Below are 120,903 nucleotides of genomic sequence, written 5' to 3' on the forward strand. Positions count from 1 at the left end.
TATGTTTTATAGTCGGAGTTCAACTTGGTTTATAAAGAATTTACATTTCTATCTAAATTCTAGAATTCTGGACATTGATTTTTACTTTTTCTTTCATTTTTTTTTTTTACTTTTTGTGACATTCTAAATCAATAAACCATCTCTTTAAGGGACATTGATCATACCCTTTTCCCAATCATTGAAAATGTATGATACTGAGTTCATGAACTCTTACTTAATCGGTTCTATGTGATAAAACTACAAAACATGTATTCAAAAAGTTAAAATTACTGTAAATCTACAAAGTATTGTTTTAATTTTGTTGGTATACTAATTTACTGAAATATTACAAAGATTGATATTGTTGTCATATTTGCTGACAAATAACAACATCATGAATATATTCTCGAAACTATCTCTTGAACAGCACGAGAAGAGTGATATTTTCTTTCATGCGGACTGTGAGATAAAATCAAATGTTAATGCACATCAAACGAATGGACAGCAACTATCATATTCCTGACTTGGTACAGGCATTTTCAAATGTATAAAATGTAGGATTGAGCCTGGTTTTATAACGCTAAACCTGTTTCTAGTATGACAGTCGCATCACATTCCATTATATTGTAAAATTGTCAAAATAGGGGTACAGCAGTCATCACCGTTTCACAATCTCAATCAGAACAAAAACAAACAAATATTTAACAAAGAAGCACAAAAAGGCATGTATCAAATTTAACAACCAAGTTCATTGCTTACATATATTTGTACTTTAAATCAACCCATAAAGGATTGAAACATTTGAAGTCCTATGACCGAATGGCTAGGTTCACATCAACTCTTGTGGAGAATCGATATCGCGTGTTTGGCATCAGAATGTAAATGTCGCATAGGCAGAGATATAAAATAATTTTGTCGTTCAAAATCTTTCAAATTATTATAGAACAATAAGAAAACATGGTACATTCCTGTATTGATTTACAATTCCTTAACATATGATCGTCCTGAATATGCTTGAAATATTTGTTTCTCGACCTTTTTGGTACAGGAATTACTGTTTGATGTTTGATAATTGCTTTTCTGACATTTTTGTTTCTGTTGACAAATATTTGATAAGAGCATATTTACATATTTAAATTTAGCATAGTCATATTGTTAGATGTTATGTACACAAAAATAGAAACTGTGGTTACAAGAGAGTCGGTGTTATGTCACATTGTTTACAAGAGTGAAAATGATATTGCCGCCCTAACAATTTGAATAATACAAAGTTATAGAATGATCTTTATTTTTCATCCCTTCTTGGCTTTTAACCAATCACATTTACATCTGCATCCCTGAAATAATTAAAAAACGATATGATATATTGTTAAGCTCCTCATATCCGTCAAGTATTTTACATCTTAGTGAAATCTATACTACATATAGGTACAAAACAATCAGATTTTTTTAAGATGTTAAATCATATATATTGAATATAAAAAAGAAGATGTGGTATGATTGACAATGAGACAACTCTTTACAAGAAACAAAATAACACAGAAATTAACAATTGTAGGTCATTGTACGTGCATCAACAATGCTTTAATTTCTGTAACTTTCGAAAATCGTTATTTACATAAGAGAGCCGGAAAACATAAAAGTAATATGCAAAATTCAGAGTCAAATACAAACTGGCAATGTCATAGCAAAAAAACGTAAAACGACGAAAAGATAAACAGTTTAAAACACAATGTAGAATAATAAAGACCACATATGAAATAAAGCGAACCGACCAACCACCGATGTGATATTATATAGATATAGGAAGATGTGTTATGAGTGCCAATGAGACAACTCTCCATTCAAGTCACAATTTATAAAAGTAAACCATTATAGTTCAAGGTACGATCTTCAACACGGAGCCTGGGTTCACAGCGAAAAAAAAAGCTATAAAGGACACCAAACAATTACTAGTGTAAAACCATTAAAACGTGAAAACCAACGGTCTTATCTATATAAAAATGTTTGTCGACTTCTAAAGGAAGAGGAAATATCACAACTTACTCTTTCTGACAGGTAAACAAGTAACGTGATGTACAAGATAAGTCGTTCCATGAACCTTTGCCATCCAAGTTGAACAGAACACAATCTTCGTCTGTGTTATCTAAACCGGTTCCGATATTGTTGGTTCTCCGGGGTACCAGAATGTTTTGGAAACCATTCGTTGAGTTGAAATGAACATTCAATGTGTTTCCTTGAAAACATCCGATATTCCAATCCAATATTTGAAGTGTTGATGTGGAACTAAAATAAAATTTCGGGGAATAAAAATCAAGACAATTAATTAGTCGGTACAAAATGTAACTATTGTATATTGATAAATTGAATGTATCTCTTATTATTTTTTCATATATACAGCCTCATATAATTGAATGATATATCTATATAAAAAGTAAAATCACAAAAATATTGAATTCAGAAGAAAATTAAAAACAGAAAGTCTCTTATGAAATGGCAAAAAGCTCAAACACATAACAAAAAAATGAATAACAACTATTGGAAACCACCTGCCCTATACTACAGACATGATAAGAATTAAAATAAACATCGGTACTTACATGATGAGTTCTTTGGGAATTGACTCACTAAGAAATTTTGTAAGTCCGTCGAGGATGGTTCTGCCAATGTCTCAAATACAGACGAGCACACAGCCTTCAATGTGATTAACAAAGAATCTTTCTAATTGATTAAATGTTTTTTGTTTTCTTTCTGAACAAAACGTATATCGTATAGGTCGGATTTACACATAACACAATATTTCAATAAATGCTATGTAATATAACGAAAATATAAAATATAAGGTGTTTTTTTATACCTTTGCCGTTTGGCTGTTGTCTCATTATTTTGTAATCGTATATAATAGAAAGTTTGTTGACTGTTATAGTTTATAGACAATTACATATCACTGTGACACATAAAATTATTGTTTCTTTTTTAAATATACATGCCTGTTTTCTTTTAATTATAAAAAAAAATGGACAAGACACAAAAATACTTATTTTATTTTGCAATCATACGGTGCATGTAATTTAACAAGTAATGCACAAATCGTGATAACAAACATATCAAGTCCGAAACAGTCCAGACAAAAACATGTAAATATAAATCATTGTTTTGACAGATTTTTTGGAAACAGAGTCTGTCCGTAAACGTGTATGCAAAATTTTGGTGTTTCGATTAATATCTCACCAATGCCTCATACCATGTCGCCTTGTCGTGACTCAAAAAAAAGTAACACATGTCATTATGTTGAACCCAGTCATCAATGCATCCTTCTTATACTGTGTAAATATATAACAAATGTATATAAACATTAACTTGCAAATGCTCGAGATGAAAATGGAGTAAAAGCTATTTTAACAGAGAATCATGTGAGCGCTAAATATGCTGGACCTATCATTCAGTTTTTGACAGTACCAGAGGAGTAAACAATACTATGTATATGTTATACCTTGTTATTTTGCTACAAATTAGAGTTTTGATGATATAGAGGTTTTTTTCCCTATCATTTAATATTACTCTATTTGAAAACTATATGTTGGAATATCTTTGATAATTATCAGTGAGGTGTGAAAATTTACATTATTATTCACATTTAAGGTGTAACACCACTAATTCAGGCCCGGCCAGAAAGCACATACCTGAAAGTAGTACATATTTAACACAAAATAGTTCCTACGCATGAGTGTTACTTTCAAAATATGTAGAATATTTAGGTATTTTTGGTATCAAATGAAAGCTGAAGGACATGTGATCATTGTAGAACACTTTTTGACTTTTAATTTTTAATATTAAAAAAACGGCATAAAATTTTAAAAAGAGGGTACATTTTGTCTGTTTGTCAGATCTGAAGTACCTGTTTTGGTACATCCAAAGTTCCGGGAACCAGTTCTTCCTTATTTTCCATTAATGGTATGTTGATTTTTTCAGTACAAGACACCATAAAATGTTGAATTAGTGGTGTACTTCCTTAAGAGGCGGGTGACCCAAAGAAGGAAAACTGAATTCTGTATATAACTTCATGTTGTATCGTCAGATTTTGTATAAATGTTACCATGGCAAGTAATATGTATGCTTCATCAAACAAAAATTGTTAATTTATGACAGGGGGGGGGATCATGATTTTTTTTATCCGTTTACATGCTTGACTTGTACTTATAAATCAATATTTGAATGGAAAAAAAAATTCTGTCTGATCTGAATTTTCCTACGTCTTACCTGGTTGTCATGGTAACTATTGTTCCTAGAAACAAAACAACAGCTTTAATTTGATTCTAGTGTCAAACTATGTTATCGTATTTAGGTTTTACAAAAGATATGACAATATTTGCCACACTTTGTATACATAAAATTAGAATTTTACTTCTTCTTGCCCCGTTGCCATGGTAACCATTATACATAAAAACAAAAGATGTCTTCCTTTTTATTCATATGTGAAACTTTATTGATATGTGTAGGATTAACAAAAGATATTGAAACATGTGCAACACTTTGTTTACACAAATTTTGAAAAAAATACAGAGTTGCTGTTGATTACTGTGTCGGTCATGGGTAACAAAAATGTTTTTCGATGAAAAAATAGTCTGGTGACCTATATTTTTTTTTATTTTTTTTTTCAAAGCTCATTGTTTGGATCATATTATGTCAAATTTTAAAAAAAATTCATTGGACCAATTTTTTGGAAATTTAAGAAAAATTGAAAATTTTAACAAAATCTCTTTTTTTTCATTTGCACTATATGTTGACGAAATGGGGGTGGGATGTAATAAATATGTATATAACTGCTATTATTTGTGTTTTATTTACATTTTCAACATTATTTATGTACTAAATGAAGAACAAACCTTTCAAAAAACTTTAAAAGGCCTGAAAAAAATCCAGGATTTTTACTTCAGGTATGTATTCATTCACATATGTGATGTGCCAACTTTGGTGGCCGTTACCATGGTAACGAGTCTGGTGACATCATATTTTTAACTCAAATTTTGATAGAGGCCATTGCATAATATATGTATGCAAATTTTAATAATAATTCATTGGTGAAAAAAAATTGCTTTATCTGTAGGGATCCACCTTAATGACCAGCACAAAAAAAAAACATTATCTTTACATTTTGAAAAAAGTTGAATCTTAAAATTAAAAAAATGATATTTCTATGTCCGCCATTTTGGATATTACTGAAATTAGGAGTTTTAAGACATATGTCTTATACATTGTATCCATGAGAAGCACAGAAGAAAGGTTCCTGCACAATGTAATGATAGTAGCAATACGTTTGAACACATTTCAATTGCCCTCCCAAAAATAATAAGCTTATTTTAGTACACTGTCCGCCATGTTGGATTTTACCGAAAGTACGGTTTTTGAGACATCTAATCTATACAATATATCCAAAAGTAGTTCATTACAAAGGTTGTCTAAACTCATAAGTCAGAGAAATCACTGGCAACATCATGGAAAAAGCGAATAAGTCCACAAATACTGCATAGAAAAAAAGGTTGAGCAACACAAACCAAACCAAAAACTCGATGAGTAGCTCCTACTCCGCGTTTGGTATATGTCGTGTTGGTAAACAAGTGCAATTCCGGTGTTTATTCTGATGCGGTGATGACACAATCGAGCAAATGACGATCGTGGTAACAACAATAGATCATTTCCGAAGTCATCTGATATTCCATAACGGTAGGTTTACTTTCTATGGGATGACGCCAACGCTTCCTTGTAAGTAGGAATCCTCTTACAAGGGTCACCAAACGTTAGTCTATTTTGCGAGAGGATATTAACATATAGCGGAACATGAAGGTTTATGGAAATGCGAACTTTGCTTCTTTTTAAATACGAAGCTCCTGCAACAATGTGCAAGGAAGTTGAATCATAAATGAAGAAACATTTTGTCAACAAAAGGAGCTCAATGCGTACCAATTTGTTGAACACCACGTCCTCCAAACGTATCAAATATGTTCTTAATCAAAATATGGAATAAGCGTACTTTTAAAATCTTGAAGAGTATTTAAAAACAACAAATCAAAAGAAAAAAAAACATCTTCCAAAGAGAACGAAGATTAGTTGGGAGAAGATATCAATGCATTAATGACAGAAAGTAGTTAAGAAAAGAAGGAACGTCATGACAAAAAAAAAGACGAGCAGTCAACTTACATGAATTGACAGATCACAAATAACTACGAATAAGTTTGAGAAAAACGAATGATAATGCCGAGGAACGTATGTCCTCATTAGGGAAAATCAAATTGTTTTCCTTTAGACACCAGTACGCGTCGTAAGGGTCATGTAATAACACGCATTAAGTCATACTATAAATGCAATAATAGGAGGACGGGCTTTTGGTTTATTCAAGAAGAACATATTTGTAATATTCTTTGCTCATGTCGCTTCGATTGAGAGATACAAATATATAGTTTTCAGCTGTTGCTACATAGAAAGTTCACATCTGGAAAATTATTCACAACTTTTTTTCTCATTTGAAATGTTAAAACAACTAGGAGATTGACAATGAGGCAACTATCAAACCTAATCAAAAGGATGAGGACTTAAACTAGAGTAATGTAAGTAATTCAAAAACGAGCAAAGAAAATACCGTAAAGTGAACTATAAACTTGAAAAAAGAAAACTAGTAGACTGAAACAACAAACCAAAAACTAAAATGGAGGGCAGCAACTACTGAATTTCAAGACTCTCAGACTTTAATTATGATTTCTACTCACAACCGTGAAACATGCTGTAGGTGTAATAATCGTCACAAAATGTGTAAATGAATGTTCAATGCATATAATTTTATTTATTACACTGTATAAATTCCCCACATTAACTCTGTTCGCTGCTTGATCTCTCATTTTCCCTATAATAAAAAGAAATATAATTTGTTAAATTAAACGGGTTGCAACCGAAAGTTACGGTCATGATAGTTAAATACCTTTTGCATTTTAATGTGCAATAAAAATTAGTGAAAAAAGCATAACTTCTTAACAAATTGTAAATACATATAAATAGTTGAAGACGTGATATGCTAATTTAAAAAGATATACTATTGGTCCTGGTAAGAAAAATTGGAAAAATATATCACGTGGCATCTTTCAGTTTTTCAAGTTAATTTTACTTACTGATTTTAAAACATTTATCCTTTCTCTTAATTTGTTTATTTTACTTTTGTCTATATCACAACCTGTAAAAAATAAAATCAGAGTACAATATAAATACCATTTTTCATTACTTTTCATTATTACATTAAAACCAATAGATATTGCGGTCAACAAAGACTATAATTTTGATATTTGGTTTTAAAGGGATCAAACTGGGTGTACAAGGGAAATCGTTTCAACAGCTTTTTGGTAGATATTCTCGAAAAGTATAACGGAAAGATCAAAGAGACAATGTTGATGAACACAGAACCAGAAACAATATGGCTTTTCACCTCAATTAAAATTTACCTTAGTCCGGTAAATATGCTCTAAAAATATAACATAACTTGTGAAAAACCTTCCACAAAATAATCATGACATGACAAAAAAGATGCATGATAACAACAGTTACACATCTTTTAAAATATTAGAGACGTCTTGAGAAGAGACATAAGTCATATTTTAAATGTACTAAAGGTATCGTTTTAACATGAAAAAAAGGCAACGTAATGATAAACGATAACATAATTTGTATTTACTTTCACGTAGATGAAAATAAGTTGTCTTTCTTACTACAAAATAATATATTCTTCAGTACCCTCTTGTTGCATATTTCGAAAATGTCTATAAGAATAGGCTTATGCATTTTCAACGGCGAATGGATAAAGGCAACCGACGTATACCGCTGTTCAAAAGTCACAAATCGATTGAGAGAAAAAATAAATCCGAATAACAAACTAACACCGAGATGTTATTTTAAACTCGTATTTCTCCTCTATAGACAATCAAATTTTGAGATTGAAAATGGAAGGCTTGTATAAAACTAATAATAGTTATTAAATCAAAACAAACTGTAAGAAAAATAATTTGGCTTCGAGTTTGTTATTTGGGCTGTTAACAACAAGATGCATCAATAGTTCAAATATGAAAATAAAATCTGTTTTGTCGTTTTCTCTGCTTATATTTAATGCGTTTCCCTCAGTTTTAGTTTGTAACCCGGATTTGGTTTTTTTTCTATCGATTTATGAGTTTCGAACAGTGGCATACTACTGTTGCCTTTATGAAATATTCATTGAAACCATGCATATATATCAACTTAGATAAAAAAAAAAAAAAAAAAAAAAAAAGAGCTATAATCGCTTAAAGTTCAAAAGTAGCGAGACCGTGTTGATCGACGGAGTAAGCTTCTTTTCATATGCAGGCATAATTCTACATGCAAATCCCCACTCAGTAAAATAATGGCACAAATAGGAATAGTACAAACCCAAAAAAATACAGATCAGAAGCATATTCCCGGATATAGGGATAAAAAATGTGACAACATGTCGCTAGTGATTCATATGGAGACAATTTCAGTTGCGTATGATGTGAACTTGCACAAGCAAAACGTACCAATTGCAATATATAGACCCCTTAAGGCATAGTGCAAGCTACGTCCTGCTGAGACCTGGAAAGTTGACAATGAGGAAAACAGCTGAAATCCCTGATGGTATCACCTGCCCAGTAGTCAGCTCTTCGGTGTTGACATGAATATCAATTATATGGTAATTTTTATAAATTTCCTAATACAAAAGTTTGAATTTTTGGAAAAACTTAAGATTTTCTTATTACAGGAATAAATTACCTTCGCCGTAATTGGCACAACTTTTTGGAATTTTGGTTCCTCAATGCTATTCAACTTTGTACTTGTTTGGCTTTATAACTATTTTGATCTGAGCGTCACTGCTGAGTCTGATGTAGACGAAACGCGCGTCTGACGTATTAAATTATAATCCTGTTACCTTTGATAACTATATAGATGTTTAGTCGAACATATATATATTATATGGTCATTTTTTTTAAATTTATACTTGTTTGGCTTTTAAACTGTATTGAAATGAGCGTCACTGATGAGTCTTATGCAGACGAAACGCGCGTCTGGCGTATAAAATTAAAATCTTGGTACCTTTGATAACTATTATATAGACGTCCCGGCTGTATTTCGTACTTAACCAGTATCATTTGTTTTAAACCGGTCATATTATTTATTTGTTTGCTTGGAAATATTATACATATATAACTTAAAGTCATACGAAACCTCAAATTAAAAAAAAATATGCATATGTTTTTTTTATAACTAAATGGATAGTTTTCATTATACAACTTATGTACATATACTTTTTTTCTGAGGAAAATTCTTTAATTTGTCCACTTTTAGAAAAAGTTTACTTATTTTTAATTGCTTGCTTCCAGGAAGCAATTCAATGACATATTTTCCGTGTGCATAGTGCAAATGCGGTGATCACAATACGCATGGATCTGTCATTAAAATAAACAATTATCTGATTATACATGTTAAAGACGTGCTCAATACCCATGCTTTTTGTTGTTTGTTTACTATAAGGTGACAATCGGTAAACCTCGGCTTCAAAACACGGCATATAATGAGTAGCCATATTTGTTAAATCATAACAGACAGAAATAAAAAAAAAATACGATTAAACGATATATTTGCGTAAAAAATGATAAAATCGAGGACTAAGTTTATGGTATATACATGCATTGGTTCAAGAATTGGGTAAACATTATTTTTCACCACTCACTCGTTTCATATGACTTCCTTTAACAATGAAATTTCGTGCTGTCCAAAAGTAATATTATGAACAAAGTCGGAAGGAATGAAATGCAATTAATTAAATTATGTTTCCTATCAAACCTTTTGAGTTCAATTCGTTCTTATCCTGTAAGCACACCAATCTGCACCTCATACAATGTCTAGGACCTGAAAGTAATAGTGTATTAATTTTATAATATATTTTAACAAAAAGGAAAAGTTCCCATCTAATTTGATCAGTTAGATACAAAAAAATACAAGTATGTAAAATTCTAGGTAACTATTCATCCGTTACAGTTAATAAGTACTGACAATGCAACATTGTGTGTTAAAATCTTTCAAAATGGGTTACGCTACGAATTTCAGGACCTTTATGACATGATTGATGGTCTGAAATGTGTGTTTGTGTGATTGATTATAAAAATGTATGAGTCGGCGGCATTTTTTGTCAGTTGCATTGAAACTCATTTAACAAGTGTAGATAAATCTACACTTGTTAGCTTTATGTTGCCATTGCCACTATGATTAATGGCAAACATTTTTATAAATCTCATTTTATTATAAATTTGTTTCATGCATCTAACAAACATTACTTACAAACTTAAACACCTTTTATTAAACTCATTAGATAACGGGTTTCAAATTTTATATTTGCACCAGACGCGTTTTCTCCTACAATAGACTCTTCAATCACGCTCGAATAAAAAAAAGTTAAAAAGGCCAAATAAAGTACGATGTTGAAGAGTATTGTGAACCAAAAATTCCTAAAGTTTTGCCAAATACAGAGTAGGTAATCTATTCCTGGGGTAAAGAAAAGCGTAAGTATTTTAAAAAACAATCGAAGTTTTGTAAACAGTTAATTTATAATTGATTCGAGCGTCAGTGATGCATCTTTTGTAGACGAAACGCGCGTCTGGCGTATATATATAATTTGAATCCATGTATCTATGATGAGTTTATTATGACCATATTATACTAATGACATTATAGTAAAACATACCTCCACAGTTCTGATAACAATTTTTGCATTGTTCAAACGGCTTGAATTTATGTTCTTCTCCACATGCCTTTATTTGAGCTCTGTTTTCCTTTCGTGCAACATTTAATTGGTGTTCCAATTCTGTTATTGTCGCCCTTTTTACTTGTCTGTCTATCCTTTCTCCGGCTATGCGAGAAAATATATTTATCTGATTTTAATGGTAATGAAATATGGAATACAATTATAAAAAGGATGGAGCAGATACTCAATCACACGCGAAGGAGGAAGCAGTCAGTTACCCTCATTTCCCCGAATACAAAGAAGCCAATAAAAAAGACCCCAAAAATAAAGAACTAGTAGAAAAATTGCTCTCCTTCGCCGAATAAATCAACAAGGATCAATTGTAATCCTTCCTTTCAAAAATATAGAAAGTGATCAAGAGGCATACGTCCCCCCACACACACAAAGAAGCAATAATCACTTGCCCTTCTTCCCTCAAACCAAAACAGAGAAAAGTAGTGAAATGGGCTCCTTCCAGTCACACAAAGTCGTAATTAGTCAATTTCTGTACAAACGGCATTAATGATTTGTATTGTAAAATAGGTTCAAATAATTTCACTAAATAAAAGCCTTGATAAATGTTGAAGAGTGTTAAGTGTCAAGCATCACAGCTACATGTACAATTGTCTCCTTCATTACCATATATTTTGGTAATGTATGAAAAATTATAATGTGTCATTTCACCAATACGATGACTTCTTAAAAATTTTGATTATTTTATCCTAGTCTTTCAAATAAATAAGACATATATTACAAGTATTGTCAATTTTTGGTTCCTGTAAACGTGCAATTTAACATAACTATAACTATACACCAATTGACTGATCTAAAATTATTTTTTTATCATTGCAAAGCTTCTTCACCTTCTCAGCGTTTTCATATGTACCCATATTTTAAGAGACTCTCGGTATCTTATGTAGCAGTCAAATGATCATATCAAAAGCTTAAACACAATATAAACGAATGGATAACAACGGTTATATTTCGGACATGGTACAGGCATTTTCTCAAGCAAAAATGTGAATTTAACCTAGTTTATAGTTAGCTAAACCTCTAACTTGTAGACAACCGCATAAAATTCCATTATATTGACGATTTGTGAACGAAACAAACTGACATACTAGGTAAAAATGTATAATAATAAGTTCACAGTAGTCACCATTATTTTATAGATTCAATAACTATGAAACAAACAATTATGTTAACGAAGAAACACAAAAAACCTGTAGGCAAAGCACATGTATATCAATTTAGCAAAAATGAGTATACTCGCTCACCCTTTTCATTATCTTCAGACCTTTCCTCTATTCGACTTGTAACCTCCGTGCTATACGTGTCCTCTGATATAGATCTCCTTTCTATAGAATCAATTTCTTCTATTTCGTGGTCTTCTGTTTCATTCAGGTCAGACATCTGCCGAATATCTGGAACTTCATTAGTACATACCATCTGACACTCGACGAAAATTATTATAGTCAGTAAAGTAGGGAAAATGTTCATTTTTCTGCTAAAACACAATTCAAATTATTATATATACACATATTAAGTAGATAATTAAGGATTAGTTTAAGATGAGTTGATATACCGTAATTGTGATGTGGGTGAGTGTAACTAACGTCATTAAATAACAAACATAAAACGGATACATAGATTTGTCATGCGGGCTATTTTTTTAAAACGTGCATAGTTGAGGTGATCTATTAAAAAAATAAAGTTTTTTATAATACATTTTACTTCAACATGTCCACTTTTGTGATTAAAAATTAAATGTGTTATAAAAATTGGACCTTAATTTCAGACAGAAGGACCTTTTAAAACAAAACAAAAGTCATGTGTTTAGGGTTTCAACTGTTCAAAGTAGCGAATTATTGTATCATACTCAATACAATGACCGAATCTTTATATTATCTAAAATGTACAAAATATAAAATTGTTGTCCTGTTACTGAAATTAAAATTTAAGCAAACCCATTGTACTTTGCAACTTTTTCATCTCAGTCTACAGTATGAAAAAAGAACTATTTTCATAATAATTATCTTTAAAACGAATGATAAAAAATAAATATTTATGAAATGTAGACTCCGATGAGTGATCATTGACATCCGGAACATTACGAATACATACCTGTAATTATTTGTGAATGTGGGTCATACTGCGATAATTGATAATTATACAATTGAATTGGCTAATGAGCGTGTAATAACTTACTCTCGTTTTAAGCAAATTGATGCAGATAACATTTAGTGTTAAAGTCCCCAGGGTTGGCATAAATCTACGTAAGGTTATGTGTGGAAAACCTCTTCATTTTCACCCAAGTGATATTTATTCAAATATAACTAGGGTACATATTGCGGGACCTTCAGTTAAAACAAATCCGTTGAAAATATGCGTTTCAATCTCAATTATGTTTATTCTAACAAGTGTTAACTTTCTTAAAGGGGCACCAGCTACGAGATACTAGTATATAAAAAAAATGAAAAAGTATTTTTTCCACTCATTAATGAAGGTGAAATAGTGAAATGATAATTCGCTTTTAGCAGCCAGTATGGTTCATTTGTCAAAACGATCTATGAAAAATCGATGATGAATTATTCACCTGCAAGTGAATTATTCGAACGCATGGAATCCGTATTCATGTGTACTTCAATTTAACCCCTTAGCCAGAGATAAATTACGCATGAATTATGCGTATTCAGTTTTTGTAAGGGATGTTGAATAGTCAAATGATATTACAATACAAACTGAATAGTTTTTATGAAAACTTGTGAGATTTCCGCTGCTTTTTTGTTGAATAAATGCAAGTTGAATACTGTGACGTTATATTTTAGCCAAAAGTAGTATGTACATAAAGTTGTAATTTTCTTTGGAAATGAATTAATCACATGTGTATTAAGATGTGACTGTACTTTTAAGCTTTAAATGAACTTTTTTTTTTATTGAAAGTAAAATGAATTGCGCGGCTTGTTTTAAAACTAATAATACATACAATTGTTGATATTTAGACTTGAACTTCAAATTTTGAACTAGCAATTAATTCTGATATAAACATTTTAAAAAAGACAATTCATGTTTATTACAGACTAAGAGTGGGTAGATACTTTGTGATGTTCTTTTATCTCAAATTATCTACCCACTCATACTCTTAAAATGTCTATAATATAATATATGAATAAAGTATATAAATTAGTACATGATAATACGTCCCATAAAGGAATTTACGTGATATACACATATATGTGCGGTATTATATCAGAGGATTTTTCAAAATACATCACAAAATGTACATATGCATAACCATGATTTCTTACATGTTAAAAGTATGAAGTGAACTGCCACGTATGATGAGCATTCGCATATTGATGTTCGGGTGAAATTATCATTTCTTATGCTACTTAAATGAACTTTAAATCATCATGAAAATTATGCATGGTATTCTTCTACTAGTTGCAAATGCATGCTCGAAATAATTTCATGACATGATTCATAACATACTAATCCAAAACTCCTGTTTGATAGACTAATATCTTATATACAAACTAAAAGAGGGACGAAAGATACCAAAGGGACAGTCAAACTCATAAATCTAAAACAAACTGACAACGCCATGGCTAAAAATTAAAAAGACAAACAAACAACAGCACACATAAGGGTCAAACTCTCTCAGGTTTTTTCATTTATTTTAAGATGGATTTTGCTCTTTTTTAAAATCAATTTTGATCATACAGCTCCTAATTTTCTATGTTTTCAAGTTTAGGTTGTTCTCAGATATATTTAGCCGTTTTAAGGTTTATTCTAATTAAACAGCTCTTTATTTACCACGTATTCATACATCCCTGGATTTCAAGGTTAGGTTTGAGCGTCCCTCAAATAAAGTTGTTCTTGGGTGTATTTGGCCGTTTTAAGGTATATTCCAATCACACAGCTCTTTACATTACCACGTATTCATACTTTTATTTGAGCGTCCCACAATCAAAGTTGTTCTTGGATGGATTTAGGAGTGGTAAGGTTTATTATATTCATAAAGCTCCTTACATTTCTATTTATTCACATATCCCTGTATTTCACGTTTAGATTAAAGTGTCATAAAATAACGGATGCACTAAATATTTAAAAGGTTATGTTTATTGAATATGGTTAAAAGTTGATACTTCAAAGTTCAACTGCGGTTTCAGCACGTTCCAATAAACTAAAATGCATTCTAAAATGTAAATGTATTTCAACGACCATGATATTTTACTTCTTTTGAAATAAGATTACACTAATGTTTGAAGACAAAAATTGTTTACTGAATGATGAGTTTTCCTTAAGAAGACGTTTGTATGCCCTTATCTTATATAACAAAAATATAATAATATTTATGATAACATATATTTCTTTTTTATATGTGTACGTATAGTCAAAATGGGATCGTTTAAATATGATGCCTTGTGAAGAGGGTTCAAATTTACAAAAGCAAAACATTGTTTTAATTACTTCCTAATTGTGCGTGAAATGATCTGAAATGTATGCCACCGGACGAAGCATAATAAATAATTAATTTTATTCTTGTAGAAAAACTTACCAACTTTTGACTTGAAACAAACAACAAACTGTTGCTATAAATGGTTCAATATTTTGATTTGCAGATGTTAGGTATCATATTTCTTACTTGGATCAGATTTTATCTAACATGTTTAAAAATCAATGCTATGTTAGAAATTATGTATTGAAAAATATATATATTTATTTTCCATGAAACAGTTTTAGTAAAAACAAATGCTAAATGTGACACATAAAAGGTTAAATATGTAATCATGGTAATGTAAACATTATTGTTTTTTAAACCTAATTGGGTTTTTTTAGTCTTCAATAATATACAGTGCATTTTGCTTACCTTCTCCTACTGATTTAAGAATTTACTTAGGTGAAATTTTAAAAATCAAGAAATTAAAATTGACACTACATTTTGAAAGAGCACCAGTTAAAGAACAAAATAAGCTAAAAATATTGATAGGTCCTTTATGAGATATTTGAGTTTTAAAAAAAGCGGGAAAAGGTTGACTCGGATTTTTACCTTACATTTGCATTGGTATTATTTGAGTCTCAAATTGTAAAAAAATTAAGAAATTTCTTAAAGTTTGGAAAATGGCCTTTTATGAGCTTTTGAAGTTTTTTATACAAAGAAAAGTGGGTGTTATGTGGCAATACCTTTAACCATGTAATGATGGATAAATACCAAGGTGTCCGAACATTTAACACCAATTTCCAAAACCTCACCTTAGTACATCCTTAATCAACACTGTCGACGATCAGTAGATTCTGATTTTAAAGGTAGAGAATTATCGTCCAAATTCTAAAATTCACAAGGAATAAAATTTGATAAGTCATCTGCGAATCTTTTTTTATTGTAAATCTTTCATCACTATATTGACTCAAATCTAAGGCACACATTCTGGTACTTTCCAACTAATTATGTTAATCACTTTACTGATAATACAGGTTTAATAAAATTTTTAATTTCGTATTAATTCTTGAGCCCCTCCTTTTTCCGTATTTTGAAACTTTTCCGTGTCTGTTAGACGTCACGTACAAAATAACAAACGTTCGATAAGGAAGCTTTCTCAAATCTACCTACATACCCTGACATTCAACTTTTATGGATTATTTTTCTGATGTTGTCTTTTGATGTTTTTCAGGTTTATGGCAAGTGGTGATCCAGCAGACGTGGAACACCGATTCAGCGAGACAAATAAATTTGTTCGGAAAAAATATAACCACATCATGAACTTTCAACTTCAAAAAATGGTCTTAACCCTATAATTCTAAGGTAGACATATGCTACAAAATAGTTTTCTGTGGGACAATAGCGAAGTTTGGTTTTTTTATAAATGTTTTTTCTCTTCTTTACCAGAGCGGCCGTTTCATTACTAGTACCAGTTTTGAATAATGTTATTCTCCGTGTACAGGGGAAGCGTTATTCAGGTTATGACCTAACGTCAGTGTTGGTTAGTGCTCTTCGTTAACTCCTTATTCCATTAGAGGAACTTTTGTCACTTCTGTTACCAGAAGAGCATGTACCTACTTGCCAATATTACAAATGTCGGCGGTTTGTATCCTCTTCCCATACCTCGTTTACTGATTTGTTTATGCGGACGATATTATTACACATAGTATTTCTTGAGTTACTAGCTTTTAAATCTTTCATCAGAATATAGATGTGGATTGATTGCCTATGTGGTATGTGATAAATTAAGTATGAGAATTTGGGCAAGTAGGTGAAAGTAACTTGAACGTCAAAGTTAAGACCACTAGTTCACTCATTCTTATTTGAACATATAATATAATGAATCTGGTAACATATCAGCACTAAGTACATGAATATAAGTAAAGACTTAAATTGCCATGGAACATATTTTGTTAGTGTAGTTCAATGGAATATTGTTTTAGTATAATATATTCTTTAACAATTATCAATAACTATCTTTTAATATAAAATCATCGATCTACAACGGTTCTCTATTCATTCAGATCATTTTTATCAAAGTAAAAGTATGCAAAAATATATAATTATCAACGCCTCTTTATAAACAAAACTCATCCTCAATTAAACACTCATCTGGATATATTTAATAGTATGTATATATTAAATTACCAAACGTGACTTATTTCCGATTGTGACTGTTTTGCTGAGTGTGAATTCGCATTACTATAAGACGTGTTACGGTACTTGTCTATCCCAAATTCATGTATTTAGTTTAAATGTTTAATTAAGGTCTTTCCTCTCCACGAGGAAAGACCTTATTGTTTTTCTCCTGTTTTTTTTTGTTTTGATTTTTTTTTTTTTACTTCCAGCATGTTTTTGACATGACCTCCCCCCGTTTCTATTGGAGTTATCAAGACCAAATATGGACCATCGGTAGACCTCATCATGAAGTATTATCAAATGAGGCTGTGTAGGATTTCATCATCCCCTGTAGAAGTAATTTCCCTTTTATTGGGTTTTTTCGACATGCCCCCCCTCCCTAACTGTTTTTTAAAGATATCATGACATTATTTGGACAATATTTAGATCTCATCATGATGTATTACCATATGAGGCTGCTAAGGATTTCATCATTCCCTATGAGAGTTATGTCCCCTTAAAGCAATTTCTTTCTTTTGCATTTTTCTTAAAAATCATTCCAGATAGAATCGATTTGAAAACGGCAACATGTACAAGAACAGATGGCAATGTTTATAAACATAAATAATTTATTTGTTACTAAGCTTTATAAGGAGTTATTTCCCTTTTAAAATTATAAATATTTTTTGAAAAATTCTATTTCGAGAACCAGAAGTCATAGAGACTTGGAACCTTCACCAATAATCTTTAATTCATGTGACCTTTAATATGCACCCAAGGTCAAAGGTCACTGAGTGCAAAAAAAAATTACGCTGAAATTTCAAGCTTACATATTAAACGATAAGACTTTGCTACATACATACAGCGTATAAATTGTTCCTTTCGACGAGCTCTACATTTTATACAATAATCCCGAAAATGTCCGACCGTCTGTTTAAAAGTTACAACGGGATGATTCTTAAAAGTATAGTTTTGTGTGCATATCTTTTAAAAGGTCACAGATATCAATGTACTATTACTGCAAAGATGATCAGTAAGTCAAGACCTTCAATTTGAGATCAAGGAAAGGTCATGATGAAATTTCTCCTTGACCTTTACAGTCTACTATGACCTTGACCTTGTGATATTTGAAAGGGCAAGTGGTCCTGAGTTAAATGATGGTAGTCCCATGTCTCTACGACTTCCGGTTCTCAAGTTTGGTATTGCATCATATATTTGATTATTCATTGTGACCTTGATGAACTTTGAAATTGTCCCATTTTTTCTATAATGGTGTCCTCCATCTGTAGATCATTTATCATTTAACAGATTTGAGATATCTATTGTCGTTATAGACATAATGCAGTTTGAAATTTTGCGAGTGGAGGCATGTATTTCTGAATCAACAACAGCTGGGTCAATATCTTTAATTGTTTTTACATAGGCGGTAATGGTAACGTTTTTTCCTGTAGCTCAGTCCATATCATAAACTTGAATATGTATGATAGCTCGTTTCGAAGCTGTGACATTTTCACATATGTGGTTACATTTTCGGGGTATGAAGTGAGATTACTTTTTCCGTAAATTAGCAAACCCCGAACATCCTTTTGTGATGCGGCTCCTTGTGGTAAAATATCCCCTTTTTAACACAATAAGTTATTTGAAAATTTAATACTTTGAACACATTCAATAGCTTTATAGTTTTAACACATTTATTCTATGTTCCTCTACTTTCCTAATCACCATAAATAATTAAGTTCAGTCATTTGTTAAAAATAGAAACATGTCCAATATCACTACACAGAGATTTTTTCTTTACACATGACTTTTGAGTTCCTCATTTCGAGGCGCATTAGGGATGTTGTCCCAGCTAACCACTTAAAATGTTTAAGAAATTGAAGAAGTTAACATAGGTATATGTTTGACTAAATACCAAATAAAGGCAACAGTAGTATACCGCTGTTCAAAACTCATAAATCCATGGACAAAAAACAAAATCGGGGTAACAAACTAAAACCGAGGGAAACCCATTAAATATAAGAGGAGAACAACGACACAACACTAAAATGTAACACACACAGAAACGGACCAAGCATCAGACAAAATCCCACGAGAATAACAAATATAACATCAAAACCAAATACATGAATTTGGGATAGACAAGTACCGTGACACGTCATATCGCAATGTGAAATTACACTCAAAACTAAGGCCTTTTTTTTTTAATTAGTTGGTTTACGGATCCGCCGACCCGATTTTGTTTAAAAGTGAAATAAAATTAAAATTTTGATTTCGTGTTGTTTTTTATTCCGCCGACCCGATTTTTCGAGTGCTGTGAATAAAAAAATCCGAGGCGTTCCAAAACGTTTTGTCTGTGTCAATAAAGCGTTTGTAGTGAACGGCGTATTTTGAAAAGCTTCGAAATGACGCAGACGAATTCAAAAACCCAACGAGGGAGGACCATGGAGTCTGACGGCTTCATCTACTTTCAGTTGAATATTAACTTTGATGGTCAACGTACTGAGAGCACTTTTATCAAATGCAAACCTAAGCAAACAATCGGCGATGCCATATTCGACAATATGGCCACTTTTCAGCGAACGGGATTCATGCATAATTTAGATGCTAACAAATTTCTTGTCTGTACAAAATATGTGTTTTAGTCAAACTTTGGTACATTGCTATTTCTTCATCAGCATGATAGGATCATGAACACAGTTGATTATCAAACATTTCATAAATCAAAGAAATTTGTTTATGTCAAGTATATTGTCCTCAAAAGATTTTTGGGTCAAACATGCACATATATTCATACGTGAAGACCACGTGCACCTTAAATGTGATGGTATTGTGTTCACCTGGAGAGTGAGAGATCTTGGGTTTGAACCTTGACCCGGTCAAATCAAAGACTTAAAAATTGGTATCTGCTGCTTCTTCGCCAAGCACGCTGCAATTGCAATTATTAAAGGAGTCAGAATAATGTGTTTGGGTAAGGTAACATATCTTTGGGGGAACTGTTACCTTGTGAGCTACCACATTTAAATTCTGGCTCAGTGTGTCAGTTTAGCATTTCATTTCTCATTTATATCATATTCTCATCCTAATTATGCATCTGATTACCCACTAGACATTAAACAACAATTGACCATCCATCCATCAAATGCAAAGCATATCAAGATAAGAGCTAAACTATTTCTCCTCCTCAACCCCTGTAATGTCATGAATGAACAGCATTTTTTTTTTTTTTTTCCTCCAACTCAAATTTTTCAGAACAGTTATACGTGAACAAAAAAAAAATCTAAGATTGCTATTTTATTTTTATTTTTTTTACCTCCTCCGACCCTAACCTTTGACACTAGTTGTCCGTAAACCAACTAATTAAAAAAAAAGGCCTAAGAGAAAACAAACGACGCAACGTTAAAATATAACACACACAGAAACGAACAATAATATAAAAAATGGCCATATTCCTGACTTGGTACAGGACATTTTTAAAGGAAAAAATGGTGGGTTGAACCTGGTTTTGTGGCATGCCAAACCTCGCACTTTAATGGCAATGTTAAATATAACATTGAAATGACAACATAATATTACAGGACTACAATACAAATAAATAGGAGAACGTAGTAGACAAAGAAACACATGATTAATGAATAACAAAAAGCATCAGGTTTAAAATTCAATACGTCAAAAACGTGCCTCGTCCACACAAGACTCACCAGTGACGCCCAGATATAAAAGATTGACAGCGAAAAAAAGTACAAAGTTGTACAGCACTGAAGATCAAAAGTTGAAAAAAGGCTGTGTCAAATACGGCTATGTTTTTATGCTTGGGATAAGAACATCCTTATTATTTAGAACAATTTATGCTATTGCAAACAGTAAATTTTATCAAATGAATATAACAGATATACATAATGAAACTAAAGTATTAACTCATTACAGAAAACAAACATGAATACATAATGCAAAGACCCAACACAGAATAGACACACCCGACTCAGTCCAGGCCTCAACGCAGTAAATTGTGAAAATGACGTCACATACGATGGTGAAAAGGCATTAAAAATTACGTCACATTTGAATTTATGAAATTTCTGAAACAGCAGAAGAATGACGTCACATATGAAAAACTATATCTCAAAAGTAAGATAGAATTAGGATTGATTAAAGATTATAATAGACAAAAACATTCCATGGAAAAAAACACCAAAAAAATCAATTTGAAATTTTCATGTTTTGCATTGACTTTGTAAGTTTCATAACTTCTATTTATATAGTTGATATTGCATCATTTTTGGCACTTTGTCAAATGGGGTCATCTGATATATCAAATTGAAGGTCTTAATAAACTCTACTTAAAAATGAAAATTTTAAACCCCCTTTTCATCCCAGGGGGACGGGTGGGGTCATTTAGTGCAAAAATTCAAATTTCTCAGATGGTAAGGTTGTCGCATATCAAATGAAAGAACATAAAGCATACATTTCAAATTTTAAATTGACATCCTCAAAAATTTGGTTGGGTGGTGTCATTGAGTGATATATTTACTTTCAAGATAAGGTTGTTGTATATCAAATGAAAGGTCTTCATCTTGTACATTTCAAATATCCAATTCCTGTAATCCAAAAATTAGTTGGATGGGGTTATTAAGTGCAAAAATCAAGTTTTATAGAACATGGCGTTGTTGTATATCAAACGAAAGATCACTAAGTCTACATTATATATATCATACTTCCGATCTCGAAAATTTAGGCGGATGGGGTCATTTAGTGTAAAAAGCGAAAAGGTCGCGAAGGTATGCTTGTCGTAAATCAAATGAAAGGTCGTAACAAGTACATTACGAAAACATCACTTTTATAGGAAAAACCTTTCAATTGTTTTACAAACAATTGCGATACTAGTGTTATATTTATAATTCTCATCGGATTTTGTCAAATGTGTTGACGTCTTTTCTATTATATTTATGTGTTATGGTAAAGAAAATTAATCACCGCATTCATTTATTGGATTTGATTTTGTTCAACGTAATCAGTACGATATTTTATGTTTCAAGTTAGATTCAAAACAAACCGGACATAGCTTTATAATATAGTTAATTGCTACCTTAGTTTGCTATTAATAAGTATTAAAATGTGCATTGTTATTAAATGCAATATCAGTATTTGGTTCAAATATAATCTTAAATCAATCCTAATTCTATCTTATTCATTCAAATTTGACGTCATTTTTCATTTTTTAATGATGTTTGACAAATTCAAATGACGTCATTTTTTTGTCATTTTTTACAATTTCAAATATGACGTCACTTGGCGTTAAGGTTTAAACTTATTCGGATGTGTCTACATTTTGTGTTGCAAATGTCTGGTTATGTAATGTATGTCAGTTGTTTCCTGTAATTAGTTAATACTTCAGTTTCATCATGTACATCTTTGGATAGTAATTTTATAAATTTACTGTTTGCAAAAGTATAAATTATTCTAAATAATAGGGATGCTCTGATAACTTAACAGAAAACCCTGGCCGTTTTTGGCACAACTTTTTTTATCTTTTGGTCCTCGATGCTGTTCGAGCTTGTTTCGGCTTTCAAACTTTTGTATCTGGGCGTCACTATTAGATCTTGTGTGGACAAAATGCACTTCTGGCGTATTAAAATTTTGAACTTGTTGCCTTTTGTTGGCTGTTGTTCGTGTGTTTCTTTGTCAATTGTGTTCTCCAATTTATTTATATTGTAGTCCTGTGGTGTTGAGTTGTCATTTTAATGTTATATTTCACATGGCTATAAAAGGGGAGGTTTGGCATGCCACAAAACCAGGTTCAACCCACCATTTTTTCCTTTAAAAATGTCCTGTACCAAGTCAGGAATATGGCCATTGCTATATTATAGTTCGTTTCTGTGTGTGTTACAATTTAACGTTGCGTCGTTTGTTTTCTCTTATTTTTGAGTGTAAATTGACTTTGCGATAAGACGTGTCACGGTACTTGTCTATCCCAAATTCATGTATTTGGTTTTGATGTTATATTTGTTATTCTCGTGGGATTTTGTCTGATGCTTGGTCCGTTTCTGTGTGTGTTACACTGTTGTGTTGTGTCGTTGTTCTCCTCTTATATTTAATGCGTTTCCCTCAGTTTTAGTTTGTTACCCCGATTTTGTTTTTTGTCCATGGATTTATGAGTTTGAACAGCGTTATACTACTGTTGCCTTTATTTATCTTAGATTCTTCTATACCAATAACTCTTTCTTTGATCACAGTGCACAAATATAACAACATGCAATCAATTTTTATTAGAAAAAAAACTTTTGGACTAAACAATGTCAGACAAGTGTAACGTTATAATATAAGCTGCACCAATTTTTGAGCTAATTCAATATATGGTAGACATTATAATTGCATATGGTAAATAAAATATTACATTCACTTAAACTATATTTGTTTATCTTTGTACAATTTGTTATAACATAAAGAGCAGGGTTAAGCCAATCCATTTAAAATTAAAGGCTAATTCATACTTATATGTTGTTACAATTTTATAAATTAGATCAACCTATTTCAAACAGCATTTAATGAAGGCTTAATTATTTTCATGTGCCTTGATATAGTTTTGATTGATATTTTAATATTAATTTATACCAGAACTAGTATATTATCTGCCAATTGAGTCCGGTAGTTGCCATCTGTTAGTTATTTTATTTCAATTTTATTCTATGATATTATTAAGCCATGCGTTTTCTAGTTTGAAATTCATGTTAATTCTACCAAGGAACACTTCTATTTTTTAAGTGCATGACAGTTCTTTGTCTCCTGGCATAGAAAACAAATGTACACCAGCTTAAAAATTAGTGGATGTTCAATTCTTTGTCCACGTTTGGGGTTGGGTTCATAGTAGTTTCGATGTTATCCGCTCCGTTAAGAGGTTAGTGTCCTACTTATGTACAAACCCCTTGCATTTTTTAAGTGCATGACAGTTCTTTGTCTCCTGGCATAGAAAACAAATGTACACCAGCTTAAAAATTAGTAGATGTTCAATTATTTGTACACGTTTGGGGTTGGGTTCATAGTAGTTTCGATGTTATCCGCTCCGTTAAGAAGTTAATGTCCTACATGTATATAAACCCCTTACATTTGACATTGTAGAATATATTGCTTTCTCTTGCCATAGATAAAACGTTCTATGAAGTATAGTATGCGATATATTGAAAATGTGATAATCTGGTAAATACAAGCTACTGGATGTTTCTTTGTTTTAATTCCTTATTTGTAGATTTTTGTTTTGTTACGTTCAGTGGGATTTCTTTTGTACATTATATTCAGAACGAAAATAAATAAACAATTGAAAAAAATTAATAGGGTCTGAAAAGAAGGTCGACAGAGATGAAAAACAGGCACTTTCAACCGGTTTGCGTATAGATTCATACCACACACACAAAAGTACGACCCATTTGGAAATGGTTAAACTGCCGGAGTGGAGATCTGATGATATGAGCTGACCATATTCTGATATTCCAGTCAATAATGAAGGTTTTATTTCTTGACAGCTAATAAAAACTTATTAAGTTTGAATAGTAAATTTTTTTTTATCATTCAATCCCACAAAAAGAACATAATAGGCCGGACAGAGAACTTCGGTAACGTAAATTTTTATGGTAAAACCCGTTTAATCATCCGATCGAAATAAGAATTTAAGTAATGCTTATCATACAATTACTTTTTTTATGTTATCGTTAAAACCAGAGTCCAGAATAAAATTTTTTTTTTCAAAATATGATAACATCTTTTTGAATGAATAACTTTTGTAAACCATTATAAGATTTATACTGCAACTAGTTGTGTTCATTTTCTAAATATATTTACACAGCTATAGTTTGTGCACTGTCAATTTCATCATCGATCACTTTTCCTACATCAGAGGTTCATTAAAGGATGATTATAAGTTTGATATTGAATTAACCATTTGAATAGCTATCAATGTATTAATTTAAGTTGCAGTATAAAAACAATATTAGGTCAATGTCAGAAAAATATAAACTTTTTTATACTCGCTAGAACCTCGCCCTTCCCCAGTTTCTAAGCCTCATAGAAAACAATTTATATTTTTCTGACATTGACCTAATATTGTATATTTATATTTGTACAATCATCTGTTTGTAGTAACGGACATTGAATCTATAACCGTTTGTTTTGAATTTTTTATGATGGCGATATTCTTTTCTTATATTATGTCAATAAGTACCGTGACCCAGTATCTCTTAAAAAGATAATAATGTTTGTTCAAGCTTTCGCAAACAAACGCTTTAATCAATGCATTACCGGTGTACCTCTTCTTTTCAATTCGCTACGTGTTATATCTATTTTATAACAATATAAGAAATTGAAATATGTTACCTTATTTTGTATATGAAAAAAGAGTGAATGATTACTGCTGAAATCCCAACATTACTCTTTTTATCTGATTCAATGTTTGACTAAAAGCTATAGCAAATATATCTCACAACTGCGATTTATGACGTATTTTCCCTCTCACAACATAAACAGTTGGACAATTTGAGTTTGATGCATTTTATCCTCTAAAATAAATTTACACATAAATTAACGATTAGTATATAAAGACATATTTTAAAAGTAAAAGCAAGCAATCGAATTCAATTAAATGAAATGAACACGAATTGACGAAACGATTTTGCTGAAAGATAGAGGTGTCTATTGAAAATATTTCAGAAGAAATAAAAAAAGGGAAACATTTATCAGGAGAAGGGCTTGTAGAAAAAATTAATAAAACTATTTGAAAATAAAGAAAAAAAGTTTTATTTGTTAGATGTGAAATTAATCCGATTTTAAAATATGTAGTCATTGAAATCTTCAGACAAAGTAGCATCTCCTAAAAAAACAGTTTCAATTTTGACATGCTAGTACATATGGTAAAAGCCCGCACACACACATGTCTTCCTTCCTGGAGACAATTCTCTTACACTGAGTCGAAGAGTCTTCGCACGCAGTCTTAGCGAGGAAGCAGAAAATAACATTTTCAAATCTTTGATTGAAACCATCCACAGTTTCAGTCAACAACTTCCCACAATGGAGGTGAGCACGCTATCACTAGATCACAGATGCGGTTTAATAAAGATGGAAAGAGTTCTTCAAAACACAGAATTTTCAGCTCAAACCGTGATATTCAGTTGTTTTAAAACTCTATAATTGTCTAAAGTTACGCTATACAGTTCTTTTTAATTTTGGTATTCATTAATTAATTCACTATTTTCTTATGTATCATGGTACCAAAAGTTGTTTGACTTTTCTTAAAACAAACAAAGTAACAGTACAATACAAATTCTGCAAGTAGCAGTTCTTATGAATTCGCTATGCCTTATTAAATATGTAGATGTTATATGATGTGATTTTAAATATGAAAATTAACCATTAAAAAACTGAGTTTGTAAACCATGATAGGTCACCGTTCGTTCTTAATTGATGGACAATATTAATCAATAAACAAAATTGAAAACAACAACAACACGTTTTATAATTCTATGCGTCCGAAGCGTTTTTTACGATTTACTTTCATCAGGAACGCTCAAAGCCGAACATTTGAAATCCGAAAATATATAAGTACCGTTGAAGAGCTATATGACAAAAATATCTAAACTAAATAGCCAAATTCATGTAAAGTCTACTTTGCCTGAGGGAGTTGTAAACTTAGTTTTTTTAATAATTTCAAAATTTATAAACGGACAAATTTAGTGCAGTACGTACGGTTGGTCCGGTATATAAGGTCCCTGATCAGCAATAAGTGACACATATATGACACGGTTTAGTAACGTTTTGCTTATATAAGTGTCTTGGTTTTTTGTCGAGCCTTCGACTTTAGTCGAAAAAGCGAGATCTAGTGATCCTACGTTTTGCCGGCGTCGTTGTCGTCGTCGTCGGCGTCGATGGCGTCCACAAACATTCACTTTGTGGTTAAAGATTTTGAAATTTTATCAACTTTCTTAAACTAGCCTGGATTTCTACGAAGCTTGGACAAAAGCTTGTTTATATTCATAAGATAGTATCCAGAAGGTTTTTTTTGTAAAAAATAAATTCCATTTTTTTCCGTATTTTCCTTATAAAAGGACTTTTTCTGCCAGAAACATTACATTCACTTTGTGGTTAAAGTTTTTAAAATTTTAATTACTTTCTTAAACTATCCTAAATTTGTACCAAACTTGGACAGAAGCTTGTCTCTGATCATAAGATAGTATCCAGAAGTAAATGTTGTAAAAATAACATTATATTTTTTCCATATTTTACTTATAAATGGACTTAGTTTTTCTTCCAGTTAACATTCTCGGAACCCTTACCAATTTTTTATACTTTGCTTCTGTTTTACCAGTATTTGAGTAAAAACTAGTTTTACTTCGCATGTAAATGTGCTTGAACGTCGTCACTAATGTCTTAGGGGTTAATACCTCATATTCCAAAACCAATAAATAGTTGTGTGAAGGCCGATTTTTCGGAGTGTTTTACAGTTTATTGACAACTTAGCTAAACTTACGATTAAGCATATGCACATATTTATTCCATACTATAATACCGCCTATTTTTTATTTGTATTAAGGTTGGTGTATTATTAGTGTATGACCCACACCCCTTTTATCCATAGATTAATAATGCACAGACACAGTATTGGATACCTTAACTACATAATTGTCCTTATAAATAACGGTATATTGCTGCATCTTCCAAGTGCCCCATAAAACCACTTTCTTAATTATTAACATCAATTTTATATGCAATCAAAACTGGGCTTCAAAGTTATTGCGAAACTCCCTTTTCTAGGGACGGCGTGAATAAGATGTGGATCTTTTAAAGTACATACATTGAAGACCTGTTGGTGACATTCTGCTGTTGTCTGCTCTGTGGTCGGGTTGTTGACACATTCCCAATTTCCATTCTCAATTTTATACAATCAAAGACTTTCATCTTGTAATAGTATTAAACCACAGGCACTCGTCTCAGAAAAATAATAAGTGTTATATAAAGGTTTATAGGGGGGGAATCTGAGACGAGTGCCTGTGATTTAAACACATTTGATTTGTCTACACTTTGTTAATAGTTATCAAAAGTACCAGGATTATAATTTTATACGCCAGACGCGCGTTTCGTCTACATAAGACTCATCAGTGACGCTCAGATGAAAATAGTTAAAAAGCCAAACAAATACAAAGTTGAAGAGCATTGAGGACCCAAAATTCCTAAAAGTTGTGCCAAATACGGCTAAGGTAATCTACTCCTGGGGTAAGAAAATCCTTAGTTTTTCGAAAAATTCAAAGTTTTGTAAACAGCAAATTTATAAAAATGACCACATAATTGATACTCATGTCAACACCGAAGTGCTGACTACTGGGGTTAAAGTATTTCCCATTCCCAACTAAAAGACAAATTGAAAGAGTTGGTATTGCTTTGTTCATAAAAAAGAATGACCACCGTAGATTAAGGTATCTTCTCTTAGGGAGCAATACATCCTTCTTTGTAAAACAACACTCAAACAAAAAATTCTCTGAAACTGACATTAGATGCTTGATTTCTTGATTGACACCATATTTGTTACGTTTGGTGGACTTGTTTTTTAACGAACTATCACCGTTCCCATGGGAACAAATTGTGTCCCTCTTCTTGACGACTGGTTCGTTTATTCTAATGAGGCTGACCTCATACAGGAACTTCCGAGGAAGAATTCTTTCAGCTATAAAGATGATGGTCTCTTGCTACATAACTCAAAACTTGGTGACTATGTTGAACGCATTTATCCCATCGAACTAGGGATAAAGGATTCAGCAAATACAGTTTAGTCTGCCTCGTATCTTAACTTACATCTAGAAATGGACAATGGTGAGAGCGTAATGTAGTGGTTATTGCATCGGATTACTAACACAAAGGTTTCTGGTTCGATTCCTGTTCACGGAATGAAAATATCAGGGACTGAATTTTCGGCTCTACCTTGACACCATTTGAGAGTATGGTCTTTAGGAAACGATGATAGTCCGTCGGAAGGGGACGATAAATGGTGGACCCGTGTTAAGAGAGAGCCAGATCTCTTGCACGTTAAAGACGCCTTGTAGATTTCGAAAAAGAGCAGGCTAATACCGCTACAATGCAGCACTCCCACCCGCAAAGTGAAAAGGGATTAATATAATTTGCAAAACTTTCCCAATCCACAATGAATGATATGTTTAAACTAAATGGACAATGAGGGTCGGTTGAAAACCAAACTTTACGACAAAAGTTATGATTTGAGCTTCCCAATTTTGAACTTTCTATTTCTTTTCAGGAACATTCCAGCAGTGCCTGCATACGGATGATATCTCCCAATTGATACGATATTCATTGGCTTGTATTTCCTATCATGATTTCCTAGATAGAGATTTGCTTGTCTCAAGGAGACTATTTAACCAAGAGTTCCAAATGGTGAAGTTTAATTCATCCCTTCGTTAATTGTACAGACGCCATCACGAGTTGGTTGATCGTTATCGGATAACGTTCCACAGATGATATCAGATATGTTACTTATGTCGTAACTAAATACTGTTTCATTATTTACGAATCTGAACTACCAAATTAGACTATTTACCGGATTTTTATACGCTCGTCAAAATTTTGACGGGACGTATTATGGTATACAAATGTCCGGTGTCTGTCCGTCCGTCTGTCTGTCCGTCTGTCCGTCTGTCCGTCTGTCTGTCCGGCGTAAACATGTCGCACCGTAACTTGAGAACGACTTATCCAAATTTCATGAAACTTAACATAGTTGTTTCTTATGATGGTCAAATGATCTGTATACTATTTTGGTGAAAATAATATTAAAACTTTTTGAGTTACGGCACTTTGTAACTAAAACAGGGGTGTATTTTTTTCACATGTCGCACCGTATCTCAAAAACGATTCTTGATTATGGCTTAAAACTTTAAACACTTCTTAGTTATATTAATCGTAATATCTGTATACTTTTTGGTGATGATTCAAAATTTTATTTTTGAGTTATTGAGTATTTTGTAAAAAAGGGGGAGGTTTTTTTTTACATGTCGCACCATATCTCATAAACGATTTATGATTACTGCTTAAAACTTTACACATGTCTTTGTTGAATTAATCTAAAGATCTGTATACTTTTTGGTGATGATTTAAAATTTCATTTTTGGGTTATTGAGTATTTTGTAAAAAAGGGGGAGGTTTTTTTTTTACATGCTGTGCCGTATCTCAAAAACAATTTATGATTATTGCTTAAAACTTTACACACTTCTTTGTTATATTAATCTAAAGATCTGTATACTTTTTGGTTTTGATTCAAAATTTTATTTTAGTGATATTTAGTTTTTCGAAAAAAAAAAAACAGGGTTAGGGGTTTCACATGTCCCGCCGTGTCTCAAAAACAATATATGGTTATTGCTTAAAACTTTCTCAGAAACTATTTATGATTATTGCATAAAACTTCCACACAAGACGTCCGGCGTATCATGCGCTCATGGCGCAGCTGTTTATTAATAATATCAGCTACACGACTGGTGCCACATATGTAGCAGGATCTGCTTACCCTTCCAGGCATTTGAGATCCCCTCCAGTTTCTTGGTAAGGTTCGTGTTGCTTCGTGTTTAGTTTTCTATGTTGTGTCTTGAGTGCTTTTATTTGTCTATTTGTCTTTTTCATTTAAAGCCTTGTTGTGGTCAGCTTATTTTCAATCTATGAGTTCGAATGTCTCTCTGGTATCTTTCGCCCCTCTTTTGCACACATTCACTTTTACAACTTTTATAAACACAAACGTCATTCTAATTACTTCCAAAAAGGAATAAATTTTCAATTAACCAAGTAAAGTTCTTTATTTTTAAGATCAAACAACTAAATTTAATCATTTACCGGTACCAATTCAGGAATATGACAGTTGTTGTCCATTTGTTTGGTTTGTTTGAGCTTTTGTCTTTCCCATTTGATTAGGAACTTTCCGTTTTTAGTTTTCCTAGGAGTAAAATAGTTTTGTGATTTTCACTTTTTACAGCAATTTCATACTGTTGTGACGAATTCGCCTTCAGCAACAACCTCAGAGTCATCGGAAAAAAGTTGTAGTTATTGGTGCTGGTGTAAGTGAGACTTCTGTCTTGAGAAATTAGACATGGCTAATAGGCAATATAAAACCAGTCGCATTTGAAAGAAGCTCTAAATTTGGTGGTCACTGGTGTTTTACTGTATAGTCAGGTCAAGGTCGTTAAAAACTTCCATTTGTTGTTGTCTGGTGTTTTACTAACGACACAGATTCAGACCAGTTTGGATATCCGTCATCCTCAGCAATATATAATGGTCTTAGGTAATTCAGTTAAAATATAAGCACTAAATTATTCTGATATGGAGTTCTAGATCAAATTGCTTTCTATGTTATATTCTTCAATGTCAAGCATTCATAGCCTTTATTTTAAGTTTAAATGAAGTGACAAACCATTTTTGTCAAAGCTCTTGTGTTGTAAACATAAACATGCCTTCAATTGGATATAAGTGCGTACTGGGAAGAACAAAACAGTAGTAGTTTATTGATGTTCAGGGGTTGAAGTCATAAAACTTTGCTCAGTGCTCGGAGCACAAAAATCATGCTCGAAACATGAAATCCAACATTTTGATTGGTTGATTTTCGAGTACGAGTACAAAAAACTGACTCGAAAGTTTTATGCCTTCAAGGCCAGGTCTCATTAATCAATATAGACGACACAAATCAAGATAACAAACAAAAACTCAAGGAATCACATACACTAAAAAATAAGCAAGTCTGTTTGTGCCGGCATGGTAAGCAACTGCTGTTATGCATACATCACTGACCATGCGAATATACACTGAGTCAAGATGTCACAACCAGTAAAATTATAGATCAGTCAACTATTCAACTTAGCTTACCAAAGTGAAAATTGAAATCTCTATTCTGATCTGAGAAAACACTTTATATAGATCATTTCAAATGCTAACTATTTAAAACTTTACACTTAAAACTTGCATTTATGTGTAGTCATCGATGTTTTCATTGCTTAGTCTTAACATTTGATGAGTGAATGGTTCTATATGATTCAAAGAGGGAAGATATGATTTTAAAAGAACGTCCTTAATTTTACACTTTCGAAAAGTTTATACTTATGATTTAATTTTCCTAGCAAAACAGTTCCTATTAATGATCATCCCATATAATGAAAAAGCGATGGTCATTGACTTTCATTTTAGAAATAATTTACCAAAAGAATTGATGACATTTCCAGGATTCGAACATGACAGTACTCTACCAACATTTCCGACTCAGGATGATATTTTTGAGTACCTCAGAAGATACATAGATCATTGTGACTTTGAAAAGTATATGAAGGTAATATCATAAATGTATTTAAAATCATAAATTTAACAAATGAATCTGTTAGGCAAATAATACTTTATTTGCCAGTACATGTTGGTTGTATTTAGCTGTTTATGAATCTTGTTTGCAATTATATCTCATAATAATAAGCATGTTCAGTTGCATCTGCCAATTGAAAAAATAGTCCATAAAAACTAGCAAAATCAAACGTTTGACTTTGTCAACCAGCGGAACGAATAGAAAACAAATGTCATATTCCTGACTTGGCCTGCATTATGGGAGGAAAAAGAGATATAGAGTTTATAACATCAACACCAATTCTTCAAATAATAATAAAACAAATCAGACATCGTATAATGCCAAAGTACAAATTTTACTGTATGTGTGATATTTTGTACAGCGAAATGATTAAATTAGGAATTTGTGATACTAGACTCAATGTAAAGTAAATGAGGTTCGATCAATATATATATTCAAGCTACCACTTGATTGCGCAACATGAGCCTGGAAAATGTCTCAAATATTAATAAACAAAAACATGAGTTACTTTCATAATAATGATTAGAACAACCTTGCATAAAATTAATTTAACCAATAATATGAGTCGGTGAACATATTCACCCTAGCCCCTTATTGTAAACAATGGATATTTGTAACCGCATCTCTGTTGTATTTCAGTTCAATACAGTCTCACTAATGCTGTGCCGAAGCACCCGGATGACGTTACAACAAAGTGGGAATTAACTTACTGCGATGTTCACGAATCATTGAACACAACAACAGAAGATTTTGAAGCAGTTATAGTTTGCAGCGGGTAAATGTTATGAAGATGACACGTGCGTCTAGCGTATTAAATTATAAGCCTGGTACCTTCATAACCGTTCACACCACTAGGTGAATTCCACTGCTGGTGCAAGTTTCGTCCCCGAGAGTACCACCAGCCCAGTAGTTAGCACTTCGGTGTTGACACGAATATCAAGTATATGGTCATTTTTATGAATTTTGCGATATACTACGCTGTAATGATTTTCCTATCCCAGGCATATATAACTGTGTCGTATTTGGCACAACTTTTTGGAATTTTGGGTCCTCTATAACTATAGCTATAACTTTTTTCATCTGAGCATCACTGATGAGTCTTATCTAGACGAAACGCGCATCTGGCGTATTGGATTATAGGCCTGATACCTTAGATAACTATTTACTGATGATACATTTAAAATGTCCAACAACACATATAAATACCAAGATCGCCAAGATCCATGGAATAACCCCAAATAATATCCCTAATGATAGATACCCAAACGAAGTGACATTCATTTAAATATAATAAGTGGTGACTGCATGAAATATAACTACTTTGAAATCATCTAGTTAAGTTTAGAGAACCGAAGTAGCATATAACTGCACTTTGTATAAATGTTTAATTGAGCCTGAAAATGTAGATTTTAAACTGCATGCTTGAGTATTCTATTTTGAAAAAAGTAACATAAAAAAATACCGAACTCCGAGGAAAATTTAAAATGGTGTCTTTAATTTAATGGCAAAATCAAAAGCTCAAACGAATTTATAACAACTGTCATATTCCTGCCTTTTTACATTCATTTTCTTATGTAGGAGCAGGTGGATTAATCCTAGTTTTATAGCTAGTTAAACCTCTCACTTGTATGACAGACACATAGAATTCCAATATATTAACAACGAAAGGATACGTTGAAAACAAAAGTAGAATATCAATAGCAAAGACAGGCAAAATTACATTTTTTTTTTTAAGAAATGAAGTAACACAAATAATTGCAATAGGTACAAAACTTGTTCATGGATTAGCCCTTATTAGGTACACTACAGACTTTTGGAAAGCAATACATAATACATTTGAGATTTGAGCCGAAATTTTCTGTTTTTACAGCGCCGAGGAGTATGGGTGATGCATTATTATTCGTTGGATACCAATTTTTGTTTGTTTCTTGAATAAACGTGAATCAAGAATTACAATGTTCAACGAAGAACAAATTTTCTATTGAATTTGTATACAAAGATTGCCAAAAGCCACGAAAATGCAGCTTGTCCTCTATCTATGAAAATTAATACCAACGAAATTGTGAATCCAATGTATAAGATCAATTTTGTCATTTTAGTCTTGTCTCATTTGTTAAATACTGTCTACAAAACAATAATTATATATGTTAAACTAGAGGCCCAGTAATTACAGTGGAAAATATTTTCTAAAAATTTACAAAAATTTACAAAAATTGTTAAATAATGACTATAAAGGGCAATAACTCCTTAAGGGATAAACTAAAAAATTTGGTCATGTTCACTTATTAGTAGATCTTACTTTGCTGAACATTATTGCTGTTTACAGTTTATCTCTATCTATTATAATATTCAAGATAACCGAAAACTGCAAAATTTCCTTAAAATTACTAATTCTGGGGCAGCAACCCAACAACAGGTTGTCTGTTTTCTCTGAAAATTTCAGGGCAGATAGATCTTGACCTGATAAACATTTTATTCCCTGTCAGATTTGCTCTAAATGCTTTGGTTTCAGAGATATAAGCCAAAATCTACATTTCGCCCCTATGTACTATTTTTAGCCATGGCGGCCATCTTGGTTGTTGGCAGGGTCACGGCACACATTTTTCAAACTAGATACCCAAATGATGATTGTGGCCAAGTTTGGGTATAGTTGGCCCAGTAGTTTCAGAGGAGAAGATTTTTTATAAGAATACTAAAATTTAAGAAAAATGTTAAAAATTGACTATAAAGAGCAATGACTCCTTAATGGGTCAACTGACAATTTTGGTCATGTTGACTTATTTGTAGATCTTACTTTGCTGAACATTATTGCTGTAACAGTTTATCTCTATCTATAATAATATTCAAGATAATAGGCAAAAACTGCAAAATTTCCTTAAAATTACTAATTCAGGGGCAGCAACTCAACAACGGGTTGTCCGATTTGTCTGAAAATTTCAGGGCAAATAGATCTTGACCTGATAAACACTTTTATCCCTGTCAAATTTGCTCTTAATGCTTTGGTTTTTGAGTTATAAGCCAAAAACTGCATTTTACCCCTATGTTCTATTGTTAGCCATGGCGGCCATCTTGGTTGGTTGGCTAAGTCACGCCACACATTTTTTAAACTAGATACACCAAAGATGATTGTGGCTAAGTTTGGATTAATTTGGCCCAGTAGTTTCAGAGGAGAAGATTTTAATAAAAGATTACTAAGATTTACGAAAAATGGTTAAAAATTGACTATAAAGGTCAATAACTCCTAAAGGGGTCAACTGACCATTTTGGTCATGTTGAGTTATTTGTAAATCTTACTTTGGTGAACATTATTGCTGTTTATAGTTTATCTCTATCTATAATAATATTCAAGATAATAACCAAAAACAGCAAAAATTCCCTAAAATTACCAATTCAGGGACAGCAACCCAACAACGGGTTGTCGGATTTGTCTAAAAATTTGATTTAATTTGGCCCAGTAGTTTCAGAGGAGAAGATTTTTGTAAAAGTTAACGACGACGGACGACGACGGACGACGGACGACGACGACGACGACGACGACGACGGACGACGGACGCCAAGTGATGGGAAAAGCTCACTTGGCCATTTGGGCCAGGTGAGCTAAAAAGAGAAAAATAAAGAAAATTGGAAAATGAATACAAATTCGGAAGGCAAATTGATGTTCCGTAAACACGTGATTTATACCATGGAATTTTATTCTTAATATGTATACACTGTATTTAAAAGAATGTATATGTTATATAATTAACACTTTAATAATTTAGTATACTTTACTGAGTTTTTCCCTGGAAATTCAGTAACTAATAACAGGGATACTCGGGTTAACGCTGTAACCCCAGTAAATTGTTAAAATAGCAGATATGTAATAAAAGATATTTACTTATAAAAAAAAAAGAAAAAAAAAGATGTTCCATGATTGAAAATGAGATAACTCTCCATAAGAGACCAAATGACACAGAAATTAACAACAACAGGTCAACATACGGCCTTCAACGATGAGCAAACTCCATACCGCATAGTCAGCTTTGAAATGACAAATGTAGAACAATTTACACGAGAAAACTAACGGCCTAATTTATGTACAAAAAATGAACGAAAAACAAATATTTATGTACAAAATGAAGTCGTGTTAAATAATTTTTTTTCAAAGTAGTTTAATGATCTTAATCAAATAATGATTTTAGAAATTGTGTATTTCCCAACGTACCCCCTTTCCCTGGATTAAATGATTTCAAAGGAAGACTCCTGCACAGCAGGAACTATAGAAATGCCCAAGAGTTCAGGAGTCAAACGGCAACTGTGATAGGATCATCCTATTCTGGAAAAGATGTTGCCCGACAATTGTCTAATGTCGTAGATAAGGTAATATTTTACATGAAATCATAGAAGAATACATGACATACAACTCAAAATTTACATCTTAAAATGTTACATTCAATTCTATACTAGTTAGAAATGTAAATATTTGTAACACATGTATGACAGGTTTTGGTTCCTCATTTATCGGACATGATTATTATTATTATCAAAAATATGCTCTTCGGTTCTAAGGATACTTTAGTTCACTTTAGTCGTACTTTAACACGTGTCAGTCCGAAAAAGGGAAAGTAAGGAATTGTTTAGCTAAACCTCCCTCTTTTGTCTTCTCATGATAAAATACTAATATATTTTTTATTTTATCTTGTAGGTGTATATTGTACATATAGATCAGCCTCTTAACACTATATACCCAAATGGAAATGTTATCGAGGAGAACTACGGTGTTCTATCAATCAATAATTCGTCGTTAGTTCTTGCAAATGGAGAGGAAATCGAAATAGATTCTTTAATATTATGTACAGGGTATAGATACAAATTTCCATTCCTATCAGATGATATCCTCAATATCGACAATGATCACGTATCACCACTATATAAACACATTCTCCACCTTGATTATTATTCACTTATGATAATTACACTATTAAAAAAACATAGCGACTTACCCACTTTCTTTCAGTATGGGGTAACTCGCTAGAGCAGCTATTGATGGAAAGTCAAATCTTCCACTAAAGATTGATATGAAGAAGGATATTGCAGGTGAATTACAATGGAGGCGTGATAACAAATTGGTAGGGCCACTTTGGCACTACATGGATACTCTACAATGGGAATATGACCGTAGTTTAGCTCGAATAGGAACATTTGATCCATTACCAGAAAGTCTTTAGGTTTATTGGAATTTTGTTGAAAGACATAGGGAAAACGATTTCATAAATTACTGGAAGTACGATTACCATATGAATGGGAACAATGAGATAGTATTGACTAAAAGAGAAGAGAGCACTGATGTTAACCTCTCTCGGAAAGTGTTTGCTTAATTTAATCATTAAACTGATTACAAATAAAAGCTTCGCTCATTCAATTCACTTCAAAAACTGTTATTTTTTATCGTTCAGATTATTGTAATGATCATGTTCCTAATAAATATTTACTTCATAACATAGTTTGTGGTAATCTGTTCTTCTGTCCATCCATAGCTGTTGCCTTTAATGTCTTTTTATGCATAAACTACGACATTCATGAATGACAAGGTTTTGCATCTTTTTGGCCATCTGTTTAAATTCTTTTGTGTTCGTGGGTATTTTTGTTTGTTTGTTTGTGTACCTTTCTCATCGCTTTCTGCTTTTGATTATTTACCCTCAATTTCAACCGCATATTTTGTATCAGCTGCATATCATTTTAACTCTTGTAGAATTTAAAAGGTTTTCTTTAAATTCAGGTAAATATCATAGTGGATCATAGTGAAGTGCATTATGCATATAGTCAATACAAATGAACATCGTCTACAAAATGTATTTGCTATTAGTTGATTTATTTTTTAATTAAACCATTTATTTAATTGCATGCTAAATGCTATGGGTATGCACATTAACTATGTACTGACTTCATGATGATACCAGAACTACAATCCTTCGGTCTGTAAATTAACCAATTGCATCCAATTCCAAAGGAGTGTGTGTATTGCCTTGATTTGTATCTTTATAATCGATTTCTGAGATTTGAACATCGGTTAACTACTGTTGCTTAAATTTGTTATGACAAAGATGTTGAGCTTTAAATCATATGTCCATTCTGTAAGAAACCATATATGCTTCTTGGACTCATAGTTGTGACACTAAAATTAATGCTCTTTGGTATTTTTTAGGACTATACAAAATTGTAATCCAGGTATATTTGATAAATGTTAATATTCAAATCAAGGGGAAAGTTCTGATCGTAAAAGCAGAGCTATTAAATTTTATTATCAACAACCTTAATATAACAATTTTATGAAATTTCAATGCATTTCAGTTATCAAATAGAACCAAAGTCGTAACTCCATTACTAACCGTGTATTGAAATAAGTCCCGCCTCCCTACTAACTTAATATGGAATATGCACCGTCTCTACGCGGACGCTTTTATCCAATCATATTCCTAGAAATTTATAGGAGGTAAGAACATTGTCATTATTTTTAGTAACATAGTGTGCTATTGACCTAATACGATATATATGGTGTCAGTAATATCGTATTAGGCATTTATCTTATCTTACCGATTATTTTAACATGATCTTACATCTGGTATTTAAACTAGTAGCCTATAAAAATGATCATCGTCTGTTAAAACCTTGAAGAGTTACTTACCTTATACGGAACATACACGGTCTCCACGCGGTTGCGTTTAACCAATCATATTCTTACAAATATATAGGAGGTAAGTTAATGATTATTTCATTGATCATTAATCTAAATCAATACAAAGTATGTCATTTTCTGTCCTACAATATATTCACCTTCACGAACACGTACACTAATTCAAAATGTCACAAAATCTTAAAAGGTGTAGGACGCATGAAATTATTTTAGATATTCAGCAGATCTATCAAAGTTATCACGAAATAAAACCGAGCAAATAATTACTGTTTGAGAAAGATGAAAGAAGACTGAGCAAATGCTGCTGATTGAGAAAGATTGTCGAAAATAGAGCGAATACGTCCTTTTTGAAAAAGATCGGAGAAAACAGCAAATACCTACCGTTTGTGAAAGATTTAGGAAAACAGAACAAATAAGTTATGTTTGAAAACAAATAAATAAAACAAAGCAAATAGGTACTACTTGAGAAATATTGAAGCAAAACAAACTGTTATAATGTATAAACAATATTTTTATATTCGCTTTGTTCATAAATGAAACCAAACCAACATTACATTTAAAAATGTCGCTATTGAGTTCAGACACTGTCATATCATATCGGTTGACAAATTCGTGATGGTGACCGTCAAACTTATGAAGAGTCTATTTCAGTCGTTCATTTTTAGAACTCTATTGCAGATTTTTTTTTTGTGTAATGATCACTGTCTTGTAAACGAAGTCCGGATAGAGTGAACATGCACAAGTACGAGCATAAATCATTGACTGAGATAAATAAGCACCATACGACAGTCGAGGAATGGAAAGTTGACAATTGGAATCACGAAACATCACGTTTCTTGTATGTTTGAGTCGCCCACTTTTCAATCCATTCAAACATCCCTGAATATACATTCTCACATTTTTCTTGTTCAACATCCATCATCAGCAGTTTTAATACATCTTTCGTTGTAAAATGTAGGAACATGATTTTCATTTAAAATAACGATTTTATTTTTTTTACACTTATGCTCATATTTTGACTAAACAGTTCATTTCTATTAATCTAACGAATGGTATGTTACCGTAATCTAGATAAGCTCGTTTGAGAAATGTTGTCCCATTGCTAAGAGTTTCTTCAGATTTATTGAACTTTCTTTTCAAATCTGAGGAAAATCGATTGTAATCACTACGGGAAGTACGATTACTCTTTGAATGAGAACACAACGAGCCTAGCGACTAAACGGAAAAAAGACCCAAACTTCAACTGGTCACACAAATTTGGTGAAACTATAGAAAATGATAACTCATTCAGTATCACTATTCACTGAATGACAAAGATGATATGTTTTTCTTTATCAATATTTTAGTTATTATTAATTCATTATCAAAGTTTTGTGAGAATTATTTGTTCAAAATTATACTTACGATCACAACGAAACGTTGTGTAAAATTGCAATCATATGTTCTACTTTTCGTCAAGGATATTGCCACAAAACTGTCTTCTTGATATATAAGTTATGCATTACAGCGGAGAGTATTATTTTTTTAATTCCCCAGTAAAATGATTACCACTGTATCTTAGTCGGAATGTATTACCAACCCGATAACGAGTAATTCGCTACTTACACGAAGATATGGATACTGTTTTATTAAATTTTGCTACAAAAAAAATTGGATTCCATTTAAATTGAGAAATGTTATATCGCCCTCATTCATAATTGAAATTTCTTATCCTGGTATGGTACGGGTATACTTTTGGTCCTATTTGTGGTTTATCAGCTCTTCGACTTCGTTTAAACTGTGGATATTCAAATATTTCGGCATTTAACAGAAAAAACATATGATTTTCCATATGTGCTTCTGGTGCAGAAACGTTGATAGTGTTATATTTTATAGTCGGAAGTCGATTTGGTTTATAAAGAGTGTACATTTTACGGTTAAATTCCTTTATTCTGGACATGGATTTTTACTTTTCATTCAATTTGGTTAAATTCCTTTATTCTGGACATGGATTTTTACTTTTCATTCAATTTGGTTAAATTCCTTTATTCTGGACATGGATTTTTACTTTTCATTCAATTTGGTTAAATTCCTTTATTCTGGACATGAAAAAACATATGATTGTCCATATGTGCTTCTGGTGCAGTAACGTTAATAGTGTTATATTTTATAGTCGGAAGTCGATTTGGTTTATAAAGAGTGTACATTTTACGGTTAAATTCCTTTATTCTGGACATGGATTTTTACTTTTCATTCAATTTGGTTTTTGAAATCCCGCCATTTACAACTTATATTTGGCTTGTTCAATAAGTTTTTTTTTTTTAATTATTTTTGACATCTCAATGTCAGGGATCCGTTAATGGTTCTAATCTCAATATCAGAATTGATTGAGAGCTAGTTCACTGATTCATGAACTCATAAAAATGTAAGACGTCAAGCACATATAGTTTTAGTATCTTAGCATGTGTTTACATAACCAAAGCATCGATTAAAGTGAAAATTAGAACGGGTTCACTGATTAAAGGTATCAAAAATGTAAGGCAATGGCCTACTAAAGGAAACAATTTATTTTCAAAATGAACAAGTAAATATTGGTCAGTGCATGGAGGTGAAAAAGAACAGAGACTGGGGAATCAATATGAAATCAAGCATGCATGCATTTGTTCTGACACTTTTTTTAAAAACAGAATATACATGGAAAAGCTTATTTTGGAATAAAGTGAATATATGATTTTTTTTTAAAGCATGGATAATGATGGATAATGAGCTAAACATGCTACCTGTATATGGAAATCTTAACAGGTTTTTTTTTGGTTTTTTTTTTGTTTGTTTTTTTTGGGGGGGGGGGGTATTAGCGGCTGTATTTGAAAGAAGTGGCTTCCACACGAAAGAGTCATATATAATGCAAGAAGACACGATTTAGTAGAATGCCAAAAGTATGAATTTAAATTTGAATCAACAAATGAAGACAGCCGGAAAAATTAGACTTGATAGACAATTCCAAAATCTGGTCGTCTTTTGGATAATGGTGTTATAAAAGCAAGCTATACAAGATATTCCTTTCTTTTTTATTTTCGTCCTAGTATATTCATACTTCCACGTTGAATTCGAGCTATCGTCATTGGTGGTATTCCCTTGTAGGATACATGTGAGTCACATGTGCTATAGTGTTATATCTTATAAGTCTTATTTTCAATGCCTTCAAATTTTGATGATCAATATTTGTTTTGATGTTTTCTTAAGTAAAATATCTATGTCACAAGAACGTGGTCCATTATATGTGACACACTTCATCGGTGAACCAGTTATAATGTGTTATATCTTTAATCAAATGCTCTCGTCATAGCTTCATTTCTATAGACCCCTAGATGAAAACCTACATTTTTTTACATTCTAAATCAATAAACCATGTCTTTAAGGGAAATTGACCATATTATTTTCCCAACCATTGAAAATGTATGATACTGAGTTCATGAACTCGTACTTCATTGGTTCTACGTGATGAAACTACAAAACATGTATTCAAAAAGTTTAAACTTGTAATAATCTATTACTGTAAATTTACATAATATTGCTTTAATTTTTTTGTTATACTAATTGACTGAAATATTACAATGATTTAAAGTGGTTCCATATTTTAGTATAAATTGAGTGTATTCTCAGGAATTCGAACTGAAAGTAATAAAACAAGTGCAATACTAATCAACTTTCTCCTTTAAAGGGGCACTAGCTACGAGATATATAAAAAATCTAAAGTAAGATTTTTTTGGTTCAATCAATAATGAAAGTGAAATAGTCCAATAATAATTCCCTTTTAACAGCCAAAATGGTTCAATTTTGTCAAATTAAGATAAGAAACATTGACAATAAGTTATTCACTTGCAAGTGAATAAGTCGACCTCATTTAACCCGTATTCATGTGAACTTCAGTTTAACCGCCTAGCTAGAGATTGATAACGCATACTTTGTACGTGCACTGGTTATTTAAAGAAAAAGAATGTCAACAATGAAAGTGAAACTAGGGTAAATCATTTGATAACTGATTCGATCCACATAAAAACAATCAGAAACATATATTTTTAATCTATAAAATAAAATCAAACAGACCTATAAAAATCCAATTGCACGTGTTGACTGAATCTATTCATACCTTTATTTATGTTTACATCGCTTATATGGTCATCTGAGGTCAGATCGATAGTTAATTAGATGGCGTCTGGACTAAAATACACACGAAACGAACCTACATATTACCGACCCCATGCTTTGTAAACTGTTTATTTTAGACTTTTGATGGTTTGGATAAATGTTTTAAATTGTTAAAAATCGAATATGAGAATTTGAGTCAGATCGGTGACCATGAATTTGACAGCTAGTGCCCCTTTCACGTTTATTAGCTGATGTTTTTGTCATATTTGTTTACAACTAACAACATCATAAATGTTAAAGCTATCTCATGAACAGCATTAGATAATATTTTGTTTGTTCTAGTCATAATAATAATGAATTCGACTAGAGTGGTTTTCTTTTTTGCAGACTGTGAGCTTACATGTTAAATTCAGACGTTTGATGTCAGTCTGGTATTAAACAGGGAACAAACATGTATTAATTTACAGTTCATGAACATGTGATCGTCCTGAATATGCTTGTGATACTGTAAATTCAGAAATTATTGTGTGCATTTATTATTGCGATTTTTCATTTCAGACTAAAATGCGCTTTTTATCTTTGCGAAATTGAGAAAAATCCTATTCACTTTAAAATATAATAAAAAGTTCAAACTTAGAGTTTTTATTATTGCGATTATAATCCTGTCGCTATTTCGCAATTATAAAAACATTTCTAATTTCTGAGTTTACAGTTTTTGTTTCTCGACCTTTTTGGTACAGGAATTATTGTTGATCTTTTATAATTGTTTTTCTGACATTTTTTTTCTGTTGACAAATATGTTGTACTGTTATACCACTGTCCCAGGTTAGGGGGAGGGTTGCGATCCCGCTAACATGTTTAACCCCGCCACATTATTTATGTATGTGCCTGTCCCAAGTCAGGAGCCTGTAATTCAGTGGTTGTCGTTTGTTTATGTGATACATATTTGTTTTTCGTTCATTTTTTTTTTACATAAATAAGGCCATTAGTTTTCTCGTTTGAATTATTTTACAGTGTCTTATCGGGGCCTTTTTTTAGCTGACTATGCGGTATGGGCTTTGCTCATTGTTGAAGGCCGTATAGTGACCTTTAGTTGTTAATGTCTGTGTCATTTTGGTTTGTTGTGGATAGTTGTCTCATTGGCAATCATACCACATCTTCTTTTTTATAAGTTCATGTATAAGAGCATATTTAGATATTAAGCATGATCATAATGCTAAATTTAATTGGCATATACAAAAACAGAAACTGTGGTCACAAGAGAGTTGGGGTTATTGTCCAGCGGCTACAAGCATATTTCAGACGAATTGTGCACATCAGTTACAAACATGAAATTTGGCATAGACCTTCCTCAACTATTACTCTTCAAATTCAGATAGGGAGGCATTTGAAAAATTGTCTCACTTCCGGTAAAATCCAAAAATGGCAGACATCATACTTAAATAAAGGCAACAGTAGTATACCGCTGTTCAAAACTCATAAATCCATGGACAAAAAACAAAATCGGGGTAACAAACTAAAACCGAGGGAAACGCATTAAATATAAGAGGAGAACAACGACATAACTCTAAAATGTAACACACATAGATAAAATCCCACGAGAATAACAAATATAACATATATATATATAACATCAAATAATCGGCCCAATATCGAAGGTTAGTATGTGAAAAGGTGTTATAATGATGCTACTGTCGTAATATTTGGTGCCAACCTTTGTTATGTACTACTTTTGGATGAATTATGTAGATAAGATGTTTTCAAAAACTCTACTTCCGGTAAAATTTATTATGGCGGACATTGTACAAAAATAAGCTTATTTTGTAGGGAGGGTAGTTGAAATGTGTTTTAATGTATTGCTGCTATCATTATACTGCGCATGAACCGTTCGTTTCGTTCATGCTTCTCACGGATACAATTTATAGGAACAAGTCTTTAAAACCCCTGCTTCCGGTAATGTCCAATATGGCGGACATAGAAATATCAACTTTTAATTTAGATATTTAAGTTTTTTCAAATTGTAAAAAGAAATAAATTGTGCTGGTCATTAAACTCTTGGCGTTAAGTTTTCCTCAAAATCACTAATTCTCTATTATGTTTTGAATATTTTAATACAAAATTAACACTTCCGGTAAAAACAATATGGCGTAAATTTCAAAGATGAGTCCTCAATCCATCTCTATACCCTCGATGTAGAGTTTTGGATAGATTGATTAAAACAAAATAAAGTCACTAAAGTACTAAAAACTTTTTAAAATTACTACTATTTGGCCACAAACACATGTTTTAGTCACAATCATCACCACAAGCACACACGAGCAGTGCACGGGAGACCCGATTTTCCACATTTATAACGACCGCGGCATTCTTTCTTGCATCCATAATGTACAAGCTCCTCACAAGATGATGATGTCTCAGAAAAAGTTTTTTTAAAAGGATTCCAATAAATCCTCTTTGTCCCTTCGACGTCCATTAGGGCCTGGACTGGGTGGCATAAGAACCAATTCCAAGCTCGTCCCCTTAAACATCCGCCTTAGTATATTGCACGTTGCATCACAAACGAGATGATTTCAGCTTCCCAATTGTGAACTTTCTATTTCTATGTAGCAACATTACCGCAGCACCTGCCTACAGAGTATATTTATCCCAATTGATACGATATTCCCGCGCTTGTATTTCCTATCATGCTATCCTAGGTCATAACTACTATCCCCTTCCCTTTTCATGAATGAGACCTACCGAATTAGACTATTTACCGCGTTTGTAATAACATGAGCAACACGATGGATGCCACTAGTGGAACAGGATCGACTTACCCTTCCGGAGCACATGAGATCCCAGTTTTTTGTGGGGTTCGTGTTGCTTAGTCTTTAGTTTTCTATGTTGTTTCTTAAGTACGTGTAATTGTCTGTTTGTCTTTTTCATTTTTAGCCATTGCGTTGTCAGTTTATTTTCAATTCATTAGTTTGACTGTTCCTCTGGTATCTTTCGTCACTCTTTAACATGCAGACTAGACCAAGTTGAGGGAATAATCTCAATTAGCATTCCCTTTTGTGCAAATAATTATTTTCTTGCTTCATCTGATAAGTTTGTGCGATTTTATAGAAAAACTACGATGATTTAGGCTGATCAATCATAATTTTTAATGTTAAAGTCACATCTTCAAAAGCCACCAATGTCTCCTACTCAGCCTTTTTCCTTTTCAAGCAAACAAAGAACCGTATAACAAGCGGTAAAGACATAGATCACAGGAAGCTTTTTGCCGTCCCTAACACAAGACATAGTTCGTCTACCCCTATGTCACGGAATAGCGAAACAATAATGACAGCATCATCATTAACGACTGTTCGAATCATGACTCGCTTAAGTCCGTGTTTCACTGCATCAGACACATGCAACATGATTCCAGTGTCAGCCTCTTAATGTGAACATGGTGCTAAACTTGAAACATCATCATGTGGTGGATAAGATAGATCATTCTAGGCATTTGTTACTACAACTACCATACGTATCCAAGACTTCATCCATTCTTGTAACAGTTGCAAGGTGTTTCTTAATGTAAGGACATAATACCAAATCAACATACTCGTCAGGAAGCACATTGAAACTGCAACAACAGTGGATGTATTCTCAGATGCGAACAAAGACAATAGTTTGAAGGCTGCTACAAGAAACAAGAGCTAGGGAAAAGGGAATACACAGACGAGTCCAGGTTCAAAACAAATTCCTCAAAAATGACGACAATAAGAAAGAACTTTATAGTTTTCATTCACAGCAGCTTAAAATTTTGAGCAACAAATGCCCAGGATGTTCTGTGTTATCCACCACATGATGATGTTTCAAGGTTAGCACCATGTTTACATGAAGAGGCTGACACTAGAATCATGATGCATGTTTCTGATGCAAAAGAGTCATGATTCGAAAAGTCGAAACTGATGTTGCTGTCATTGATGTTCCGCTATTCCGTGACATAGGGGCAGACAAACTTTGGATTGCGTTTGTGAGTGGGCAAAGCTTTAGATATATATCTATCCATAACCGTTCAAATGCACTAGTCATTGAGCGATAACACGCTTGCTGGAAACGGAAAAAAGACTGCGTTGGTGACATGGATGGCGTTTGAAGATGTGACTTTAGCATTTAGAATGATGATTGATCAGCCAAAATTACCAGATATGGATTTGATAATGTCATTGATAGAACGATAAATGGTTTTACTGTTAAATCGAAGGAACTTATCAGATGGGGTTGACGAAGCAAGAAAACATCTGTTTTTGGAAGAGAAAAGACAAATTGAAGCTATTCCCACGACTTGGTCGAGTCTTTTCAACATAAGCAACACGACGGATGCCACATGTGGAGCAGGATCTCTTTACCCTTCCAGAGCACCCCTAGTTTTTGGTGGGGTTCGTGTTTCTTATTCTTTAGTTTTCTATGTTGTGTCATGTGTACTATTGTTTGTCTGTTTGTCTTTTTTCATTTTTAATTATGGCTTTGTTAGTTTATTTTCGATTTATGAGTTTGACTATCCCTCTGGTATCTTTCGTTCCTCTTTTTTTCCAGCATGTTAAACGTGCAATATACCCTGGCGGGTGTGAATGAGTAACAAGCTTGAAATTGGTCCCTTTGCTAACTATTCCAGACGCTAATGAATGTCAAAGGGACAAATGTGATCCATGGGAACCCGTTTGGACAACTCTTTGTGAGGCCTCTTGTACATTATGGATGTACGAAAGGATGCCACGGGTTTTGTTAATGTTGCAAATCAGGTTCACTGCTTTATGTGCTTGTGGTGGTGATTGTGAATAAACATGTATTTGCGGCCATGAATTAGCAATTCTAAAAATGTTTTAGTACTTTGGTTACCTTATTTTGTTTAATCAATCTATCCATAACTCTACATCTTCGATACAGAAAAAAGTTATCAAAGGTAGCAGAATTATAATTTAATACGCCAGACGCGCGTTTCGTCTACATAAGACTCATCAGTGACGCTCAGATCAAAAAACAAAATGTAGTTATAAAGCCAAACAAGCACAAAGTTGAAGAGCATTGAGGACCCAAAATTCCAAAAAGTTGTTGCCAAATAAGGCTAAGTTAATCTATTCCTGGGATAAGAAGATCCTTATTTTTCGATAAATTCAAAAGTTTTGTTAACAGAAAATTTATAAAAATGACCATACAATTGATATTCATGTCAACACCGAAGTGCTGACTACTGGGCTGGTGATACCCTCGGGGACGAAACGTCCACCAGCAGTGGCATCGACCCAGTGGTGTAAAAAATTATCAAAGGTACCAGGATTATAATTTAATACGCCAGACGCGCGTTTGTCTACATAAGACTCATCAGTGACGCTCAGATCAAAATAGTTATAAAGCCAAACAAGCACAAAGTTGAAGAGCATTGAGGACCTAAAATTCCAAAAAGTTGTTGCCAAGTAAGGATAAGGTCATCTATTCCTGGGATAAGAAAATCCTTTAGTTTTTGAAAAATTCAAAGTTTTGTAAACAGATTGAGGACTCATCTCTGAAATTTACTCCATATTGTTTTTTTACCGGAAGTGTTAACTTTGTATTAAAACATTTAAACATAATAGTGAATAAGAAGTTTGAAGATACCTTTAAGCCAAAAGTTTAGTTACTGGCACAAAGAACATTTTTTTTACATTTTGAAAAAAGTTGAATATTTAAATTAAAAGTTGATATTTCTGTGTCCGCCATATCGGATATAACCGGAAGAAGGGGTTTTGAAGACATATGTCCTACATATTGTATCCATGAGAAGCATCAAAGAAAAGTTCCTGCTCAATATACTGATAGTAGCAATACGTTAAAACACATTTCAATTGCCCTCCTTAAAAATATGCTTGTTTAAGTACAATGTCCGCCATGTTGGATTTGACCGAAAGTCATATGATCTATAAAATATATTCAAAAATAGCACATAACAAAGGTTTTTGCCAAATATAATGATAGTAGCATGATTATAACACCTTTTTCACATATCAGCCTTCGATACTGGGCTGATTTAAGCATCATGGCCGCCATATTGAAATTTACCGGAAGTGGTGCATTTTACAAATGCCTCCCTATCTGAAATCTAAGAGTAATACTAGATGAAGCTTTGTGCCAAGTTTTATGCTTGTAGCAGGATGTGCACAATTTTTCACGAAGCCGCCGTACTATTATGTCATGTTGTTTACAAGAGTGGAAATGATATTACCACCGTAACAATTCAAATAATACAAAGTTGTAGAATGATCTTTATTTTTTATCACTTCTTAGCCTTTAACCAATCACATTTACATCTGCATCCCTGAAATAATTAAAAATCGATTAGAGGGTACGATATATTGTTAAACTTTTACTTCTCATATCCGTCAAGTACTTTACATCTTGTTGAAATCTATGCTGCATATAGGTAATTTTTATTCAGATTTTTTTAAGATGTTAAATCATATATATTGAATATAAAAAAGATGTGACAATCTTCACAAGTAAACAAATGACACAGAAATTAACAACTTTAGGTCACTGTACGTCCTTCAACAATACTTTAATTTCTGGAACTTTGGAAAATAGTTATTTACAAAAGAGAGCCGGAAGATACCAAAGGAATTTGAAAAATTTCAAAATCAAAGACAGATTGATAATGTTATAGCAAATGAAAAACGGAAAACGATAAAAAAAAAACAAAAAAACAACAGTTTAAAAACACAATGTAGAATTATAAAGACCAAGAAATATGAACCGACCAACCACCGATGTGATATTATATAGATATAGGAAGATGTGTTATGGAGCCAATGAGACATCTATCCATCAAAGTCACAATTTATAAACGTAAAGCATTATAGTTTAGGGTACAGTCTTCAACACGGAGCCTTGGCTCACACCGAAAAGCAAGCTATAAAGGGCCCCAAAAAATTACTAGTGTAAAATCATTCAAACGGCCAACCCAACGGTCTTATCTTTATGAAAAAAGTGTGTGTCGACTTCTAAAGGAAGAGAAAATATCACAACTTACTCTTTCTGGCAGATAAACAAGTAACGTGATGTACAAGAGAAGTCGTTCCATGAACCTTTGCCATCCCAGTTGAACAGAACACAATCTTCGTCTGTGTTATCTAAACCGGTTGCGATATTGTTATTTGGTTCTCCGGGGTACCAGAATGTTTTGGAAACAAGTTGCTGAGTTGAAATGAACATCCAATGAGTTTCCTTGAAAACATCCGATATTCCAATCCAATATTTGAAGTGTTGATGTGGAACTAAAATGAAAATTGTAGGGAATACAAAACAAGAAAACTACATTAAAATCAGCCGTTACAAAATGTAACTATTGTATAGTGATAAATTGAATTTTATTTTTATATATACAGCCTAATATAATTTAATGATATTAAATTTATATTAAAAGTAAAATCACAAAAATACTGAATTTCGAGGAAAATTCAAAACCAAAAGTCCCTAATCAAATGACAACATGAAAAGCTCAAACATATCAAACTATTGGAAAACACCTGCCCTAAAATACAGACATTATAAGAACTGAAATAAACATCAATACCTACATGATGAATTCTTTGGGATTTGACTCACTAAGAAATTTTGTAAGTCCGCCGAGGATGGTTCTGCCAATGTCCCAAACACAGACGAGCACACGGCCTTTAATGTAATGAAGAAAGAATATTTCTAAATAATAACTAGTATATGTTTTTTTGTTTTCTTTGTGAACAATTATATGGAATCTAACTAATATATAATATAAGTTTTTTTCATATCTGTGCCGTTTGCCTGTTGTCTCATTGTATTGTAATCGTAAATAATAGAAAGTTTGGTGAGTGTTATAGTTTATAGACAGTTACATGTCACTGTGGCACATAAATAATTGTTGATTATTGAAATATACATGCCTGCTTTCTTTTATATAAAATAAAATGGACAAGACACAAAAATACTTATTTTATTTTACAATCGTACAGTGCTTTAGTTTAACAAGTAATGCACAAATAGTTAGAAATTAAACATATCAAGTCCGAAAAAGTCCAGACAAAAACATGTAAATGTATATTATTGTTTGTGACAGATTCTTGTAAACTTAGTCTTTCCGTAAATGTGTATGCAAAAGTTTGGTGTTTTGATTAATAGCTCACCAATGCCTCATACCATGTCGCTTTGTCGTGACTCAAAAAGTAACACATGTCATTATGTTGAACCCAGCCATCAATGCATCCTTCTGATACTGTGTAAATATATAACAAATGTATATAAACATTAACGAATTCAGGTATCAAATTACAATGAACAGTTGTCAACCCCGCCACATTTAGTGCTGTGACTTCGGTTTCGATAAAATGCATTTAGCACTTAACTCCCTTATATTAAATCATGTTATTTATTCTTGAAAAGACCCTTTAGGTATAAAATGTGTTTGCTCTCAATATACCTTTATTTGTTTTGGGAAAATGACAATAACAATCAAAACCAAGGAGTAAACAAAGACTCACAAAACCAAAGGACATTCACATCAACACTTATGAATAATAAATAAGAAACAACACGAACTCCACTACGAACCGGGAGTGAAATCAAGTGCTCGGGAAGGTAAGCATTTCCTGCACCGTATACACACTCGTCGGTTTATTTCTTTGTTCAGTTCGGTAATGGTGGAAGGTTATTATGACTGAGGAAGAATATCAGATATGATTTAAACGAACTACACTACAAACCGGTTGGGAAATTTTGTATTTGTAGTTAGTGCATTGCAGCATTTCCTGGTCCTTTAATGTTCCAAAATAGATGTCCTACTACGCGAAGGGGAATTTCATAAAGGACATTATTTACATAGTATATAAACTTCGATTCAAAGCGCTTTTACCCAAAAATATGAAAGTCAACGATGTTTAAATACATTGATAACTTAGAGATTTATTAATAAAAGAGCCATAAAATGACCAGCCAATCGAACATTAAGTCTTTGATGTATGATAGAGTTGGAATCTTCGTTTCTGGAGGTATGTGATAAAAGCCATAACATCAACCCTAAAATTATGAAAATACTTATTTTTCCAGTCCTTTTAAAATAAGTTTCTTATGTTCTATTGCTGTTCAAAAATGATGATATAATCTGGACATCAAAGACCATAAATGTTAGTTGTGGTGTCACTATGCCGTCAATAACAGATTGAAATCTACAAAAATATGTGTCGACATCATACATCACTTGGTATACACCATGCATTTATTGTGTCTGTGCTGAAAACGTATACAAGTGATAACTTGCAACAAAATAATAAACAGTTAAGTTTCAGGAGGAACATTGGCACACAAATGAATATAGTTTATCTATCTTTGATTACTTTTGAACACATATCTATTCAAGCAGGTGTCAAGTTTTAATATTTTTATATCAATTTTTAGTCCATGACAACGTGTCTAATGTTTCAAAATAATAATACAAAAACTAACGTAACTGAGGCTATGATTAGGTGCTCCCTACTCGTTACTAAAACCAATTGGGATTCGGGACGATACGAACTCCCTCAGGCTAAGTTGACCTTAAGTGTATTTGGCTACTTCTTTATGTAATTTTTTATCATACAGCTCTTTAACTGCTCAAGTTCTTAAACATCATTGGTTTTTAAATATTTGTCTTTTAGCGTTTCTGGTAAAAATTAATCCATGGAAGCGCTTCAAACGCATACAATTTATAACGTGTTGTTTTCAAATTTTTTTTTTACCAAAAACACTCTTCTTCTGATAATCTTCAGTCGTCATCTTATCATTTACAGAAAAATAAATGGACTTGAATATCATTAATTTAGAGCATGTTTCTCGATATTGCTAATTTTTAGAGGCATTTGTATGTGTTACGGGAGATAACTCTATATCAAGATAAGGATCAGTGGTATAATATTGGTATGATTGACAATAAAACAACTGCACATTGGCTAAAAAACAAATATGTGAACAACTGGTCACTGTTCGGCTTCAACAATGAGCAAATCGATGTTTAATTGATATCAAATATCGTCACCGATTTCATTTTTGTTGTTTAAACCAGTCTGTTACTATCTTGGTAGTCAAAAACGATGCTAGGCTTGTACCTCACAATGCGACGATGTAACGCTTATTTTGAATAGCAACCCAATTTTTAATAAATATCCAGCTAAGCCTAATGAAAAATATTTTAAACTTGATTTTATGTGAGTTCTTCGACTTTTTTTCTTTCATTTAATCATATTTTAACGAGTAACAGGAATAAAACATTTCCAATTTCCACCTGCCAAAGCTGTTCAAACTTTCACCGAAATATGTGACATGACCAAAGTACCGTTCCTTGACCTTAAATCGGTTGTTTTTGTTGATAAATTGGACAGTATGTTAAATTTAACAGATATTTGGACGGAATGATTAACGTTGCACCAATGAAAAACAATTGCTGTTAGATAATGTTGCTTTGAATTTAGATTATGTATCGTATCAATTTTACCTGTAATATACAATCCAGCAAAAAGAACTGCGTAGATCAAGCCCATCTTGTCGTTAGATCACCTATAAGTTATAACAGATAAGCAAGATTTAGCACAGTTAAAGCTAGTTCAAGTTCAAGTTCAAAACATAAGTGTCAATCAGAAAAGCCATCATAGCTTATTTACCATATGTGCAAATTATTACAATGATCTGGTTATATATGAATAAAACGGAGAAAGAAGAAAATCAGAATATTTTATAAGTTGGAGTTCACTTTGAATAAGTTTACGGTATCTGCGAGTACTTTTAATTCGGTTCATTGTGTTTTATCTTTTTATTTTATTTTATGAGGTCAGTGCCGATTTAATTCTTTCCAACTGATTTTTGTAGTGTTTCCTCATTTCGATTCGTTACACCACTTTCCCAGTCCAAGGGGAAGAGTTAAGCCTTAACAAACATGTATAACCCCATCAAACTCTATGTATGTGCATGTCCCAAGCTAAAGCCTATTACTATTTCTTTTTGTTTTGTTTTTTTTTTTCAATTCATAAATCAAACAATAAGTTGGTTTTCTCGTTTGATGTGTTAAATCAAAATTATGCTTTTTTTTGGTCATGGTTTACAAGTTTTACACATTTTTGAAGGTCATACAGTCCCCTCCTGTTAACCTGTCCTATTGTTAATAATACCAAATCTCGTTATCTCTAGTTTAAATTTTACTTCCCGGTCAATCCTATTGCAGCTTAATAGTAAATGATTCTGACACAACCTGAAAATATATTGATGTGTATTTGACTAACCTAGATATAAGAAGATGTGGTCTAAGTGTCAATGATACAACTCTCCATCAAAGTCACAATTTGTAAAAGTAAACCATTATAGGTCAAAGTACGGAGCCTTGGCTCAAACCGAATAATAAGCTATTAAAGGCCCCAAAATTACTAGTATAAAAATCATTTAAACAGGAAAACCAACGGTTTAATCCATATCAAAAAAGAGAAACACTCATGAACCACATATTTACTTACCATGATATCTATTATTATTATTTAATTGTGTTAAAAAGAACCGTGAACATGACATCAACTAAAAGTTTAGCTCTTTCCAAGCATAATATATTCTGTGTATTTGTGTTGTCACATACTACTATTATTAGTACTTAACCATAATTGCTGAAAAACTAAATTAATTTCTATCATGCTCTTAGCCTGTATGACTTCTATGTTATTCTGTCTCTTGTGGAGAGTTGTCCCAATCACATTCATACCACATATTCTTGTGTTTGTACATATAGTCCAGTCAAACTAAGATTTAACCTCAAACTAATTGCAACAGAAAATGTTTTATTTCTAATCTATAGCATAATGTCCTAAATATGCACAGACAAATTTCAAGAAAATCAACCAAAAAACTGACCCAAAAAAGACTCATTTTTGCGGAGTTATCTCCCCTTCCAGTGTTAATTTCCATAGGAAAATAAAAATGCTGATTTTGGGTTTTTCTCAAGTTAGATTTTATGGGACTTTTTTCTGTGTATATTTGGGGTATAATGCTAAAGATTTAAACTTAAAATCTTCTGTTGCAATTACTTTCAGGTTAGAGTCAAATTTATGCTAGCTTGGCTGGATTAATAGATCGTTTAATATCTTGATGCGATCGTTGTTGACATCTTGTAAAATATTCATAAGAGCAGAAGCAATAACATCTTAAACCTGAAACGTGCATAAAGATTTAATCATGAATTCAATGTAAAACATCCTCTTATGTCATACATTTGACACCTGCACTAACCCCTAAACTGGACATAATTATAAAGGGACAGCTATTTGATATTCTGTTGCAATATGTGCATATAAAAATTAAAAAATATGGTATGATTTGCCAATGAGACAAACCTCCACTAGACTAAATGGTAAAGAAATTAACACTGAGCAACCACATACCATTGTATAGTCAGCTATAAAAAGTCTCGAAATAACAAGTGTAAAACAAACTAGAAAACTAACTGCCTGATTTATGTACAAATTAATGAACGAAAAACAAATAAAGTATAATACGATACACGACCACCACCTGCAATGCAAGCTCTTGATTTGGGACAGGGACATAAAGTATATTTTGGGAGAAGGTGGTGAAACATATTCGCAGCAAACTGATAGAATCAATATTAATATAAATAAAAACGAAATTTGCAGATTCAACATTGTTGTGCTGAAATTTAGACCCGTGTATCAACTGGACTGGTGATCCAATGGATTGATTGGTCAAAGAGTTTTCACTTGTGTATATATACGCAGTTGAAGTAAATTGGTACTTAAAAATTGTAGTACAGATCTTGTACAATTGTGGAGCTAAAATAGTGGGTATAACGGGAGACAACTCTATATCAAAATAAGGATTAGTGTTATGATATTCGTATGATTGACAATAAAAGAACTGAACATTGGTTAAAAAAACAAATATGTGAACAAGCGGTCACTGATCGACTTCAGCAATGAGTAAATCGATGTTTGATTGATATCAAATATCGTCACTGAATTCGTTTTTGTTATATAAACTTATCTGTTACCATAGTGGAAGCCAAAGACGATATTAGGCTTATAGCTTCGAAATGCGACGATGTAACCCTTATTTTTACTTTTTTTTTGTTTCTTTTTTTTTCGTTAAAAACAAGATTTTGCATAATTAAAATTGAACTGTATATGGTAATAGCATACCAAATTTTAATAAACATCCAGCTTAGCTTATTGAACTGGATGAAGAGAAATGGGTCGTTGATAATAGTTTTGACAAAAAGTGTTCGTATTTTTATGCGTTTTCTTTTCTACATTTGCTAGAGGTATAGGGGGAGGTTTGAGATCTCATAAACATTTCTAACTTGATTTTATGTATTTTCAACCTGCCAAAGGTATTCAAACTTTCACCGAAATATGTGACATGATCCAAGTACCGTTCCTTGACCTTAAATCAGTTGTTTTTGGTTGATAAAAATTGAACGTTATGTTAAGTTTAACAGACATTTGGACGGAATGGTTAACGTTGCACCAATGAAAAACTATTGCTATAAGACTATGTTGCTTTGTTTTAAAATTATATATCGTATCAAATTTACCTGTAATATACAATCCAGCAAAAAGAACTGCGTAAATCAAGCCAATCCTGTCTATAGATCACTTATAAGTTCTAACAGATAAGCAAGATTTGGCACTGTTAAGACAAGTTCAAGTTCAATATCTTAGTATCATCAGAGACGGTCACCAAAGCTTATTTCCCATATGTGCACATTATTACAATGATCTGGTTATATATGAATAGAACGGAGAAAGAAGGGAATCCGAATATTTTATATCAAGATATACTTATATAAGAAATTTAAACATTAACATAGACAGTCGTAATGAACTAGAAAATTGAATACTGAATAAAATATTATTTTATCAGCATTAATGTTTTCAATGTAATAACGATAGCGCGTCAGTACCTTCAACAATGTGTTCAGTCTCAGATAATCACCTAGTCACCTGCAGTGTCGATGTGAATGACGAAATTTCTTTGGATATTTTCTTCATTGGCGATATCAGCATTCATTTTTTTTTTAATAAATTTAAACATAAATTAGTATGTAAGGCTGTACTGCTATTTCAGTTTGATCCTATATACTTAGTTTTGTATTGAACAAGGTTGTGCATTTCTCATACTGTTATGAAGTCTTCCTACTAAATCATCTATTTGATGTATACCGATTGGTTTTCCTGTATGTGGAACATGGCTTATTTCTGGGTTGGAGTTTACTTTGAAATGGAATTCGGTATCTGCGAGTACTTTATATTCGGTACCTTGTGTTTTGTCTTTTTGATATTGTTTTATTTTTTAGTTTTGTACTTATTTTTTTATATTTTATAAGGTTAGTGCTGATTTGATTCTTTTCAACTGATTTTTGTAGTGTTTCCATATTTCGAGTTGTTGCACCACTTTTCCAGTCTACGGGGAAGAGTTAAGCGCTAACAAACATGTTTAACCCCGTCATACTCTATGTATGTGTCTTTCCCAAGCCAACGCCTTTAATTATTTCTTTTTTGGTTGTTTTTTTCAGTTCATAAATCAGGCAGTTAGTTGGTTTCTCGTTTGATGTGTTAAAATTTTTGTCTTGCTGAAGTAACTTGTCTATATATACGCATCTGTAGTAAAATTGGTACTTCAAAGTTGTAGTAAAATTATGGTGCTAAAATAGTAATAAGGTTGAAAAGTGTGCCTAAATAATGTTACACTAATGCAGAACTTTCATAGACCAGCTGCACTATTTTAGTAAAACAATTTTACTGTGCAAGTTTTGTAATACAAATTTTGAAGTACCAATTTTACTTCAACGTGTCAAAGTAATATTAATATAGAGACGCAATACTTATGTCGCTCTTCTTTAGTACTATGATTTGAAGGGAAATGGAATAGAGTAAATATTGCCTGAATTTGTTCACTCGCTGTGCTCACAGGGTCAGAATGGTTACGCTACAAGAAATTAAAAATATACTCGATTTGATATCAATTTCTTAAGTTACTATTTCGCAAATAACCAAATCCTCAAAATCAAAAATGTAATCAGCGTGTTGCATGCTGTTGAAGGTGTTTTGTTATAAAATTACATATTTCATATGATTTGATAAAATTTAGCATTTACGGACATCGCTTACGAAAGTGAATTAAGTAATCGAATGAAAATACACAGCTCTACCTGCAACATGAAATTTAGTTTGGGAACCGATGTTCAATCAATTCATTTTGAGGGTAAATACTCTTTCTTTTAGAATGAAATTCAAAACAGTGTGGCTGTGGCCATTGATTGACACATTAAACAGGTCGGGACCACTACCTTATATGGAAATGCATAAATTAGCATACTTATGTTCTCGCACATGTGATTGTTTATTTACATGTGACGCAATTTTTTTTTTACCTAGGTTTTTGACCAATCCACTAAATGAGTCACAATGCATGATGGACTACTACGTGTTTACAATCAACCAAGAACACGTGTTATTTACTGAAATACAACACATGTTTTCGTGCAATGCGGGATTCACAATTTCGCTTAGTTTTTCATGTTGTGTATCCTCATTTATAGTTCGTGATATAAAGTATTACTCCCATGCTCAGATTAACGAAGAGTTGTTTCTATGCGAAGAAAAAAGGGTTTGAATTACCCGATATATAGCCATTAACTTGTTTGATGATGGCACAGAAATTTCATGTATTTGTCCACCAGAAGCAACGAAACAACAGCGAAAAAACACAATTACACATGAGACAAACTTACTGGTGTAAAGTAAGCCGTCGATAACAGCCGGTGCTGATATTCAAGAGTACAGCAATGTTCGTATAGATAATTAAAGGCAAATGTGGGATCCTTGAATTTTGTGTTCGTAAAAAAGGCGAAGAAATATTTACATACATGGCAGTGTTAACAAAATCTATAAGTAATTTTGTTGGTCACATTTCAGTATATGTGACTTCAAAACTGTTCCCTTTTTTTGAAAGTAGTGAAATCAGCAACTGTAGTTTCAGTTTGTTCGTTTTTTAACGGGCTCGGACATTTGCCAAACTGAATAAAATCATTACAGCTTATTTCTTTAACCTGCAAAGTAAAACTTTGGTTAGCTTGCTTGCTTTGTTTGTATAGTTGTTTATACAAGCTTTGAAAATAAGATTGACATCTTTAAACAATATATATATATAGGCATAGTTTAACTTGTATATTTTATATTTTGTACAATATACAAACAAAGCAAGCACGCTAACCAAAGTTTTGCTCCACATGCATTAGGAAATAATCTGTAATGATTTTATCCATATGTATGTGCGCCGACAAGGTGGAAAATTTGATATGTTTTGTGAAAATTGCAGCGTTGGATCTATAATAAAAAAAAAAGAAGATGTGGTGTGATTGCCAATGAGACAGCTGTCCACAAGAGACCAAAATGACACAGAAATTATCATTTATAGATCACCGTACGGCCTTCAACAATGAGCAAACCCCATACCGCATAGTCAGCTATAAAGTCCCCGATATGACAATGTAAAACAATTCAAACGAGAAAACTAACGGCCTTAATTATATATAAAAAAAAATGAACGAAAAACAAATATGTAACACATAAACAAACGACAACCACTTAAATACAGGCTCCTATACAATATATATTTTTTTATGGGATAGATTTCTTGTCCTTTTATATATTTAATTGGGCCGGTTTTTTTTTTTTTTTTTTTTTTTTGATCGTTTTACACAATTAATTTTTGGGTCATTAATAGCTTACTTTTCAGCATTGGACCTATGACTGCTTACTTTACTAAATTATGTCTTTGTTGGAAAGATGTCTCATTTGGCATTCATACCTCATCTTCTTATTTCTATATACAAAGCACGTTTTAGAAAAAAAATAATAGGTAATATGGCACCCACTATGATCCAGAGACTTTTAATATTGGAGATATTTTACATATGTCAACAGGACAGCAGCCGAACGATAAACAAACCTCTGAGGTATATTTTGTGATAAAATTAGCAACAAACGGATATTATCGATGGATGAAACTATAAAAAATGTATTGAGCTATATACCGTACCCGCTCAGTGGCGGATCCAGGGGGCGGGGGTTCCGGGGGATGGACTCCCCTTTTTTTGGACGATCAGTGCATTTGGATGGGGACATGTAGTTGGAACCCCCTCCCCTTTTGTCCAGGGTTAGGACCCCCCTTTTTAAAATGGCTGGACCCGCCCCTGCCACTTTCATAACACTTCTTCTTAGCATACTGAATATTATGATGTTTTTACTATTAGTTCAGGTCCTGATAAAAAAAAATACACATTCAGTACAGAAAGAAGTGTTTCAATGAAAGTTTCGTGTTTTTCTAGGCAGAAGTGATTTTGCAATGACATTATACAGGTTTAAAAGAGCTCAAATGATTTTCTTACTGGACAGTGGCCACTTCATTGGATATTCAGTGGCGGATCCAGCCATTTAAAAAAGGGGGGGTCCCAACCCAGAGTAAAAGGGGGGTTCCAACTATATGCTCCCATTCAAATGCATTGATCGGCAAAAAAAGGGGGGGTTCCAACCCCCGGACCCCCGCCCCCTGGATTCGCCACTGATATTTCACTGTGTCATGTCGTGAAATTAATGCAGGTTCAATTCATAACAATGCACACAACCGGTTCAACTACTTTTGCAAGGCGAAAAAGAAAGTCGAATCGTGAAGCCAATGAACAATATTTTTTTAATCTGAGCATGTAAATTGAAGATTACGTTATATATTTTACATTAAATATATTTGCAGAATAAAAACTTTGGTAATGAGAGTCCCAGACAATATATTAATTGACTGTTTTCCCACTAATTCCACGTGTTTTAAGTAGTAATTTACTCGTAGTAGCCCACAATGCATTGTAGTTCATTGAGTCGATTGGTCAGTTTTTCAAGGCCATATTGGCCTTGTGTTTTGGAAATTACTATGCAAATATATTCTGACGTCAGAAAATCTAGAGTTCTCGACCTGTTAAATTCATCCATTGACTGGGACAATTTATGTGAACGTTTGTCTGTAACGACCACTGTTCACGACGTACCTACGATAGACATTTAAACTGTGGGGTCACCAAAGGTTTCTTAACGCCTTTAATTATAAAAAAAATCGAAAAATTAATCAGGAATAACCTTTATGTTTTGATTTATATAATTGATATAAATCAAAACATCGTGTTATTTCTGATTAATTTTTCGAATTACTTTATTAAGGTTGAGAACCTTTGGTGACCCCATAGTTTAAGTGTCTTTAAAAAGTAAATAGTGAGCAGTGGTCGTTACATACAATCGTTCACCTAAATTGTCCCAGTCAATGGATGAATTTAATGTGTCAATCAATGGCCACAGCCACACTGTTTTGAATTTCATTCTATTTCTAAGAGCATTATCTATGACCAATTTAGATTGGTATGTATACAAAATTAAAAACTGTAGTTACTTAATACATTGCATAGTCGTGGTTTTACCAATGTATGATTTACAAGAGTGAACAATATATTACAACCCTAACAAATTAATTAAAATAAAACAACAACGTTTAAGAATATACTTTATTTTTCATTTCTTCTTAGCTTTTAACCAATCACATTTACATCTGCATCCCTGAAATATAATTAAAAACTATTTGAGAGTATGGAATAGTATGTAACTCCTAAGAAGATACGTCAAGTGACATTTTTAATTCTGCATATAGTAATTTTTTTTCATATTTTTTTAATGTTAAATTATCTATATTGAAACATTCTCATCATTTAGGAACTTAATTTTGCTAATTCAAAAACTTCCTTATTGTCTCTTTTGTTTCTGCCTTTCGAATGAGAACAAAAATCGTTTCATCAAAAGTAAAATCACAAAAATACTATACTCCGAGGAAAATTCAAAACGAAAAGTCTCTAAAAAAAAATGGCAAAATCAAAAGCTGAAACATATCAAACGAATGGGCAACAATTGTCATATTCCGGATATTGTACAGGCATTTTTTATGGTGGATTTAACCTGGTTTTATATCTAGCTAAACCTATCACTTGTATGACAGTCGCCTTTATTCCATTTTATAGACAACATCTTACTCTTTCTGACAGGTAAACAAGTAACGTGATGTACACGAGTAGTCGTTCCATGATCCTTTGCCATCCCAGTTGAACAGAACACAATCTTCGTCTGTGTTATCTAAACTGGATGGAATCTTGTTATTTGGCTCTCCGGGGTACCAGAATGTTGTAAATACACTTTGTTGAGCTGAAATGAACAGCCAACGTGATTCCTTAAACACATCAGATATTCCGATCCAATATTGGAAATGTTGCCGTGGAACTGAAATATAAATACAGCAATTGATTGATAATTATTTGTTTAACGTTCACTGACTGATATGTCACGTATGTCATGAATTTTCAGGACAAACACGTGCAGACGATTCGAAAACATGAAAACTACATATTGAAAGGTCAGCTGTTACCACATGTTACTATCCTGTAATAATTACATTAGATGTATGTTTCATTATAATTCGTTATTCCGATTGGCTAACTGTGCATCACGTGTTATTCAATTAAGTAATTGCATTACTCAATAAAACTTATCATTTATGATAACACGAGGTCCAACAATAAAGTGCACAGGTGAATTAAATAAAAAATTGATGCAAATTCGTGTTTTAACATGTGCCTACTAGCTAAAAAATGTAATTATAAGTATTGAATGCTTCTTTTTGTAACTTCATAGGGTTGTAAAAGCGTTGACCGGGCGCACATTTTTAGAAAATGTACCTCGGTCAACGCTTTTACACCCCAATAAAGTTACAAAAGAAGCATTCAATTCTTAAATAGTATATATGCTGTTTAAATTCAAATTCATCGAATCGTTACAGATTGATAAAGAGTTATACATCTATATCATAATTTTCTGCTATGATATATTGGACATCAAGGAATAAATACTTCTCAAGTAATGGTCCTATTTCTTCGTCCGGATTTTACTATAATTTATGACCTTTTTAGTTTAACCTCGACGTTTCCATTATATTTTCGATTTTTTTTTAATATTTTGACCTTGATCGTCATTGAAGAGACACTTATTGTTGTTATGCGCATCTGGTGCAGTAAATTTACATTTAATGAAATTAAATCTTAATCAATCCTTGTTACTTTTTTCATCAATCAAATTAAATACGAAATACGAAATATTTTTATTAAAGAAAGCTCAATTATGAACATAATCATTGATAGCATCACGGGGGAAGGGGGGGGGGGGTAACTTCGATATTTTTTTGGTAGGGGTGTGCCATTTTTGCCTCAAAAAACGTACCCATTTTAATATAACCTTCACTGAAATTCAGTACCTATAGTTATATAAATATTTAAGAAAGAATGACCTATACTTATATACAATATTTAAAATATGACCCATGCTTATATAAGCACTAACTCATCATCACTCATAATTCATAAATATACCAGCTACCCTTAAGTTTTTATATATGAATTGACATCATTTGGTGCACATATCAATAGCATATTTATATATATGTAGATCATATCCCAAATCAATATACAATTATCAAACGTAAATTTAATTTTAATATAGGATGTCATTAAAAAGGAGGGTCATTTTTATATAAAATCTTGCAAAATTATGACCCATATTTTTGGCACATCCCCGTATACCCAATAATAGAAAGTTACCCCCCCCCCCCTTTGGATAGCATAGATACAACAAAGAATAACATTTAAACATCTTAACTAAAATTAATACTACACAAGTATCAAGGTATATGTGTTCCAAGGGGAGTAACTCTAGTGTAAAAAATATAAGTAATCATTTTATATTACTAGTATAAGCAGCAAACAAAAAATTTCACACTTATATTCTAAGTAAAAAACACATGTTTATGTACTTAGCTATACTTTTACATACATCAGTGTCTTCATTACTTAACAACCACATAACCTGAGAATCAATACTGGAATTAGTAATGTTTTTATTTAAACAGTTGTATATTAACTCCTTCCGTAAATGAGAAAAATTTTGACAATTTAATAAAAAAAAATGTAACTCATCTTCAACCAAATTTATATTACAGGTCTTACAAATCCTGTTATCTAAAAGAGTTTTTGGTATAGTGTATCTACCAATTTCAATATGAAGTTTATGACTGGTGGTTCTGAACCTGGTCATACTTACTCTATCATTATTATTATTTACAACAGATAAATATTTTTCAAATTTAAAAATATTCTTATATATAATCTATATGTTCTCAACTTATCACTAGTTTGTAATTGCTGAGACTGTTTTTCAAATTTACACTGAAGACACTTTTTTAATACTAACAAAAAATTATTTTTAATAGATTTTGGATTCTTATAAAAGTGTGACAATCCACATTCATTCAAAATACATTTAATACAACTAAGCCAACATTGTTGGTTATTATTTATCATAGTAATATTTTCAGCTAATGCTTCTGACAGTAAAGCATCTTTAGGTTTATCATTATGTAATCTAACCATTGACATAATGATATCAATATATAATGGAAAACGGCCTAGCTCAACATACAGTGCCAGTTTACATGTTTTTCTATTTACTTTCAGCAAATATCTGCACATATTAAGATTGATCTTTTCAATTGGTACAGTATTAAAAATCTGGTCAAATATATTTTCACTGTTATATTTATTACATTTTCTGGTGTCAAACATGCTTAAAATTTCAGAAGCATACAGTACAACTGGTTTTACAGTATGATCATATAAATGTAAAATTTTGAATGTCACACGGAGTATTTTTAAATATATTAGTCAATTTAAAAAATGCCTTCTGACCTCTAGAATTTAGGTCATTGAGGGCACGTTTGAAACTCCCATTCAAACTAAATAGAACACCCAAATATTTATATTGATAAACAGACTCAATACTCTTGTCGTTTATATAAAATTTTCTAGATATCATTCGTCCACTTTTGTTAAATATCATCACTTTAGATTTATCATAATTTATTTCAAGCCCCCAATTTTCACAATAGTTATAAACCTTGTTAATACAATTCTGTAACCCTTCAGCTGATTCTGATACAAGAAGTAAATCATCTGCATACAATAAACAATAAACAATAATAAATCTGCATCCAAGTGATACAGGACAACATGAAGTGTCAAATAACTTAGTTATGTCATTAAAAAATACATTAAAAAGACTTGGACTAAGATTGTCCCCCTGGAACACACCAACACTAGATGAAAAAAAACTCTGAGAGTGAAGAATTATCTAATTTAACTCTAAGTTCTATATTGCTATACATGGATTTCAGTAAGGATAAAAACTTTCCACCCACCCATCCTTTTATCAATTTGAATAAGAGTGCAGGGTGTAGGACAGAATCAAATGCCTTTCTAAGATCAATAAAACAGGCATATATCATTTTTGATTTATTTAAATATTTATCAAGAATAATCTTTAATTTAAAAATATGATCTGATGTTCTACAACCTGGTCTTAATCCAATTTGTTCATCTGAAATGATACAATTAAGTTGTAAAAACTTTTCAAATCTGGAATTTAAAATAGAGTTAAAAAACTTTGACAGGCAACTAGAAATGGTAATGCCTCTATAATTATTTGGTTCAGTGGGATGCCCACTTTTAAAAATAGGAAAACTGTAACCGCTTAAACGATACTCTAGGAAGTCCCTTATTATAATAAGTAGACATAATATTGACTGAAATAAAAAGAGAGTACTTACATGACGTATTCCTTAAAATTTGACTTACTTAGAAATTTTGCACGTCCGCCGACGATGGTTCTGCCAATGTCCCATACACAGACGAGCATACAGCTATCGTTGCGATATAAAAAAAACACATTTATATTTCAGTGAATATATTGTTTTTCTACTCAACTATGCGTATTGTTTTTCTACTCAACAATGCGTATAGGTCGGAATTACACATTACACTATAATTTTTATAATTTGATTTGATTTTTGGTGTTTTAACGCCACTTTTTAGCACCGCATTTAGGCTATTTCGTGGCGGACAGTTTTAATTGGTGGAGTCAATATTATAGATTTTTTGGTAACTGATATAACATATGGACATTAATTTTACAGGTCAGTGTAGCACCTTAAATAGTTGTAGCTACTGGGAATAAACATGTATGCTTTCTTTTTATTATTACAAATTGACGAGACAAAAAAAATAATATTTTTATAATTAGAACGGTGCATGTAAATTAGCTAGACATGCATAAATCGTTTGAAACAAGATATACCATTCAAAACAAACCGGACAAAAACATTGAAATGTAAATTAAACGTGACTTTTTTTAGGGCTTTGTATCCCTAAAATAATTCAACAGACCGTTTTAAACTTATTCTTGTTATCTTTCAGAATAATCAGTTTTCCACTGAGGAATAACTCACCAATGCCTCATACCATGTCGCTTTATCGTGGCTCAAAAAATAACACATGTCATTATGTTGAACCTAGCCATCAATGCATCCTTCTGTTACTGTAAATATATAACAAATTGCTATACATGTAAACATTTATTACCTAGGTCTCAAATCGCGCTGAACATTATATAAAAATAAAGAAAAGTGGTATGATTGCCAATGAGTCTCAACTATCCACCAAATTTATAATGAAGTTGATGTAATGAGCAATGATAAGCAACAGTATGACATTCAACCATAAGAAAACCCCATACCGTATAGTTGGTTATGAAAAACTATGATAATAAAACAAATCAATTTAGAAAACTAACTGATGCTGATTAGGAAGATATCATTTTTTTTATATATTTTATTTTTTTATATAAAAAAAAATACAGCAGATCATGAGTTTTTATAATGCTTCAATTAACTTTATAGAATTATAGATTTTGAAAATACTGAAAATGGGTAGTTCAGAATATTTTATATTTTTTTACCAAGTATATTTGTTATAGCATCTTGTGGAAAAAAAGTCTTTGTGTCTGAGGTCTGTTAATATTGGACAAATTTTTAATGTATCGAAATTAAACATCGTTGAATAACCAGACATATGCCAACGATGTATAAATAGTTGAATACCTCAGGGATTTGTGACCAAAGGAACATAAAGGACCAGCCAATTTAACTTTAATTCATCTTTGCATGATGGAGTTAGAATCAGTTTGAAGAGTTTCTGAGCCCTTAAATTACAAAAATACTTAAATTCCTGTAGTCATTACAAAAAATATTTATATCCTAATGATGAACAAAAATGATGATCATTTGTGATGTATATTTGACGTCAATAAGATATTGAAATGAACACAGAAGAATATGGTGTATTCATCTTTGATTACTGGTACACTATAATAGATGTTACCTATTTTCAAAAATAGTTTATCATCATGGGTGAGCAGGACAACTTATATGATATTTCAAAATAATAGAACTAACTTAAGTGTCAAATAAATGGACGTATACATAATCAATTATGTAATATAACTTTCCTTATATTCTGAATTAATAACATTTTGAGGCATTTTATATATTACGGGAGATAACTCTATATTAAAATAAAGATAAGTGGTATAAATGCCAATACTACAACTGTCAGCTGAACAAAGATGTGAACAACAATTTGTCACTGTTTTAAATCTCGGTCTATTTCTCAAATTAATTCTTACATACTTTCTGTATGCTAACATTGCCCATGTGAAATTTAAAAATTGTTTGTTTATACCATGTATACACTGAACGACAAATATATGTGACGTATAAAATTTTATGACGTCAGACACGCGAATCAATGAATGTGTTTGTAGATAGATGTGTTTGTGTTCTGTTAAATTGTTCCTTTTAAAATTGTTACACGATGATGACTGCTGTACCAACATTTTAACTATTTTATTCATTTATGTCTGTTTAGCAGTTTAGTTTAAGCATCATTGTAAATATAACGGAATTTGCCTAGACTGTCATCAAGTGAGAGGGTTAGCGCTATAAAACCAGGTTTAATCTACCATTTTCTACATTTTGTAATGCCTGTACCAAGTCAGGAATATGACAGTTCTTGTCCATTCGTTTTTGATGTGTTTTGTCATTGCCATGTGATTATGGACTTTCCGATTGGATTTTCCTCTGAGTTCAGTATTTTTGTGGTTTTACTTTTTCGTCCTTCGACAATTTGCAAATCCCATGTCGTGAAGATAGCATATAAGGCCAAGAAGTGAAAAAATGTGAAGCACTTTCATAAATAATGTGTCTGGGTTCTTGTCCTCAACGCTCGTCAACTTTGTACTTGTTTGGCTTTATAACTATTTTGATCTGAGCGACACTCACGGTGGGTATGGTTGTCCTGCGAGAGAACGTACTGTGCTGGTGATTTGGTCCTGACGGGTGCTGGTGGGTCCTGATTCTGTGCTGGTGGGTTTGTTTACATTGTATCAGAACGGCAATAAAACGACTGTTTTGTTGCTTAATTTTTCTCTGATGTGTCATAAGTACCATGCAAAGTATATTACAACAATATTATATTGCAAAAGTCGTGCAAGTTCGTTAAACGGAATTGTCCTGACGCTGTGCTGGTGATAAGAAAAACGGTCCTGGTTCTGTGCTCCTATGTCCTGGTTCTGTGCTTTTATATTTTAGTTAAAAGTGGCATATATTCAAGATAAAATTGAGAATGGAAATGGGGAATGTGTCAAAGAGACAACAACCCGACCAAATAAAAAACAACAGCAGAGGGTCACCAACAGGTCTTCAATGTAGCGAGAAATTCCCGCACCCGGAGGCGTCCTTCAGCATTGATGCTGTACTGTTGTTGACTAATTAGCTGTTGTCTGCTTTCTTGAAATTGACATTGTTGTGAATCTGTTTACTGTTATTATGAGAGAAAAAATACCCCTATTTAAAAAAAAAAAATGAAATTAACTGTAATCTTATTTATTGAGATATAAATCCTGTTAATGGAACCCTTCTTGCCCCCTTTTAAGATAAGAAAATATGTTTACGATTTTCGGGATTACGATCATTTTGCAAGATCACCAAAATACGTTGTAATTTATACAATACTTAATATAATGTAGATGATGTGGTATGTTTGTTGTCAATGGACAAATTTCCATAAGAAACCAAAGGAAGTATGTGTTAACAACCATACGTCATCGTACGACCTTCAACAATAACCCATAAAATAAAAATGTGAAAGGTTTTGCATAAATATAGAACAAAGCACTTTCTGAGCGTTTGAATCATGTCTTTAGCAGCTTAAAACACATTTGTTTGTGAACAATTGAGTGTTGACTATAAGAATGACAATAGTATTGCGGGTTTGTTTGTTTGGTGTTTTTTGGGGGGGAGGGTGGGGGAGGGAGGGGGATAAGTTAGAGCGAGGTTACAGTGAAAGCTTGGAATAGTTTCCCGTAAAATTTAAAAGGTGGATTGTAAAAGAAAAATGTATCTTATATTAGCCTTGGTCACACCTTACCCGCGGATAGCTCGAACGGACGCCTAACGGATAACTTTTTCTCAATCCGTTCATGTCCGTTGGACGTCCGTTCTTATCCGTTAGGCGTCCGTCCATATCCGTTGCATGTCCGTTAAGCGTCCGTTTTATCCGTTGACGTCCGTTCTGTCCGGTGGAAAATTTTGAGCATGTTCAAACTTTGAACGGACGTCCAACGGATAAAATGTCCGTTGAACGTCCGTTAGGCATCCGTTTTGTACGGTACTCGTCCGTTTTGTATCCGTTACGTATCCGTTATGCATCCGTTGGAGATCCGGTAGACCAATTCACCAACGGATGTCTACCGGACGCCTAACGGATAAAACGGATGTAAAACGGATATTAACGGAAGGATAACGGATAAAACGGATGACTACCGGATGTAAAATGGACAAATGCCAATTGAAATTTCTCATGGTTTATTGCCTTTAATTTTTAGATGGTTTATTGCCTTTTATTTTCAGATTATTTTGTTCATCCGTTTTATCCGTTACGCTTCCATAGCGGTGTCTGTTTTATCCGGTACTCGTCCGTTGGATGTACGTTCGACGTCCATTCTGTCCGGTACGTATCCGTTTCACGTACGTTCAGTGTCCGTTGTGTGTCCGTTTGGCATTCGTTACATGTTCGTTAGTACACCAACGGACTCCCAACAGATACAAATTTTGTCAACGGATAACTTTTTTTTATCCGTTAGGCGTCCGTTCGAGCTATCCGGTAAGGTGTGACCGAGGCTATAGCTATTAAGAATCACTTGCTGTAAGATTTTTCCAACATATTTTTTTTTGTCTAAGCGGTTATCAGGTATTTGTTTTTCGAAAATTCGATAAAACACTAAAAAAATCACTATTTTATGAAAGGGCAAGCTAGAATATGTCAGCGAATGAAGACGAGATAACCTAGAAAACACTAAAAACCCTAAGATTTCTTAGCTTTTTCATTTCAAAATAAATATTTTTGATAAAGAATTACGGGGTAGGAAGTGAACAATGTGTCCTACTTTTCTATATTTAAATATTTTTCATGAATAAAAATCAAATGTGCCTTGATTATAATTGAAAATGAGTAAATGGAAAAAATACCCAACTAAAATACACTTTTATTTTAATATTGGTAATATCACTAAGCTTTTAAGTTTTGTGTGTCAAACACACCATCTCTGTAGTTATGACTCCTTACTAAGATATTTCACTTCATTCATTTTTTTTCTGCATTTTTTTATATTGTGAATTCATAGAATTATTATATTAAAATGTAGCCTTAATTTATATCTAAAAAACATAAACACGCCTGGAAAGTAAAATGCGTACTCGGCTGTCTGTAATCGACCATTTTTAGACACCCCAGGCTCCTAAAAAACAAGCCGGGGTGGGGGTTCAAAGATGCAAATTAAGTACTTATATCAATATTTTATCTTTTCGTGTACGGTTTATGACAATGTCAATTACGAAATGTGCATATATCAAGGGGAAACTTCTTGCAAAGCATTATTATTTATTATAGTTCATTATTGTATTTAGTAGAAAAAAGAGAATTTAGTGAAAATTAAATCACTATTTTTGTAGAAAATTCAGAGACCTTTGTACAGAGATTTTTGTTATGTTTACCATGGGATCAACACAAGGGTTCATTACCGAGTAAACAAATCAAAATGTCTATCTACCTTGCACATTTCAGAAAATTCGGATCAGATAACGAAACTAGGTCCAGCAACATTTATAAGCAATTTAAGATTTTGACCCTCACAGTTTCCATTCACCACAAATATTCTCGTTACAACGAATCATTTTAAATACAAAAATACCAGTTGCAGCCTTTCGTTTATCTATTAATATATGTATACGGATGAAGTTATGAAAGGCAGCAGGGTCATCAGGGTGAGGAGTCCATGTCATCTGAAATAAATGCTAAGCATAGATCTAGAAAGCGACAGATAATCATGACATTAACTTAAACTCTCTTCTTTTCGACTTTTTTCGAACAAATTGACACATAAAATGAATTATATAGTATTGTGGAATTTTTAAGTTATTTTAGATACTATATCTTGTTATCTGATATTGGACGAAAGATGTTGCCCTTTTATGTTATTATGTAATACAAGTTAAGATCATTTGAAAACACATATTAAACAGCCAAATGGATGCACAAGAGCTAAAATAGGAGTCATAGATCCTGTTGGCAACAATTATCTGCCCAATTTTATTGATTTTGTAACATTTGTTTCAAATATGACCAACTTCTTATCCAAAATCACCAGCACCGTATCAGGACCCACCAGCACAATGACAGGACCCACCAGCACAGTATCAGGACATGCATAAATTGAGAAAATGCTAAATTTTAAGAAATTGCAATGTTTTTTCACAAAATTGTTTTGTCGTGTGGATTGCGGTATAGAAAGCGGACTCTATGAGCATTTTTGTTTTATTTTTTCAGTTCGAGATTTTCTGAAAATGAGCATTTTTGTGTTACGCTTACTGAAACAGTTTAGAGAATCAATTTTTTAATGGTTTATATATGAATCCATAAGAAACGAAATTGAAAAATCTCAACTGTTTTCTTCCATTTTTTATGAGTGAAAACGTCAAAAATCATCATTTTCGTCTTTGTTTACATTTTTTCATTGATCACCAGCACCCGTCAGGACCGAATCACCAGCACAGTACGTTCTCTCGCAGGACAACCATACCCACCGTGGACACTGATCAGTTAGGGATAACATGGTAAACCATGACCAATGAAAGGGATGGTTTTCCATGACCAAGTCAAGATTATCATTATCATGCTGATGAGTCTTATGTAGTCGAAACCATCTAATTGGTAAATAATGTTTGTAATAAATATATTTTGATAGATGGATCAAAACAAGAGTTTTAAAAATAGGAAAATGAATGATGAATGTACTAATTTGTATTACTACAGGATTGAAAAGTAATGTTGGTAAAGGAATTGAGTGATAATCTATAGTGTTTGTAAACAAGCCCATGTAAATGCCTAAAAATGCCGCATGACCCTATGTTTTTATTGTTGCAAAAGATTACAGGGCTAAATTTGTACTTTTGTGAATAATATTTGAAAGCGTCTAATTTTTAAAGGTAAATCAGGTATAAATTTATTCAAGACACAGATAAGCATTAAAGTCAATGGGAGATTTTTTACTGAATTTAGTTTTATACAATATTTGTTTTCCATTTCCTTGATATAAAATAAGGTCACTGGCATCATTTTTGTTGTATAATCCTCTCTCTATATGGTAGTAACATATCAATTTGAAGAAACATATATACTAGTAGCCTAATTAACTGGATGAAGAGAAATGGGTCGTTGTAGATAATTCTGACTTAGTTTTTATTCAATTGTATGTAAATTCTATACAAATGTTTATGAATCTACATTAAGGACTTTAATTCACTAATACTTGAGCAAGTTTAAAGGTACCATAGATATAAATGTTCAACCTGCCAAAAGTATTCAAACGTTCTCTGAAATATGTTTCATGACCCAAATACTGTTTAAAACATTTGTTTTTGCGTGCTTGATAGAGTTGGACATGATTGCATGGATGAAAATACATAGCTGAGATAATGTTGATTTGTATTTAGATAATGTATCGTATCATTTTTACCTGTTATATACAATCCAGCAAAAAGAACTGCGTAAATGAATCCCATCTTGTCTATAGATAAAGATCACTTATAAGTTTTAACAGATAAGTAACATTTGACACATTTAACAATTCACATTACTATAAGACGTGTCACGGTACTTATCTATCCCAAATTCATGTATTTGGTTTTGATGTTATATTTGTTATTCTCATAGGATTTTGTCTAATGCTTAGTCGGTTTCTGTGTGTATTACATTTTAATTTTGTGTCGTTGTTCTCTTATATTTAATGCGTTTCCCTCAGTTTTAGTTTGTTACCCCGATTTTGTTTTTTGTCCATGGATTTATGAGATTTGAACAGCGGTATACTACTGTTGCCTTTATTTAAGACAAGTTCACTGAGTTCAATATTTCATTGTCAATCAAAGACGCTCATCATAGTTAAATTTACCAGCCAAACTGTAGTTGTGTTGTCATATTATTATAAGATCTTATAATGACTACTAAACCATGATCGCTAATAAGAAATCAGTGAAATTAAGTTCTATCATGCTCCGAGTCTGCATGACTTTTAAGTTATTTGATCTTTTGTGGATAGCGGTCTCATTTTCAATCATACCACATCTTATGTTTACGCATAGATTGTTTCATATCTTGATACGATCTTTGTTGACATCTGGTAAAATGTATAAAGGAGCAGATACGGCAATATCTTAAACCTGAAACGTGATCAAGAATAATGAATCATGAAATCAGTGTACAACATCCTCTTGGTGTATATTCATTTTGATATTTCATACATATTCATATAAATGTATCCCATGATTGAAATGATAATGTGATGTCACACCTGCTGTCCTTCGATCTTATATATACTAGAAACTAACACCCAAAACTGGAAATAATAGTAGGGGATAGCAATTTGATATTCTGTTGCAAAATACGCATATTATATTAAGAAGATGTAGTACTGTGTATGTGTGTATAACTATAAGATTTGGTATGGTTTAGATATATTACAACCAGATGCTCCGCAGGGCGCAGCTTTATACGACCGCAGAGGTTGAACCCTGAACGGTTGGGGCAAGTATGGACACAACATTCAAGCTGGATTCAGCTCTAAATTTGGATTGTGATTAAATAGCTGACACAGCATAGGTTTCTGACACAGAATGAATGTGGTCTAATGAACTTAAAATATTTTTTTTGCCTTTGAGCAATTCACTATGCTGTTGAATATTAATCCTCTCAAAAAAATGTTTGAAGAAATTTTCTTTTTATTTATGAAATCTGAAATGAGAAAAAATTTAACCCCCCCCCCCCATTTTTTTTTTCTCACATCCCCCCTTTCCCTTTTTCCAAAACTGATCTCAATTCAAATTTCTAATACTCAATTAAGTACATCATAAAATATTAAAATGTAAAATAAAGTGCTTGTTATCACTGAATGGTAAAGATTGTTTTAATTTATCAGTTGGTAGTAAAAGTGAATATACATTGTTACACAGTCTTCATGCTGAGTGGCAGCCCAGGCAGCCCAGGCTAGTAAAATTGCTCTCAGGCCTGTAAAAATCATATCTACAGGCCAACAGAATCTAACTAAAAATTTTCAAAACTTGAGCTCCGGGCCTGTAGATTTAAAAGTTCGTCGTGAAGACTTTTGTATATTGCAATGATTTAAGTTGATTCAACTACTATTCTGGACAAAGAAAGATAATTCCAATTGAAAATTTCCAATTGCTATTGCTCAATATTGTGCAATTAGATATTTCTTGCTATTGCGCAATACTGTGCAATTGAAAATATTTGCTATTGCACAATACTGTGCAATTGAAGATTTCTTGCTATTGCGCAATACTGTGCAATTGAAAATTTCTTGCTATTGCACAATACTTAATATAATAATTTTGGATCCTGATTTGAACCAACTTGAAAACTGGGTCCATAATAAAACATCTAAGTACATGTTTAGATTCAGCATATCAAAAAAGCCCAAGAATTCAATTTTTGTTAAAATCAAACTTAGTTTAATTTTGGACCCTCTGGACTTTAATGTAGACCAATTTGAAAATGGGACCAAAAATTAAGAATCTACATACACAGTTAGATTTGGCATATCAAAAGAACCCCAATTATTCAATTTTTGATGAAATCAAACAAAATTTAATTTAGACCAACTTGAAAACTGGGCCAATAATCAAAAATCTAAGTACATTTTTAGATTCAGCATATCAAAGAACTCCAAGGATTCAATTTTTCTTAAAATCAAACTAAGTTTAATTTTGGACCCTTTGGACCTTAATGTAGGCCAATTTGAAAACAGGACCAAAAATTAAAAATCTACATACACAGTTAGATTCGGCATATCAAAGAACCCAAATCATTCAATTTTTGATGAAATCAAACAAAGTTCAATTTTGGACCCTTTGGGCCCCTTATTCCTAAACTGTTGGGACCAAAACTCCCAAAATCAAACCAAACCTTCCTTTTATGGTCATAAACCTTGTGTTTAAATTTCATAGATTTCTATTTACTTATACTAAAGTTATGGTGCGAAAACCAAGAATAATGCTTATTTGGGCCCCTTTTTGGCCCCTACATCCTAAACTGTTGGGACCTCAACTCCCAAAATCAATCCCAACCTTCCTTTTGTGGTCATAAACCTTGTGTTTAAATTTCATTGATTTCTATTTACTTATACTAAAGTTATTGTGTGAAAACCAATAATAATGCTTATTTGGGCCCTTTTTTGGCCCTTAATTCCTAAACTGTTGGAACCAAAACTCCCAAAATCAATCCCAACCTTCCTTTTGTGGTCATAAACCTTGTGTCAAAATTTCATAGATTTCTATTTACTTAAACTAAAGTTATAGTCCAAAAACCAAGAAAATGCTTATTTGGGCCCTTTTTGGCCCCTAATTCCTAAAATGTTGGGACCAGAACTCCCAAAATCAATCCCAACCTTCCTTTTGTGGTCATAAACCTTGTGTTAAAATTTCATAGATTTCTATTCACTTTTACTAAAGTTAGAGTGCGAAAACTAAAAGTATTCGGACGACGACAACGAGGACGACACAGACGACGACGCCAACGTGATACCAATATACGACCAAAAAACTTTCAATTTTTGCGGTCGTATAAAAATAAATAATATTCAAAGATGTAATTACAGTGTAAAATTAGTAACCTTCAGAAGTTTACCCGGATCGAATCTGTTTCTAATATCTAACAATATCACCGAAAATTTTCAGATGTGTTATCCAATAGTTTACTAGTCAAACATGGATCTATAACGCTTATTGGAATCAAAGATGTCACTACAGAGAGGGGCATTGCGCATCTATTGTAATATATAAATACCGTAAGATGGTCTTATTCAAAAAAGTAAAATTAACAATCCGGATACAAAATCCTCCCTTTTGCCGTAATTTTTGTATAGTGTCCTGTGTCAAATTTAAATACTTGTACCTAGGAAAGGACAGTTATTACTGTTTATATTTGATTTATTTTAATTTTGTTCCTTTGGTCAAATTTCGGCAATATATCTAGGAAATTCTTGATTATACAAATAACAAATATCACCAAAATAACGATAAGTGTTGTTGAATCTATAAATTAAATGCAATTCAGACAGGTACTTACTGAGTTTGGTCATAAATTGTGAATCATTTCAGTACAATAACGTGTCTGCTGTCAAAGGGAGGCAATTGGTGTCCATATGAATACAAGTAGAAAATTAAATGCTTCAATCATCTGATTATACCTCAAGTATTTCTAGCATATCTATCTTTCTCATTCCAAAAGAAGGCTTTACACGAGTAAATATAGATTTCTGAAACAATCATTTAATTTAATAGGAAAACTTTTGTTTGATCAGATTGGTTTTAAGTGTAGTGTAATGAATAAAATGTTGGTGAAGTCGGTGATACCAAATGAACCTCTTAATCAAACAATTAAACCTCAACCTTCCAATATGGAATGTACAAATTGTATGTCCTGCTGTACAAAACAGAAAAGTCACAGTAAATCTTAACTTGAAAAAAAAAAGCTCTGCTGTTTTCAGAAAATATCTTTTTTTATAGTGTCTGCTCGAGTAAAAACAAAATTTGGGTTTATTCGAAGATCACTATTTTTATAGGTTGACTCGCTGTCTGCATCACTCAGCTCTGCTCATCTCTATATAAAATTGCGTTTCACAGTTAACTGACGTCATATAGTGATAAACGTTGAAGACCTAATAACATCCACCTGCATATATCACCAGCGTCAGGATGAATAAACCAACATTGATAAATTTATACTGAACTTAGTCTTCTACTGGTTTTCTAGTGAAATAAAGAAAATAATGGACAAAGCACAAGAACTGCTTTTGCCTGGGTGACTTGGGTACAAAAAAAAGACAGAACTCATAATAAAAAATTGCATTCTTTAATTACAAATAAAAAATTCATCTCTCAAAAACATTTACTCATTCATCTAACAGACAGACTTTCTCAGTCATAAAAAAACAACAAAATCAGTACAACACTAACATGAAAGAACTATGGCAAAGTTAAAATAATAAGGCTGTATCAACTGCTTGTTATCTTCTCATATGTTCTTTGTCCCCAATAGGACTCCAGATCAAAAGGTTTAAAATCTTGAAGAAAAAACAATATATAAAGAATAATTAATTTTTAAATTTGACATCACCAAATACAACAATGTTTGAATTGAATATCATTAATGAGTTATTCACTCCTTTCAACAAGACCATTCTTTAAACAATGTTGTTTGTCCAAAACTATTGATCACTATTTATTACATGTATACATTGTACATATGACAGGAATCTTGTATGACTGTATTTACTAAATGAAACTTTAATTCTATAATAGGTGTTGTTCAGTGATTGTCATTTGTTTGTGTGGTTCATTGGTGTTCGTTTCTCGTTTTTGTATATAGATTTGATAGATGGTTTTCCTGTTTGAATTGTTTTACACTAGTTATTTGGGGGCCCAATAGAGCTTGGTGTTTGATGTGAGCCAAGCCTATGTGTTGAAAGACTGTACTTTTGACGTGGACCTATAAATGTTAACTTTCTATACATTGCGACTTGGATGGTGAGTTGTCTCATTGGCACTAATACCATATCATCTTATTATTACAGGTAGCTATCTTATAGAGAGGTCAATAACTTGCATTACCATTAAGTTTTTGCAACATCAATGGAATTCATGTTCAATAGGGATAGAATGTATGGTATTTAGTATTTTTTTTGTGGTTACAATTGTTGAAGTGGTTAAAAAAAAAAAATGTTACAAATTGCAGACAATGACCAACAGCATACACTACATTTTTTTGGTACATCTCAAGGTGACAGGGGTGTGGAAATGCTATGCTCGACTCGCCCGACTCGCCCGACTCGTACATTTTAACACCCGGACAAGTAATTATTTTTGTCTTGGTTGTCACAAGTAAAATAATATACAAGACAATGTTCAAATTCAGCAAAAATATAGGATTAATTTCAAAACGTATAAAGATGTTTAATTTATGTAAAAGAAACTAATAATCAGCGAGTAAAAACATGTATTTAAGTATAAACATCAATGTTCATGACGACAAATATTACATAACTCCAGAAATAGATCGATTACCAAAATGAGTGAAAAATAAGTATGCAAACCCGAGTCGCGTAATATTGCATTGGCTTTGTCCATTGACCCCAGATCGTCGATTATGTGTTATCCACTATTCACCGGAAGTGTCAATTCTTAAGATTTTGAATCGAGATTCAGATTGATGAATACTTTAAAATAAAACATCGGGCAAGCAAGACAAAAAAAATGACGAGTCAAGTTGAAAGCATGAAACGCAAACGGAGATGGTCAAGGTGTATATCAACAAAAAAAAAGGAAGCGAGAATATCAGACATCGTGAATATCGGATAACCCCTTGGAAAGAAATTCAGATAATAAGTTTTGTTTTTGTCTTATTTATAGATCAAAGGGAACATAATGTGTTGTCTAAGTGGTAAAGAAAAGTGTTCAACTACCAAGAAAAAACCAAGAGTGTCAGTTGATAGAAATAATTAGTTGATTTATTATTTAGTTTCCATTTCTTCACTCACTGTCCTCTAAATTTAGTATCTGTAGTGTACCTACTGGCTATAATTTTTATTAAAAAAACAATGCTGCAAACTTGTCCTTTACATGTCATTTCATTTAGTTGGTTTGCTTTTGAGTTTCTGTCCCATTGATGTTATAAACCCATTTCCAACATTCCTAAATTTTTACACATATAAACCAATTGATTTCACTGATTTGTTTGGGATGCAAAACTGTGCTAAGAATCATATATTAGCTAACAATAAAATACTACAATATTTATTGGGACCATCAGGGCAAGTAACTTTTTTTCCGGGCAAGTAAAATTTACAGTTTTACTTGCCCAGGGACAAGTGCTCACAACAAATATTTCCACACCCCTGGGTGAGCTATTGATATTTGAAAATGGGTAACTAATATAAATGAACTATATAAATAATTATTGAACTTAAATATTGTTAAATGTGCTTAGATCACAACTAAAATATGTAGATACATCTTTCTTCTGACATTCACAAAGCATTCTCTGGTAAAAAAAAAATGCACTTTTTCTTTCGTCAACCATTCTCACATTCAGAAAAAAAATCTAATCATGCTTATAGAATATCAATCTTTGCTACTTACTTCTCAAAACAGGATTATTTGGATCTTTGTCTCTGTAAACAATTGGACCACCTACAACATGTACAAAAACAATTATTTATTTCTATCATCAACAAGATTGTATCCAACAGACTGGTCAATGTGAAGTTTAATATTATTAAAGCAGCACTTTCAGTTGACAATTAAGACCAAAACTTACATGAAATGTATTTTTTTTTTATTTATTTGTGATTGTGTGATAAAGATCAAACAATAAATATCTAGGTACATGTAATGTGATCCTATCTGAAATGATTTTCTTATAGCTTGTGTAATGAATTTGGTACTATAACTTTCTTGATGAATTGATTGATGGTATTTAATGCCACTTTTAGCACTATTCTATATCAGTTTTTATGGGTGGAAGAAGCTGCAGTCGTTGGAGAGAATCATAATCTTTAACTTTACAACTGACAATCCTAGCCTTGCGATCATAAAGATTTCGAGCACAATTTTTGTACTCAGACTCAAGAATCAACCAATCAAAATACAGGATTTTGTGTTTTGAGCAATTATTTTGTACTCGAGAGTACTGAGTAAAGTTTTATGACCGAGAGCCCAGGTGAATTAAATTCGTGTCCAAAACACCTGCCATGTACCAGTTTCAAACACACAACCTGCGTTCACACAGGATAGTGATAGTGACTGTGATACAGTAGATTATCTACTTCAATCACTGAACCACCAATTATTATGTCTTCTTATAATTGCTTGAAACAAGGTTATACATGCATTGACATGTATTACAAAATTTGTATTTACATCATTGTACATGGATAGTAATGGGATGAAATTGAATGTGGGGAGAACACCAAGTAACATTTAAGAAAACTTTAAACATGGAAAAACATCTACAAAAGGTTGGAAGTAAGAGTTGTCTTTCTTTAATAAACACCTATTTAAGTAGTACAAATTAATCACTAGACTAAGTGATTTAATTTTATTGTAGCTTTAAATATAGAATACTAATGATCCAGGGACTAATTATGTTGCTAAAATTATCAGAACCAACATCTGTGTTGATAGGATGACCTGGTCATGTCAGGTGATGACCTTGTACCAAATAGAGGATAATGACATAAAAATCACTTGTTTAAGTATCATACCTCAATTTCCTTCCAAAAAAAATCACTTCTTTCAGTATCATTATTTTAATAACCCCCACTAATTTCAACACCCCGAACAGTGAATTTTTTATCGCGAACAGTAGAATTTTATAACATAATGCATACCTGCCAACTTTTGAAAATGCCCATGGGGGTTTCAGCGCGTGACAACAATTTCAAAGTTTAAAATTCTTTGCGACGACTATTTTGCGCGAAAAAGTGTCATTTTTGCATGATTTGTAAGATGAGCTTACATCCCTTTTTTTAAGTTTATTTGCATGATTCTAGTTATTATATCAGCAGAAAATATGAACATGTAGCTGTAAGACCAGGAATTATTTTCATGTGTAAGGATACTAAATAGTTGTTGACTTTTCCAATTTAAAATTATACACAAAGAAGGACTTTTATCAGGTTGGGAACAACACATAGGGATCCCCCCTCAATGTTAGGACATTAAAAACCACTTTTTAAGTACAAATGAACATTCATATTATTTGAAGAAACTTTTCCCAAAGAACTGTACAGCTTATGATCTATCATTGTCTATCTGGTATTATATGGTCAACACATGTCCAAGAATTTTGATATGTTCTTGGCCTTATATCTTCTTTATTATTCAAAATAATAGGACTCTTCATTTAGAAAAGCTGTTCCAAATATAATGTCAGAATTTCCCATTTCTAAGTTAACAAATCTACATTTTCCTATTTAATTTTTACAAGAGTGACCCCTTGACTAAGGGTTGTCCCTCATTTAAGGGATTCCTCATGTTGATGTGGGGGGGGGGGGGGGGGTTCCATGTGGAAAATAATGAAGAGTACATTATCCTTTAAATGATTGAATACATAAATAAAATTATGTTACAGTAAGTGTACATGTTATGTCAATAAATTAGTGAATAAACTACTATTTATTATATTCATGGTAGTACTGCATCATTGAAGTTTGTCAATCAGCCATGCTTTTATTCTTATTCAGTGTAAGAACCTCCTTGCAGTTGAAAAATCATTTGCCATGTTCACGTTTTTACAATTCTGACCAACAAACAGAGGAATACAACACAAGTTCAATATCTAGCATGTTAAAACAATCTTGAGAGAAAACGTTTTTGATTGGATGATTAATTTGATCATGAGAAACGCACAATTTGATTGGCTGAACACGATTTTCCTCCATTGGACACAGTTCAAAATCGGGAACAACAATATTTTTCGTGTAAATTTTCACCAAATCGTGTTTTAGAGGGTTTTTCAGGAACACGATCGTGCAATCGTGACAAAGGGTCAAAATCGTGTAGTACACGCCTAAATCGTGAAAGTTGGCAGGTATGATAATCTATAAGATGAAACCTTGAATTTTACAGGAAAAATACTCCCACTGCTGGGAAAAGTCAGATCTGTGAAGAAAGTATCAGTTCATTATGTAAAGCCATTTTTATAGCATTTTTCAACTAAAATGGAATTTGCAGCTAAATGATTGCATCAAATGCATAAACCTTGCTGCTTAAAAGAAGCAAAAAGTACATTTTTTAAAATTTTACTATTGAAAAGACATTATCTAAACCTATGTGTTTAAAATTTTGGTAAAACTACAAAACCACAATTTGTGACAAAACTTCGAATTTGCTACTTAAATAAGTGATTTAAAAATCACTTATTTCAATAAGTCCCCCGACTGATGACTATGCGCTCTATTCATGTAATCTTTTTGTACAACTAACACATGACTCATGAATAGAATGATATGACTGTTGTATTGTAAGCTTCTTACCTTCTCTAAAATTCTTTTTTGATTCTAATTCACTGCTGACTTTACTCCAAGCTGTAAAAAAAACAGATAATATTAAATAGATGTTAGTTTGACTAGACATGCTAGAAACATCTGCAAATAGTACAGGAGAACCAGTATGGAAAATTCTGAACATTCATGATGGGTTTTTTTCGTCGGAGGGCATTTCGGTCAGTGTGTGTTCAGTCAGGGGACTTACTTAAATGAGTGATTTTCTAAATCACTGATTTAAGTAACATTATTTCCATAAAGATTGGAAGTAAGAGTTGTCTTTCTTTAATAATCACCTATTTAAGTAGTACAAATTAATCACTAGAAGAAGTGATTAAATTTTATTATAGCTTTAAATATAGAATACTAATGATCCAGGGACTAATTTTGTTTCTAAAATTATCAGAACTAACATCTGTGTTGTCTAGGCTGACCAGGTCATTTCAGGTGATGACCTTGTACTGAATCTAGGATAATGACATTAAAATCACTTGTTTAAGTCTCATACCTCAATTTCCTTCCCAAAAATCACTTATTTAAGTATCATTATTTTAATAACCCCCACTAATTTCAACACCCCCGAAAACACTTTTTTTTTAACAGTGAAATTTTTATCGCGAACAGTAGAATTTTATTACATAATCTGAAAGATGAAACCTTGAACTTTACAGGAAAAATACTACCACTGCTGAGAAAAATCTGTTAAGAAAGTATCAGTTCATTATGTAAAGCCATTATTATAGCATTTTTTCAACTAAAATAGAATTTGCAGATAAACGATAGCATCAAAGGCATAAACCTTGCTACATAAAAGAAGCAAAAAGTTCATTTTTTCCAATTTTATAAATGAAAAGATGTTATTTAAACCTATGTGTTTAAAATTTTGGTAAAACTACAAAATCACAATTTGTGACAAAACTTCAAATTTGCTACTAAATTAAGTGATTTAAAAATCACTTATTTCAGTAAGTCCCCTGACTGGTGGTAACAAACAAAAAAATGCAATTCTATGCATCTAAAGGGACATAACTCTTAACAATAAGTGACTCAATTACCGAATTCAAATATTTGTTCTTAGCATTGTGTTATTACGTTTCATAAAATAAGAATGAGGTAAACTTTATACATTTAAGATTGGAAATGAAAAAAAAAAATCTAGTTGGGTAAAACAAAAATGTATGTCCATGATGTCTGTTAAGGGTTATCCCTGTTTATAATAACTGGCAGCTAGTGTGATGAAAAATACACTTTGCCTGCATTAATTTTCTACAACAGCCAAGGGAAATAATCCAACCAATTAATATTTGTCTTAATTTTGCCCACATTTACCTCCTCATTATACACATTGTAATTGCTGGCAAAACTTATTCTATTTTATTTGGTCAAAATATTCTTGAAAATGACCAACATATTTTTCCTTGACATTGTGGTGTCACCAAAAAATCATGACCCCAAACCTAAACTCAAGTTTTTAAATGTACATTTTCAGGTTTTTAAAATACAGTACAAAACAGTACAAAGGCCATCATTCATGTCATACATATTTATCATATTGTTAAGAATACACCGAAATGTCATGAATGTAGCTTTTCCTTAACTTCATTTTTTAAATTAAAATTACAAAATAAAATTTTACCATCAGTAAGAAATTTGACTATCTCTTCGTGTTGAGGAAAAGCTTCTTGTACAGGTGGTGGATTTTGTTTATTGTAACCAGATCTTCTACCATTCATTTGATGATGATTGAACGTAGGTTTTGGAGAGCTAAAAGATTAAATACATGTAGTATGATGTACATATCAATTTGTATAGTCTTCTTTGTACAAGTAATTACACAATATGTGAATATTTTCAGCTGTCATGTAATAGAGGGGGATAGGACCTTTATCAGGACTTTGGGATCGGGTTTTTTTAAGCTCGGGATTTCAGGATTGACCCTTTTGGGATTTTTCAGGATTTTCGAATTTCGGGATGTCAGGATTTTAATTTATTTAAATTTGGGACCTCAGGATTTCGTGTTTTTAAGACCGGGATTTCGGGATCAGGACCCGTCCTACCCCCCTGTAATTACTTATATATTAATCTAGTACATAAGTGAAGTCACAATAATCTCTATAACCGGTTTCCTGATTTTTACTGTGATCTACTTTTGTAACTCTTGCATAGTTGTCCCAGTGGTCTACTATATATAGCTAAATGTCAAAAACGAATCCATGACAAATCGCCCCACTGGCAAATCGCCCCACACCTAATCGCCCCACTTTCTAAAAAACACCCCACTCTTGTTTACCAACTCGCCCCACTTATGAAAAGGGTAAACTCCCATTGCAAATAGTTATGATAAGATGCTCCCCTTATGAAAAGGGTTAAAATCCCGCTGAAATACGGTCTGTCAACTGGCCCCACTCATGACAAATAGATAAACCACTTATAAAAAAGATGCAATCCCGTTGTATATCTTTGTCCCTGTCCACGTCAATACCTTTGAACACCAAAGTGAAGTGCTATAAAATCAAATTGCTGTTAAAAACTCTGTCTTTGCAATAAAGTTATATATAAATGTTAATCACGCATCAATAGTATGATTATGATACAATTAACAGGTTTCTTTTCAATTGTTATACAAATAACTAAGCTTACAAGTATAAAGTTATTCTCCAATAATGATACAAAAATGTATTTGCAATTATATTTTAAGAATGTTAAAAAAGTTTAATAAATTTCGGTTTGTTTTTTTTTGTATTCTGTGTAGATTACAAAAATCAAAATAAGTTTTCATTTAAGTGCGGCTAGTTGGTAGACCTGAAAATTACATAATATAGAAGTAGATTTTTCCTTTTTTCAATAAGTGGGGCGAGTTGACATGGGAAAAATTAACTGGATTTAACTCTTTTCACAAGTGAGGCGATTTTTTTAAAAAGTGGGCCAAGTTGGTTAACCAGGTTGGGCATGTTGGGGCGATTTTTTGAAATTTTTTTAATAGTGGGGCGAGTTGGTGAAAAAGTCAGGCAATAAGGTGTGGGGCGTTTTGCCAGTGGGGCGATTTGTCCTGCTTCCGTCAAAAACTAGCATAAAGACCTACGAATATGAAGATTGAAGTATGAGCTATGGTTGCGCAGCTTATCGGATACTGTGAGGTTAAGCCCAAAATGTATTATTGTTATTACTGCAGGAAAACATCACAGAAAACAATGAAAATAGCCTTTAAAAACGTTTATTTTGTTTATAAGGACTATACTGAGGTTTTAGGTTTTCTAGAAGTGATATATCAAAGATAAACAATTGTTTTCAATCCTTCATATTTTTGTTGACCTTAATTGTTTTCATTGCATCAGAACAATAAAATGAGAAACTAATACTGCAAGTTTAGATTTTAATATGAATTTTAAAATACAACCAAAAGTAGTGACATTGTCAATGTTGTTGTTTTTCCGTTATAAGAAGTCACATGATAAGAAATTAATCGTCTTAAGGTCATTAATCCTTCCAGTCAATAATCCTGTACAAACACGTGTTTCATAACAACACATGCATTTTTCAATGACAGTTAGATTTAACAGCTGTTTTACACTGTACCATACATTTTAGCCCTACCAGAACATTTTCTTACCTCATAGTCAATGCACCAGTCCCCTTTTGCTGATTTTCTACGTCCTTTATTTCAAGGTTGTCTATCGCTTTCGGAGGACCTGTAACGTTAATAAAACCTCTTTAAAACGATTCTACAGATTTTTTTCTTTAAAATGGCGTATAACATGACGATGAAACATTCCAACAAACACACAAAAAAGCAGAAAATATTACCTCTCCTTGTGCTAGAAGCTATTTTACTTGGTCCTCTTGACAATGCATACATCCCCTTATCATATCGCGCAACTTGCTGCGCAAATGAAAGTTAATTCGAGAACTTTCTACTTTTTAGTTTAAATTTCTATCTTAATTCTAGAAATAACTCGAATGAGACTGTCGACTTCGTCGTAAAATAATATAAACTGGTCCCAAATATTTATTTTACTCGATAATTCTTAAAGGAACAACATGGAACCAGAACAATTTTGTAAGGGAGACAACTCTAATTTATTATTTGTGTAGCAGAAAGCAAAATTTCCTGGAACAGTTCAAAGTACAAAAGATAGACATTGTCGTTATTAATGCTGTGAAAAAAGACAAAATATAGGTAATTTATATTTTGCAAAAAGGGTGTGTGGTGTTGTCTTTACATTAAACAGACAGAATAGTGATAACTGTACAAATTTTCATTGACCATCTGGCATCTGAGAATCATCTGATTATTATCACTATTTATTTTTTACATCTCTTCTTCCTTGCTAAGAAAAGAATTCCTATTGGAGTGTTATTTGAAAATATCTGTACATTTACACTTATGTTTTACAGTTTTATTCACTTTACAGCATTGACCAGGCTAGAATATAATCTAGTCAGTCTTTAAACATATTTTATATTGCTACCATTTACCTGTCATTAAAAAATATGTTTCTCTTGCATTCTTTTATTTTCTTTATCTTATTTACTGTTTGATGGTCAGATGTTTTTTGGATATGGAGTCGCTGAGCAATAAAGTAAAACATTAGAGGTTGTTGTTCATGTTGTTTCCTTTGTTCTTGTAAAGGTTGTCAACATAGTAAAATATTTATGGTATTTAAGGGGTTGCCAAAATAAGCCAAATTTATTCTGTACTGTATAGCATACCTGTCAACTGACCCGTATCCTGCGGGTGTGACCCGAGATTTTCACAATTCTGAGGGATCACCGGGGACACCCGCCGGGTCACTGAATAACCTGGGAATTCCGAAAATGACCTGTTTTCACCTGGATTTCTAAGCCTAGAGAATGATTTCATAAGTGATTTTTCTTTGAAATACCGGCAAATTCATAATTCTTCCATCAACAGAAGTTCAGCTACCTGTGTAAACTGTCAAATTAAGTGACCCATCAAGTGCATGGCTTCACTTGACAGCTTTGGTGTCAAACACACTGTTAATTAACACCAAATTGGCAATTACCTTAGCTTTAGGTCGAAAATAAATTTCAGTGTTGTCACGTTTTTTCAACTGAGTTACTTCCCCTTTTTTGTCACCATTCAAAATTGTTCCTTATATTTACGTTTTTGGGGTAAAAAAGATCCAATCTACTACAAATAGAATTTAAATACATATTGAAATATAACTTTTCATTTAATTCATACCTTAATACAATTATAAAAATAAAGTTGAAAATTTTTTTTTTCATGTATACTTCCTTTAACTGGTTAACTTTATTTTACTATACTCTAATAACGAAAGTATGAGGGAACAGCTGATGAGTAAAGACTGATTAGCCAGACACAATTTACTACAATGATAAAAAAAAAAGCCAGTCACACCTTGAAAGAGAAATACTATACATATAGAACAATGAAGAAATGTCAATAATAACATTAACCAAAGAAGATGAAAAAGTGTCAAAAAGTTATCAAAAGCTTTTCAAAGTGCAATGAAATAATGATAAATAAAGTGAACATGTTTTGGAAACTTTTATTTAAATTATGAAAAAAAAAAAGTTCCCTAATTACTGAAATTCAGCTCGAAAAAGTTCGTACGCGTTATGACCTGAGATTTCATTTTTCAATGCAGGTCATGACCTGCATTTTCATCGTCACAGGTTGACAGGTATGGTATAGGTCGGTTTTGGAATCATGTTTTTCTTGGGAAAGGATCATATATTATGCACTCCTTTATAACGTCATTTACATTTTGGGGTTCGTGTTGTTTATTCTTTAGTTTTCTATGTTGTGTCATGTTTACTATTGTTTTTCTGTTTGTCTTTTTCATTTTTAGCCATGGCGTTGTCAGTTTGTTTTAGATTTATGAGTTTGACTATACCTTTGGTATCTTTCGTCCCTCTTTTACAAGATAGAAGGCTTGCCTGTATCCCTGCTCTATTTACTATAAAAGTTTCCAGCACTTTCATAAATATCATTTATAGGTTTAGTATAGAAATAGTTTATGTTCCCTAAGTATGTAATCTTCATTCCCGTAAGTCAATCTGCACGGTTAGCCATTAGTCCGATGCCCCAGACTAGTAAAATTTCATTCAGACTAGTAAGTTTTTGCAAAACTTTGTTTGGACTAATAAGAAAAATGTCAGAATATTGGTCTTTGGACTAGTAGTTGAAAAAGTGTTTGGTGCAGACTGCCGTAAGACTGAGGGAGGGTGACCATCTAATTAGATTTTAATTTCCCAAATATTTTGTTGGAAGTTACGATGCCTACATTTTGTCACTTGGTGATAGAAGTCACATGAAAGATTCATCTAAAAACCATATCCTGGAACTGCCGTATTGGATCACTCTTTTAATTAATTTGTAATTTTCTGATTTTTATAAATATTTTTGGGATCATATAATGGTATGATGTAGTCGTGTCTGCATCTATTAGTGAGTCTTCTGCGTTGTCGTCCGAGGACACATTGGTTTCCAGACATTAACTTTAGTTTAAGTGAATGGATCTCTATGAAATTTTTAAAGAAGGTTCAATACCACAAAAAAAAGGTTGGGATTGATTTTGGGGATAGTGGGACCAACCTTTTAGGAATTAAGGGCCCAAAAGGGGCTGAAAACAAGCATTTTTCTACTTTCAGGATAATAACTTGTGTATAAGTATTTCATTTTCTCTCAAATTGTACCACAATGTTTAATACCACAGGTAAAAGGTTGGGATTCATTTTTTTGTTAGTAATTGCTGTTTAAATCACTGTGCAAATATCTATTCTCCCTCTTAGGCTCTATTGTTCACATCAATCAAAAGAAAAATACTATAGACATGATAGATACAAAAAAATACAGATAATATACACAAAAGTCAATCTAAAAAAAGACGATTCAATGAAATTTATAGACCTCACTATGAGAGGAGAGCAGACATCATTTTTGTGATTCATAGAGTCATATTGGACAATGTTGGATGTTGATAAGAGGGTTAAGATATTGGACACTGATATGAGACATTAAGTCAAATTAGGAATTAAAAGTAATTATTGAACAATTCAGTAAACATGGTAAATACATGTAACTACTAATCAATATAGTAATTACATGTATTTACTGATTGTTTCAGGTATTCACTGATTTTTTATAATTTTTACAGCTATTTACTGACATCTAAAATTTTAGACATAATTCAAGAAACGATATGAAAGTAAAGGGGTAGGTTTTGTAGGGCTTACCTTAGGGTTAGGAATCAAAGGTCCCCAAAGATTGCACAATCTTATTTTACAGTTTGTGTATGGACACTGTAAAATAGCTGTTTTATAATTTTTGAAACTCTCTGTAAATAATTTACAACATGCAAAACTATAAATCCATGAAATTACAATATATTATACATAAATTATCTAATGTACATTTAATCAATTAACATGATTACATAGAATGAATACCTATTTACACAATGAATGCAAGTTACTTATTATAACATAACAAACTGTTGTGACATCTTGAGTTACACAAAACATTAGACTTACATGTCAATTGAACACAACCAGTTTTACATGCACACTTCAGGAATCCCTGCCAATCTCTGACTTACCGATGGCACCTTGCATCTTGCAAAGCTATAATGTTATGAAAGCTGAGAAAGTGAGTTGATTCCTCGAGTAAGATCCATTTAAAATTCCTTCCTTTAAGCCATGGTAAGATATAATAGGCATATCTATGTATTAACTAAATGCATCAGGAATTACATGAAATTCCTAAAATCGAGTAAATACATGTAATTCCTAACTTTACCTATTTACAGTAACAGATATACATTATATACATATATTCATATTTTTTTTACTTTTAGTACTCAAACATATATCTGACCAACATGTACAGTCTCTGATTCCAACAAAAAAATCAACATCATGAGTTTTAAGAAAGAAGTACCAGCTCGACCACCGCCACCAACAAAAGGCTTGGGTAAAAAGACGGATTCTACGCCTGCCATGAAATTCAGTTTTAAGTCATTAGAAGAAGATGAAGATGATGAGGAAGACTTGACGACTATGACGGGAGAATTGACGAAGAAAGTGGAATCTGACAAACTAAAAAAAGATAATAAACCTCCTGACTCTCCAAATAAAATGTCTACAGACAAGAAAAGTCATGAAGTAAGTGACAAACCTTCAGAGGATAAAAAAAGATTCATAAAAAAAGAAGTAGGAGAGCCCAAAAAAGTTGTTGCTTCACAGAGGAGTTGGGATAGCCCTACTCAGATTAGTGCTAACACAACAGCTGAACCCATCCCAATAAGGTCCTCAAGTGCTGACAAACTGCAGAAATATTCGAAATCTGTTGAAGAAGAGGGCTCTGCAATGTCATGGCTTAAACAGAATGTGGCTGAAATTTCTTCTGCTGTGAAAGATAAAGCTGAAAGAGCAAGGAAAAAAATTGAAGAATTGTCTGAAAATATCGGTAAAGATGAAGATGAAAAAGTAAAAGTAAAAGAAATGAAGGCAATAAATACTGACACTAGTAAAACAACTGAAAAAACAGGAGAAATTCAACATGCAGTGAAAAAAGAAACAGTTGAACAGCTTAAGCATGTTGATTCACCTCCTGACAAAGTTCTGGAAGAACACACTGATGTTTATGAAGGAAAGTCACATTCTGATACTGAAATAGAAACAGTGAAAGTTGAAGAATTCAATATTGTAGATGACTTTTATTCAAATGAACCGGTTGAAGATTTTACAGGGGTACCTTCTGTCACTAGTAGCCACAATACTTTTGAAACAAAGAAGCCGAAAACTTCTTTAAAGCGAAGATTAGTGAAAAGCAAAGTTCCAAAATTTATTTCCCCTGTAGCGATGTCAAAATTATCCAAAGATAAGGTAGATGAGTTAGAAGAGGCAACATTTTATAATGCAGCTGATGAAACAGTTACAGTTAAACCTCAGTCACATCCGTCAAAATTACAGGGTGTAGCAGAAAGTGTAGAAAAACATGTTCCTACAAAAAAATTCCTGATTGTGATTGGTATTGTGTTTTTGTATATTGTCGTTCCCCTACCGTCATATATTTCTGGTATGGTATTAGGAAGTTTTATTGCTTCTCTTGGATGGATTTCTTATATATTTTTAACAAAGCCGAGTATGCCTAAAGATTTGCCAAAAATAATCCCAGTCAAAGATTTGCAGCCAATGACAGAGCCTAATTTGAAGGATGTTAGCCTTGCTGATGGTGTTACAGTACATAAGGTAATTGGAGTGGAAAAGGTTATATATATTTAACATGATTTTTTGTCTAGCCTGCAACTTTTGTTGCAGAAAGCTCAACATAGGGATAGTGTTCCAGCGATGGCAGCGTTTGGTAACTTCTTAAAAATTCTTTATATTTAAGAAGGTTGAAGACCTGGTTGCTTCATACATTGTATATGGATGCCTCATGTTACGAAGTTTCTGTCAGTCACATTTCCAATGTCTTTGACCTCATTTTCATGGTTCAATGACTACTTGAGAAAAAAAAGTTAAGATTTTTTTTGTAATGTTAAATTCTCTCTTATTATAAGTAATAGGATAACTATATTTGGTATATGCGTATCTTGCAAGTCTTCTTGCCTGTCAGACAGCTTTCACTTGACCTCGACCTCATTTCATGGATCAGTGAACAAGGTTAAGTTTTGGTGGTCAAGTCCATATCTAAGATACTATAAGCAATAGATGTAGTATATTCTGTGTATGGAAGGACTGTAAGGTGTACATGTCCAACTGGTAGGTGTCATCTGACCTTGACCTAATTTTCATGGTTCAGTGGTTATAGTTAAGTTTATGTGTTTTTATCTGTTTTTCTTATACTGTATGCAATAGGTCTACTATATTTGGTGTATGGAATGATTCAAAGGTCTACATGTCTAGCTGGTAGGTGTCATCTGACCTTTACCTCATTTTCATTGTTCAGTGGTCAAAGTTAAGTTTTTGAGTTTTGGTCTTTTTTCTAATAATAATTGCAATAGCGCAACTATATTTGGTGTATGGAAATATTTTATGATAGTATTTGTCAGTCGTGCAGGTTTTATTTGACCTTCACCTCATTTTTATGGTTCATTGCTCAGTGTTAAGTTTTTGTGTTTTGGTCTATTTTTCTTAAACTATATATGCAATAGGTCAACTATATTTGTTGTATGGAAGAATTGTTAGCTGTACATGCCTGCCTGGTATGGTTCATCTCACCTTGACCTCATTTCCATGGTTCATTGGTTCTTGCTTAAGTTTATGGTACAGTTGTAATTAATAAAGCTTTTTATTTATGGCTATCAACATAATATCAATGATTAGTGAAGAAGGCGAGACATTTCAGCATATGCACTCTTGTGTTGATGTAATTTAATTAATTTTATCCAAAGAATACACTTTTCCTTTACATTACATCTGATTATAAAACGAGTTTTTTTTAAAAATGGCCAATTTGATTGATAATGGTGATGATGATGGCTGTTTAACATACAGAGACAAATGAAATGCAAATAAACAGAACGAAAAACAAGTGAATATGAACCCTGCTTTATGAATCAATCAACTGGATTTTAAAATTGCTACATTAAATTTGCAGTAAAAAAGGGATACCAGATGGACATTTAACTCATAGATCGAAAATAAACTGACAACGCTATGGCAAAACAAAAAAAAGACAAACAATAGTACACAGGACATAACATTAAACTAAAGACTAAGCAACACAAACCCCACCAAAAACTGGGGGAGATCTCAGGTGCTCTGGAAGGTTTAGCAGATCCTGCTCCACATGTAAAACAAGTCACTATATCTTGCAAATTTGGACAAATATTTCTAACTCTGGCATGATCAATCTTTGCTCTGAATCCTAAATGTAAAGGTTTTAGAGATTTAAAAAAATGCCTATCTTCCAATCCCAAATTTTGACCCTTACAGTCTTGGATACTAACCATACTAACTAATAATTGAAATATTTGTGGTTGGATAGACACATGAGCATGATGAGACAACAAGTTGAAGTTCCAACATTACTTTATTATAGAAAGCTAAAAATTAATACTGATTGGTGATATGTATGTAATACAGGTTTTGCTAAAGACTTAAATGTTTGTTTTAAATTTATGTAAAGTATATCAGATCCTTCATCATGTTCATTTGTCGTTAATCTCTTGAACTGTTGTTTAGAATTAACAAAACAAAAAAAGCCTTTCAATTTCTAGCTTTACATGTTCAAAAGAAAATCTGTTATAGTGTGCAATAACTCTTTGAACAAGGAATTATTTGAATCAAGAATATTTTTTTTAATTCTGGAAATTTGAAAAGAAATATATATATGATTATAACTATATATAACCCAACTAAATAGGGTTAGAAATATGTGCATGTTTAAGGAGGATTAGTTCATTCTTACTGAAATATTAGTGAAACGAAACTTGAATCATAGCATTGCTAGCGTAGCTAACCCACCAAAGTTTTGTTAGTTTTCATCATACATTTCTGATCAATTTTCAAGAATTCAAAATTATTCCAGATTCAAATAATTTCTTGGTTTTGTAATATTTACTATTTTTCAGGGTTGGATGAATGAAATTGCAGATTATAATCAAGAAAACTATCATATTAACAATACCCATTCAGTGCATGTCACTTTAGATGGTGTTACATTACGTCTAAGATTTCCAAAAACTAATATTGCTAAAAGAGCTATGTGGGATGAAGAACCCCCAAAGAACATTGAATATATTCATCAGAGAATCTTCAACCTTGAAGGAAGCAGGGTTTTCCTTATGCCTCCTGGTCTTGTGAAAAAAAGAATTTGGAGTAAAAAATACCCAATTTGCATTGCCTTGAAGAAGCCAGGAAGTAAAGTAAATGAATCTTTGCCTGAGTCAGACCAAGGTTTTGAAATCATTAGTGAAGATAAGTGTGGTCCTAGCATTCTGTATTTATTTGCAAGGACTTGTCATGAAAAGGAAGAGTGGTTCAAAAAGATTGACGCTGCATGTAAAGGAACTCCGTTAAAGCTTCATTTAGAAGTCATTAAGCAATATTTTCTCCAAAAAGGATCCTCTAAAACACAAAATGGTTCAACATCGTCCACAGAGGCTCAACATAAGCGTCAAAGTTCTGATGGGACGCCTCAACATAAGCGCCATGGGTCAACAGATTCTATAAGTTCAACTGGTTCATCTTCACCAATGACTGAACAAGGCGAAACAGAATCTGCTCCCTTCAGTATGGAAGAATTTGTTTCTTATATGGGAAGATGTATGCCAAGGGAATATTATACTGACTTTATAATCAATAAAAAAAGTGTAGGAAACATTATAGACTGTGAAACACAATTACTTTGGGTAAATGCTATGATTTCCAGATGTTCATGGGATTTTCTTCATCAGAAATACTGGGCTGATAAAGTAATGGACAAGCTGCAAAAGAAACTAGATAAAATACATGTAAGTTGTATATACTATATACATATATCTGTTTAATATGTACATGATGTATACTAAAAGACATGTGGATAATGATCCACGAAACCAAATTGTGTCATATGACTGCTTTCATTGATTTGTAATTAAAGAGAGGAAAGAAAAATTTGAATGGAATAATCTGAAAAATTATGTTAATATTCATGTACATGATATTCATTGCTATTAGATATTAGAGGTACATGAGATTGTGAGTTTGAAAACTGCAAGTAGCAGGTGCATTGACTCCAATCTTAATTGACTAGAAATGTCAGTTTTCCTATTGAAAGATAGTTGTTTTATCCAAGCACTCTGGCTCTCCAATCATGTTCATCAAGAGGCCAATTCATCAAGTTCATCAAATCTGAGTTTTTTTTTAGGGTTTGTTGATACCACAGTAACCACACATTTTGTATAAATTGTATCATGTGTATTTAATATCATAAAAATCACGCAATGCAATATCTTTGAACAACTTCGAGTTAAAAACAAATCTTCTTTTATTCTTTTATAGATCCCATATTTTATAGAAGCATTTAAAATCACAGATATAAATCTTGGATCAGAAATGCCAGTTATACGCAGAGCTGGTAAGCCTTTCCTGAATAACCAGGGATTCTGGGTAGATTTAGACATAAACTATGGAGGTGGATTCAAAATGACAATTGAGACTAAAGTAAACTTAATGAAACTGAAGAAAGCTGCTAAAGAAAGCACAGAGTCCAGAAAACCTCATTCAAAGTATGTATTAGTGATAAACTTTATAATTCATATTGGTAGGGGTCTAATGCTGTCTTGGTTTAAACTTCCGTCAGGTTTTCAATAGTCAATGTTGATGCTTTGGTACCTATGTCCATATACATTTTGTAGTCCCACACAAAATTTGCACTATAAAAACAACCTGATATTTGAAAAAAATAGGACTATTATCATAGTTATTCTTGTTTAAAGTACCCTCTAATGCTATATGTCATTGTATGTATGACAGTACAATCCGAACTTTTGAGTTTTTATACAACCACAAAAAAAAATGAAAAAATTTGGTCGTATATTCAGTCGGGTACTACTTGTACAAGTTATTTTTAATTACTTGAAGAAGTAATATTAATATACTTATATAAGTAAATTTGTAGGATACTTATACAAGTGAATTGTATTTATTTGTATAGGTAAAAAATAATATTGGCTGAGTTATGTCCCTTAGACAATCAGATTTTTTTACATCCTATTTTCTTTTATTGAATTCTTATGATTTCTTTGCTCTAATAGAATTTTAAATTTTCTACCCTTTGCAGATCTCTTTACTAATCATTTAAGTGTAATTTCATGGACAATGAAAATCCCGTTTGTCTGTTATCTTCAGAACACTGCTCATTTACAAGCCCCCAAGGAGCAATTTTTGAAGGCCTTGCGCAAATACTTAAGATCTTTGCACAATCAGTTTCTTTGTTAACACTTTCAGTACGGCATTGTTATTTTTGGCGCGTTCGTATAGCCGGAGATGAAAAAATTGAGCAAACCTGGGAAAAATCACTAAAGGCATGAATTTACATCTCAAAACTTGAGGACTTTTGTGGGATTGTAAGAAAAATTTACTTATACAAGTAAGTTTTTGAGAAAATTAAGGGGAGATTATTCAAACATTATTTATTTACTTATATGTGTATATTTTTTTACTTTTTCAAGTAAATAAAAATAACTTGTACAAGTAGTACCCTAACTGATTTTGGTATCACAAAGAAACTACAAAAAAAGGGCCCAAATAAGCATTTTTGTAGTTTTCAGATAATAACTTGTGTTAAATTGTATGAATATCTCTGAAATTATACCATAAGTTTCCATAAAACAGAGGGATGGTTAGGATTGACTAGGGGGGGGGGGGGGGGGGTATGGCTCAAATCGATTAGGAATTAGAGGCAAAAAAGAGGAAAAAACAAGTTTTTTTCTGGTTAAAGGACAATTAATTAAGACAATTTAAAAGCAGTCTAAGGGAGGTAATCCAATTTCAATTCAAAACAACAATATTTGGTTGCAAACTTGATTAAAATTTGAAATGAGATTTTGACTATATCTTGAGGAAATGAATACTTTTTGGAATAAGGGAAAGGGGCAGGGGGTGGGTAGTTAAATAAGAATTTGTGGGGGGGGGGGTGCTTTTTTTTCTCATTTCAGTTTTCAGAAATTAAAAAGAAAATTTCTTCAAATATTTTTTTTGGGGGAGTTAATATCTAACAGGATATTGCACAAAAGTGAAAAAAAAACATCTTATTAAGGGAGGGCAGGTGGTCAATTTGCAACAGCATAGTGTATTGAACAAAAACCAAAAATTGAATATAAATTCAAATCATATAACCAATTTTTAAGTTATTTGACTACAGTTACTCTGTGGCAAAAACCTATTATGTGTCAAATATTTAATTACAATCCAAATTCAAACCTGTATCAAGCGTGAATATTGCGCGCTCAGCAAAGCAATTATGCGCTAAGCAAAGCAAAGCAAAGCAATTATGCCCTCAGCAAAGCAATTTATTATATGACCTTGAAAAAAAATTGGATAAAGGTCACTGTTTTGTTCAATAAAAAAAAAATAAAGAATGTTATGGTAATTTTAGTTTCCCTTGCTAGAGTCATGCTAGACGGGAACTATATTTATACAGATTGAAGATATAGGAAATGGGAAGCAGATTTTTTAATTTGGGGTCAATTGGTCAGTTGTCATGGTCAATTAAGTATAAAAAATATGGAAAACGGTTTTTGAGTCTCCCTTGCTTGATTGTAATGAAAGTTATATTTTCAGAATATTTAAATTTTTCTTTATTTTTTAGGAGAGTGTAGTTTTTTCAATATCTTGCAATTCTTTAGACATGTTCATTGCAGCTATATTTCATATTAATGTTACTTTCTTTATCTATAGATCTGCAGTAACTGATGAGGAAGAAGAAGACAGCGCTGAGTCTTCTACTGATGAAGAAGAAGAAGTAGTAGCTTCTCAAGGAAGTGAAGAAAGGTTCAAATTTATTTTTTAAAATAATCATACTTGATATTAAATTTTAACATTGTGCATTATCTTTCCAATCAAAAAAACTAAAAAATGGAAGAGAAAGGAATAACTTTAGAAATTGAAAATAAAGAAAAGAAGGTAAAATTAGTACTAGCTATTTTCATACAATAACTAGAAATTAGAAAAAAATTGATATCAGGCTTTATATAATAGGCAGCAATGCTATACTGTGTAATGCGTTTTATTATTCATCACTCATCAAAGCTTTAGTTTACTGAATATGCATAAGAAACTTGTACAGTTTTCCAACAGACGGTTAATGGTTCTTTTTCCAAAATTGGAAACTTACTACCATTAGACATTCAAACATGCATGCAATACTGTGTAATGGAATTTCACATCCTTTTCAATACAAAGTCCTGATTTATTGATACTTACTACTTAATCCTCTTTGTGCTTTGATGCACATAAGGCCGACTTATTGATACTTACAGCAGTGTTATTTGTGAGCAAATTTTATTTTTTAGTTTTTCAACAGTATCAATCAAATCCTTTTTTTCAAAATTTAACACTATAAGGTATGATGAAAATCGGGATTCAGAATATTATTTTTGTCATCTGCTTGACCACAATATTTTTTCATCAAATTGTGCCAAATTGGGGATTAGATTTTATTTTAGGAAAAAACCATATCCCCCCCCCCTTTCCCTCGAACTGAAATGGTTGTTCCCTTAATGATTTATATTATATTTTCAGTGGAGGTGGTAAACGTAGATTTATGAGATATTTGAAGAAGATCACAGATTCTAAGTATTTTCAATCAGCCACAGAAATGAAGTATGTTAAGAAAGCAATGGAAGAGGTGTCCAATACACCTTTGGTCCTTACAGTAGAGTTACGGTTCCTGTCGGGAGTATTAGCTATCAACATTCCTCCCCCACCTACTGACAGAATATGGTATGATTACTTGTGTGCATATGTCCACATCCACTTGTATTTGTAGTATTTGTATTTTTATCCATCTGACGAGTTAAGCCTTTTTCAACTGATTTTCATAGTTCGTTCTTATGTTGTACTGTTACAACACTGTCCAAGGTTAGAGGGAGGGTTGGCATCTGGCTAACATGTTTAACCCCACCACATTCTCTATGTATGTGCCTGTCCCAAGTAAGGAGTCTCTAATTCAGTATTTATTGTTTGTTTATGTGTTACATATTTGTTTTTCTTTCATTTTTCGTACAAGAATTAAACCATTATTTTACTCATTTGAATAGACCATTTTCGAGTTCATCTGTCACCGGAAAAACTGGTCAATTATGCACCAGATAGAGGGGATCGCCTGTATCCCTACACTATTAACGTTCATCAAACATCTAAGTGATCGTCATTGTGCAGGATAAACTAGAACTAAAGTTGGTTTTGTAAGTACTTAATCACAATCCTCTAATGACAGCAGTGCTGATTGTCAATTATGAGAAATTAATTTGCCGAATAATGTGTGTTATATAGTATTATAGTTTACTACCACTCGCTCAACATTGGAAAGGAAGTGATGATGCCCCTAAATACACGAACGATGTTCACTAAAACCAGAGTTTTTGACGGAAATGCATCGAACTCATTATTTTATTTTTATTTTATTTTACAAGAAATGTGTGATCAATTTTTCTTCTTAGAGTTGAAATGCATCATATTCTTAATATTTTAAAGGTATGGATTTAGAGGAAACCCCAAATTAACTTTAGTTGCCAAACCAAAAGTTGGTGAGAGGAGAGTTACTGTCTCACATATTACAGAATTTATAGAGAAAAAATTATCTATTGAATTTCAGGTTAGTTACTTATTAATTTTTGAGACACTAGAAGTTTACAAAATTATTTACAAGTTATGATTGTAAAAGTCATGAAATATTTATAATGGCTTCAATTTTTATTATCAATTAGAATATAAGTTATTGTGTAAAAGCTAGATGAATAAATACCAAAGGTTTCAAACTCACAAGTCCAAAACATAATGACAATTCTATGGCAAAAAAACAAAAGAAAATAACCAAAAAAAACAACAGTACACAAAACACTACAGAAAATTGAAGACTGAGAAACACGAAACCTACCAAGAACCAGGGGTGATCTCAGGTGCTCTCGAAGGGTACGTATATCCTGTGGCACCAGTTGTGTCGCTCATTAAAGTATAAAACAGGCGATAAGTCTAAATCAGTAGGTCACACTCGAGGGAAAAAGGATCAGTCTGAATCAGTAGGTCACACTCGAGGGAAAGAGGATAAGTCTAAATCAGTAGGTCACACTCAAGGGAAAGAGGATAAGTCTAAATCAGTAGGTCACACTGGAGGGAAAGAGGATAAGTCTAAATCAGTAGGTCACACTCGAGGGAAAGAGGATAAGTCTAAATACTGTAAATTCAGAAATTAATGCGAGGTTTTTATTATTGCGAAAAATGCGACTGAGTTGTAAACGCAAAAATTTAAACTCGCATTTTGAAATATTTTATATGAATTTAACAGGATTTTTCTCAAAATCGTAAAAAATAAAATCGCATTTAAGTCTTAAATGACAAAATCGCAAAATTAAATGCACGCAATAATTTCTGAATTTACAGTAAGTAGGTCACACTTGAGGGAAAGAGGATAAGTCTAAATCAGTAGGTCACACTCGAGGGAAAGAGGATAAGTCTAAGTCAGTAGGTCACACTCGAGGGAAAGAGGATAAGTCTAAATCAGTAGGTCACACTCGAGGGAAAGAGGATAAGTCTAAATCAGTAGGTCACACTTGAGGGAAAGAGGATAAGTCTAAATCAGTAGGTCACACTCGAGGGAAAGAGGATAAGTCTAAATCAGTAGGTCACACTCGAGGAAAAGAGGATAAGTCTAAATCAGTAGGTCACACTCTAGGGAAAGAGGATAAGTCTAAATCAGTAGGTCACACTCGAGGGAAAGAGGATAAGTCTAAATCAGTAGGTCACACTCGAGGGAAAGAGGATAAGTCTAAATCAGTAGGTCACACTCGAGGGAAAGAGGATAAGTCTAAATCAGTAGGTCACACTCGAGGGAAAAAGGATAGGATTGTGTTTACAACAATTCAAATATAGCCGTCTTATTATTCTTTCAAATGGGAGATATTCTGTTACATGAGAAGTGCAATGATATCTAGAAACTAATCAATTATTTGTAACAGTGAATTATAACTCTACTTGGGTACATGTAAATGAGACATTAGTATAGATTATTAAAAAAAATATATTAGTATTCAACATCAGTTAAAATCTATAGCTGTAGGTCTTCATCATTTACATTGAAACAAGATGCTCTGCATTAATAACTTAAATATTTATGATTCAATACACTTTATAAAAATGAAATAAAATACATAACACTTACAGAGAAAAAAAATACATACATACTTATGAAGATGTACTGTGGATTAATTTATTTTTGTGGATACCAATTTTTCGTGGATTAAGAATGAATGTGTTTTGCAAATACTAGAGTTTGCAGGTTTGTCAAAATCTGCATACAAGTCAAGCTAAAATTTGTACTTCTTGAAAACTTTAATTATTGTTTCTTTGAACATTTGAATTTGTGGTCTACCTACAAATCAGGAAATCCACAAAAATTAAAATTCCATGAATGATAATGAATCCTCAGTAATCAGTGAAATTAAATTGATGTAAAAAAGATTAAATGTTGATTTTTGTAGCGAGTCCTGGTCATGCCAAACCTAGATGATTTCGTTATCCCAATACTGTTCCCAGAATACGATACTGACACAGTGCCTGTTGTTCCTAAGCCTCCTTCAACTGCATCCCTGTCTTCACAAACTGGTTCCTCTGTGTAATAATGTCAGCAATTCACAGTAGTGCCTAAATTCAGAGATCAGCGCAATTTATGTTACCATGGAAATCCCAAGCTTAATGCACTGACAACCTAATGATTGCAGCTTCCTAATGTTTATTATTGTAGTGTTTTGTACTACCTAAATATTGTTAACTGCTGAGTAGCTTTTTCACAATATTTATAAAGTAAACAACTTTCTTCACATATCAAAAACATCAACCTTAGAATTTTATTAAAATGCAGTTCTGTCACTAGGCAGAATATGACAAATACTTAAATTTCTGTGCATCTGCATGTGTAGGATTTTTTTTTTTGAATTGAATAAGAATAAAAACCTCAAACTAGAGTGTTTTTAGTTAGCCTTCTACTTTAGTCGAAAAAGCGAGACTAAGCGAGACTATATTCCGGCGGCCACAAATATTCACTCTGTGGTTAAAGTTTTTGAAATTTTAATAACTTTCTTATACTATTTTGGATTTGAACCAAACTTGGACAGAAGCTTGTTTATGATCAAAAGCTAGTATATAGAAAAAAAGAAATTTTCTTCCAGTTAACATTACATTCAGTCTGCAGTTAAAGTTTTTAAACATTTATTAGATTCATAAACTATCCTTGATTTTTACCAAACTTGGACAGAAGCTTCTTACAATCAAAAGATACTATCAACAGGAATATTTAATTGATTTATTTACTCATTTTTATTGAGCCTGTGATTAATAGAAAGAGTTGGCGAGAGACTGATTTTTTTTATATAGAAACTGAAAAGGTAAAATATGTCAAAAGTCAAAGTTTATCTGTGATTATCTGAGAATGATGCTTTAGAGTATTTTAGAGGTAGACGGGACATTATTGAGCTTACTTTGTTACTTTTTTATCTGTTTGGCCTCCAATACTAAGTGAAATATTTGAAGTTGTTGCATAAACATGTATGAAAGTGAAATAGAATGATTATTGTTAAGTTTGTCTGGTAAAGTATTGACATTATCTCCACTGATAAGCCAAAATTAGAGAATTTAGTGAAATTTTACAAGGACAAACTATCTAGATTTCAACAGCATTTAGACCTAAAGAGAACATAGATCAACAATCTAAATATTCAAGGCAGATATATCAATTATTTGTTACAAATAAAATAATGTTAAAAGGCTGAATTCTGTATGTGTCTATCCCAATTTAGCAGCCTTTAATATGTGGTTTTCATCGGTTGGTTTCTCTCAATTTTTTATTTATTTATTGTACTTTCATAAATCAAGCTGTTGATTTTCTTGTTTTACATTTATCATGTTACTGTTAGTCCCTACTATAGCTTTCTATACAGTATGGGCTTTGCTCATTGTTGAAGGCTATAGTTGTTCTGTCATTTGGCCTCTGGTGAATGTATATAAGCCTCATATGTTATTAACTAGTAGCAATGTAAATGTGTTAAAGGGAAACTTCGCAAAAAAATCAAAAATTGATATTATGTTCATTCTGTATAAAAATGTTCAAATTCATAGATATTAAAGTTTTATTCCGCTAGATAAGCGATCACCATCGATTTTAAATTTAGAGTATCAATTCTCCGAGATCCGCCATCTTGTCTTCTTTCCCGATGAATAAAAACGATATGTCTATAAACCACAAAGAAACAAAACTACAGTAACCGATGTAGTCGTAATTGCGTGTCAATATCTTGTCAATCGTACGGTTGTTTAATACGACTAACTAACTTGATACGGAAAATATTCTTACTTTTTTTAAATTACCATGGTCTGTTGTTTTTAAACTGTTGATATTGGAATTAGGTGAAAAGTCAAAGTTGAAATCATAAATAAGTGTTCCGTGAAAATTGTTTTCGAAAATCTAATTTGTTCATAATTCTTAAACTTTTTTCAAATATATTTTGATCTTCCCTTATCTGATCACCAGCATGGCTAAAGGTATTACTTCCAAAGGTATTGTGAGGTATTGTGAGGGGTGTGAGGTGACACGTCCAGGTATTCAAGCGATTTCCTGTCGGGCTTGCAAGTTCATGCATCGTTTCACTTCCGCAGGTATTGATCAGTGTACACGGCTGATAACTTATAACTTATAACTTTCCATTTTGAACTATCAGATGTATAATATACAACTCTGTCTTACTTGTCATTACTAAACTCATACGCTTGTTTATAAATAACATTTCTGGTGTAAAGAATATAATTCATAATATATAAATAATACCCAAAAAATAAGATTTGATGAAATTAAAATCTATTTAAATATTTTTTCCAAGGGTGAATTTGGGAAAATGTAATATATAGTCATTGTCAATAGTGAAGGACAGATTGGAACAGACCAGAAATATTGATTTTAAAAAATGTACGCACTTGCCGACGATTCGTTTATACGACTGGATATAAAGTTACGGAACTATAGCGCAATTTAAAATATATACGTGTATACATTGAACATAAGAAAAAAACATATATTTTGAATAAATAGGGGTAAAAGTGTTGTAAATAGACTAGCCAACGTATGCCAACAGTATGTAATCATCGAATGTCGATAGACTACAGTTGTATACCAAAAGAAGAAGAGAACCAATTTGATTTAAATACAGGTCGATGTATAACTTTTGCTTTGGTTCATTGAAGCTGTGGACCTAGGAAAATCACAGATTTATATTTCAATAAGATTGTTCTCAAACAAAGGAAGGAATTCGTCATCACAATTGTTATATATGCCACTGGACGAACACTAATTATCCCCAGGGGATGTGAATATTTTGCTGGGAAACTTTTGAGTATCAAAGTTTCAAATTAATTTCGGGATTTATTTTCTTTCTTGGTATTCAATAACCGAAAAAAGAATAAATTACTTGTTCGCTAAATAGGGATATTCTTGTCAGATAAAAGAATTTTAGTTATATTTAAAAAATAGGGAAATATGACATTAAATTGGTTCTGTCTTTTTTTAAACATCGTTAAAACGATGTGTGTCTAAGGTGAACGCCACAAGAACCCTGTAATACTAGTACGAGAGTATAGCATGTAAACATTCCTTCTCAATAATATGGTTGTATTGGAAAACTTTTCATACAGTTTGACAACTCATTGTCCGATATGCATGTAATATTTGCCACATGACGCCCATAGTTCTTTCTACCATCATCACCTTATTCCTTGATATTGCTGTAAACATCGATGGTTCACACCCAAACAAAATGGGAGTAATGAACCTTCAGAGCTTCTCCGAGTTATACACTTGTGAAATATATAGACGAAATTTCTGTATTGAAATGAATCTACATCTCACAAACAGGATTTTCAAATAACGATTTTGAGTAATCACCTTACAAACCAATATAAACGTATGGCAAGATATAACCATGAAGGAATTTAGTTTTTGTCAGAACTCATCACTATATCATAAACGTATACGTATATATATGCATACAGTTTCAAATATCAAGAACAAGCGTTCGATGTCGATAGTCTGTTCTCTAACTGTTCAGAGTTAGACATGTCACTTGTTCATTCTTGGAAGCCTTCATATTCCCCGTCTAACGATGGGAACTCTTTCTGATTGTGTTGACTATAAATGCTTGTATGGTAATTCTGTCGTTTATCTGTACAAGCGGTTGCATTTCCTCTCCTTTCCCAACAAACAAACGAACGAAACGCAACTAGTCTGATTTCTCTGTCGCTCATCCTCAATGGCTCTTTTATCATAGAATTTTTAAAAAAATCCTCAAAAATCCTCAAAAGATATAATGCCTTAGCTTAGATAATTAGTATTCTTTTCACAAAAAGTTCGTGTAAATGATTGTCAAATGAATTTAATTATGTAAGAATAAAATTTTAAAAAGAAACTAAAAAAAAATTATGCATGTTGTATGTTGTATTTTTTTGTCAATTAAAAACTTTAAAATTGCAATAGTTTTATTAGCATTTAAACACAGCCAGATTTGAATACAAGTTAAGAAATTCCGGTAAAGTCAATGATATCAAACAGATGTACAATGGTATATCAAATTGGGTAATATTGCATTTAGTTTTTATTAAAGATTAAAACTACTATTTTTTGCTTCATATTTGAATCTTTACGCCAATTGCCGCTAAGAAAGTAATCAAAAATTGTTTCCTTTTATTTTTATACACTTTCGGAATTACGAATCTGAATTTTATTTTCAATTAATTTACACAATTTAATTATTGTATCTTTATTCTCATCGTGTATTTAATCTTAGTGTATTAACATCATGACAGCATATACTCTAATCCTTTCTATTTATCCTTTCCAAATAACAACATTTATACCTGTGTACGCTTGAACTCACACCTGCGGCTAAATAGCTACAAGGTAAACGAATTGACCTCAAGCCGAGAAATATACAGTGACCTTTACAAAATAATATACACACTCTGCTCACACATTAGTTGCATTGAAATGATTATCAAAACAATAACGGTAAATAGAACTGAAATATTTTCAGTTCAATATCAGTAAAAATGTTCAATAAATATTTTATGAAAAAAATCTCAACAATAATTAATTAAATTTATTCAAAAACATTTACTAGAGATAATTTTATAGGAGTTTAATTCAATCAATACAAAACGGTATATATATGCATATTCACTTTCGTTCATTCTTATATTGTGGTTTATAACTTCGACCATTCGTCAGCTGTGCGCTTTTAATTACGTATATTGTCGATAAGCTATAAGAGTTAAACAGATTTTATTTTTTCCCAGAATTCAATAAATCGGGCTAATACGTCACGACCCACTCGAGAATTCAACCAAAAAAGTTACAAATACTTGATTTTCTCCGTTATTAGAAGGAATATAAATTTAAAACTTTGCAAATGTGTTTTTTATGTTAAGATGAACATAATTAGATGATAAGTAAAAAATCGCGGAATTTCCCTTTAATATCTTTGTAAGTTTGGATCTAAGCTTAATACAATAGCATTTCTACTAAATTGTTTATGTGATATTGTTCTTCAATATTTCTTTTGTTAAACTATTTTACGATATACTGTAAAATGATATGAATGTTTATTTGTCTCTTTGAAGGAAGAAAAAATTTGAAGGCTTAAGTTTTGATAAGTCAACTAACTTAAACATGATATTCTTTACATCATCTTACTCAATTGAATTAACATTTGAAAAATATATTCTGAAACAAACAAGTTGTTTTATAAGAAAGTTAGTACTCCTAGGGAAAATATTGAATCTTCAGTAGTCTAGAAACATTTATATTGCACAATGTCCTCTTGAAATAGAAAATTTTCTTCTATGATATGACATCTTTATAGCATTGCATCGTAGTTCATGTGTTTATCCCTCATACCCTGATGTCTTTCAAACTCATGGCAGATCCTTCCTTTGAATCTATTTTATGATCACTTGCCTGTGTCTATCTACATCTAACATTTCCTATTTGTCCCAAAATGGTGAAATGGTTAAAAAAAAATAACAAAACCTAAATAAGAATTATATGTTTGTTTCTATTTATGCTCTGCCTTCAACTCTTTTCCTATTACCTTTAATTATTTGTGCTTCTCTCCATATTAATACAGTTTTTAAATTGAAACCTAATGACCTTAGAACCTTTAGTTTTATCAGTTTCTTTGGCCTCTTCTCATATGATATATGACATATAATCGATTACTTAATCCTTTTATAACTATAATCTAGATGGTGCTCATTTTTATTGAAGATTTTCACCAAGGTTGTGAATAAATTATTGATATCATAATCCCTCATAAGGTATTGATACATGATATATTAAATCTGTTTACGCCATGGTTTCACAATATTATATACAATGTATTGCAGATGTATTTATAAGGATCAAATGGGTTTTTTATTGTTATTTGTCATTCTCACTTAAGCTTTTTCTAACCTAGTATTTTCAAACAATATCAAGTTATCATTATAATACAAATCTTAAACATAGATTATCTCCCTTTGCTGTTTATTAACATAAACTATCTCCCTTTGCTTCTTTTTTTTTTTAACATAAATTATCTCCCTTTGTTATTTTTTTACTTTTTAGATATCAAATGCTGTGGGTTTTTATGCGGAGCATTTGATTTACTTTTCAACATGCACAATGTCTGCTATTCTAGCCCCTTATTGGTATTACCAAGGAAGTATTATATTGACAATATAATACTTCCATGGTATTACAAATATACTTCTGTTTGTGGGACATTAATTTAAAGTTTTATGATTACCTTTTTCTTCCCCTATATTAAAATATAAGTATCCTTAAAAACTTTTTAAGACCCTAAATTGTAATGTGTGTATATTTGGTGCAGGTTGTCTGAACATTTATAATATATTTACTTCAAACATTTTTTATAAAAGGATTATACTGTAAAAATATCTATGAGTATTGTTGCATGTAAAATATTATACTTGAAGAGCTTGCTAGAGCAATTCACATTTAACAAGGGATGGTATAAAAGTGTTTCTGCAATGTCACTTGTTTATTTCTTTCCATATCAGTATGTTTTTCATTTTATCATGTTAATATGACCTGAGGTTTTGTTTAAACCTTTATTTGTATCTTCTTTTAATGGATTTGTGACATTTGGAACTCGTTAAATTACCAATGCCTTCTAAAAACTAAGCTACTTAAATCTTAATTTTGTTTTATTTAGAGATATTACATTAAAATGTATGTCGGAGGAAAGGAAGGGAAGTTTAATTGTTGACTGTGAGTCATGGGTCTTTTTTCAGTATGTGTCTATTAGGCCACAGTTTTTTAATTTGTTGGTTTACGGATTTTCCCTATGAAAAAGTCGGGTCGGTCAGTCAGAAAAAAAAAAGAAAAAAAAATCTTTCAAGCAGAAAATATGCACAATAAAAATGCATTTCGTCTAATAATTTCCCGTGAAAAGGGGGGTTGTGTCAATGGACAAAGACGAAATGAAATCGTCATTTCATAAACAAGAAAACAAAAAAAGATCCGTGTAGCTCTTAATCAAGTTCAGGAAGCTTGGTGAATATTAATCTTCAAGCATGGAAACTGATATAGAAAAAAATGCAAAAAGTCATACGAAAAATAAGTTTCAAATTAACACACGTTTCAAAAACGTAATAGACTCATCCACTGGAAAAACGAGGATATTAGGTTCGTCAGCTGTCATTCCCGTTTTTTATATCCAAATGGACGAATTGTTTTTATTATCAATGACACAAGAAAATTCCAAATTAATTGTTTATACTTAGTACTTTAACTTGACGTCTTCCACGTTTGGACAAGTTCGTTTTCAATTTTTCTATGGGATGATGCATATTACAGAATGATGACAAATACGGGAAACAAACTTATTGTTTAATGGGTTTTAAATACAGGTTTCGTTTTGCAAAATTATTTGCTCAAACAACTTTTCAAGGTCAGTTATGATTGATTTGTCTATATTTAGATATGTAAATTGGAAGTTTTATTTTTTCACAACAGAAATATTATCAATTCTATAAGTATTTAATGCATTTCATTTCATATAAAAAAAAAAAGAATATTTTTTTTATTTTTTCAGGGACAATGTATTTGTTAGGGTCGGCGGGAATAAAAAAGCATGAGAAGTCAAATTTTTTTTTCATTCTGCAAATCGGCAAAATCGGGTCAGCGGATCCGTAAACCAACAAATTAAAAACTCTGGCCTTACTGTTATGCAAAATTATCTAAAAAATGGTTCTTGGTTATGGGGATATTTTAAAAGTCCCCTCCTACCCTCCCACATACATTTTAAAAGAATAGTCCTTGGCTAATTATTGTTTTGTTTTATAGAAAACTATTGTTCTTCCAAACATGGACGATCAAGTTCTTCCTACATTTGTACAGTATCTACCTAAAGGTTCACATGGTAATGAATATACAGCAGATGTTGATCAGAAACATTCTTAAACTTACAAAAATGTTGATCAGAAACATTCTTAAACTTACAAAAATGTTGACCATCAATAATATTGATAGCAAAAACACATGGTACAACAATGATATATCCATCAGTTTACAAATGCTTTTATATGTTTTATTCCCCACCTACGATAGTAGAGGGGCATTATGTTTTCTTGTCTGTGCATACATTAGTTTCTACATTCGTTTGTCGGTTTGTTTGTTTGTCTGTCCCACTTCAGATTAAAGTTTTTTGTCAAAGTAGTTTTTGATGAAGTTGAAGTCAAATCAACTTGAAAGTTGACACTTAGTACACATGTTTTCTATATAAATATGATCTTGCTTAATTTAATGCCAAACTATGGTTTTTACCCCAATTGCAGGGTCCACAGTACATAGAAAATGATATTGCAAGGGGGTATCCGTGTACTGGGGACACTTTATAGAAATTTTTTAAAAAGTAAATAAAAACTGTCTCAGTTAAACTTGTCTCATGCCAACCACTGCAGAAAAGCAGTTTATGACATAAGTGTCCAATGGGTTTATTTGTTATGCCTCAGTCTTAAAGTGGCTGGTGAATATATTTTAAGTTATATTTGATATTTAGGCCAATTAAAATTAATTGCTAGATTTTCATCCCCGCCCGCCCTCTGAAATCGTCCCGCCCTGATTTTTTTTATTTAACAAAAATACGATTTCCGGATTTTATCATGTCCGTTACCGGGAACCATCAATAATTTTGTTTCATTCAACACGCCTTGTCATTTAACGCAAATTGCGGTAGTCACAAGTGAATCGAAAACCGTGTTTTTTCTTTATTTATATGATGACTTTGTGTCAGGAAATTTGGACTGTAAATGATATCCAAAGCGCAAGAATCGTAGAACAAATTGGTACAAAAAACATGACTGGATTAAAGAAATTGACACAAGCACGAATTTGTTTGATTTATGACCGTATATTGAGAAAAAAAGTCGACAAACACGCATTTTAATTCCCTTATATTTACCCATGGCTGTTGTTTTTGTTGACAAACAGCAAACACCCTCTGTAATTGTCCTAATACCCTCAATTTAGTCATTAAAAAACTACTTTTTGGTTAAGTTCATGTTTTACATCACATAATTACTTTCCACGCTGAGTTTACATTTTATTTTGTACTCATAATACTTGTGTTGCATACAATTGTACCAATACATTTTATTGATTTTATATGGACTACAAACCATTGCTTAGAAAGCAAAATAAATTTGGTGTAGGTCTAGTCCAACTGAAGAGAGCATTTCTCTTCCCTTTGATGTATACTATAAATAGGTTTCTAAACGGCAGCAATTACATATGTATAACAGTGGTTGCCAATCAGGGATTTGTATTTAAGAGTTTAAAATATAGTGTCAGATTCCTTATACAACATGTCTATACATTATACAAGCTTGTTTTCCACTAGCATATACCCCGCGGTATGAAGAACTTGTGACAAGGGTTTCATATGAAATAAAATTTAAAAAATAAAATCCTCCCACCCTCCCCATGTTTTTCAAAAATTTGGATGAAAATCTACTAATTAATTTTAGTTGGCCTTATGTTGAAGACATGTAATCCACTATATCATATAGTTTTACTCATGTCAATCCTTTCATAATTCAAAACTACAGTAATTGCTAAGATATAAATTGTATCTGCAGATATTGAGCTGATTTGTTGTTTGTAGTTTTCTGTTGATTTATATTATAATTAGCCATTTATATAGTCTGCATTTGTGTATAATCGTATAAAACATCATTAGATTCCACACATGAACTTTGAAATAATACAATAATGAAAAGTCTTCAGGTACTTTAGTTCCATATGATTTGCACCCTTCTACCAATTACATGTCTTTAGTATAAAAAAAAAGTGTGTATAATACATTTTCTTGAAAATGTCTATTTAGAAAAAAGTAATCTTTTTCCAGGAAAAGTAATATGTGTACAAAACAGTCTGCATTTTAAAACAAACATTAAGTGTTTACTGCAATAAATTAATACAGCTGGAAGGTGCGTTTATAAGAAATATTTTGTTAAGAGTAACTTTTATTTGTTATACTTTTGTGAATATAAGTTGTATATGTCTTTGTTCTGTTTAAATTATTTTGTCTGTCTATATTCATGGTGTATATTTCTGTGTACTGTTTAATTTATTTTGTTTGTTTTATATTCATGGAAGTGAATTATTTTTTGTTAATTTTATATTTATGATAGATAAAAATCAAAGTTATTTTTCTAATATTTTTTTTATTTCATTACATGGTAACAGGTAGGTGTAATGTTATAGTTAAGAAATATATATATATATACTTAAACTTTGACAATTAAGAATTCTATACAAAGTTACTTCTTCAAGTTGATATTTCTAAAAATTATATAGATATTAGCAGTCTTTTTTTTTCATTTGAATTAGAATTTACATACACAAAATTAATAAATATGTTACTGTTTTTTAAAGCTCATGCAAAGAAGGTAAATTAAAATTTATATTTTTTATAGACAACTTTTCTCTATTTATAGAAAATTACTATAGAATATAGGCATCTTATAAAAAAAACTAAAAAAAAACTTAATTTAGAATTATTAAAAGTATAACTAGATTTTTATTTAGTCATTAAGCTAAGTGTTATCAATTTAAATATAACGGACTGAATTCATAGCTGGACACTTTATAGTTCATGACCTTGCCATATTTTATCACATTTGCTGTGATAGATGTTAACAAAATATTGATATTTCTGACTTAATTTTCTGTAATTGCAATTTTGGCCTTTGTTAAGCTTTGTTTTGAGAATTGTTGTGAGTGTATAAATGCAAGTCGGTGGATCAGCATTGTATTATTGTTAATCAATATTTGTTGCTAATAATAAATTATATATTGTATAAAATTGTCTTGTCATTTGCAAAATAAGTCATTATGCCCCCACCTAAGCAGAATGTTTTCCCTTGTCGGTCTAGCTGTACCTAGGTAAGTCACAAAACTGGTTTCCGTTCTCAAACTATAGTTTGCCTCAACCAAATGTTATAAAACTTAAACACAAAGCTTATGACCACAAAACACAGATCATATTTAAATTTTGTCACTTTTACCATTCTAGAGTTGTGCCCTTTACAAATAGAAAAATTGCTGATTTTTTTGTTTTCGTTTTTCACTCAAGTTTGCTTTAACGAAATGTTATGAAACTTATACACAATGCTTATAACCACAAAACACAGATATAGTTTGGAATTTGTTTGGCGTCACTTTTACTGTTCTTTAGTTATGCCCCTTTACAAATGGAAAAATTACAGAATTTTTGTTTCCGTTCTCTAACTTTACTTTGCCTCAACAAAATGTTATGAAACTTATAAACAATGCTTATTACCACAAAACTCAGATCAAGTACAAATTTGGGTAGCGTCGCTTTTACAGTTTTTAGTTGTGTCCCTTTGTATCGTTGTATGCAAGCAGGGGAATCATCTGTGTCCCATGGACACATTCCCCATTTATTGATAGTAGGTTGTGTCATGTCTTTATTTTTCTTCAAATTGATGACTTTGCCTCCAAATTTATAATTTTGGTACAGAAAAATAGATTGTGGATATTTGATTTAATTTTGCAAAAGTCTGCATACATTCTTACAGAAAATGTGTCATTTTTTAACCAGTTAGATTTGTTGTTCACCTGAAACCACAACATTCAAAGAATAATAATGAATCCACATAATGAAGAGACATTATCAAAGCATATTGATTGTGATCTAAAGGACAAGGTTCACTAATGGCACAAAATGGCCTAAAATATCAACTTTATCATAAAACACCAAAAAGGTCTCAATTTGGTTCGTAAATGGGTCTATTTCAAAAGTATAAATGCTAAATATATCAGTTCTTTTCATAAGACTACAAGATATTAGCCAAAGTAAGCCCATTTTGGACATTTTGTCAAAATATGATGATTTTGTGCATTTTTCAGACCTAAAAGCTTTTGAAACACCTTGGTCGCCACCTACGATCCAGAATGTGTTGTAACCGAAAGATTCCAATTTTGATATAGATTTCATCAATATAAAAACTTTTTGGATCGTAGATGGAGGCCAAGGTTAATTATGCCAAAAACAATTAAAATTATGGACAAAAAGTACCAAAATTGACCTTTTAATACAAATTATGCTCATTTAAGGGGTCATTGCTCCATAAATAATAAAGGAAAGTGACAGAAAAAATATTTTTGTCTTAGTAGAATTATCACAAGTATTTCTATGTGACATTTGTAATTTTTTGCCCCAATTTAAAAAACAAAAAAAAATCAGGGCCAATTTTAACCCTTCGTGAACCTTCTCCTTTGAAAGTGTTACACATCCATGGAAGACAGAGGATTGCAAAATAAATATGAACATCAAAGGTACATCAAACTCATTGTATAAGGCTTCTGTCCTGCAGAAGAGTAATTTTTAAGGTTTACATACTTTTAATAAGGAAACAAAGCTTGAAAAAACCTGCCCGAACATTGTTTAGATATAAGAAAAAGATGAAATGTATCAAACAGATATAAATTTACATGTCTTTCACAAACATGATACATGTAATACTAGTCTAAAATAATAACCAGATGCTCTGCAGGGCGCAGCTTTATACGACTGCAGAGGTTGAACCCTGAACAGTTGGGGCAAGTATGGACACAACATAATTCAAGCTGGATTCAGCTGTAAATTTTGATTGTGTTTAAATAGTTGACACAGCATAGGTTTCTGACACAGAATGAATGTGGTCTAATGAACTAATGAAATTATTTTTTGCCTTTGAGCAATACATTGTGCTGTTGAATATAAATCCTCTCAAAAAAATGTTTGAAGAAATTTTCTTTTTAATTATGAAATCTGAAATGAGAAAAACTGAACCCCCCCCCCCAATTTTTTTTCTCATATCCCCCTTTCCCTTATTCCAAAACTGATCTCAATTCAAATTTCTAATGGGGTTTGCAACAATAACTACTCATTTGAATACATCATAAAATATCATAATGTAAAAAAAGTGCTTGTAATCACTGAATGGTAAAGATTGTTTTAATTTATTAGTTGGTAGTAAAAGTGAATATACATTGTATATTGTATAAAGCAATGATTTAAGTTGATTCAATTACTAAATTGATGGAAGAAGATGGACGACGACGACGCCATTGTGATACCAATATACGACCAAAAAATTTTCAATTTTTGTGGTCGTATAAAAAGCCATTTGCAGCAGACAAGTCAATGGTGATTTGTGTTAACACCGCAGTGACATGATTAATAGAGGTGGATTAAGAGCAGGCCTGGGAAAAACGTGGTTGATTATATAGGGAATCACTGAAGCATGACCTGAGTAGGCCCCTCTTAGGCAGTCATCTGATTGTCTCAGTAGTTCAACTACTGTATCACTGCCTGTCAACACTGAGATCATGTGTGGATACCTGAGAGTGTTAGGTGCTTTCAACTTTAATTCTACTGAGAATTCATTTATTTTTTCTGGGTACCAATTCATCGTGGATCAAAGACAACTTACATGTTCATGGATATTTAATTTCATGGTTTTATCAAAGTCTGCATACAAACTTAAGAGAAAATTTGTTGAACATCTAATTTCGTGATTCACCTTTACTCACGAAATCCATGAAAATTGGTAGCCATTAGGAATAATAATGAATCCACATTAATTGACTAGGACTGCCAGTTCTCCTGTTGAAGAAGGTAGATTGTTCCCTCTTTGCACTATGGCATCCTCCACCAACTAAAAATGGCAGCCAGGAAATAGTCATTAGTCAAGTGGAGTTGAAACATAAAAATCAATCAAACATTTGAATAAATTTATACGAGAAAGAAATACTGTAAATTCAGAAATTACACATTTGCGATTTTTTTATCATTGCAATAAATGTGACAAGGTTATCATTGCATTAATTAAAACTCACTTTTTGAAATTTTCTTATGAATCAAACAGGATTATTCTGAATATCGCAAAAACTAAATGGCATTTTTGTCTAAGATGACAAAATCGCAATAATAAATAAACTCATCACAGAAACCAGGATTGAGATTTTATATTTACGCCAGATATGTGATTCATCTCCAAAAGACTCATCAGTGACGCTCGAATAAAAAAATATTAAAAAGGCCAAATAAAGTACAAAGTTGAAGAGCATTGAGGACCAAAAATTCCTAAAAGTTTTGCCAAATACAGCTACGGTAATCTATTCCTGAGGTAGAAAAGCCTAAGTATTTCAAAAATTCAAAGTTTTGTTAACAGTTAATTCATAATTATGAACATATCAATGATAACTCAAGTCAACACAGAAGTGCTGACTACTGGGCTATGCACACAATAATTTCAGAATTTTCAGTAATACATTCAATTAGAACACTACAGTTCATTGCCAAATTTCAGAATTTTTCTTAGTGTTAGAACAATTTTTTACATGGTGTCAAGATTGCGAGTATTAATATGTTCAAAGTAACAAAAAGAAAATCCAATAACAATAATAAAATATTTATTTTCAGATCTCAACACTCGTACAACAAGGCATAGGATTTCATATGCATAGAAAAATAACCAGATGCTCCGCAGGGCGTAGCTTTATACGACCGCAGAGGTTGAACCCTGAAGGGTTAGGGCAAGTATGGACACAACATTCAAGCTGGATTCAGCTCTAAATTTGGATTGTGATTAAATAGTTGACACAGCATAGGTTTCTGACACAGAATGAATGTGTTCTAATGAACTTAAAATTTTTGATTCTCTTAGAGCAATTCACTATGCTGTTGAATATTAATCCTCTCAAAAAAATGTTTGAAGAAATTTTCTTTTTTATTTATGAAATTTCAAATGAGAAAAATTGAACCCAATTTTTTTAATCACATCCCCCTTTCCCTTATTCCAAAACTAATCTCAATTAAAATTTCTAATGGAGTTTGCAACAATAACTACTCATTTAAATACATCATAAAATATTAAGATGTAAAAAAACTGCTTGTTATCACTGAATGGTAAAGATTATTTTAATTTATCAGTTGGTAGTAAAAAGTGAATATACATTGTATATTGTATATAACAAAGATTTAAGTTGATTCTGGACAAAGAAAGATAACTCCAATTAAAAAAAAATCTTGCTATTGCACAATATTTTGCAATTAGATATTTCTTGCTTACTATTCTGGACAAAGAAAGATAACTCTAATTAAAAAAAAATTTGATATTTCACAATATTGTGCAATTAGATATTTCTTGCCATTGCGCAATACTGTGCAATTGAAAAGACTTGCTATTGCACAATACTTAATATAATAATTTTAGATCCTGATTTGGACCAACTTGAAAACTGGGCCCATAATAAAAAATCTAAGTACATTTTTGGATTCAGCATATCAAAGAACTTCAAGATTTCAATTTTTGTTAAAATCAGACTAAGTTTAATTTTGGACCCTTTGGACTTTAGTGTAGACCAATTTGAAAACAGGACCAAAAATGAAGAATCTACATACACAGTCAGATTTGGTATATCAAAGAACCCCATTTAATCAATTTTTGATGAAATCAAACAAAGTTTAATTTTGGACCCCGATTTGGACCAACTTGAAAACTGGGCCAATAATCAAGAATCTAAGTACATTTTTAGATTCAGCATATCAAAGAACCTAACTGATTCATTTTTTGTCAAAATCAAACTAAGTTTAATTTTGGACCCTTTGGACCTTAATGTAGACCAATTTGAAAACAGGACCAAAAGTTAAGAATCTACATACACAGTCATGGCAGTTAGATTCAGCATATCAAAGAACCCCAATTATTCAATTTTGATGAAATCAAACAAAAGTTTAATTTTGGACCCTTTTGGCCCCTTATTATGTTGGGACCAAAACTCCCAAAATCAAACCCAACCTTTCTTTTATGGTCATAAACCTTGTGTTTAAATTTCATAGATTTCTATTTACTTATACTAACGTTATGGTGCGAAAACCAAGAAAAATGCTTATTTGGGTCCCTTTTTGGCCCCTAATTCCTAAACTGTTGGGACCTAAACTCCCAAAATCAATACCAACCTTCCTTTTGTAGTCATTAACATTGTGTTTAAATTTCATTGATTTCTATTTACTTAAACTAATGTTATTGTGCGAAAACCAAGAATAATGCTTATTTGGGCCCTTTTTTGGCCCCTAATTCCTAAACTGTTGAGACCAAAACTCCCAAAATCAATCCCAACCGTTCTTTTGTGGTCATAAACCTTGTGTCAAAATTTCATAGATTTCTATTAACTTAAACTAAAGTTATAGTGCGAAAACCAAGAAAATGCTTATTTGGGCCCTTTTTGGCCCCTAATTCCTAAAATGTTGGGACCAAAACTCCCAAAATCAATACCAACCTTCCTTTTGTGGTCATAAACCTTGTGTTAAAATTTCATAGATTTCCATTCACTTTTACTAAAGTTAGAGTGCGAAAACTAAAAGTATTCGGACGCCGGACGACGACGACGACGACGACGCCGACGCCAACGTGATAGCAATATACGACGAAAATTTTTTCAAAATTTGCGGTCGTATAAAAACCATTTTATCTTAAAGAACCAGAAGCACACCCTTTACATTTAATTCTGTTATACAAAATACATACACCATACTACAATTTATATCTCTGGAGTCGATTTCACAAAAAAACTTACGACTAAGATTAATCTTAAGTATACTGAATTGTTCATGACTTACGATCAATCTTAGTCGAAGTTTTTTTTTTTTAATTGACTCCTGATACTTAATGATCAATTTATTTTAACTAAAGAATCAAATAATTGATGATCATTGATGGTTTTATTTCTTTATTTATTTCTTGTTAATAATAAAAAAAGATATCTCCTTTTCCAAATGAAAAATATGGTATTTTAACATATAAAAAATGTTCTTTACAATATCTTAAAGATATCTTTTATAAACTTCTATATATTCAAAAAAAAATATATGCTGTTTTGACACAAGTATTCCATACAAAAAATAAAACAATAATAAATAATGATGTTAAAAACCTTGGGACAAAAATTCAATATTAATATTTCCAGTAGCACTTATTACATAAAAAGCATATTTAAAAAAGTCCATATCAAAATTAATCAAACTGAATGTTTGAAGGCGCATTTTTATGGCAAGAGCAAAAGGATTTTAAGATCTTAGAGATAATTACAATAATAGTTATAAGCACCATCTTTGATTAAATCAATTGTCTAATTCTAAAATATTGTACATAAAAAGTATCTTATTCCTTTATTTCAATTGGAATAACGAATAAACTTTGGTTCATACAGAATGCTATGAAATCTAATGAACTTATAATCTCATTGAAGTTGAAAACAAGGCACTGTTAGGACTGTTATGATTTATTTTACTAATTCTAAGTCAATGACACACACGATCTTGTTCTATGTAATGATTTTGAACAGACAGCTATACACTTAAATATAAAGACACACTTTCCATTTAAAATCACAAAATATATATATCAATATTATGATGGCATTAAAAAATCTACAACATATTTACAATAAATAGTATATACTTTCAAACACAATTCCTTTTCATATCAGTTTTACTTTTAGACAATTAAATTGGCATCATTATTTGAAAGATTACATTTGGTATTTTATGAAATACGCTTAATTATAGTATCCATTGAAAGCAATTTCAAGAATGTTTTCAAACACATACATATCTAATCTTATGTTGGTTGTTTTGATAAATGATTATAAATTGATAATATAAAAATTATTATGAAATTCATAAAAAAAAAATCACCATCTATAAAATCTACCCTCTTTTCCATAAAACATCTTCCAAAAAAAGTAAAATAAAAATGTGAAGATGAAATATAAATGCCATTAAAAAAAACCAAACCAACAACAGATACTGGAAAAAATGTAGAATAAATGTAATTTCATTTGACAAATGAAATAATACAATTGTGTCAAATTTATTTTCTAGTTCATAGTTCGAAATTAAACAAAAATATCTTTATTATGCAAGAACATACATATGAGGCAGTACTGGTTCCCATTGCTATTTATTACTTCTTATTTATAAAAAAAAATGCAACACAGCTAAGTTTTCAAAAAACTGTATTCTCTATGTAATTGGAAAATAAAACACATTAATAAATATATAACGATATAACATGTTTTTTTTAATTGTGCAAATATTAAATGTAAAAAAAAAGAATGAATTTTAATGCATGGTTTTTAGAAAACAAAATGTGTCCACTTTTTAAAGTTATTATCCAGATTTTCAGTAAAGCTACAACATATTTTTTCCTATTTCATTTGTCCATTGTTAGTAATAAATAATTGCACTGCTAAGAAGTCAACAGTTT

General features: G+C 31.9%; 4 protein-coding genes and 2 long non-coding RNA genes across 10 annotated transcripts; 1 reads left to right on the forward strand and 5 right to left on the reverse strand.

The window, feature by feature from the left end:
• Window positions 1–679: 679 nt before the first annotated feature.
• Window positions 680–3,128, reverse strand: LOC143045230 (uncharacterized). The gene is made up of 3 exons (XR_012968911.1): window positions 2,580–3,128; window positions 2,026–2,265; window positions 680–1,316 (listed from the first exon to the last, which is right to left on the reverse strand). It is a non-coding gene; the product is annotated as an uncharacterized LOC143045230 (long non-coding RNA).
• A 3,669-nt stretch (window positions 3,129–6,797) lies between these two features.
• LOC143045228 (uncharacterized) lies at window positions 6,798–15,410 on the reverse strand. The gene is made up of 6 exons (XM_076217584.1): window positions 15,351–15,410; window positions 12,067–12,296; window positions 10,751–10,915; window positions 9,853–9,918; window positions 7,140–7,201; window positions 6,798–6,877 (listed from the first exon to the last, which is right to left on the reverse strand). The coding sequence occupies exons 2-6, from the start codon at window positions 12,287–12,289 to the stop codon at window positions 6,869–6,871; spliced, it is 525 nt and encodes a 174-aa protein (XP_076073699.1). The 5' UTR covers window positions 12,290–12,296; window positions 15,351–15,410; the 3' UTR covers window positions 6,798–6,868.
• A 34,404-nt stretch (window positions 15,411–49,814) lies between these two features.
• Window positions 49,815–57,300, reverse strand: LOC143045231 (CD209 antigen-like protein 2). 4 transcript variants are annotated; one of them, XM_076217586.1, is made up of 7 exons: window positions 57,153–57,300; window positions 54,761–54,809; window positions 54,060–54,121; window positions 51,721–51,809; window positions 51,139–51,232; window positions 50,592–50,835; window positions 49,815–49,880 (listed from the first exon to the last, which is right to left on the reverse strand). In XM_076217586.1, the coding sequence occupies exons 3-7, from the start codon at window positions 54,103–54,105 to the stop codon at window positions 49,853–49,855; spliced, it is 501 nt and encodes a 166-aa protein (XP_076073701.1). In that variant the 5' UTR covers window positions 54,106–54,121; window positions 54,761–54,809; window positions 57,153–57,300; the 3' UTR covers window positions 49,815–49,852. The 4 variants fall into 4 exon arrangements, with proteins under 4 accessions (XP_076073701.1, XP_076073700.1, XP_076073702.1 ...); XM_076217585.1 differs by having other exon boundaries at window positions 54,730–54,809; window positions 57,153–57,299; XM_076217587.1 differs by lacking the exon at window positions 54,761–54,809 and having other exon boundaries at window positions 57,153–57,249.
• Window positions 57,301–62,154: 4,854 nt separating this feature from the next.
• LOC143045232 (uncharacterized) lies at window positions 62,155–66,452 on the reverse strand. Its single transcript, XR_012968912.1, has 3 exons — window positions 66,362–66,452; window positions 62,688–62,931; window positions 62,155–62,220 (listed from the first exon to the last, which is right to left on the reverse strand). It is a non-coding gene; the product is annotated as an uncharacterized LOC143045232 (long non-coding RNA).
• Window positions 66,453–78,115: 11,663 nt separating this feature from the next.
• On the reverse strand, window positions 78,116–87,280 carry LOC143045234 (MAPK regulated corepressor interacting protein 2-like). Its single transcript, XM_076217592.1, has 6 exons — window positions 87,127–87,280; window positions 86,933–87,011; window positions 84,959–85,086; window positions 83,314–83,364; window positions 80,417–80,467; window positions 78,116–78,342 (listed from the first exon to the last, which is right to left on the reverse strand). Exons 1-6 carry the CDS (start codon window positions 87,176–87,178, stop codon window positions 78,275–78,277), a joined length of 429 nt encoding a protein of 142 aa, XP_076073707.1. The 5' UTR covers window positions 87,179–87,280; the 3' UTR covers window positions 78,116–78,274.
• Window positions 87,281–87,366: 86 nt separating this feature from the next.
• LOC143045233 (testis-expressed protein 2-like) lies at window positions 87,367–110,962 on the forward strand. Of its 2 annotated transcripts, none has more exons than XM_076217591.1 (8): window positions 87,367–87,499; window positions 91,167–92,562; window positions 94,890–95,771; window positions 96,301–96,527; window positions 98,701–98,793; window positions 99,544–99,744; window positions 100,498–100,618; window positions 110,408–110,962. In XM_076217591.1, exons 2-8 carry the CDS (start codon window positions 91,228–91,230, stop codon window positions 110,522–110,524), a joined length of 2,976 nt encoding a protein of 991 aa, XP_076073706.1. In that variant the 5' UTR covers window positions 87,367–87,499; window positions 91,167–91,227; the 3' UTR covers window positions 110,525–110,962. The 2 variants fall into 2 exon arrangements, with proteins under 2 accessions (XP_076073706.1, XP_076073705.1); XM_076217590.1 differs by lacking the exon at window positions 110,408–110,962 and adding an exon at window positions 102,501–103,783.
• Window positions 110,963–120,903: the final 9,941 nt, after the last annotated feature.

The sequence above is a fragment of the Mytilus galloprovincialis genome, chromosome 9, assembly GCF_965363235.1.
Source record: "Mytilus galloprovincialis chromosome 9, xbMytGall1.hap1.1, whole genome shotgun sequence".
NCBI classification, from domain to species: domain Eukaryota; kingdom Metazoa; phylum Mollusca; class Bivalvia; order Mytilida; family Mytilidae; genus Mytilus; species Mytilus galloprovincialis.

Excerpts from the sequence above, each read along its gene's own strand:
- LOC143045228 (XM_076217584.1), bottom strand. The coding sequence starts at position 12,289 with ATGAACATTTTCCCTACTTTACTGACTATAATAATTTTCGTCGAGTGT. Across the intron at positions 10,916-12,066 it reads GTCTGAAGATAATGAAAAGG|CCGGAGAAAGGATAGACAGA; the intron begins GTGAGCGAGTAT and ends TTTCTCGCATAG. Across the intron at positions 7,202-9,852 it reads GAACGAATTGAACTCAAAAG|GTTGTGATATAGACAAAAGT; the intron begins GTTTGATAGGAA and ends TATTTTTTACAG.
- LOC143045231 (XM_076217586.1), bottom strand. The coding sequence starts at position 54,105 with ATGGGCTTGATCTACGCAGTTCTTTTTGCTGGATTGTATATTACAG. Across the intron at positions 51,810-54,059 it reads TGCTGGATTGTATATTACAG|TATCAGAAGGATGCATTGAT; the intron begins GTAAAATTGATA and ends ATATTTACACAG. Across the intron at positions 50,836-51,138 it reads AATCCCAAAGAATTCATCAT|TTCCACATCAACACTTCAAA; the intron begins GTAGGTATTGAT and ends TTTTCATTTTAG.
- LOC143045234 (XM_076217592.1), bottom strand. The coding sequence starts at position 87,178 with ATGTATGCATTGTCAAGAGGACCAAGTAAAATAGCTTCTAGCACAAGG. Across the intron at positions 87,012-87,126 it reads AGCTTCTAGCACAAGGAGAG|GTCCTCCGAAAGCGATAGAC; the intron begins GTAATATTTTCT and ends TTAACGTTACAG. Across the intron at positions 80,468-83,313 it reads AAAAAAGAATTTTAGAGAAG|GTGGTCCAATTGTTTACAGA; the intron begins GTAAGAAGCTTA and ends TACATGTTGTAG.
- LOC143045233 (XM_076217590.1), top strand. The coding sequence starts at position 91,228 with ATGAGTTTTAAGAAAGAAGTACCAGCTCGACCACCGCCACCAACAAAA. Across the intron at positions 99,745-100,497 it reads CCACCTACTGACAGAATATG|GTATGGATTTAGAGGAAACC; the intron begins GTATGATTACTT and ends AATATTTTAAAG. Across the intron at positions 100,619-102,500 it reads AATTATCTATTGAATTTCAG|CGAGTCCTGGTCATGCCAAA; the intron begins GTTAGTTACTTA and ends TGATTTTTGTAG.